Source organism: Carettochelys insculpta, chromosome 3 (genome assembly GCF_033958435.1).
Source record: "Carettochelys insculpta isolate YL-2023 chromosome 3, ASM3395843v1, whole genome shotgun sequence".
NCBI lineage: Eukaryota > Metazoa > Chordata > Testudines > Carettochelyidae > Carettochelys > Carettochelys insculpta.
In genome coordinates this window covers 144,085,317-144,207,212 of record NC_134139.1, presented here as the reverse complement: position 1 = coordinate 144,207,212, position 121,896 = coordinate 144,085,317, and the positions used below count along the sequence as shown (strand labels likewise).

General features: G+C 42.3%; 2 protein-coding genes across 3 annotated transcripts; both read left to right on the top strand.

Moving 5' to 3' along the window:
* The first annotated feature begins 789 nt into the window (after window positions 1–789).
* On the top strand, window positions 790–4,092 carry RIPPLY2 (ripply transcriptional repressor 2). The gene is made up of 4 exons (XM_074988860.1): window positions 790–872; window positions 1,048–1,123; window positions 1,796–1,860; window positions 3,927–4,092. Exons 1-4 carry the CDS (start codon window positions 790–792, stop codon window positions 4,090–4,092), a joined length of 390 nt encoding a protein of 129 aa, XP_074844961.1.
* Window positions 4,093–8,333: 4,241 nt separating this feature from the next.
* Window positions 8,334–80,058, top strand: CYB5R4 (cytochrome b5 reductase 4). 2 transcript variants are annotated; one of them, XM_074988858.1, is made up of 16 exons: window positions 8,334–8,437; window positions 12,187–12,340; window positions 23,145–23,245; window positions 25,518–25,602; window positions 33,860–33,901; window positions 41,560–41,614; window positions 43,292–43,349; window positions 43,488–43,581; window positions 45,652–45,684; window positions 47,067–47,189; window positions 52,044–52,184; window positions 64,067–64,219; window positions 64,841–64,991; window positions 67,313–67,399; window positions 77,242–77,406; window positions 79,186–80,058. In XM_074988858.1, the coding sequence occupies exons 1-16, from the start codon at window positions 8,363–8,365 to the stop codon at window positions 79,238–79,240; spliced, it is 1,572 nt and encodes a 523-aa protein (XP_074844959.1). In that variant the 5' UTR covers window positions 8,334–8,362; the 3' UTR covers window positions 79,241–80,058. The 2 variants fall into 2 exon arrangements, 1 of the variants encoding a protein (XP_074844959.1); XR_012644819.1 differs by lacking the exon at window positions 79,186–80,058 and having other exon boundaries at window positions 64,841–66,190; window positions 77,242–77,274.
* The last annotated feature ends 41,838 nt before the right edge of the window (window positions 80,059–121,896 follow it).

Below are 121,896 nucleotides of genomic sequence, written 5' to 3'. Positions count from 1 at the left end.
TTAAGATTATATTTTTTACAAAGCTACATTGTGGCTAGATAAGATTGCACACTGAAAGCTGGCCTGCCAGAGCTGCTTTGAGAGGGACAGGTGTTAGTCAAAAGAAATTAAAACATTAAAGTAAACCGAATTACGAGGGCTGCTATATTTTACCTATCAGAGACTTGTAGAAGAGAAAGCATGTGATCCAATGTCTAAGTGTGGTTTGTCATCGAGGGCATAAATAAAATGTTTCAAAGGCCTCATTTTTCATTGTCCGTTCCTTTATTTCTGCTAAAGGAGGATGGGTCAGCTCCTGAGCGGTAAGTAAAGCGTCTAGTCAAACAGTCAGGTATTTTTGCCCCAAACATTTTACTCGCTTGCGTGGGAGCAGCTAAAGTAGTTCTTCACCGGCTGCCCAGCCCCAGCATTTATTGCAAAAAGTACCCGGACCCGGGGGAGTCAGCAGTCGTTCCCACACTCGCCCTTTCCCAGCCCGGGAGCGTGGTTTTCACAGCAGCAACCGTGTCTGTTCAAGTGCGATTAACACCGACTTGCCAAATCTCTCCCTGGGCCATTTGGGACTTGCACGCGCCCACGCTCCTTGTTTACACTGATGCGCCTTCCCGCGAAGCCTTTTTGTTTATGCGACTAGCAAACGACAGGGAGGAGGTGGGCTCCTCCACAGCCACAAGCCGGGGATTATAAAGGTCCCTCTGCCTCAGGCTGGCAGGAGAACTGAGCGACTTCAGCATCGTCCGTAAAGCTGCACCCCTCCTGCGGTCGCATCCCCTGCTGGAGCGGCGGGGCATGGAGCGCTCACGCCCCTGCTGCTGGTGCTGCCCTCCCGCGAGGGGGCTTAGCTCCCCCGGCTGTTCCACGGGCCAAGCCGGGTATCTGCACTTCCTCCAGCTCAGCGCACCCACCGCGCCCTCCTTGCCGCAGATCAGTTGCACTCGTGATCAGCCGCCTCCTCTTCCACCGACCGCGCTGTGGAAACTGGGCCACCCGTCCGGAGTTAGGTGAGTGATCCTCTCCGTTTAACTGGCTGTGTCCTTGCTTCTGCAGGTCCGGGGAATTCTGGAGGCCTTGGATCCCCACCCCACGGGATGCAGAGAGACAGCTGACAAGAAAGCCAAGTGTGGTGAGTGTCTCAAATCTGGCAGTAATATTGCCCTGGCAGGGAGAAGGGGAGGACCACGCAGGTTCTCTTCCATCTGACACCTTCAGGATACTGGGCAGGTCTGTGCACAGGGGAGCAAAAAGTAGGGGGCCTGACATTTTGTAAGGGGAGGGCAGAGCCCAGTCAGCTGCTGCCTCTCAGGCTCCTCCATCTCATTAAAACTGTTGACATAGGTTACTGTTTTTCTGTGCATATTCACAATTATATACTGATTAATAAAGATTTTATATTTTATGTACTTATTTTCTTACACGTGCCAGAAAGATTTTTTTCATATGAGCATAGCCAAAATTTCCATCCATCTGGATTACATTAGACTAGGGGTGGGGGTGGGAGGCTACTAATTGCACGGATGAAAAGTGGGGCCCAGGTAAAAAAGTTTGCTCACCCCTGTCTCAATAAATCAATGAGAAGCCTCACAGCCACAAATTATTAATCTCCTCAAAATATCTTGGGAACTAATCTGCAGCAGTAGGAAAGGGCATTTCCGAGGTTATCTGGCCGTGGATAATTTAATAAACCAAGAGTATGCACCAGTCCAGAATATCAACCTTTACTGTTTGTCATGTTGTATTTAACACATGTTTGTCATGTTGTATTTACATGTAAATTTTGTCTCTTTTAAATTCCTAGCTGTATACTCCATATGGGATGACAGAAGCGTCAGGAAAACTTACCCAATATACACATCCAGTGAGGTAAGTAGACTATTCAAAGCATAACAAGATCCTAGTGACCCTCCTGATAATTAGTTTTACAGTTGTATGCTTCTGAAGCATATATTATGGTCGTTAGTCTCCCCCATACCATCAAATGTATTTGTGGTCATATGTACGGTCTGAAACCAGTTGAGTAAGGAGTACAGAAACCTTTTCCAGAATGTGTAGTGCATTTTAGCTCCTGTAAGCAAAGCCCTTAAGTACCTGCTTACTTTTAAACAGTGTGGGTAGTCCTATTGATAGAAATGAAAGTACTCACACCTTTGAAAGTATGTAGGTGCTTAAGTGCTTAGCTGGATTGTGGCCTACCAAAGTGAATGTTAATAATTATCATACTAATGATAACTTGCATTTATAAAGCTGCTTTTATTCCAGAGGATCCAAAGGCTTTTTACATTTTTCAAACAGCACTCTCCTCACGCAGCCCTGAGGTGGAATTTGACAGCTGTTTGATAGCACACAATGCTGCTAACAGCTCAGGTCAGGAAGTAAAGATTATTTATACCTGTAACTGTGGTGGAGCTATGTGTTGCCTGTAGTGAGAACTAAGCATTACAGTATCCAGGTGATTTAGGAAAGTAGACTTTAATAATACAAATTAGTATTTTGGGTAGGTATACAAATTTAGGCCCCAATTCTGTGCACACATGAATGTATCTGAGTGGGACTATGTACATTCAAGCATGTAGGGAGGATGATGGCTTTCCTCATAAAAGTGAACAGGAAATGGGATATTAAGTAATCAAGTGAAAAGGAGGCATTGTTTAGGAGAAAGATGTAGCCTAGTATAATTCATTATTTACAACTGAGTTAGAACGTGTTTCTGAATATGTAAAAGACTCTTTAAATACTAATTTGTTTCTTTTACAGATGATATATAACTGTTGTTTATTAATCATTACATAGGGAAATGTATTAATTGGTGCTGATGACAAATTAACTATTTTTATCTTTGGAAACTTTAACATCTCATTTCTTTTCTTTTTAATCACTCATTTTTGCTTGCAATTTGTTGTTAGTGTAAACTATATTAGTTGGATGTCCTTGCCTAAGGTAGTAAAATGTCTAATTGTAAATCATTGGTGTTTATAATCTGTAAACCTAATATAGGAAAGCAGTTTGAAAAACTAGATTAGAATGCAATCCACAAGTGGGAAGAAAATACACATTCTAATTTCATCCTGGGAAGTTAGTCTTGCTCTGAATGCTTTCTCTTTCAACTCTGTTTTATTGTAAATGTGTATAAACCTTGCTATACTGTCAAGAGTCAAATGAAAAGGTCCACATACTGTATATACATAATGCACTGTAAACAATATTGCATATGCAAAGCAAACCCATATAGTTTTCAAGGGACATTTAAGCTTTATCATTCCCTTATCTTCACCTTTGCAAACACAATGCATATCATATGCCCTGGTCTAGATCAGGATCTCTGAATCAGTGAAATCACAGAAGTAAGGGGAAAATCAAACCTAGTGCTTTGTTTTCTTATAAATTCAAACTATTGAGTTCTGTGGTAAAATCCATGGGCCTGATTCTGTTCTTACATCAGATTTACACAATTGTAATACTGTTAACTTCAGTAAAATTTATTCTGATTTACACTGCTGTGAGAGGAGAATATGGCCCTGAGTTACAAAGCAATCCACATCATTTATGTTCATCTTTCCAATGACTAAACAGTCATTGGACTACATTGCAGAACTTCATTTAACTGGGTAGCAGGGAGACTGAGTTACAGAAGTGGGTCTGAGGATTCGGTTTAATTGTTGATGGCACATTTTGTATGGTAGTATATTTAAAACTTCAGTTGTATCTGGATTTTTGGCAAATTTTAAATTTCAAAATATTTATCAGCTATTTAGATGTAAAAGAAACCTTTCCTAATGCTGAATCATCAAGGGATACTTGTGTAGGTTTTGGGGAAGAGTTGATGTCTGTTAGAAAAACAGAAGACTTTCTTGTGCTTGGAGGCTGACAGGTAAGAAACACAAATCATAATATCTAACAATAATAAACAAAACATTGTGCATTTGTTTCAGATTATTTTGGCCCAAGTCAAGATGCTATGATTACTTATATCAAGAAGCTGAAGCACTTCTGAAAAACTTCCCCGTTCAAGCCACAATTTCCTTTTATGAAGACTCAGACACTGAAGATGACAATGTTGAACTAGAGCAAGATTCGGACATAGAATCTGACTGCTAACTGTTTGAAGTGATAATGCCATTTCTAAAACTTTCTAATTTAAACTTAATGTAAAAATGTATCATATTTTTAAAGATAATTTATTTGAATGTAAGTTATTAGTATTAAATTACTGAAATATTTTATGGGTGTTTTAGTGCTTTCTCTTTCTCTTTTCTAGTCTAATGATCACTTTGCTTTTAAGGGAGAAAAAGTATACATGTTAACTTCTTCAGACATTTAAATAATTTATTATTCTCATGAAACCTGGTGTAATACATATTTTATATTAGAGTTCTAGTTTCTATACTTTGTACTCTATAAGTGACACATTTCCAAATTGCAGTTTTAAAATAAGTTGCATGATTATTCTTTCCTTTAGACCAGCTTTATAATGATGTGATTCTCTTCACGTCACCAGTTAAAAGTGAAGCGGTTGGGTAGAAAAACCAGTGCAATAGAGTGCACTGCACCATGTAATGCAAATTTTCTTTTTATAGCTTATGTGGTGCATATCAAGGAATTAATATGGAATGAATATGCTTTGATCATATACTCACTGATGACATGAAGTTGTCTGCATGTGTATGGGAACACAGTTAAAAAGGAAAGCATAGTTTTCTCAGCATAAACATTAGGAATTGAATTTGGGCCTGAGTACTAAGTCATACTCATTTAGATACATGGGCTTATATTGCTGGGTATGATATAAAATAGTTTCTCATCATGCATGTAAACAAGACAATAGCAAATGTAAGGAGCAAAATTGTACTCTTAATAATGGGGTTCCATGGCTACAGCTACCAGTAGAATTTGGCCTGAGATACAGTAAAACAAGCCTACAAATGTGAAGGCAGGTATGAATTAACATAATTTATAGCTGTATAATCTTTAGGGGCCCAAGTGTGCCACCCACACACATGAATAGTACTGTGCTCTATCAGTGCTTGCCTTGAAACTACTCACAGAATAAGGTACAACACAGTGTAATGATAGCACGATCAGACACTTGACTAAAATGTTATTTTTCTTTAAATAACCATTTTATTCTCTTCATTTCAAAATCTCCGAAGTGTGACCTGGCTGTGTGTCCTTTCTAGAGCAGTGTTTCTCAGCCAGGGGAACATACACCCTTGGGGGTACACCAACTCATCTAGGTGTTTGCCTACTTTTACAGTGGGCTACATAAAACACACTTGTAAAGTCAGCACCATTTAAGCTCATTCAGACAAACATTAACTCAGAGAATGACTTACTTCGACTGTTTCATATGCCTTACGGTAAAGTACAATATTTCCATTGCACTTAATTTATTTGATAAGATGGTAGAAAGTCAGCGAGTTTTCATGAGTAGTCTTCTGTGATGTTTTCGCATGTTATTTTAAGTAAGTCGTTTTGAAGTGAGGTGTAACTTGGTGGTATGCAAAACAGATCTAATTCCTGAAAAGGGTACAGTAGTCTGGAAAGGTTGAATGGCACTTGTTTCAAGACCTCAGATTACCTTAGAACCATATTTCTCAACTGGTGGTACACATACCCTTAGGGATGCAAAAGAGAAGTGTGGGGGTACTTATAATTTTTTGTGAAAAGGGGGGACTTTATAAAAAAATGTTAAGAAGCACTGTTCTATAGAGCCTGAAACAGTATATATGAGATCTGAACTACCCTCACTGATTTAAATGTGGGCTAATTCAGAAGTCATTTATTGTATTTTAGAGCTCAGCGTTAACAATTATACTGTTAATCTAAGCATGCATGAAGGAATATTCTATAAGAGGGGGGCAGAGCACGGAACCCTGCTGGACTCCCACCCCTGGGGCCACAGTGACACATTGGCTACTTCCAGGAGCAGCTCAGGGCTAGAGCACTTGGGGAGCCTGCCTTAGATTGGCTGGCTAGGAGCCGCATGAGATAAGCACAGCACCCTAAACCTCTGCCCCAGACTCAGTCCAGACTAGGGTTACCATATCTGAACATTCAGAAAAGAGCACACCCCTGAGACAGAATGTATCTGTATCAGTATGGACCACCTCATGTTGTGTTAATGTACTATTTATATCAGGGTTTCCCAACATTTATTTAGTTGGAACCCAGGTTTTTTCAGTACCTTTTTTTCATCCCAAAAATATAAACACATATTAAAAAAATGAATGAAAAATGAATAAATTTTCATTATTTATTGTTTATTCACAATAATAAAAGCACATAAGATACATCTTGATATAAAATACTTAAGTGCCTAACTTATTATTACTTTAATTACAATTTAACCAGTAGAATTTTAACAGTTGTATTTCCTAAGGACAGGTATTTTTTTCCCAAGGACCAGTACTGGATTGGGACCACACTCTGGGAAACACTGATCTATGCTATTACACATTAATACAATGTGAGGTGGTCAATACTGATACAGATAACACCCATCAGAGGGAGTGTCTCTTTTTATATGCAACAAGAAGTCCTGTGGCACTTTACAGACTAACAGATATTTTGGAACATAAGCTTTCATGGGCAAATGCCCACGAAAGTGTATGCTCCAAAATATCTGTTAGTCTGTAAGGTGACACAGGACTTCTTGTTTTTGAAGATACAGAGTAACACGGCTACCACTCTTTTTATACGGTAATCCTAGCTCAGACCCCCTCAGACCATGGGTGACATGTGAACTGCTGGCTGAGGGAGGCTACCAGCTCAGCTACAACCCAACTACCAGCCCTCAACCAGACTGCTCGTTCCTGCAGCATCTCTCCCCACGCCAGCCCTGGAAAGCTAGGAGAGCATTCAGAGGTGCTGGAAGAGAAAATGTGCAACGTGGCTCCGCCCCTGGAGCCCAGCAGCACAGCCCAAGTGGGAGCCTGGGGATGCAGCGTGGGCAGTGCAGTGCCCACTGCCACCCTTGCCTCACACACTCCAAATCTCTTGGCCTCAGGTCAGCCAACGGGGGTGGGGAGGAACAAAGGCGGCACTTGCTCCGGGGCTCCCATGGCACAAAATGCTCAGGAGCGTGCATCGCTGGTGGCAGATGGAGCTCCAGGCTCTTTAAATTGCTGTGGGAGTGCTATCTGGCATGGTACTAGCAGCACTAGGCCGGTACCTGCACTCTGGGGGACACCGAGGCTGTGTCTACAGTTGCATTCCTATTTCAAAAGAGGTACGCAAATGAGGTAAATAAAATGCAAATAAGGTGCAGATTTGCATCGCTGGCACCTCATTTGCATATTGCTATTTTGAAATAGCTTATTTTGAACAAAGAAAACCAGTGTAGACACTGCTCTTTCGAAAGTAAACCCCATCTTCGAAAGAATCCTTCTTCCCTTTTTTGGCTATGTCTACACTAGCCCCAAACTTCGAAATGGCCATGCAAATGGCCATTTCGAAGTTTACTAATGAAGCACTGAAATACATATTCATCGGCTCATTAGCATGCGGGCAGCCATGGCACTTTGAAATTGATGCAGCTCACCGCCATGTGGCCCGTTCAGACGGTGCTCCTTTTCAAAAGGACCCCGCCTACTTCGAAGTCCCCTTATTCCTATGAGCAGATGGGAATAAGGGGACTTCGAAGTAGCCGGGGTGCTTTTGAAAAGGAGCACCGTCTGAACGGGCCGCGCAGCAGCGAGCCGCGTCAATTTTGAAGTGCCGCGGCCGCCTGCATGCTAATGAAGCGCTGAATATGTGTTTCAGCGCTTCATTAGTAAACTTCGAAATGGCCATTTGCATGGCCATTTCGAAGTTTGGGGCTAGTGTAGACATAGCCAAAAAAGGGAAAAAGGATTCTTTCGAAGACGGGGTTTACTTTCGAAAGAGCAGTGTCTACACTGGTTTTCTTCGTTCAAAATAAGCTATTTTGAAATAGCAATATGCAAATGAAGTGCCAGCAATGCAAATCTGCCCCTTATTTGTATTTTTGATTTACCTCATTTGCATACCTCTTTTGAAAGAGGAATGCACGAGTAGGCACAGCCTGAGGGTTCCCTGCCCCCAGCCTCGTCCCTTCCAGGAGGCGCGGTGCAGAGGGTCTCCGCCTTGCCCAGGGACCTGGAGAGGCTCGTTCCTAGCCAAAAGCCCTCCGCATAACCGCCGGGCACGAGCCAATCAGAGGACGCTACCGGGGGCGGGAGAGGGGCAGCGAGCTCGCGCGGTGAAGGAAGCGCACGAAGGTTGCCGGAACCTCGCAGGGGGCGGTTCTGGCAGAAGGCGGGTCGTTTCTCGGGCTCCGCCCGCGCCTGCGCAGTGCCCCGGCGCGCAGGCTGAGCCCGGAAGCGGCGCGGCGGCTGCGGAGCGGAGCGGGATGCTCAACGTCCCTGCGCCAGCCTTCCCCGCGTCCGGCTCCCAGCAGCGGGCGGCCGCGGGGGGGCGCAGCAAGGTACGGGGCGGGGCGGAACCGCGGGGCGCGGAGCCTGGGAAGAGCTCTCCCGGGTTTCGTGACTTGGCTTCGTGCGGGTCCGGTGAAACGCCGCAGGGTGCAGCCGTGCCGGGCCCGGCGCTGCCGCACTGCCTCGCCTTGGTACCGGCTGTGCGCTCCCGCCCACCGCTGGGGGCATCGGGTCCTTCCCACCTGTCCGCACGGCTCCCTAGGGGGCAGGCAGGCAGCTAGCGGGGTCCTCCTGCGCTCACAGACAGCGCTGTGGGGTAGCGTCCCTGCCCGGGGCGGCGAGGACAGCTGCCGAAGTTGGAGTGGGAGTGAGGGGTGACAGTCTTTGCTTATTGGCAGGCGGTGCAGTTGGCCCGTGGCACTGTTTCTTAACCTGTGTTTGTAATCCTTCCACCCCTTTTAAAAACACCCTTTTACAAACAGTAAGTACTCCCCGCACATACAATTTTCAGACATTTCTACCATTGCAACACATTTGTTTAAACAACTTAAGGGTAACTGACTGGTTGGAAGAAATTACCTCTAGTCAATGAACTTGCCCTCACACTTAGGATAATGCAAAAAGGATAAGGAAAAATATAGCTGAACATAAAATAACTCCACTTTTTATTCACAAAAAGGTTGAGAAACACTGAGTTAAGGTACTCTCTGGAAGAGCTCTGAGTACCTCAGGGGTACATGTACCCCTGGTTGAGAACCACTGGTCTATCAGACTCAAAGCCACCAGATTCCAACTTCTGAAGTATATCAGGGTTTGGCATCTAGTATATAATGAGAATAGTTCATGGTTACAATGTTGTATTTTTAATAGTTTTATAAGGTTAAAGGGTGGCGCTCTCTATGTTTCAGGGTCCAAGCTAAGAAGGACTCTTGCCTTGTGGAATGACTATTTTATAGCTCTTTGAGGGGCAGCTGTGTGAATCTGTATCTGCAAAAACAACAAGGAATCCTGTGGCTCCTTAAAGACTTTATTTGGACATGGACTTCGGTGGGTAAAACTGAGTTCATCATGCATTTGACAGAGTGGGTTTTACCCATGAAAGCTTTTGCCCAAATAAATCTGTTAGTCTTTAAGGCTCCACAAGACTCCTTGACGTATAATAATTTCCCATTTCAATGTATTTACACCTTCTTTTGAAGCATTTGGTGCTAGCAACTGTCAGAGAGAGAGAAAGCAGGACTGGATTGATTTCTGTTACAGAAATTCAAGTGTTAACTATAACCCATATTTATTATTTCCTGTCAGTTTTCTTTATTAAATCCCAACTTATATTTACTTCTTCAGATGCTCACGAAAGCTCATGCTCTATGCTTTCTGTTAGTCTATAAGGTGCCACAGGACCCTTCGTTGCTGCTACAGATCCAGACTAACACGGCTACCCCTCTGATACTTGACAACTTATATTTAGTATGTATCAATGTATATGTTATAAAATTGTTTTCAGGGGTTTTCTGATTTAATTGTTTTTACTTTAATGTTGCATTAATGCTTTTTTTTCCTTGTTTAATTTCATGTAGCTTGCAATTATTGGGGGAACTGTTGTGCTGGGTGCTAGAAGCATTCAAGAACATACATTCGCTGTTGTTAGGCTTACTTGAACAACCTTGAAACAAAAATGCAACAGTCTAATAATAGCAAAGTGGTAAGAAGGAACTGGGTGACAGTGATAAGGTCAGATAGGCTACGTCTACACTAGCCCTAAACTTCGAAATGGCCACGCAAATGGCCATTTCGAAGTTTACTAATGACGTGCTGAAATGCATATTCAGTGCTTCATTAGTATGCGGGCGGCCGTGGCCCTTCGAAATTGACGCGCTTCGCCGCCGTGCGGCTTGTCCCAATGGGGCTCCTTTTCGAAAGGACCCCGCCTACTTCGAAGTCCCTTTATTGCCATGAGCTGATGGGCGCGTCAATTTTGAAGTGCTGCGGCTGTCCGCATGCTAATGAAGCGCTGAATATGCATTTCAGCGCTGCTTAGTAAACTTCGAAATGGCCGTTTGCGTGGCCATTTTGAAGTTTGGGGCTAGTGTAGACATGGCCATAGTTACATATGTTAGGTATCTGAACATCCTTATGGTTCCAGATAACCTGTATTTTTCCTTAGAGGAAGATGACAGGTATTATTTCCTGGTTAGACTTTCTAAGTAATCTCTGTTTTAGGAAACATCTCCTAATGTTAGCTATATAGTTTGCATCTCATACTCTACAAAAACATCTTCATGTCCAATAAAACTCTTGTTTATGTTCTTGTATAAGTAGGACCTTTCTTTCAAAAGTCCCGAGGACATTTTTCTCGTTTGGTGTGCTCAACATTTTTAAAAATAGGGCTCACTTTATTTAGGAGCCTAACATATAGGCATATTTAATGCATGCAGAGGGTACCTCTGTTAAGCTGTAGCTTCACATAGAACTGCTCGTTATTTAGCACTTAAAGACCAAATAATTATTTATTAGGTAATGAGTGAGTTAGACCCACTTCCTCAGATTTGGAGTTTCTAACTGTTAATTTGTTTGTCTGCAGGTCCTACAGGATTGCTTGCTATTTATATAGGCATATGATGTGCAAAATGTCTCTGTAAAATTTAAATTCTGGTTCCCTGTGCAATATTCACCAGTGTTCCTGTTTTTCCTCTGTCTTCAGTAAACTCACAGGCTCTTCCACCTCTCTTGCCTTGTGTAGGGCTTGATAGTTTGATCAGTTTAAACCTGCTGGGCTCAGATTAATATTAAATTAGTTAAAGATTGATGCCCAGGTGAGACACCATCCTGATTTCCAACTTTTGGGAAAGGGAAAGCCCCACTACGATGGTGTCCCTGGATCTTGCTTGGGGATTAAATCTTTGTTACTTTTCTTTTTGGTCAGTCTGTGACCGGTAAGCTTGGGAATGCACATTTTCTGGCTGCTTGAATAGAGGAGAAATAGATGTCTGTTCCTTCTTGAGCCTCCTCAGTGCTACACATTTGGGTTGAGATTCCTTTTTTTTCTGAGGGATGTGAAAGTTGTTTGCTGAGAGAGTATTATGGTCTTGATTCCCTTGTTTCTGTGGATGGTCTGTTTCTTTTGCTATTCATAGACTTCCCAGAATGAAACTTATGTGACTCTTCACTACTGCAGTGAAGATTTGTCTTCAGTTTGTTTTGGGTAAGGATCTGCCCAGTGGGTGCTTATGTTGGTAGTTGAAGGCATGGCGAGAGTGGAGGATGCCAATTCAGTTCACTTGAATGAGTAAAGAGCTATCCTAAGTAGTCTTGCTTTGGTACATGAGGTTCTGTATAGCAGCAGAGAAAACAAACAAAATTATCTTCACTCAGTCCATATTGCTATGTGTGTGTGAACTAGGAGTGCAGGGGCTGCTGCAGCACCCTTAAGTTTTAGCTATGTTGCTGGCGCTGTGCCTAGGACCACAGCTCTACTCCTCCCCAGTCTCCTGGTCCTGCATCTAGGGCCACAGCTCTGACACCACCACTCCATCCCGCTGCTGGTTTTGGATTCTGCTTCTGCTTTGGATTCTGTGCCTGTCCCCAGTTTGGGGTGGTGGTGGTGAGCAGACAGAGGTAAAGGGACTGGCTTTCAGCATCTCCACTACTACAAATGTTCCCAGGCTACTGCATATCCTTCTTGTAAAACAAAACAGTCTTTTGGATGTGTACTTTTCTAATACAAGATATTATCTCACCCAGCTCGTCTCACTTTTCCTTTAATATTTGACAGTGTTAGCATACATTTTATTCTTTATAGGTCCCTTTAAAACCAGGCAGAAGTCTTATGGACTGGATTCGACTAACTAAAAGTGGAAAAGACTTAACTGGATTGAAAGGAAGATTAATTGAAGTGACTGAAGAGGAGCTTGCAAAACACAGTAAAAAAGATGATTGTTGGATATGTATAAGAGGTGGGTTATTCACACAAAAATGGACATGTATAATTTTAAGCTTTTCAGTGCACAAATTACAAGGATACCAATTTACTTTATTCCCTCCTTTACCCTCCTCCAATCCCCTCAAATCCATTAGAGATTTTTCTGCCACACAAGACATTAAAAGGGGCCCCCGAAGCAAGATTTGGATCACTGGTAAATTACCATGTTGTCAGTTGTGACTTTCAAATGTTGATCCGTGTAAGTTGCTTCTTATGGAGCTTATGCCTGTTGCGAAGCTGAGCTGCTTGTAGGAAGTGCACAGCTTGAACAGTAATATCAGAATACTTTGTGTTTATGAAAATATAAAGCCTTCCAGGCTCTTCATGGAATGTAGTCAGATACTTACTTCCTTGTTGTTTTTTTTTAGTGAGATTTAGCATGTGGTTTCTTTCACTTCGGCTATCCTGGTGAGGTGAGACCATGTCCCTTCCAAGGATGGACTGTGCTAGCTTGTCTCTTGCATGCTGGAGTGTTTGGCACTATATTTTTGTCATACTTCACTAGATGGGTGTTCTGTATGGAGAGCTTTGTACACTAGGTAAGCGCCTACAGGCCTGAGCATGCCCCTGGCACTGTCCCCACCAACCCTCTGCCCTCAATTACCATCCAACTCCCCTGCAATCCCTCCTCCCACTTCCCAGGTCACAGCTCACTCCCAGACCCTGAACCTCCTCCATCCCTCCACCAAACCAGAATCCTCTCCTGCACCCATATCCCCTCCTGGACCCTGCATATCAATTCCCTACCCCAGATCGCAGGCCCCCCCCCCCACCCTCTTGCACCTCAATCCCCTATTCTGAGCTCTCTTCTGCACCTAAATGCTGTCCCGGAGACAGCACTCACTCCAAAGAAAAGTGAAACCTTTGACAACTTAGCAAAACCTTGGAGTGCCCCCCGTCAAAAATTGTCCACTCCTGGTCTAGAGAACTCACACAGAGCTGAGCATATTTTAGTCCTGTTTTTTTAGATTAGTTGAGAATAGTATATTGAGCACATGATTGTTCATATTCCTCTTCCTAACTATTTCTCCTGACCAAACGTCAAACATAAGTTTGTTAATTCTTAAGCTTCGTTAACTCGTGTCTTTAATGGAAGTGTGTGCCATCATAGTCCCTTACTTTCAGGCCTAGAAGAGGTTGGAAATGCCCTGAGGTAAGCACTACTTACTTGAGAAGATGGGGGAAACTTCTGTGTCACAATAGCATCTTCTTTGACTCTTATCTGGTACAGGACATGCAAAAGTATAGTGATAGAATAGGTAAAAGAAAGCTTGACTGCTTTCATACCTTTTGCATCTCAGCCTTCTTCCAGAAGGAACTGCTTCCTGTAGCCAGTCCAAAACACAGCTGCAAAATCTTTCTTTCCAGCTATTCTGACAGGCTATGGTTACACAAATGAGTTTTGCTGACAAAACTGATGGAATGTCCACACACAAAGTGTGTTTTGTCCACAGTTTATTGACAAAACTCAGCCCTTTCAGCTGGCAGCATTCTGCCTCTTAGCCATGAGGCCTACCACTGCTGTTGACTCATTCTGTCTGAGGGGGCTTCTCTCGACAGACAGGGCATCCAGAACACTGGGCAGCCCTGTCTGCTCTGCTTCCAGGTGCCTCTTTTGTTGAGAGAGCAGCCAGGCAGTCCAGCTGCTGGCTTTTGTGTGTGGCCACACTCTGAAGTTTTCTTGGGAAATCTCATCCAACAGTGACTTCTGCTGGCAGATTGCTGTAGTGTAGTTGTAGCCACAGTGTCTCCCCATTCTGGCTTTGCTTCTCCTAAAACATTCTTTAAAGTTCTCATTTTTAGAGAACTTCATCTTGCTGCCATGTCTGTCTCTGCCTTCATTTCCTTTTAAAACCCTACCTGTTCTGTATGTTCAAAGGCTATTTTTTTTTTTAAATAAAACATCTCTCTTTGTGTTACGATTGTCTCCCCTCATCTCCAAGCCTAAATACTCTTTGGAATAAGCTCTTGGTTTTTACATCAGGCTCCATATCTTCCCATCTCTAAGAAACTTTTAAACGCTGCTCCAAACTCATAGGCTGTAATATGCACATTGCACAAACCCATCTTTGTTTCTCTATTGTCATGTTTTGTATGCAATGTATGTTTGACTATAAATTCCTCCAGGAATGGTGTTATGCTTCAAAGAAGCACACAGGATCTTTTTACAGGGGCATAAGGAAACAGGCCGCATTTATTGATAGTATAACAAAATAGCATATGCTTTTACACACGTGTGCACACACCTGGCAGATGTTATAATTGCCAGTCTGTTGGTTGCCCTGACCTGTTGATCAGATAAGTCAGGTGCGAGGAGGAGTAGTTGGGGTTTTCCAGTCCAGACTGGTGCTCCTAGTCTTAGCATCATGGAACCCAAAGAATAAAACAAGACATCCCCATCCTTTACAGGGTTTTTTCCTCCATTCAAGTCTGCGCATTTTGGTCTATCAGGCCTTAGCATCGCAATCAGTATGATGGTGACCCCTTCAGTATGATGGTTGTCCCATATGCTGCTGACTCCTCCTGGGTGGTGGTCTCTGGGAAAGTTATCATCAGTTCCCTGACTAAGGGTGTTTGTTCCTAAATTTGAGATTTGTTAGTCTGCCCAGTGCAGTCTTCTCTGTCCAGTCTTCGTAGTTATTTGGTGCTCCTGAGTCTTCTGCCCTGCCTCTGGTCATCTGGGTATGCAGTGGTCTTTATGCCTCTCTCTCTGAAAGCATTCCTTCTCTCATTCACAGTGACGCCACATTTACATAATTGTAGCATGGAATGAAGAGTATCAGGGTTTCTTTCTGATACTATCATCACTATGCATTACAATTTAACATCAGAATACAGTCATACCCCGAGATACACCCATTCGGGTTATGAGCATTCAAGTTTACAAGGAGTTTGATTTAAAATCCCTACCTTGTCTTACGAGGCATTTCCTCGAATTTACGAGGTCAATTTAAATTTTGTGCACCTCAGCAGGACACGGATGCCCTGCAGCGGGAGAAAGGCTGTGGCTCCAGGCAGCAGCTGCCCACAGCTGCATCCCGCCTGGCGTGTCTCTCCGCAGCGCCTGGCGGTGGTTTCCCGGAGCCCCCGGCCCAGCCTTTACCTGTGGCTCGTCTTCGTCTCTGCCTTGGCTCTGCAGCAGCAGCGCGCCCCAGCCCAGCCGGCGGTCGCGGGCTCCCAGGTGCTCCCGCAAGACATGGCTGCTGGGTGCACAGCCTATCCTGGGCAGCTAGGGGGCTGCCGCTGCCCACCCTGCACAGCTATGCCTCGGGCGCTGCTTGCCGCCTGTGGCGTTCCTTTGCATTTAGCGCCTCAGACGCTGCTGGCGGAGCCTCTCTGCTGCGCAGCCCCGCACAAGCAAGGCATCTCCCCTTGCCAACTGGGGGCCTCCTGTGCCTGCCTAGCTCCCCGTGCAGCCAGCCCCTGACACTGCCCCCTCCCCACTTAACCTAACCTGAGCTCAGGCCGGGCTGCCTCCCCATGCCCTGCTCTGCCCTGCCTGCGCCCTTGCACCGGCCCTGCTTCTGCAGCCGCGGGCAGCTGCCCAGCTTTGCACCCCCCTCCCAGGTGCTCTTTGATTTCCATTCCCCTGTCTCTGCAGGTAAACAAACATATTGTAGAGTAATTAATGAAGGGAAAATGCCTTGTTAGGTTGTGTTATGATAACTAATGTTAACTGTTGAAGTAATTGTGTTCATTTTAATGGGATTTGGTGTTGTTTTAGCATAAATGGATATAAATTTTGGGGCTCAGGAACGCATAAAATTTTTTCCCATTGAAATTAATGGTAATTACATTTTCGACTTAGAAGAATTTGCCCTAAGAGGAGTTTTTCGGGTATGAATTACCCTCATAAGGCGGGGGAAGACTGTACACCAACATAACACAGAAACGGAGCTCAGTTGACAAAGCTGCCTGGTGCTAAGGCTGGCAATGTGTAGGTAATTAGTATCACAACATACGTTCATTATAACTAACTTATTGTCTTCAGAACTACAAGGTTACATTATTTTACGTTGATTATAATTATTGTGCATTATAAGGCTACAATGGTCTTTTACAGTAGAACCTCAGACTTACACACACCTTGGGAATGGAGGTTGTTCACAACTCTGAAATGTTCCATAAATCTGAATATGAAATTATGGACTTCTGTCAAGAGTTGGGGGGACGGGTTGGCGCTTCAGCTGCAGGAAGGGGAGCTGGGGGCTCCATTGCAGGGGCTAGTATCATGGCTTCTGAACCTTGGGTTGGTAGAGCTCCAGGCAGGTTCTCGAGGACTCTGCTCTGTGGGAGCACCAAGACTCAGAACTTTAGATTGGGGTGGGAGGGAGACCACTGGAGCTTGTGGCTTCTGCCCTGCGTCTCCTCTTCCAGTGTCAGCTGGGGGTGAGGTGCACTGGGGTTCAGGCTTCAAATATGGGGAGTGCTGGGGCTGAAATCAGCCCCTCCCCCTCAGCTCAAACCCTTCCCCCTGGTGCTGAAGCTGGGGATGGAGCTAAAACCAAGAGCCACAGGTCTTCCAAGATTGAGAAGTCCAGTATGTCTACTCTGCCCCTACCCCCTAGCTGGAGCCCTGAGCCCTGGTGGTACTATGGTTTCTGCTATTTTTGTTTTGTGTCTCCTGCTGTCTGGTTACTTCCAGGTCCACATGGTGTCCAGTTGACTGGTGAGTCCATAACTCAGGTGTTGATTTTACTGAGATTCAGCTGTATTTGTTTGGCATACTGTACCTGTGTGTGTCACATTGTACTCAGGACCTTAAAGTATTTCATGTTTTAAAGGTTCTAATTGCATATCTAAGTGTGTGTGTGAAAACTTAGTACTGTATATCTCATACATTTTGATTTGTGTTTTTTGTGTTTGATCATGTGGTGCCTAAGCAAAGCCCATTGAAGTCAATGGGAATATTTCACTTGTCTCTGTAGGTCTTGGGTCATGGTCATGTGCATAAAAAGAGATCATTCCAACCATAAGTGATGGCAAGAAATAGAACGAAGACTATAGCGATAGGCACAGAGAAGTGGTGGCTTGAAAAGGGCATAGGGCTAGGATAAGGAAATGAATGCAGATGGAGGCCGTGGCAAAAATGTGAAGGGATTTGATAAGGTAGATAAAGCACAGGCTTGATACTGGGGAGAAAGGATGCCAAATAGATTTGGGGAAGGTGTGTGTGGGGCAGTGTCAGGGAGAGGTATCAGCAGAGGATGAAAGTAGAGAATCTGTTCTGTGACAGTTGTGGAATTATTATTGTAGATAGATTGGGAGGAAAGGTGGACTTCACCCTTTGGCATAGAGTGAGATGGAAGTTGGACATGCGTTTACAGAATCTTGTAAGACATAAGAGATTGAGGTGTGGTGGTCAAATGGAGGACTCAGCGGTGGCCACATCATACTGACTGTAGCAGCAGCATCTAGTTCATAATAATGGTATCCTAATAATCTGGGTTTTCACTGAATAAATATCCTCCTTGTATGCAGTGTTCACTATTGCACACAAGATGGTGTAGTTAGCAAATTCCATCAGAAAAATCATCTTTTATAAATTGGCAAATATCAGTGTGCTGCATTTTCATTGTTCATCCATTTCACAAATATCATTTTTATGCGTATTGAATTTAAAACTTTATCAAATTATCCATAGGCAGAGTTCAGTTTTTTTATTTTATGCAAGACACATCTACAGTATGCAGACCTCCAGAAATATTGGCACTGAAATTAGTAAAAACAAAGCAAAGTATAAACTAAACAGTACATAGTAATATGTTTAGTGTTTGATATACACTGGTTTGCACATAGCAGAGGAAACATAATTTTAGTTAGGGACCAGTAATGTCGGCATGTGTGCTTAGTACTTCATCATATTTTGCTTTTCTGTTTCACCTTCCAACAAAGGGTTGCATGCCATTTCATATTCACATATTCTATTAATTAAACCTTAGCATCTTTATAAAATGAGTGTACTTATTCTGTAGATATGAGAAACTGTGACAGGGAAGTCAGTGACTTGCTCATGATCACACAGAAAAGCTATGTCTACACTGTGAGGTAATATCAATTTTAAGTCAATTAGCCTGATTTTTCTGAGTGCCTGTCCTCACTGTAAATTCTATTAGCTCAATTTATGGAGCACTAAAATCGACATAATATTGAAATCTCAATATTGTAGTAACCTGACAGGTGTAGCGTTCAGTTTGAATTTAAAATTCCAAATGAAGGGTAGTGAGGAAGTGCCACATCTTTAAATCAAATTCATTAGCCTTCAGATGTGTCTCTTATGTGCCCCACAGTTTTCCACTCTGGCCTCTTCTATCTCCACTGCTCTCAGGTGTGGAGGAATTAGGCAATAGAAAGACCGTTTCGAATTAGAAGAGAAAATTAGGAGCTCAGGAGATTCCATTTAATATAGAGCTGTTCTCTGAGCTTGGCAATTAAATGCAAACGTTTCATTACCATCCGAGGTAACATCATCGGTGCACAATCTGATTCAATGAAGTCCTCCCTGTCTAGTCCTTTATATAGTTGTCTTTGAGTGAACCTGACCAGTCGCCCGTCTTGATTGATTGTTTACCTTTGACCAATCATTGTTAACCACTGTTTCAATTTGGCAGCTGGCAGCCCATAGCTATAGGGTCATGAAAGGCTGAACAATCTTCTTTCTTTTTCTTTGCTAGTAGTGTGGCTGTGGGGTCTGTGGTTCTGTGTACACTCCTGCTAGCTGTCTGGTTGTTTTGGTTTTTTTTTTCCTTCTGCGCTGCCTGGTGTCAGCTGCTGACCTTGCCCCCAGCCCCCGTACCATGTAACAGCTAGGCGGTGGGTGGGGGTGGGGGTCATGCTTGTCTGGTAGGATGAGAAACTTCTTTTCACTCATTTATATGTTCTCTCACCCCGCCCCCCCCCCCACAACTCCTACCTTCCATCCCTGGGAGGCGTCATGCATTCTGGAACTTTCCCTTGCCTGCATCACGTGGGTGAGGGTCGTGCTTGGATGAGAAACTTCTTTTCAGCTGCTTACGTTTTGTCCTGACCTCCACATCCCCTCGCTTCCCTCTCCCCCCAGAGGTGCCATGCAGTCTGTAATTTTCCCACGCCCAGCCACATCACATGTCTTGACCCCGAACCATAAGCTGAACAAGGTGCCAGGCAGCTCGCGTGCGGTGAGGGTCACAATTTTCAGGGGCTGGCTGTAGCTGGGGAGTCTTTTGGCCACTGGGGCGAAGTCTCCCTTGGTGGTCATGAGTTTCAGGTGCTGGGTGTAGCTGGGGTCTTTCAGCCATCCAAGGATGTCTCCCTCAGCGAACACAATTTTCAGTCAACAGAAGAAAATACTCTGTCAGTAGAGTGCTGTCCTCTCAGACCAAATTTTTTGTATGGGCTTTATCCAAAGGCCAAGGGGCTGGCTAGAGTCAGGGTTGTTTAGCCACCTGGGGGAAGGCTCCTTCGGCGGTCATGATTTTTGGGGCTGGCTGTAGTTGGGAATCTTTTAGCTGCTTGGGGGAAGTCTCCCTTGGCAGTCACAATTTTCGGGGCTGGCTGTAGCCTGGGGTCTTGTAGCTGCCCTGAGCCGTACATGTTGCAATGAAGGCAATGTAGTAGCTATACAATTACCACAGTTCTCGAAGTAAGGTTTGCAGTGAGGAATATTCTTTTTCTCAGGGTCTTTTTTTGGCAGGTCCAAACCTGGCTATAGGCTGGGGTCTTTTAGCTTACCTGGGCAGTAACTGTTTCAGTGATTTGTTGGAGTTTCAGTGTAGCACCCGTGTCTGTTGGACATCATCTTCTTCTAAGGGTCTTTTTTGTCCAGAGGCCTAAATCCAGATTCAGGATGCAGGTCCAAACATCATCAAAGCGTCTCCCTGGGCAGTCATGATTTTCGGGGCTGGCAAGCGTCTGCTGTCTTTTAGCCGCCCCGAGCTGTTACTGTTTCAGTCATGTTTCAGTGTAGCCCCCATGTCTAGTTAGGGTCGTCTTTTCCAGGAAGCCTAAATCCAGATCCAGGTCCAAACATAAAGCTTAGGCATGCTGCTAATAGGGGCAGGTAGGGGGGTCTCCCTGGCCAGTCACGATTTTCTGGGCTGGCTATAGTTTGGGGTCTTTTAGCTGCTCCGAGCCATACCTGTTTCAGTGATTCATTGTAGTTTCAGTGTAGCACCCATGTCTACTTAAAAATATTCTTCTTCTGAGGGTCTGCTTTGCCAGGAGGTCTAAATCTAGATCCAAGCCTGCTAAGATCCGCTGCATTTGCATCCTATTTTCAAAAATCTGTCGGTTGGGACAGGTTTGCTAACCCTTCCTCGCCTCAGTTATAAAAAGCACATTTCTTGCAAAAGCAAGCCAGATCCTTGTCTGGAAAAAGGGATGTTTATTTAACACAACAGGGGAAAAAGGGGAATGAAATGTGGGAGGATGTTGTCAGATACCCACACCAGCTTGCGGGGCACTTTTTTTTTCCCCATGCTGCACGAGTGAAAATAGACAGAATGCTGTGTGGCTCAGGAAACTGTGGGATAGGTTCCCACAATACACTGTTGCAGCACTTGATTTAAGCTTGATTTTTAAACTACTTGTGTGTGGCAGCAATAAGTCAGTTTTGTCGGGAGCATGTGGGAAGGTGAGGATGCTCAAAATCGGATGGATAAAACCCAGAGGTAAAAAAATCAATTTTCAATTTTAGCTCATAGTGTAGATGCAGTCCAAGTCAGAGATTTTTGGCAATAGGCTTGCTTGGGTTGGGTTGTGGACCATTAAACTTTAATTTATAGAGTGGAGAGTTTATGTATGCAAATCACAATTTTTATTCAATACATACTAGAATAGATGAAATTTAAGAATTTATCATATGACATCTTTGACAATTCTTGCTTAGCTTATCTTCCAATTTTGAGGTTTATGTAATAGGCAGAAAGAATTCATAAATGTTTCTGTACTAAAGGTGTTTTTTTTGGATCAAAAACAACAAGAAGTCCGGTGGCACCTTACAGACTCAGACGTTTTGGAGCAGAAGCTTTCTTGGGCAAAGACCCACTTCGTCAGATGCATGAGTCTGTTAGTCTATAACAGGCATGTCCAGCCTGCGGGCCGCATGCGGCCCTGGACAGCTAGTAATGCGGCCCCACAAGATCATAAACTTTTAACATTATTATGTGATTTGTATACATTAACTATATTATATATTTTATATGCGGCCCAAGACAATTCCTCTTCACTCAGTGCGGCCCAGGCAAGCCAAAAGGTTGGACACCCATGGTCTAATAAGGTGCCACAAGACTTCTTGTTTTTGAAGATACAGACTAACACAGCTACCTCTCTGATATTTTTTGTATCAGTTAAACTTTCCCAGGTATCTTTCAGGTGTAAATCTTGGAAATAAACTTAGGCTAAAATGGCTCAGCTTTTGAGGACAAAGGGTCGATCTGGTGTCTTAGTAGGGCGAGTGGATAGAAACTAGAGATGTGTTAGGGTCTAGTTTTCAGAGGTGCTAGAAGTAGCTGCTATGACTGTTGAAGAGATCTGGCATAGTGAATGAACCTCTAGAAATCAGGCCTTACATTGAAAGTACACTCATCCATCATTAAATGAGTACTTTATTTACAAGTACTCACTAAACGAGGGGGACACATACCTCCCCTAGTTCATAAGATTTTATTGGCTCTGAGCATATATGTGCATGTAAAAGATGTATTGGAAATGTTCTGTAGGATCACTTCCCTCAATGAGTGCATGACATACATGACTGAGCATTCTGTCGTTAAACAAGTAGCTGCAGGTACATGAATTTCCTTTTGTTTTTGTGATATTTTTTTCCTTGTAAAAAAAAAAAAAACTGATAAATGCCATACAAAACACCTCTGTTAAAGGAACGTTATGACTGTGGTGAAACGCTCAGTTTGGGTACAGTAAAGTTATGTCTGTGCATACATTACAATAGCTTTAATTACGTGGTCACATGTAACTTATTTTTTTCATCATCCCTGCTTTGCTTGTACAAGTTGAGTGGTAAACGGGATTAGGGGTAGTATTTTGCAGTTAAATCTGTGGTCTGGAATTCCCAGTAAGAGTGCAAACTTTGAGAGATGTAAAAAAATAAAAAGATAAAAAAGTTTAGACAAAATCCCTTATAGGTGGTGGGGAGATAATTTAGGAGAAGAAATCTTTTAAAATAAACAGGATGTCATGTTGCTGAAGGCGTAAAGAAGGTCAGTGGGTTTTTTTTTTTTGTTTTTTTTTTTATAAAAGCTTAGCATGGATAAATTCTGTATAAAGACATCTTACAGGCGTTCTACACTGGGCATATTTTTGGTTGAGGACAATTTGAGTCACTTTTCAGTCAATGTTCTAAAACAGTTGGATCTTGATTATAAAATGTATGCCTTAGTCCTGCCAAGACTTGAGCAGTCGATTAACCTTAAAGGAAAGAATAGAGCTGTAGATTTCAATTCGACATCTCATGCTTAGGTCTTTGTAGGACTGGTATTTTAGGCTATCCAATATTACTGCATTTAATAAATCAAAATAGCTGTAGTATAACATGTAGGGATATGGAATTTTTCTAGTCTGCATCATTTTATCATTTTTCTCCTTGTTTCTTTTGTGTTACTGGAGGATTGAAGTATAATAGTCATATTTCATAATATTTCGTAGCCAAAATCTTTTTGCTGCTTCCTATGACTGAAGAGCATTGCAATAATTAAAATTACTTACTTTAAGTTAAATATTAAAGAACACATTTTAATTAAGACATTTTTTGCTGTAATTAATACCTCCATTCTTTGATGCAGGTCTTGTATATAATGTGACTCCATATATGGAGTATCACCCAGGAGGCGAGGATGAGCTGATGAGAGCAGCAGGATCAGATGGCACAGAGCTCTTTGATCAGGTAAGAGTACTGGACGTTGGACGTTAATGATACTGTGTCAAAGGGTGTTCTGAAAATTGCACAATTTCTGAGTTCAAGGCATTCAGTGAATGGAGAGAGGGGAAAAAAGTTACTAAAACACTTTCAGGACTTGGATTCCAATACACTAAAGCAAGTAGGAGTTTAGAAAGTGTACAGTCTTTTCTTCTGTAGTCCTTTTCTTCTGTAGCTGTTAGCAACATTATTCTTGATGAGACCAAGGCACAAATGGTGGTGGAGCTTTGTGACTTTGTCGTTACCCACAACTATTTCAGATTTGGGGACAAATTATACCTACAAATCAGTGGCACTGCTATGAGCACGCACGTGGCCCCACAGTATGCCAACATTTTTATGGCTGATCTGGAGCAACGCTTTCTCAGTTTTCGTCCCCTAGCGCCCCTCCTCTACTTGCACTACACTGATGACATCTTCATCATCTGGACCCATGGGAAGGAGGCTCTTGAAGAGTTCCACTGTGATTTCAACAGTTTCCACCCACCACCAACCTTAGCCTGGACCAGTCCACCCAAGAAATTCACTTCCTGGACACTACTGTGCAGATAAGTGACAGTCACATAAATACCACCCTATACTGAAAAGCCACGGACCACTATGCTTATCTACATGCCTCCAGCTTCCATCCAGGACATACTACATGATCCATTGTTTACAGCCAGGCACTAAGGTACAACTGTATTTGCTCTGATCCATCAGACAGAGACAAACATCTACAAGATCTTTACCAAGCTTTCCTCAAACTACAATACCCACCTAAGGAAGTGAGGAAACAGATTGATAGAGCCAGACGGGTACCCAGAAGCCACCTGCTACAAGACAGGCCTTGCAAGGAAAACAAGAGACCACCACTGACCATCACATACAGCCCCCACCTAAGGCCTCTCCAACGCATCAGCAGTGATAAGCAACCCATCCTGAACAATGATCTTTCACTCTCACAGACCTTGGGAGGCAGGCCTGTCCTTGCCTATAGACAGCCTGCCAACCTTAAACAAATCCTCACCAGCCACTACAAATCACAAACCAGTGACTCTAGGCCTGGAGCCAGCCCCTGCAACAGTCCTCGCTGCCAACTCTGCTCACATGTCTATACCAGTGACATCATCACAGGACCTAACACCAACTATGCCATCAGGGCTCCTTTACCTGCACATCTACTAATATAATATATATGCCATCATGTGCCAGCAATGCCCCACTGCAATTTACATTGGCCAAACTGGACATATATTGTAAAAAAAATAAATGGACATAAATCAGACATCAGGAAGGGTAATGTACAGAAGCTTGTGGGAGAACACTCCAATCTCCCTGGACACTCAGTGGCAGATTTAAGGGTGACAGTCCTGAAACAAAAAAAATTAAAAAATCAAATGGAGAGAGAAATCTCTGAGCTGCAGTTTATTTGCAAATTTGACTCCATTAACCATGGATTAAACAGAGACTGGGAGTGGCTTGCAGTTTGCAAAGGCAGTTTCTCTGTTCTGGGTGTTAGTATCTCCCCATTAGACTCTGACAAAGGCTCACATCCCCCTGTCTGATCTGACTTGTTTTTTCCTCTTCTGATAAGTACTGTTGATATTGGGCCATTTCCACCTTGCTGAATAGACCTTGTCAGCTCTGGCCCTCCGTTTTACTGGGAACCCACTCTTTAAATACCCCTCTGAAACCACCCCCCTACCCGTGCAGCTGATGAAGCAGGTCTGTGCCCACGAAAGCTTATGCTCCAAAATATCTGTTAGTCTGTAAGGTGCCACAAGACTTCTTGTTCTTGAAGCTACAGACTAATATGGCTACCTCTCTGATACTTGGCAACTCTAGGTTTCTCTTTCTGCAGCTCTCTGTACCATAAACTTGGGTAGTAGAGTCTAAATCTGGTTGACTAATTAAACAAGCCATAAGGATTAGCTAAGCTAAACTTTTTTTCTAGAAATGTCCAACAAAGCCAACAGCTTGGGAGCTTATATGTTAAATCACACAGTGCAAAAGCCATTGCAGCAAATTGAACTTTTAAAATAAACTGATTAAGTAGAGGTCCTTAGGTCTGTACTAAAATCTCAGTGGCCCTGGTACTCCCACCTGTATTGATTGATGTAGCATCTAAAAATCTTAAGTGTATTTGAGTTACCAAAATAAAATTTGATCTTCATTTTCTCAACATATTGTCATACACACAAAGTCAGAATTATAAGTGTACTTACATATCTGAAAGCTACTCTTTTCTTCCTTGCAGGTTCACCGTTGGGTCAATTATGAATCCATGTTAAAGGAATGCCTGGTTGGAAGAATGGCATTCAAACCTGTTGCTGCTACTACAGGTCCATTTTATAATGTGAAATATTATTTTAAAATAAAATACATTAGAAATCAGATTATTTAGAAGTCTTGGGACACCATAAAGCCCTAGGTTGTTTGGGACTTGGCCTCTGAAGTGAGGGAGATTTAGTTACCCATATTTGACTTTCCTTAAGACATCTGGCTAAAGATGGAGCTATATTGTAAGCACAGACTTCTGTATCTAGTATTCCTCTGTTTAGGTCCTGTTTGTCAGTCACTGGGAAGGAAGCTGTTCAGACACAGAACCTTCTTTTATCACAAGATGCTATTTTTGGTTTCCCCACATCCTGCCCCAGCAGTGTGGAAAGCCTTAATTCATTGGCATGGAGCATTTCTATTAGGTAATGTTTTTTAAAGCCCAAGATGCGAGTTGTGAGTCACACTTCATAAAATTTACTCTTGTGTTTTATTAGGCAGTTTGAATATGCTCAGGTATTGGAGCACAAGAAAATGTTTGCCTACCTGTGCTCCCCGTGGCTGGGGCTGCCAAATAGGTGGTGGGGGCTCCAGCCCGTGCTGCTGCAGGGCAAGCTGAGGCTCTGGCTTCCAGCCCCACATCAGCCTCCTGGCCCCCATGCTCCTGTGGGCCCAGCAGGGGCTCTGGCTCCTGGCCCCCGTGCTGCTGTGGGCCCGGTGGGGGCTCTGGCAACCCTCTGATTGGCTTCTGACTGGTGGGCTGAGCCCTGCAAACAGCCCCAGCCATGAGAACCCTGCTGAGGAGGTGCCAGTATGTCGTACCGCCACACACTTCCACAAAAACAGCTCTGCTTATGGAAATCTAAAACTGATCATTGTTGCTTTGGATCACTGGATGAAATACATAAGTTGTCTTAAAGTGCTGGTGTGGATTCTCAGAGGCTTTAATGTCTGTGTATGTTCTTTCTGCCTTCTACTAATGATCAAATGGCTAGTAACAGCCTATATAGAGGCAAAATAGCTTAAAAACAAGCCCTGTTTTTGAGTAGTAAACACAGGCGGCCCCCGATGTACAAATACATCGATTTACGACCATTCGTACTTACAACTAACCTCCAGCACTCACACCCCCCATGTGCCCCAGCTCACTTCCTCCAGCAAGGGGCTCCAGCTGCACACCTGGGGCTCCCCTACAGCCCTCCGTGAACGGGGCTCCAAGCCCCATGCCCCAACCCCCCCACCCCCCGACAGCAAGGCTTTGACTCCTCCCACCTGGCCCCAACCCCCATGGACTGGACCCAGCACCCCCAACACCGCCTGCTCAAGCGCACTGCCCTGTTGCACTACAATTTAATTCCTCTCCCACCTGGCTCAGCCCATCTGTGGCCCCAGCTTTCACCCCCCACCCCCATGCTTGGGCCTCTGGCTCTCAGCCAGCAGCAGTGTGCGCAGGAGCTCTATCCCCTTTGCCAGCTCAATCCACCTCTGCCCTGGTTCACCCTCTGTCCAATCCCCCCTCTGCCCAGCTCAACCTCCCCAGTCCCCCCCTGCTTTAACCTCCCTGCCCCTTCCCAGGGCCCCAACCCAAGCCCTCCCTGATTTATGCGAAACTGAAGGTACACAACCCTCACATACCTTGAGGGATTACAGTATAAGGGTATTTCTGACTTACGGCCAGATTGAGTTATGACCAGGTGTTCGGAATGTGACCCATTTGTAGGTCGGGGACTACCTGTATGAGAATACGTAGTATGCTCCTTCATTTCTACATCCTTGTAAAGAATACTAGCAAGCATTGTAATCGGGATATGAGGAGTACTTATTAGACCTTATGTAAGTTAAATCTGTAGGGCCCTACCATATTCACGGCTATGAAAAATGTGTCATGGGCCATGAAATCTGGTCTTCTGTATGCTTTTACCCTGTATCTGAAAGATTTCACGGTGAAACCAGCATTTTTCAAATAGGCAGCCTGACTCAAAAGGGAGTTGTGGGGAGGGTAGCAGGATTATTTTAGGGATATTATGGTGTAGCTACTCTCATTTTTGTATAACTTTCAGAGTCAGAGAATGGTGGCTGATAACTGAGGACTCAGCTCTTCAGGCAGAAGCACAGATAAAATTAGCAATGTTATGATTACCTTACTTTTGCACTGCTGATCCTGGTGGTGGCTCTGTCTTGACTGCTGGCCAGGAGCCCAGATCTCACCAGTCTCCAGCTGCCCAGTTCTAAAGGCAGTGCCACCACCTGCAGCATAGAAGTGAGGGTAGCAACACCACAACCCCCACTACAATAACTTTGTAACCAGTCTCACAACTCCTTTCTGAGTTAGGACCCTACATTTACAACACCATGACATTTGAGATTTAAAAATTGGAATCATACATTTTACCATTTAAAAATTCTACAAGTATAAATTGACTGCATTGGACCATGAATTTGGTAGGGCCCTAGCCATATAGTTTAACTGACTGTATGCTGTGTGTCTAATGGAGGAGAAAGGAGGAAACTGTTTCAGTGCGATGTGGTTATTCTCCTGTGTAGTTTTGTACTTAAGCACAATAATATGTATGAATGACCCCCCATGTTTAAAAATATAACAAAATTTCTAATGGAGCTGATCTGTGACAGATGACTTGCTGCCACTTATAGCAATGTTTAATGATGTTTTCAGAAGTAGATTGATTTAATTAAATATAAACCAACCTCAGTGATATCTGTTGAATCAGTTACAATCTAAACTTCTTGGAGTGGGAGGGATGCAGCTGGAAGTGAAAAGAATTTCAGACAGCAGTGGGTGACGTAGAAACTTTGTTTGTCAACCCACCTGATAGGTCTTCGTCTTAAACAGCTGTGGCCACTCATCTGTTCACTCCAGTGCCATTTCTTTCCTGGGCTTTGTTGGCTTTTCCCTTTACTTATGCCACAATGACATGCTGAAAGCTTGTCCTAAACAATATCTTCAGCATAGGACTTTGCTTTGAGTGGGCCACTGGTATGAAAGTAACGGACTTGTCTATTTCTTTAAAAGAACGAAATGTTAAATATTTTACTTTAAAATAGATCAGAGTATATTTGCTGAATGTTTGTCATTGAAAGTATGTAGCATTAATGGATCTGGTTTCCACGAATTGCTGCTGTGAGATCTGATAAGTACTCTTCAGTCAAGGTTAACTTTGACTTTTAAAATATGACAGTCTTTTATTTTAAATAAGTGAATAGAATGAAAAAACTTTTCAAAAGCAGCCACTTCCTTCTGGAGAGAAAAATCTTTACTCAATGTAGACTACCATAGCAAAAGATTACGTTGCTGTTCTCTTCAATAAGGTCGTGGCTACACTAGCATCCCCCTTCCGAAAGGGGGATGCTAATGAGCCACTTCAGCAGATGCTAATGAGGCTCTGCATATGCATGGTAGTGCCTCGTTAGCATCTGGTGAAGTGGCTCATCAGCATCCCCCTTTCAAAAGGGGGATGCTAGGGTTGCCACAGCCTTAGTTAGTTAGCAAGAAGCGTAGCTTAGGCCTTTAAGGCTATGTCTACGCTTGCATTCCCCTTTTGAAAGAGGCATGTAAACGAAGGAAATTGAAAATACAAATGAGGTACAGATTTACATATCTGGTGCCTTATTTGCTTATTCTTTCAAAAGAGCTTCTTTTGAAAGAAGAAAAGCAGCGGAGAGCAGCTCTTTCGAAGGTAAACTCCATCTTTGAAAGGACCCTTCTTCCCTTTTTATATGGGAAGAAGGGTTGTTTTGAAGATAGTTTACTTTGGAAAGAGCTGCATCCACACTGCTTTTCTTCTTTCAAAAGAAGTCTTTTGAAAGAATATGCAAATAAGGCACCAGATATGTAAATCTGCGCCTTATTTGCATTATCAATTTCCCTCATTTGCATGCCCCTTTTCAAAAGAGGAATGCAAGTGTAGACACAGCCAAAATGTGTGAAAGGTATACATAGTTGAGAAAACTCTTGCCAAAAGCCGTTTCATTGTGAAGTTAATGATATTTTTCTAGTCAATTCAGAGTTCAGCTCTGATCACAGTTTGAGTAATTAAAGTACTGCTGCCTCGGCAGCAAAGGGCAATATTAAAACCTCTTCTAGTTTTATTACAGTTTACTAGAGAATGATAATATAGATAGCTATTGTGTGTGTTACACAGTTGTGAAGAGAGATTAGAGCACTCACAGATGAGATGGCATTTAGCACATTAACTATTGCTCTTTAAAATTAAACACACATGCAGGAAAATAGATTGCAGTTATTCATTGAATTTTTAGGAACAATTATTGTTGTGTAGCTCTCTTTTGAGCAATTTTTGACATACAGTAAATCCTGCTCAATTTCCTGAGCCTAGAAAGTGGTGGGGAGGCTCATGGACTGGTCAGTTTCTGACTTCTGCAAGCCTGGGGAGCTGGGAACCAGGCAGCAGCCTGGTTCCCGTCTCCCCTCGACTTGCGTGAAAATTTGAGTTATGTGGGGGTTGCAAGAATGCAGCCCCTGTGTGACTGGAGGGTTTCCTGTACTTGAAATCAGAGATGCTTGATTACTTCAGTTGCATGGTCTGTTTTGTTTCCTTGTAGAACATCTCTTAGAATCAGCTTTCTATTTGAAATGCTCTTGGAGAAGGGCATTAAATTTGCTGTTCACAAATATCGTGAAAACTTTAAAATTGTCTGTTTCTACAGACAAGCCTGTCATTGAACATCATTGCTAAGTTATTGCAGGAGAGCAGCTACACAGGGTGGAGAAGAGTTAGCTAGTTTTAAAATCTAAACTAATGTTAACAGAACACTTCTGCGGTTTTTAATCTAGCTGTTGAAATTGGTAAATTAGTAGTGCACTAATTTTTATTAAATTATACTGTATTCCGTAGAATGGGTAAATTCCTTCACTACTACTTTCTTGTCCATCTTAAAAAAGGTAGTACTTATTTGTAAGCATGTACGTTGATTCTACATAGACATGCATGTGGCCTGTGCAAATATTGTAGAAAAAAATATAGCATGGGATCCAGGCGTGCCAGTGATACTTTTGATACACTAGTAGTCCTACTTACACAGCTTCATTAATAAATTAAGCTGCCGAACTTTACTGTTTATGTGGTGGTTTGTAACATTAGCTGGTCTTTTGTTAATACACAGGTGGCCTGGCTTGGAGCAAGCTCCTGGCTGCTTGGGGGGCATGGGCGAAGCTGTGGTCCTGCCTTGTGTGCAGATGAAAATCAGCTCCTGCGCCACCTTTGCCACCCATGTCAGGGATGGCTGAGTCCTGTGTTACATGCTATGATTCTTTGGGGATAATTTTAATACATAAATAATTGAATATATTAAAAACAGGACTTGCAAATATACATGCCAGTCATCAGCCTGACCTCTTTGTATGTTGAATCTCTTTCCCCACTCCCTTTTCAGTAGGTTATGAACTCTTTAAGACAGACTATCTCAGTATGGGATTTTACAGTTCCTAACCTCCTTGCTGTATAAATAATAGTGCCCTATGGTCTGATCAGTGCTGGAATTCCAGGACCAAATTTGTTTTCCAAATGTAAATGGCACGATGACTAGAAATACTGTTCTTATGAAAGATGGATGGTTTGTATTGTGATTCAGCGCTTCTTTGGTTAGGACCTGCCTGGACCGTTTTGTAGCTTTAACTTGTAAAGCCATTATGTTTTTAACATGCATCTGAAGGTGTTATCTAGTGAAAACAGTAAAAATAATTGTTTAAGGTTAGCTCAACTAATGTTTTAGATGAGAAGAGCACTTTTCTACTTGTGCACAACAGTGAAATGTTTGTCCTGTAGGTTCTGAAGAGTGAAAAATGATTCCAACCCTCAAAAATATTGAGAACAAACATTAAATTAGAATGTTTAATCCAAATACTTATCTTTATTATAGGTGACATGATTATCCTATAGTTACCTTTTCCTGAAGCTTCCCATTATAAGGTAGTATTTGCAATTGATCCAAAGCATAGAGGCACTAGAGCTTCTCAAAGTAGTTGTAAGAATTCATATTTATCATGTGCAAAACAATCCATTTTTTCTTCTCATTCTCAGAAGCAACCGTGCAATTTTTGCATAAACTCAAACACGAAAGTGTGAAGCAAATATCTAGCATTGAAAATTATAGCCCAAACTGTTTAAACTTTTTTGACACTCAGGGCTTGTCAACACTAGCTCCCTACTTCTAAAGGAGCATGGTAAGTAGGGTGTTGGGAGTTTATTAATGAAGTGCTGTGGTACATATGCATAATTTCATTAAGCAATCACCACCACCACCACCCCCCGCGGCAGCTTTGAAGTGCTGTCTTGCATCTAGCCGCGGTTCACCCGCCACTACTTCAAAGTAAAAGGTAAAGGGACTCCCTTTTGTGTAAAGGGACTTGGAAGTACCCTGGGCACCTCGAAGTACCGGCACGTGAGCCATGGCTAGACTCAAGCTGGCGCTTTGAAGTTGCTGCTGGGGGGAATTTGCTTAATGAAGTGCTACATATGCACCACAGCACTTCATTAATAAACTCCCAACAGCCTACTTACCATGCTCCTTTTGAAGTAGGGAGCTAGTGTAGACAAGCCCTCAGAGTATTTTTTGTCAAAGTTTAACAGTTTGGGCTGTAATTTTCAATGCTAGGTGTTTGCTTCACGCTTCCGTGTTTGAGTTGAAGCAAAAATTGTGTGGTTTCTGAGAATTAGAAGAAAAAATGGATTGTTTTGCACGCAATATATATGAATTCTTATTTGAATTTATATGAATTTGAGAAGCTCTAGTTCAGGGTTTCTCAGCCTATGGGTTGGGACCCAAACATAAGTCACAATTACATTTCGAAAGGGTCTCGGGCTGGGCTGGGCAGGGTGGTTCCATAGGTGGCTCTTAAGAAGCCATTCAAACTCCTGAAGTGGTTCTGAACTTCCTAAACGGATTAACAGCTGTCAGGCAGTCAAGCCAATCAAATACATTGAGAACCATTTCAGCTTCAGGGCAGAGAACTGCATATCTTAGGAGCAGTGCCCAGCTCAGATAAGGTGGGGGGCCTGAGTCTGAGGCTGGGGAGGAGGGAGGGTAGAGCTGATCAGCTCCCTGGCTTCCAGCCTCTGCAGGAGATGGGGTTCCCACAGCTGGGCTCTGCACCCCAGTTGACTCCCAGCTGTAGCGGTCCCTGTCCCTCCCCTAGCTCCCTCCAGCACGTGAGTGACTCCTAGTCCCTGAATGTGTCTCTCCTAGCCCGCTGCAGTCTCTGTGTGACTCCCTTAGCCCCCTACAGCCCCTGAATGTCTCCTAGCCCCCTCCCAGCTTCTGAATGTGACTCCCTGAGCCCCCTGCAGCCCCTGAGTGACTCCTAGCCCCAAGTGTGACTCCCCTAGCCCCTGATTGTGGGGTTTAAGATGGGAAGGAGCAGTTTGGGGATGAGTGTCTTTCCACCACCGCAGCTCTGATTAACCATGGTGAATGTAGTGTTATTATTTTATTAATATGTTTCCTCTTTTCTATGAAATAAATATTATGAATATATAAACATGAGGGGGCACAATTTTAAATTCTTGCCTCAGGTGCAAAATTAGCTAGTTATGGCTCTGCTCTCCCCCCATCCCACCCCAACCCCATTTCTGAATTGCCTTGGGTCATCAGGTCTTCCTGAATTGTGAAAATGGGTCCCTGTCTGGAAAAGGTTGGAAACTGCTGCTCTAGTACCTCCATGCTTTGGATCAAGGTCTTGAAATTTGGCATTGAATCACTCTTTCATCAAGGATGTGTCTTTTTTTTTCATGTTTGGCCTAAAATATTTGGCCAAAAATTTTTGATTCCATGCATGCTCCGTGGAGCCTTGTTAGTTTGGCGGTAATATTCTCAGAAGAGTCCATCTGTGATCAATATGCTGCATCCCAGGGTTGATCCTGTAGTCTGCCATGCAACTATAATTCATCCTCCTTGTGTATATGCATATGTCTTCAATACACAATCAAATATTTTTTCCATGGGCTCCCTGCCTCATTCAGTATACTGGTAACCTTAATTCTGACATTCTAACTTTTGAGGGAGTTACTGTAAAATCTTAATTTTCTTTTAAATATAAATGTTTTGTGTGCAGTATACAAAATAGCTGAAGAGCTGAACATTATTTAATTTTAACTGTTCTTTTTCTTGACCTTTGAGAAATGTTATTCTGATTAATCTGTTTGACTCCTTTGTAACTTGATTCTTGACTCTGTCTTACTTTTCCATGGCCCAAGCTTTTTTAGTCAAATATATTTGAGTACTGTGTGTTAACCATAATAGCTGTTAAGTATTTTAGTCACTTTGAGCTTTCTTGCATCCTTGTAGAGACTTGCTGCGCTCTCCCTGAAGAGAAGAAACTCTTAAATGGTAAGTCTCCACATGGTAAAGAGTTTGAAATGTAAACTAAAGAACATTCAAAGAAATGAATACGAGAAGTAAACATCTATTTGGGGCGCCTTTGCATTAGCCATGTCAAACTGTGGTATTTTTGCGGGAGAGACAGTTGTGCAGCTTTGAGAATTATAGTTGACAAAAATCCTACGCACGATTTATGAATTCAGCACAGAAAAATATTTCACCCTAGAGAAGTCTACATTTCGGTTGGTGTCTGGCTGTAAATATGACTACAGTCATAAATATTGTCTTGAACTCTTCTTTGACATCTCAGTTTATTTGCATCTGCTCATTTTGCTACTTGAATGATTCTCTCTCCTCTTGTTCCCATTTCTTATTTCCTGCTTACATATTATCTTTCATGCTGTTGCTTTGTGCTGAATGTTCTTTCTGTCTTGGTTTTGTAACGCCACCTAACAGATGCTTTTCCCCTCTTGGGTAGTATTTGTAATGTCTCAATTTACATCAGTAGTGCCTCGATTTTACGTGAGGGTTCTGTCCCCACACACCCTTGCGTAACTGGAATTTTTCATAAGGCGGGGGTGGCTTTTTTCCCCTGCGGAATGCACATTCTGCAGCTGGGGAAGCCGCAGGAGCACCTATAGCTGCTTTTGAAAGGTAAGTCCTGGGGTTCGGGGGGGGAGGGAGCAGTGGGGAAGGGTTAAGCCTGGTGGTAGGTTGGGGCTGTGGGATGGGGCAGGGGGGTCAAACCTGGGGTGGGCTAGGGCTGCAGAGGGGCGGGGGTGGAGTTGAGCCAGGGCCATGCTTGGGAGGGGCGGTTGAACCTGGGTGGGGAGCCAGAGCCAGGCCACGGTGGTTTGAACCGGGGTAGGGGGCTTGAACTAGAGTTGGGTGTGGGGGAGAGCTGGAGCTGCACGCAGGGGGTTTGAACTGGGGTGGAGGATGGGTGTTTGGCAGGGGGGCAGCATGGAGCTGGAGCTGCATGTGAGAGGCATGAGGAGTGGTGAGCCGGAGCTGGGTGGTGAGGGTGAACCAGGGCGGGGGGGGGCCAGTTGAACCAGAGCTGCATGTGGGGGGTTTGAACCAGGGCAGGGGGGATGAGCAGGGGTGGTGAGCTGGGCTGGGGTCAGTATGAACTGGGGTGGAGGAGGGGTTTTAGCCAGAGCCATGCATGGGTGGTGAGGGGGGCCAGTGGGGGTTGAACTGGGACCGCGTGTGGTTGAGCGAGGGGAGCAGGATTTTGAGTTGCACTTAACTGGCATTATTGCGTGTTTAGTGCAACTCTAAATCGCTCATGTTGAGGGTTCACTGTAATACAAAAATGAAAGTTTGGTGTTTGTGTAAATATCTTCAGTAAACATATATACAGTAAACTCTCTCTTAACTGGCATTCTATCATCCAGAACTCTCAAATAACTGGTATTTTAACAATAAGTAAATTTTAGTTATGTTTTCCATAAGTACAGTATAGTGAAAGTAAATACAAATCAATACAGCCAACATAGTAAAAGTTTACAGTGTACAATAAGACTGTTGTTGGTAAAGTACTCTTCATAGATTTTTTTTTTGTTAATACCTAATCTTGTTTTTCTTCACTGTTATGCATTGCTAGATATATCTCTCTGTTGTCCAGAATATTTGAATATGCAGCAACCTTATGGTCCAGGGGCTGCCAGATGTGAAAGAGTTTACAGTAATATTAAACCTGGTTGCTCTCATCTGTGAATTTGCACAGAATGCAATTACCAGTTATGTGTATTGGATTATTAATTCTGTGTGGTGCGGGGAGGAGGGCATCTTTACAATGCCAAACATTTTGTCAAAACCATGACACTTTTTTTTATAGTGAGCAGTCTGACTTCACAGTTCTTAAATGACCCATAATTACCATATGTAACATTTATTGGAGGGGTAGCCGTGTTAGTATGGATCTGTAACAGCAACGAAGGGTCCTGTGGCACCTTATAGACTAACAGAAAATTTTTGAGCATGAGCTTTCGTGAGCACAGACTCACTTCATCAGATGCATCTGATGAAGTGAGTCTGTGCTCACGAAAGCTCATGCTCAAAAATTTTCTGTTAGTCTATAAGGTGCCACAGGACCCTTCGTTGCTGTTAACTTGTGTTTAGCTTCCTCTGAGTTGTGAAATTTGTCCTGTTCAGAAACAGTATGACTGGAAATACAAATGAGTCATGGGCCAAGGAAAAATAGGGTTTGGTACCTCAAAATCCCATTTTATTTGCCCAGATAATTGGAAAAGACATATTTCATTGCAGCTTGACCTCTTAATGAGATCACCAATATGTTAACAAAAATTCATAAAAATAGTGAATTGTTCAATTACCTTTCTGACTGGGAGGTGGATCATAGTCCAGGAACACCAGAGAAAGATGGTTCTGAACCCTAAATCTCTTGGCATAAATTTTAATGTGAAATTTTTGTAGTGTTAATGCTTATTGTACAAATGTAAGGCTGTAATGGACCTTGGGGAGGTTGTAATTTTCTGTGCTGAAGCAGGATGAACAAAACCACCATAATACTGATCCTGGAACTTTTCCTGGCAACAAACCCCGCTGCCAACTTTGCATACATATATCAGAGAGGTAGCCATGTTAATCTGTATCTTCGAGAACAAAAAGAAGTCCTGTGGCACCTTATAAACTAACAGATATTTTGGAGCATAAGCTTTCATGGGCAAAGATCTGCTTCATCAGATGCACAAGCATCTCATGCATCTGATGAAGCAGGTCTTTGCCCAAGAAAGCTTATGCTCCAAAATATCTGTTAATCTATAAGGTACCACAGGACTTCTTGTTGTTTGTCCACATACTTATTCTGGGAGTGCCATCACTGGATCTAACCATGGTAGATGCGAGATCAAAAGCACATTTTCATGCACTTCCAGCAACATTATGTATGCCCTTTTGTGCTAACACCCTGCCACTATGTACATTGAACAGACTGGGCAAAACCTTTGCCAAAGAGTAAATGGACACAGAGCAGACATTAAGAAATTCAGTGTACAGAAGCTGGTCAGTGGACATGTCAGTGGAGTGGGTCATTTTGTTAAAGACCTGAGAATTTGTGTCTAGAGCACAGTGAATTTAAAAACAGATTACAGCAAGAAAGTTGTGAATTGGAATTCATATTCAAATTTGACACATTAACATGTGGTATGAACCGAGACATCAGTTATCTCATGCATTACAAGGACTGCTTCCCTTCCTTTGATGCTCATAATTATCTCAGACAGGACACTTAACATCCCCCACCCCTCTGCCCCCTTTCAGTCCTATTTGATTTCAGTTTTTATTGCAGTTTTTTTTGGTCCTCTGTACTTATAAATGTCAGTCTGTACTCGAAATGAGATTGATCTGTTAAAATGCGTCTGTCCCATTAAAGTTCATCACCGAATAAATCATTTGGTAGTATTTAAAGTGCTACATTTCTGTTGTTTTTGTTATGTTTAAACCTACACTATTCTCGATAGATCAGTTTAACTCATTTGTAAAAACTTCCAAAGAGAGGGATTCCACAACCATCTTTGCAAGCCTTTTTCTAATACTTAAATATCCCCCTGGGTCAGGGATGGTCAATAAAAAAGGGATGGATGTCCAGGAATAGTCCCTGGCAGACCACAGCTGCTATGTTTACCTGTGCCTGCACAGGCATTAGGTGATGGCAGATTTACCATTTGTGTCCAGTGGGAGTGGCAGGAAGTGGTGTCCAGGACCATGCTGCTCTCTGCCACTACCATTGGCCGCAAATGGTTATCTGTGGCCAATGAGAGCTGCACTTGCCTGAGACCAGTGGAGGCACAGAAAAATATAGAGTTGGGGGCCTGCCAGGGACTAGCTTTGGTGGACGAGATCCAAACCATGGGCTGGCATTGGCCCATCTCTGCTCTAGCTAGAAAGTTGTTTCCTAATATTTATTGTACAAATCGTAGATTCATTAATACTGAAGAAATGCCCAACAGCACAATGGGTGTGTCTACACTAGGAACTTACTTTCCAGTTAGCCACTACTAATCATTAACTTTGAAGTTAGCCACCAGAGAGTCTACGCACATTTTCCTTTACTTCGAAGGAGTGGAGTATGTACTCCGGGAATGGAGTAGTGCCCTACTTCGAAGTAGGGTTTGTGTAGACTCTCAATTTCAAAGTTGCTTATTTTAAAGTAAGCAACTTCGAAGTAATTTTTGTAGTTTTGGCACAGCCAATTACTTTCATCTTGCAAGCTTTTCAAGAACTTTTAATTTATCTTCCAAAGAATCAGTCTGCTTGCCATCCTGGCAATACTAGAAACACTTTCACTGCTCACACCCTTGGTTACACGCTTTTGCGGAATTTGGTTAATTCAATCATTCAGATAATTATTGTATTCAATTTATTATCACTAATTTCCACAAAAATTGAAAATAAAATATGACAAAAACTGTAATGTGAGAAGCACAAAGGCAGAGTGTAAATTTCTATGACTGAAGGCCATGGCAGCCAAGTGAAGAAGAAGGGAGACAGAAGTTGCTTCTCACATGTTGGCCCGTGAATCATTCTGATGACAGTCTGCAAGACAATATGGCAGCAGCTAACCATGCATGTGCTCAATATTTGGGCTGTGGTGACTCATCTATACTCAAGGCAGTTGGCGTCACATTTGTGGAACAGGTATACAGAAGACGACTTGTGTGTACTCAAATTTCATGTTTGAGGAACTGCTGGTTGTGGGGATTGCTGTAATTAGTTTATTCTCAGCCTTTGAAACCTGTTTTATTATGATGCAGAACATTGGTTGGACTATAAAGTTTATCAACAACTCTTGTTAGAAAATGCTGTGGGACTTTTAAACTGGAAGTGAAAAAAGGGAGTAATCCCAGGTTTAGTGATAAAAAGTTAACTGTTCATCAGCCTTCCTGTGCCATTTTGTTCTTTGGAGCATAAGGTTTGGATGTGGCTGTATTCGTCCATATGCTCTTTTGCCAGTGCCCTACCTCCTGCCAGCTGAATTATGGCTTGTTATAGTCATGCCAGACATCTCAAATGATATCCATTAAGGCATATGATTGCAATAATACTACATATGTTGCACTATCATGCAAGTTGAAAAGTAGCTTACACAATGGATACACTTATTGAAGACAATGACAATATAGTACTTGTAAAGTAGTAATTATTGTGAACAAAAGTATTCCAGTGTGGTGTAGTCAGGTTTGGTAGAAAAGGATAGATAATTTAGTCCATGTGAAGTGCAGAGTTGTTTAAAAAAAAAAAAAAAAAAAAAAAAAAATCTGTTTTTACAAATGTCTCAATTGTAAGATTATTTTGGATTAAAAACTGTGTTACATAAACATAATTAGGTCAAGGTTAATGTGGTAATGCTTTATTTTCTTAAGTGGTTTTAAAAATACTGTTCTTGCTATAGCTTCATTTGTAATCTGGACAAATTCATACATGGAGTTAGAGAAACTTGATCTGTTTTTTTGCCAGTGAGACCAGCATTTGAATGATCTTTTAGTTCACAGCAAAAGATATTTTCGAGAACCCCCAAATACCATAGAATAATTGCTATTTTTTTTCTTGGAGTATTTATAAACTTCACAATTTTATAATTTCTGAACTATGAAGATGTTGTCTCTAATTTTAATCACTGGAATCTGATCCCCCTCCCCTCCGCCCATGTTGTGATGATGTGTTTTAACAATATGGTATCAGTGTTTCAATTGGGAGCAAGCCTCAGATTTACTAGAAGGATGATAGTCGTCCTTTTGGAGGAGTATGCTTTTTAGCCACTAGTCTGCTGTTGCAGCTGCTGTATCACCTGTGACAAATGGACAGACAGGCGCGCACACAGTTTAGAATCAGAGTACTAGAACCTCTCTAGTCCAGCAACATCCTTTAATTTGACATGATTTTAGTTAGCCGAACAACCACTTATCATGAATGTAGCCAAGTTTTCCACTGTCCCATAACGTTTGTTTCCATCCACCCCTCCTGGTGCACAGTGTTTCTGTGCTCTTATAGAACTGTAACTTACCCCTAAATGTCTTCTTAGAGCCCAGTAACCAATGGAGGGCTGGTAATGCTGCTAGACAATATTGACCTCCCATCATCCAGCAAAATCTATCGTTCGACACTGGTCAGGTCCCGGGAGTGTCAAACTATAGAGGCTCAACCTGTATAAGGATTTGCACTTATTTAGCACATGATGGTCTCTCCTAGGTTACTCAGAAGTTTGTGAGGACAGAAGAAACTCTTATAATCTAGTAGTTTGATCTTCTGCATTAAACAGATTAATTTCGCCCAGTAATTTATGCAAACACCTGGTTGAACCAGGCAGCCTGTTTAGATGATCAGTGGTTTAAAGGGGAAAATGAATACATTTTCTAGTTACTGATCCCTCTCCTGTATGCATAACTATCTCTTGTTCACATGGTTTTAATTTAAAAATCAATAGGTAGCTCAGTCAGAAAGGAAAGCATGATATATCAGAGCAATCTCTGTTCTTATCATGAAAGTGCTTAAAAAAAAAGAATTGGCTATACATCAAACTAATTTCAGGAAAAGATCACATTGGTGACTTAGGGAGTGGCCTTGCCTGGCATAGAATCCCTGCTTTTGTTTCCATAATAAGCAGCTGTCCACAGTACTTACTGTTCCTTCCCAACTATGTTCTTACCATTCTGCCTCATGTGTTCTATTAGAAATCCTGCCCTCCACCACATAACATTTCAGGCTGTTCATTTTTTTCCATGTCCGCAGTGACATACTTAAGCTTCTTTTTAGCCTCATTGTTTGAGGGAGAATTCAAAGCACATTAACCTGTGTTCTCAGTTCAGACTGTTGCCTGAATGTTACTCTCTGTTACAGGTCAGAATAGTTTTCTCTACAAACAAACTGAATAGCAGTTGTTCTATTTGTCTCTAAGACTTTTTGGTCAAGGATGCTAAGATTAAAAAGTAGAAGAACATTAAAGTGAAAGTGGTTTATAAAAGCAGCTAGCTGAATATACTGCAAAGATCTCTAGCAGGATGCTTAGTGTGAAGCAGCATTTAAATGCCTGAAAGTCTTCACTTGGCTTAGTGATGGTCAAGCTGAATTAGTATATGACATTAAGTTACATAACTTAAGTCATTTTTACTTTATTTTTGTTTTATGTTTGGAAATCTGTAAACAACTGTGTTTGCTGGGGCCAGCATTCTAATGGTTTGAAAATAAAAGTGAAATATAAGTTAAGAATATGCTAATAAGGAAAACTACAGTTACGCAGCACTGGTTTCCCAGAGGGATATTTTACAAACACGTGCCAATTCCAATGTAAGAGGCTTGTACACCAAGGAGTGTACATGCGTGTGTGTGTGTGTGTGTGTGTGTGTGTGTGTGTGTGTGTGCATGCACGCACACAAGTGTGCCAGTTGAATGGAAATCAAGTGTGTGAAGTGGAAGCTAGTTTTTTTGGAGGCTAGAAATTCATTTCCCCTGACCAATTACTAGAAAGCTTGATAGCCTGATTAACAATGAATATGCAAACACTACGTATAGGGGAGCTGTAGTTATTGCATTCATTTAATTTTAAAGCTTTCTGGATTTCATTGAAACTAGGAATAGATGTTAACATTCTTCAGTGGGTAAATGCATTAATGAATTGTTTTTTATTTTGGGTTTTTTCGTAGGCATGTTTCCTAAAAATCAAATATCCGGTTCTTCTTCCAAAGACTTAACTCCAAGGTATTTATATTTTGTAGTATGCTTTTTGTACACATTTTGTAATATAGTGTATACTGTTAGCAAATGCAGAGGACTCTCTAATCCATAAATTTCAGAATGCTTTATATAGGTGGATGTGTAACGTGCCATTTTACAGGTAGGGAAACTCATGTTCGGTTAACTTAAATGAGCCATACAAACATGAGAGAATAGAGAACAGTGCCGCTAGATTCTGTCCTGTGCTGCCTCCTGTATGAATATAAAGTTATTTCTTCAGTCTGGATTCCTCACCATTAGTGTTTTTTCAATAGTGCAATAAATATTACTGGCCTGAATTTTCCTACATTTGGACAATACCCAGTATTAATTTTGGTAAAATATGAAATTATTTTCTGATGGTAAATTTTTAAAGGCTGATGGATAAGTGCGGTATATATTCTGAACTAGACTGACAAGAGTGTGATGCCATGGAGATTACCTGCGTAGCAGAATTGATGCAGTTCTGCAGCAGAAGAGAAGATTGGCTCCATGTGGACCAGTGTAGAATGGGAAAAGAACACGGCTTATACATGAAGCAGCCAGTGGGACTCCAACTACTTTGATCTAATGGCTAAAGCCCAAGGAACAGTGACTAGAGAAGGCTGTTTTGAGATCCTCTGCACTGTTTGCAGTTTGGGATAGATTCCATTCCCTCAACCTCTTCAGTGTTTCCCTTCTCCTAGTCCACCTCCAGGGTTTCTGACGTAACTTGTGAATTCTGTCATTGGTATGGAGGTTGTAGGAAATGTGGAAGAGAAGGCAACTCAGGCTAAGTCCTAGACTAGACTAAGAAAGTCGACCACAGATACACAGTTCTAGCTACACCAATCGCATAGCTAAAATCAACATATCTGCTCTTGGCTAACTTATCTGTCTGTACAGGGGAAGGTTGACAGGAGAGTTTGTCTGGTTGACCTTCCTTACTCCTTATGTCTCAAGAGGAGTACAGGGGTCGACTGGGACCCCTGAGAGTTCAGTTTTGCGTGTCCATACTAGATGTGCGAAATCGAGCCCCGGAAGATTAACCTTGATGGACCCTTCAGACAAACTGTGAAAAGAACTATGTAAGCTACTTCCAAACAATCTCATTTTCAGTAAGTTTCAGGGCTTTATTGTATTACCCATCTATAAGTCTAAAAGATGGGCATGATGTCAGATTAAACTCAAATGTGTATATCTGATACTTGGACATATTGTATATCTAATATGGAGCCCTCCCATCCTAGAAGGGGGACAAGATGAATATGCAATGAAAATAGGCGAGAGTAGTAATAACTATTCACTGAAAGAGTCCTCTTAAATGACTTCTGTGCATCCAAAGAAGGAACTGCTCGCTTGATTCAAATGCCTGTCATCAATAATCAGTTTCCTTAAACCAGTCATGTGCAATTATAAAAACATTCATACAGTTAACACAAAGCTTGTGCACTTTCTTGTTAAATCATAATTTCTAATAATCTGATTAACTAGTGGTGGAAAAAACACAAATGGTGAGGAAACTGGAATTCCTCTTTTAATATTTGAATATCCTTCCTTAAAATAATCCATTTTCAACTTCTCTTCAGGATATAAAATGTGTATCTTTTGTGTGCTATTTCATAGAAAGGTTTACTTAAAAATTGCCCATAAAAATAACTCCATTTTCTTAATATTTTACAGCTACGATTGGTTCCAAACAGATTATTTGGTCACTGTTGTCATATATACTAAACAAAAGGTAAATTCATTTTATCAAAAGAAAAAAAAAATGTTGTAGAACATATGGGCAAGTATGTTCTATGAGCTCTTCAGCATTGTTCATGTGCCCAAAGAGCATTGGAAATTTAAATTGAAGTAATTTTGTTTTCTGTGCAAGGACATGAATTCAGAAATGGTAATAGCTGACTATCAAGATGGTAAACTGAGAATAGACACCATTTTGAAGGATTATTCATATCTCTTGCATATTGGTAAGTGCTTTAGTTTTGCATTGATAAACATTAAAATTGAAGTCTATTGTGAGTTTAATTCCACTTTTCCCCTCCTTCTCCTAATGTAGTAGTTTTGATATCTTATACTTCTACATTTCCTATAAAATGTGTTAATTACAGAGTATCGTGATATAAATTAAGTAAATTATGCCACATTTGTCACTTTACAAATATTAATTTATAGCAAATACTTATTTTTTTGCCACCTGAACTTGTTTATATTGTTCTCAGGTGTATGGTATGAGCTGTAGTAACAAAACCTTAACTTTTTAAATCACTTTGACAGTAAGGCTATGTCTACACAAGAGTGTTTTCCAGCAAAACTGGGATTTTGTCGGAAAAACCCCTGGAACGTCTAAGTGCAAAATGTCCTTTGTTGACAGTATGTCAGCAATACTCGGCACATCCGTTGGCAACATTATACCTCTCTGTGTTCAGATATAACGCCTGTCTCCATGGTTTCCTGTTCGCAGAACAGTGGTGTAGATTCTCTGTGCCCTTTTGTTGACAAACAGGGCTTCTGGTTCACCAGGCAGCCCTGTCTGCAGAGCTTCTGGTCAGCTGTTCTGTCGAGAGAGGGCTGGACAGTCTGGCTGCTCTCTGTCAACAAAGGGGATTGCTCTTTCGATCTGCTTTTATACGTAGACCCTATCTGTCAACAGAAGTTTTGTCAGGAGATCACTTCGGACAGTGATGTCTGTCAACACATGCTTCTCGTGTAGAAGTTGGCTAAGACAATAATGCTGTACTTGGGTGATTGGATGGGCCACAATGAGAAGGCTGCTGTCAGGGCAGAGTGGAAGGAATAGGGCAGAAATTCACAGAGCTGGTGATTTAGTCTAGATTCCTCAAACCAGTAACAAAATATCTTCTCTGGTACCACAAGTTAGTAAGAAGACCAGCACAGCCCAATTTAGGCACACCAGCCCTCAGCTTTCATCTGGATAACCAAGTTTAATAAAGTGAAAATGCTATTCACTATACTTAAAATTCTACTAATCCCAAATGGTCAGACAATTACCCTCGGGTCACTATGAATCTAAGATCTTATCCAAAAGTTACATTGTTATCCAATTTTTAATAACTAAGTTTAAGATCTAATAATAAAAGAAAAAAGAAAAGAGAGCCATTGGTTAAAATATCAATATGGACTCACATGAGTGTAAAGTCCTTAGGTCAGTTTCATGGCAGAAGTGGTGAGGCTGCTGACTGGTAAAAGTATCTGGAATCAATTCAAAGGGTAGCCTAACAGGTAGGTATAGTGTGTTGTGTTTTCCCACGAGAGTTCCAGGGTACTCCATGTCTCCTTGTGGAGCTCAGTCTTAAGGCTTAAACCCTCCCTACTAAGCAGGCCTGAGGTGAAAGGATCAGGCCTGAGGTTTCACTTTAATAGCTCTCTCTTGCAGACTGACAAGTCTCTTCACAGCAACAGGAGTGGTGTGTGTTGGTGGGGGAAGGCTGGGCAGACAGGGTCTGCCCTCACCCCAATTTACTGCTTAGTTTGTACTCTGCATGGTCAGTAACATTGCTGAAGCCACTGTCCTCACTGTACCCACCTCACCATTCCCTCATTCTTCTCCCCTGCTATTTGCATGCCCAGGTCACTCCTCCTCCTCCTGGACCCTCACTCCCAGTCAAAATCTGAAATAGTGCCCGTACACAGAAATAATCATAACAGGGCCTTCCCCCAGGGAAGAATAGACAGTGCAGTTCACCCATGGACCTTTGCTTTGAAGATAATTGCTAGCTACAAGCTAACTTGGTTGCAGTGTTAAACTTCAGGATATTAGTGAACATAGAGAAATACATTCAGTGTCTATCCTTGATTTCTGTTACTATAAATAAATACATTAGTGATTGCTGGTCTGGTGCAGCTCTTTGAAGTTCATATACAAGTGAATTGTCTGGATATAATTTAATGCCTGTTAAGTTGTATGATACACAGATTGGCTGTGTCAGTGTCACAGAGGTTGATAACTATAGAAGCAGACTGCTCTTTAATTTTCAAGCTATATCTAAATAAGAGGGTGTGCATTTTTTTCATTTTAGAGCTGAGTTACGCAGTTCAAGAGGACATTACTGGTAAGGTGTTCCGCCCCTCCCCTCTTATCTCAACCCTATTAATGTCAAACCATGAAAATTTAGATCTATATATGCTATGCTCTTCTTTATGTGCCTAGCATATATTCAGCAGATAAGTGACACCTTTGCCTGTGAGTAATATTTTGAGGCAGAAAATTATTTTGAACTGCCTAATGAAACATTTTCAGTGGTATTGTGTTTGAAGCTACAAGAATGAATCTGTCGTTTTCAAGGGACACTGCCTGGCGCTAATATCAAGCTACTGTTATGAATATAGTTCTGAGGAACAGTTGTTCAAAAGAAAATATAATTATATCTGGTGTGCTGGGAGTGAGTCTCTATTTTTTCAAAGTGCTTGTATAACTTATAATGGTCTCACTGCAAAGTCGGACCAATATTAAGTAAAATAGCTGGAGAGTGAGTGAAGTGTGTGCAGATTTTTTAAAAGTGGGCTATTTGAATCATTCAAGGCCAGCTGCTTCTCTGAACTGGCAGCTTTCTTGAGTCATCACAACGGATGCTAAAGATTTAAGATGCATACATCTAGATGCGTTGGAAATATTAAGATAGAATGTCAGCATTATTCTGGCCTCCACAGAATATTGTTAAAATGTGTTTCACAGTGATGACAAATATACTCTGTGGTATATTTACCTTCAGGACTTCGCATTCAATTGGATTACTCAGTTTTTTAAAATTAATTTGTATATTAAAATATAGTTAAAATAGAGGAGCTTGTCTGTTGTGTTACAGAAAATGTCATATTATTGATCAATAATTGGTAATTCTGAAGTAATGAGCATTAATTTCATGACTAGGAGAGAAAAATATACTAACAATATACAGTAGATGCTTTATTAATCACACTTACTGAGCTGTTTTTAATACACTTGAAGTGGGTCAAACTGGTCTGGAAGTATATTTGATTTGACTTTTTAAGGTAGCGTAGTAATTTTGTTTATTTTGAGAGGTTATTCGATAGTAATCTTTGCTGAACTTAATTATAATGAAACTAAATACAGTTTGAACCTCGCTTGTCCAGCACCCTTGGGACCTGACTGGTGCCAGATGAGAGAATCTGCTGCAAGATGGGAGGGCAATATTTTCTAGGGCATTACCGATACTTACTCTGCTTACTGGGCACTTAGAAAACATTCAGGGTTAAAGTACATCTAAATAACATCACGTAACAGGATTGGTGGCTGTAAACAAACTTTGTTGGGACCATGGGAAACTTGGCCACTCCCTTGATAAGGGATCATCCAGCTAACTGAAATCATGCTGGATTATGGAGTTTGTTGGATGAGAGAGCTCTGGATTAAAGAGGTTCAACCTGTATAATAACTTAATTCAGAATTTCACTGGAATTCTTATTTTTTAAGTGCACATTGCTGAAAGAGTGGGAAAGGTGGAGATTATCCTGAAGAAAAAAGATAATATTCCTTGGAATAAACTGGGACAGCCACTTGAGAGTCATAATTCATTTATCAAGTGCACAGACAGAGGTAAATGGTCTTTTCATTTGTTATACAAGACAGCGTGTTTCTCTTCTTGACCATATTGGAGTCAAGAATCTTCCACACCTATTTACCAACTCTACCAAATAAGATTCCCAAGGAATTGAGGACAGATCTGTGGTGTTGTCTCTCTTTGCCTTTTATAGTCAACCTTTCAGCCTACTCTAAAGAGATTTTCTGTTTGAGGGCATTACTCTTGAGTACAAAATATTTAAAAAAAACAAAAACAAACTGTGCCAAAAATAAAAGTTGTGTGAAAAAAATTAAAATTTTAATTTTCAAATTTTGTGTGTCATCAAATAAGTTTGTGGATACAGCTTGTCTTGGGAGTGCACAGGCCACTGGCTATATTAAAGTAGGAGTTCACTCTGAAGCAACATTGTCCCTGAGTGCACGGACTCAGCAGCGAGGCTGCATCCAACCTTGTACAGGTGCAAGGGCCAGTGGGGGAATCCAGCTCCTGGAGGAGTGGGGCTTGATGGGGTGGCGGGGTCTAGGTGCATCTGGTTGGGGAAGTCACTCGGGAATCTCAAACCCTCTTTAAGCAGGGGAAAAATATCACATGGGAATCTTTTTTTTCCTATAGATGCCCCAAACTACTTTCCCCAAGGAGTGGGTAAACAAAAACAGTGATCTTTGGCTTAGCAAGCATGTAGGTTTGAGACCCGCACCGCTGGCGCACCCCCACCCTGATTACAGCAGAACATTTAACAAAGTAAAGGTGCTTTTAACATAGTTGCAAGCATTCTTAATGGATTGGTACATCACAAAGAATGTAATCCTGGGTGAAGAGACTTAGTTACATGTTTGAAAAGCATAATAGATTCAACCCCCTCACCCCCCACCCCAGTTAAAACTTCTTAACCCTTTCCTGGCTCTCATTCGTGACACAAGTCCGTTAGTATAGCAGGAGGATTATAAATACCCTCTACCAGACATGAACGTTTTTAAATCAGCAGGTCTGGATTACTTTCACCCCAGAGTCCTAAAAGAGCTTACTGATGAGCTCTCAAGCCAAATGTTCCCTTTCATTGAATCTTGGCGTACTGGAGAAATTCCAGAAGACTGGAATGCTACTGTTGTATCAATATTGAGAAAGGACAAGCAGAATGTCCTGGGTAATGATATACTAGTTAGTCTGATATAAATCCTGCCAAGGTAATGGGGGAAAACATAGAGAAGAGACTCAATAAAGGATTGAAAGATAGTAATAGAATTTGCCAGTCAACATGGTTTTATGGTCAATAGGTCTTGTCAAACAATATGTCATTTTGGGGATTTGATGATAAGGCAGAGCTGACTAGACGGGTTTTATGAAGGTATGCAGTACCTGTACAATTCTTGGCATACATGGACACCTTTCGGTGAACGTAGTGATTTATTATGTCTCCCGGAAAATATGGAGGCAGTGACTGCATCTCCCTGGTTAACACTGTGTTCTGAAGGGACCATAAATTCCCGTGTGTCTTTGTATATAACTTTACTGTGGAAAATTCTCTTGTGAGTTTTTGTACAGCTTGAATTTTTGAGTATGAATTTTTCTTCAATTTTAAATACTTTGTATTAAACACACATGATTAGTGCAATTTTTGGACGTTTCCTTTTTTATTGATATATTACTAAAACAATTTATCTTGTCACTGCACAAAAATTTGGTAACTGAATCTTGAGTAAATCTTGATATAGGACAGTTTTTGAAAATTTTTAGTACTGCATGTTGCTTTTTGTCACTTTTCCTCATGGTTGGCCTACCGCTTGTGTATAAATTTGCACTATATGAAATCTTTTCTGTTGTGTACATAAAATCTTGTCCATCAGCCACTATATCTCTTTTGGAAGATTTTTATCCTACAAAAGTTTATATCCAGTACAGATTGAGGAGGTTTTATGCTCTGGAAAACAGTTGCTGCTATCTGTCTTTCTGAACCCTGAAATAATCATGTCAGAATATGAAATTTCTTTTATTACCTTTTCAGATACTGTGATGTAGGAATCCTGCTAATACACCAAAGGATAACCTCTGGAGTTGTCTTTTTCACTCAACCAAAGCAAACCCTGATATGATATATTAGAAACCATGAAAAAGATGCTTGGTGTTTCAAACATATTACATTTTAAGCAGTTTTCTATAGTGATAATCTTCATTTTTTTTGTTATCCATGCTGTGAAGCACCATAGAAAATTGTGAAATATTTCAGTAACAGTAGTATGTAACAAGTAAATGAGGCTCCAAATTAGCCAAATTACAAACATTGAAAATTGCAGAGCAAACTGGACAGACAGCCTCCTGCACATGAACTTGTAGGGATAAACATATGGTCAGGTACTCTTGGCTTTTACATATGTTTGATTGTCCTTGAAAATAAAACAATTGTAGGACATAAGCACACAGCTCAGATGGAACAACTTGCTTGAAATACTTACTTTAATGCAATAAAAAAGTCATGTTGCTATAAAACCCTTTTTTCTGTTTAAAAGCTCTTGCTTTTACTATTCTTCAGCGAAATTTTCAGAGACCCAGAAAAGTGTAGGCTTTTATCATTAGTGGTCTGAATGACCTGTAAGAAGGACAAGTGCTACATGCTGCAATGATAAAGAGCTTAGACTTAGTGGCACCAACAGCTGTACGAGGAATTTTGTTATGTTTAAAGGTTACATTCAAATTGTGCATCTATTTATTTATTTTTAAATGAAAATTGAATATTTTTGTATCTGTATCTTCTTTGATAAATTAGTAGCAACTTCTTGTTCAAGCTGGGCTGCAGTAAAGCATTTCAGGTGAACAGCTTTGTCCTAGTTACTGGGACGAGGCAACTAGAGTGTGTTCTTCTAGTCCTTAGTAGGTTGCTCTTGTGTGGTGCACAGTTTCAGGACCAACTGTAGCCAATGAAAAAATATTTATTATTCTCCAACATTGTTTAGCACGTACATGAGCTTTTTTTGTTTTTATTTTCCCTTCTTGGTGAAGAGTAATCAAACCGCAAATTACTCAGTGTAAGCATGACCAAAGCAACAATAAGGCCCATCACAGAGAAACTGAAATATAAATATCTCTGTTAAAGAAAAGCTAATGTCAGCATTAAGCCATGTAATACTATTAGAGGGCTGATAATACTATTAGAGGGCTGATAAAAGTGCTCCAGAACAGACACTACACAAATTGCTTGTGTAAGAGATAATGAAAAGTAATTTTATGTTGACTATTTAAAAACATAGCTTAAATTTCTCTCTTTTGAAGAACTGAGCGATATTTAGTTTGGAATTTGCAAAAATATTTGAAATTTTGAGACTTACACATTGATACATTTAAATTTACTACTACAAAAATCCCAGCCCTAAAAATAAATACTTTTAAATAGTTGGTATGAAACTTAGGTGGAAAATGGATGAGATCTTAATCTGTGCTATGAAAACATCATGAACTATAGCTTTGTAAGTCCTTCTAATAAGCATTAATATTTTATTAACACTGAATAGAGCAGAATAAAGAATCCTCTTGTTCTTGCAGTTTAAACTTGAACTGTAAACAAAGAAACAAAAAACCCTCAGTCAGCTATTGCAACACTGTCCATTTATATGGAAAATGAGAATAGTACATTTTTCTTTCTTTAATAATTTGTTAAGGACTTTGTAACATCTGATACTTTATGTACAAATAGCATAAGAGTTAGTTGTTTCCCTTTGGCACTTGATGATGATTTCATGAGTGGACAAGTGTTGACTAGAAATAAAGGATAGGAAAGGATAATTACCTCTTGGTGCAATATAACACATTTTTGGAGTCTCCATTGCTGGCCATTTTTAAATAAAGTTGTACTTTAACCACAGCAATTGGACTTGAAGCAGGAATTAATTCACGGAAATGCTAGAATCTATGTTCTGCAGGAAGTTGCAGGATGTAATTGATTACAGTGATCTCTTCTGGCCTTAAAAATGAGGAGTCTTGCAGGAAAACCATGAAAAAAATTGTTTGCAGCAAATCTAGATGGTTTAAGAGCAAAATTCTTTGCACCAAACTAAACTTTGACTACCTTGATGTAAGTTCACAGTACAGTTAGAAAAAGGAAATAAAGATTTCCAAATACAATTGTATTGGAATATGAGCAACAAAACCACTGTACGTAAACATTGGGAAATCTGTAATTGTTGCAGCTCCACTGGTGGTAGCTGCAGAGGAAGCACTAGTATAGATGGAGCATAGGCAATTTTACTGTCATACTTGATAGTAAAGCACCCATGCCCTGTAGACATTAGTGGCAACACTGTTATCACCAGTGCTGCAAGATTCTTGCAAAATTCCAAAGTACGAATATTGATTTCTGTTCTAAATGTATGGAAGGTAGTTTACTCATAAAGTAACCTCCTCTGCTAGTATGATCAGTCTAAAGGAGAAATTTCATATACATTAATTATTCCCTTCACCTTTGTTTTGCTCCCCACTGGCTTCTCCCTCTTTTTTGTACTTCTATGCCAGTTGATAACCCCAACTTCTTTATTTGTTCTTAATATTATAACATAGAACTATATATATTCAATTCCCAAACCCAAATAAGGTTTATAAAAATTTCTAAAACTATGTAATGGAAATCTGTAACAAGCACCATGCAATTTTTAGTATTTTGTATAGGTGAAATGTACATATTTTAAAAACCTTTTATGCTGACACTGGTAATAGGTGAAGACTAAAAAGCCAAGATGAGATTTATAACAAGGGAGAAACCCCATAAAATATTTAATTTTCTGAATTCTTTTGCACTTCAGAGCCTAACTTTATTGCTTTGCCAGATAAATATTTTTTTAAAAAATGAAAATGGAAAACTTTTCTCAATCGTTCTCTTTTAGGACTGTATTACAGAAGCTGCAAACTGATTTCTAAGACAGAAGTCACCCATGACACCAAACTTTTCTGCTTACTGTTGCCACAGAGTACACACTTCCAGGTTCCTGTTGGGCAGCATATTTACCTCAAAAAAATTATTGCGGGTAAGTGTAGCTGAATCTATCTACTAACATTACTTAATAAGAGTGCTTTTTCTTGATTATTAGCAGTGTGACAAATTGACAGGTTCTTACAACATCTGGAATGTACTTCATTGAATTAAGTTAAATTTTGTTGAGGTTCAGTGTATTAAAAATTCAGTCATGTTATTGTGGAATATGTAATTTTTGAGGAGATTGGATAATGATATCTTCATAAGGTGTTAGAAACTTCAAAGAGGTTTTTAGGTCAATATGTTGGAAGTGGATTTCCTAGGAGGTACTTGGGGGTAAAGAAAATGCAATGATCCACTTAGAATTCACCCTTTCGAAACTGCTACCTGAGGGGGAACACTGGTTACTTGTCCTTGGAAATTCCAGATCAGACTCCTAAACCATGTAAAGCAGTTATCGTCAAATTTTTCTAGTGGTGAGGCCTTTCCCACAGCTATTCTGAGTGGGACCTATCCCTTCCCCCTAATAAAAATTTACCCCTCCCTCATTTTTATACTTAACACTATTTTAAATTCTGGAGGCAAAGTGGGCTTGGAGGTTGACGGCACACGATCCCACACATAAAAATGTCTTCATCCCCTGGGAAGCCACAATCTTCAGTTTGAGATCTCCTGGTATAAGGAATGGAGAAATGTGTTATGAGTCTACTTATTCTGATCTGATCCTATGATGCACCGCAAAAAGAAATCCTTTGAGTGGGGCTTGGAAGCAGTCCTTCAGCCAGAGCCCATGTTAAGGTAGGAGGGACATCCTGATAAGCTTATTAACATTTGTGTAGGGTCTTTTACTGTTTTTACAGTGTTTCCTTTGTAGTGTTTTACCTTGAGAATAAAGTAAGTGAGAGTAGAAAGAACTCTGGCAACTGATAATCATTGACAGAAAAAGCAAGCTGCCTGTTTCTGAGAGCAATAACACAATGAAGCAGAGAACTGTGCAGCCCAGAAATGACCCCTCAGAAGGGTCTCCATCCAAGAAGAAAAATAGCTGGGGGAATTGGAAACCTAAGGAAAGGGTGCCTTTGCTAGATGACTGAGGGAAAATAGATCTTTGCAGGTGTCCTGAACTGTGACCCACAGAACTCAAATCCTGTTTTATTCATAACATAAATAAACCAGCCTGTTGAATACCTGCTAATAGTCAAGGGAATTAGTAACTATGTTCTTCACATGAACTCTTTGGTTGCTGTTGATCTGTTCCCTTCGTTAGAAATGTAGCTTTCAGGATCTACAAAGATCCCTATTCTAGAGAGTGGGTTTGGCGTTGAGTGCTTATGTAACTTTCCTGAGCTAAGAGGTATATAGTTTTTTTTAGTTAGTGAAAATAAATGACTCATTTAATTGAAACAGTAGCAGTAGGAAACACAGAATAGCAGCAGCTGGTAGTCTTATGGTCTCCATCTGGCAGCAACCAACTTTCTCACTGTGGAAGCATATGTTCAGCACTAATGAAGGATACTTACTTACTGGGGTAGTAGCAACCTCTATCTTCAAGTGCTTCTTTTGCCTCTAGCAGCAGCTGGCAGTTATTTTATTCCTCCAATGATACAGCTATTTGAAAAATTCAGACCTGAGGGAAAAGTACCAGAGCAGCTAATGGCAGCTGAAAGAATAGGAGATTTAGGCCCTGCATCATCTTTCCTTTTTCCTTCTCACTGTCTGCTTGTAATAACATAACCCAGAAGTCAGATTTTTCCTTCCTAAAAAGGAGAAACGGAAGATAAAAAGCAAAAAGTTCATAGGGGCCAATTGGTTCATCGTACCCATTCAGGTAACCAATGTAAAGCGGCCAGCCTATTCTTGGAACACCCTATACTCCTGTGCTCCTCATGTGAAAACTGCACCTGTAAATGCTGAGGCAAAACATGGGTAAAAATAGCCAGAAAACAAAAAACCAAAACCTTTCTATTGTAGCTAGTTCATTCCAGCCATAGACGCTTAATTTCAGATTGGCGGAAATATGTAGAATCTGGAGCCCATCCGCCTCTCTGATTATCTTTCAGGATGTTAAGAGATGGACAGATTTCTTGCATTGAGTGAGCGGTCTGGCAAATATAAGGAGCAAAAATAAAATTATACCCTCATCCCTCGTTAAACGAGTACTTAATTTGTGAGTACTAGCTTAAACGAGGGACACGCTTACCTACCCTAGTTCACTCCTACGAGTGAATGTCCCCCACTCATACGAGCCTTACCCCTTTCCCTCCAGCTCCAACCCCCTAGTCTAAACCCTCCCCGTCCCCGTCAGTCCCCCAGCTGCTGCAGCCAGATCCCCTGCTGGCCCTGTAGCCTGACACCCCACTGCTGCCTGCACTCCCCGTGGCCCCACAGCCGCAAACCACGGCTGCTTGGTGCCCCTGTCAGTCCTGCCGCCAGACTCCCCACTGCCACTTGTACGCCCTGCAGCCAGACCCCCCCCACCGTGGCCTCCTGTACGCTCTGCAGCCAGACCCCCCCACCGTGGCCTCCTGCACGCCCTGCAGCCAGACCCACTCCCCACCACTTGTAACCCCCGTGGCCAGACCTCGCTGTGGCCGCCCATACCCCCCGCAGCCCCGCGGGCAGACCCACCCCCGCCTATACCCCCCGCGGCCATACCCCTGCAGCCAGACCGCTCTGCTGCTGCCTGTAACCCCCACAGCCAGACCGACCCCCCCCCGCCTCTTCCTGTAATCTCAGTGGCCTGACCCCTGCTGCCCCATGGCTGCAAACCGCAGCAGCCAGACCCCCTTATCAGTCTGCAGACAGACAGCCTGATTCCCCGCCCCCCCCAACCCTCCACCAGATTTTAGCCCTCCCTCCCCACAGCCCTTATCAGTCTGCAGACAGACAGCCTGATTCCCCGCCCCCCCCAACCCTCCACCAGATTTTAGCCCTCCCTCCCCACAGCCCTAAACTACCCACAGCCTTTAACCCTCCCCAACCCAAGGTTCACTCACGTTTCAAAAGCAACGCCATCTGCTACCACTCCTTCCCCCAGGTGGAAGACCTAGGAACTAATCAGAGACTTTTTACATGTAATTTAATAGGAATTTAGTGTCCCTCTTACGAGTTTCTTCCTACAAGCAGAAAGTTGGGAACCAACTGTGCTCGTAAAGCGTGGGATGAGTGTGTTGTAAAAAAAAGCTGGAGTCCTGAATTGACTGTTGAGAAGAAGTTTGTGACGCTAACATCATGTGGCCGCACTGAGTCTTCATGATATCAATGAGGGACAATTAGATGCGTCCTGCAATTAAGATACGCACAAGTAATCTGGATTCTGAAACAAGCAGATGGAAACAGCATGACCTGCTTTTGTCTTCTATTCATTACAAGGCCACTTACAAGGATTAAAAAGGTCTTAAAATCTTGCAAAATCAAGAGTTCTTAAATTAGAAAATTCCAGAATCAATGTTGTGCATGCAGTCTTAATTTGGCTCCCGTACTGTGTATCCATGGCCTACTCCAGACTAGAAAATAAGTCTACATAATATGTTGCTGAGGAGTATAAAAAAATCCATGCTCCTGAGAGACATAGCAAAGTCAGTCTCAGTGACTAGATAGACTGTGCTAGAATCCCACTTGTTAGGGTAGGTGGTATTTACATTGCAGCACTGCTTCCTTGTTGTGGTGAGGTGGCTTGTGTGTCCCAGTGACCCGGAGAACTATGCCAACAGGAGCTACAGCTCCTGGAATGGTCACCCAAACTGGACAAGTCAAAGGGTAGAGACCAGACAAATTTATATCACCTCTCCCCAAGGTAAAAAGGGTTGACTTAGGGTTGAACAACCCTATCTGTAAAAAACCAAAAGTTACTGAAACATTTACAAAGAAACCTAAAACTACGCAAGTCTTGGGAGGAGTTGGCTATCCACCTGGATTGAGTAGGAAGCGTGGTAGGAAAGCGAAATGGAGGCTGCCGCGCAGATGACCCTCCTCTCGTTCAGGAGAGCATTTAGTTTCTCTTTGCTATTTGTTGATGAGTATCGTGGTTGGGGACCTGTATCAATGTTTGGAGTAATGAAGAAAGCCTTCTTGTCTCCCCCAAAATGGATGATGTATTTGGAAATGAAAGGGAAGTTGATGATTTCCAAATGTATTATTTTCAGTTGTAAAGAAAACCTCAGGTACATATGGTGGTGATGTTTCCTAGTTCTTGTTACCTATTAGAAGGTTATGACCACTAAAACAGAGAAATGGATCATCTGTTGTGAGAACAAAAGTGAAGTTATGATACTTAGCTGAAGTTAAATGCAAAGAAGCCTGGGGATTTTCACTTTCAGTGTGAGTTGACACTGAGTCTTCAATTCCAGTGATTAATTTACTAGACTTGCCACTGCATCATAGAATTATAGAATGCTAGGACTGGAAGGGACCTTGAGAGGTCATTGAGTCCAGCCCCCTGCCCTCATTGCAGGACTAAGTACTGCCTAGACCATCCCTGATAGACATTTATCTAACCTGTTCTTAAATATCTCCAGAGATGGAGATTCCACAACCTACATTGGCAATTTATTCCAGTGTTTGACCATCCTGACAGTTAGGAACTTTTTCCTAATGTCCAACATAAACCTCCCTTGCTTCAGTTTAAGCCCATTGCTGCTGCTTCTGTCCTCAGAGGCCAAGAAGAACAAGTTTTGTCCCTCTTCGTTATGACACCCTTTTAGATACCTGAAAACCGCTATCATGTCCCCCCATAACCTTCTTTTTTCCAAACTAAACAAGTCCAATTCTTTCAGCCTTTCTTCATAAGTCATATTCTCTAGACCTTTGATCATTCTTGTTGCTCTTTTCTGGACCCTTTCCAGTTTCTCCACATCTTTCTTGAAATGCGGTGCCCAGAACTGGACACAATACTCCAACTGAGGCCTAACCAGCGCAGAGTAGAGCAGAAGAATGACTTCTTGTGTCTTGTTCACTACACACCTGTTAATGCATCCCAGAATCATGTCTGACTTTTTTGAAACAGCATCACACTGTTGACTCATATTGAACTTGTGGTCCACTATAACCCCTAGATACCTTTCTTCCATACTCCTTTCTGGACCATCGCTTCCCATTCTGTATATGTGAAACTGTTTGTTCCTTCCTAAGTGGAACACTTTGCATTTGTCCTTATTAAACTTCATCCTGTTTACTTCCGACCATTTCTCCAGTTTGTCCAGATCATTTTGACCCTATCCTCCAAAGCAGTTGTAACCCCTCCTAGCTTGGTGGTATCTGCAAACTTAATAAGCATGCTGTCTATGCCAGTATCTAAGTCATTGATGAAGATATTGAACAGAACCGGTCCCAATACAGGCCCCTGTAGAACCCCACTTGTTATACCTTTCCAGCAGGATTGAGAACCATTAATAGCTACTCTCTGAGTTGGTTATCCAGCCAGTTTCGCACCCACCTTATAGTAGTCCCATCTAAGTTGTATTTGCCTAGTTTATTGATAAGAATGTCATGCGAGATTGTATCATATGCTTTACTAAAATCTAGGTATACCACACCCACCGCTTCTCCCTTATCTACAAGGCTCGTTATCCTATCAAAGAAAGCTATCAGATTGGTTTGACATGATTTGTTCTTTGCAAATCCATGCTGACTGTTCCCTATCAGTTTACCACCTTCCAAGTGTTTGCAGATGATTTCCTTAATTACTTGTTCCATTATCTTTCCTGGCACAGAAGTTAAATTGACCTGTCTGTAGTTTCCTGCATTGTTTTTATTCCCCTTTTTATATATGAGCACTATATTTGCCTTTTTCCAGTCTTCTGGAATCTCTCCTGTCTCCCTTGATTTTCCAAAGATGATAGCTAATGGCTCAGATACCTCCTCCATCAGCTCCTTGAGTATTCTAGGATGCATTTCATCAGGCCTTGGTAACTTTAAGACATGTAACTTTCATAAGTGATTTTTAATTTGCTCTTTTTTTTATTTTATCTTCTAAACCTACCCCTTTCCCACTAGCATTCACTATGTTAGGCATTCCTTCTTCAGACTTCTCAGTGAAGACCGAAACAAAGAAGTCATTAAGCATTTCTGCCATTTCCAAGTTTCCCATTACTGTTTCTCCCTCCTCACTGAGCAACAGCCTACCCTATCCATAGTCTTCCTCTTGCTTTTAATGTATTTATAAAAAATCTTCTTGTTTCCCTTTATGCCCGTAGCTAATTTGAGCTCATCTTGTGCTTTTGTCTTTCTAATCTTCCCTCTGCGTTCCTGTGTTTTGCCTATATTCATCCTTCGTAATTTGTCCTAGTTTTGATTTTTTTTTTATATGATTCTTTTTTTATTTTGAGATCGTGCAAGATTCCTGGTTAAGTCAAGGCAGTCCTTTGCTATATTTTCTATCTTTCCTATGCAGAGGAATTGGTTGCTATTGGACCTTTAATAATGTCCCTTTGAAAAACTGCCAACTCTCCTCTGTTTTTCCCCTCAGTCTTGCTTCCCATGGGACCCTACCTACCAGCTCTCTGAGTTTACCAAAATCCGCCTTCCTGAAATCCATTGTCTCTATTTTGCTGTTCTCCCTTCTACCCTTCCTTAAAATTGTGAACTCTGATTTCATGATCACTTTCACCCAAGCTGTCTTCCACTTTGAGAATCTCAGTCAGTTCCTCCCCATTTGTTAAAATAAAATCTAGGACAGGTTCTGCCCTGGTAGGTTTTTCAACCTTCTGAAATAAAAAGTTGTCTCCAATGCAGTCCAGGAACTTACTGGATAGTTTGTGTGTTGCTGTGTTGGTTTCCCAACATATATCTGGATAGTTGAAGTCCCCCATCATCACCAAATCTTGGGGCCCTGGATGATTTTGTTAGTTGTTTTAAAAAAACCTCATCCACCTCTTCCATCTGGGTAAGTGGCCTTTAGACTCCTAGCAGGACATCATCCTTGTTCTTTACCCCTTTTAACACTTAACACATCCGTTTCCTTTGTCCATCTCCACCTCAGTCCAAGTGTGTACATTTTTTAATATATAAAGCAACACCACCTTCCTTTTTCCCGTCTATCCTTCCTGAGCAAGCTGTACCCTTCCATACCAACATTCCAATCACGCGTATTATCCCGCCAAGTTTCTGCGATGCCAACAATGTCATAGTTGCATTTATTTATTAGCACTTCTAATTCTTCCTGCTTATTACCCATTCTTCTTGTGTTTGTATATAGTCATCTAAGAGATTGATTTGATCTTGCCTCCCAGTTTTGCCCTGACCCTTCTTTTTCTCTGCTGTTGTAGCCCATGCTCCCTCCCATTTCTGACCCATCTCCCAGGTCTCCATCTTCTCTACTTACCCCTGGGCTTTGCTCCCCTGTCCCCGTCAAACCTACTTTAAAGCCCTCCTCACTAGATTAGCCAGTCTGTGCCCAAATAGGGTCTTCCCTATCTTCAAAAGGTGAATGCCATCTCTGCCTGGCAGTCCTTCCAGGAATAGCATTCCATGGTCGAGGAAGCCAAAGCCTTCCTGGAGACACCATTTACGCAGCCAGGCATTCACCTCCAGGATGCACCTGTCTCTGTCTGGGCCCTACCTTTGGCAGGAAGGATTGAAGAGAACACCCCCTGCATCCCAGACTCCTTCACCAGTACTCCCAGCGCCCTGTAGTCACTCTTGATCTGCTCAGTGTCACACCTCGCAGTATCATTAGTGTCCACATGGATGAGTGAGTAGCATGGGGTAGTAGTCAGAGGGCCGGATAATCCTGGACAACACCTCTGTAACGTCTTGGATACGGGCCCCCAGCAGGCAGCATACCTCCCGATATGAAATGTCAGGGCAACAGATGGGCACTTCTGTCCCCCTCAGAAGAGAATCGCTGACCACCACCACTCTACGTTTCCTCCTCACAGTGGTGGTAGCTGACCTCTCAGCTTTGGGGGTCCGAGGCTTCTCCTCTGCTGTACGGGGTGATTCCTTGTCCCCTGTATCAAGTACAGCATAATGGTTTCCAAGTACCACAGTGGGAGGGTTGGGATCAGGGGTGGAGCACTGCCTACTGCCAGAAGTAACCAGCTGCCAGTGTCCACCCTGAGCCATCTCCTCCTCCACCAGTGGTGGGTCAGCAGTCCTGTGTACTGGGACAGCTGTCTCCACATGACTACTGTCCAGGAGTTGTTTATGAATTTGGATACTCCTCAACCTAGCCACCTCCTCCTCTTCCACCTGCTGCCTGAGAGATTCCACCAGCAGGTACCTTTCACATTGGATGCTCCCCCCAGCCTGGATATCAGTAGGTGGGAACTGCAAGCCACATTCCTTGCAAAACCACACCAGGATCTGGGTAGAGGCATCCATAGTCAGGCAGTGTGTCTGGCTACAGGCACAGGCAGAGGAGACAGCAGTAGTGCTGCCACACGCATTGCGGGTCTTCTGACCATTGTAGGCCTCCCTCTGTTTAACTCCCTCTTAAACTCCCCTTGTCTGCAGCCCCCAGTCCGCTTTGCTCCCCTGGTCACATATAAGAAAGGGTAAGGGAAAAGCAGGTATGGGGCTCCTTCCAAAGGCTAAGTCCTAGGCAACCTCCCTGTTAGCTGCTCCTGTTGGCTGCTCACAGGGTTGGTTGCCTTCTTATAGAGCTGCTAGCTGTTTAGGCCCGGCTCAAAGCCTTTGCCTCCAATCTAATCAGCCCTTGAAGGCCCACCTGGAAGGAAGCTCTCCCCATTCACGCCTTGCAAACTTGCCAAACTGGCAGACATGCTTTCCAGCTGCCCCTCTCTGCAAAACAGATCCTCAGGCACACAGGCAGCTGTTCAAACTGCCCATCTCTGCAAAATAAAACAAATGCACAGACAGAAATTCAACCCACCAGCTCATAATGCAGCCCCCCAAGTGCCACAGTCACCTGAGCTTCTCTAGGATGCTTTCCCAAGCAGACTCCCTGTTAGCTGCTCCTGTTCGCTGAAGGCTGTTATTTAACTGATAACTGAGGATCAACATTCCAATTTGCTGAGAGAGCACAGAAGTCAGAATGTATGCAGTTGATAAAAGCCTGCTTTTTGAAAATCACTCTATAAAATGTTTTGCTGGGAGAATGAGAGGTTATATCTGTGAGGTCCCACAGGGATTTTCCCAAGGCATAGAACTAGTCAGTATTTTGATTAATAAATTGGATAATGGAATGGAGTATATGATTATACAATTTGTGGATGACACCAAGCTGGGAGCAGTTGCAGGCACTTTGGAGGACAGGATTTAAATTCAAATTGATAAATTGGAAAATAGGTTTGAAATCATCAAGATGAAATTCAGTATAGAGAAATTCAAGATGTTACAGTAAAGAAGAAGAAATCCAGTAGACAGGTATAAAATAGCTATGTGGTGGGACTAAAAGGATGTGAGGATTATAGTGGATCACAAATTGAAAAAAAGTCAACATTGTGTCTCAAGTTGTCAAAAAGGCTAATATTCTGGGGTATATAAACAAGGAGTGCCATATGTAAGAAACAGGTGGTAGTTGCAGTTTGCTTGGTGCTGGTGAGGGCCCTCCTGGAGTCTTGTGCCCAATACTCAGCACAGTACTTGAGTGGAAATACGGAGTGGGTGGAGACAGCCCAGGTTCTTGCAGTCTGGAGAAAAGAAGACTGAGGTGAGGATCTGATACTAGTCTTCAAGTATGTGAATGGTTGTAAAGAGAAGGTTTATTGATATATTGGTTTCCTTATCTCCAGAGGAGTGGACAAGAAGTAATGGGCCTAATGTGCAACAAGGGGAATTTATATTAGGTATTAGGAAAAAATGTGTAGTTATAAGGGTCATTAAATACTGGAATAGACTTCCAAGGGTGGTTGGAATCTTCATTGTGGGGGTTAAGAACAGGTTAAAACAAGCACCTGTCAGCATAGGGGGCTGGACAAGGTGACTTTAGGTCCCTTCCAGCTCTATATTTCTATGATTCTTTGAAAACAGAAAATAAGCTCCGTTTTTCTTTCCCACAACTCTGAAGAGGTAATTTTGAGCCAAATTAATGAGACCTTCAAGGTGTGAAGTGTGAACTTCAGGAAATGGCACTTTAACTCCATATTACTCCTACTACACAAATTTATCTGTGTAAGAGGATTTCTGCTTGTATCTACTGCTTCATGTGTGAGGGGATTATGCCAAACCAAATCAAGTGTATGAAAACAAACTCAAAAGGTTTTGGCATCATTTGTTAGCACTGTCTTCAGTAACTTATTGCTGTCTATGTATTGATTTGCTGGGGAGTTGAATCCAGCTGAAGACAATGACAAGTAGGACTTTAACAGCAAAACTACTTCGCATGCTCAGTACAGCACATGAAAATTCCTGTGTGAAGATAATCATTTCATAATTCCCGTTGAAGGTAAAGGTTTAGAGAAGCTTAATCTCAAGTGCTATGGATTATGAAAAGGTCTGTTTGTTTAAAGTATATTCAGTTTAGCACTTGTCAGTATGAAACCATTTTTTATAATTCGTCTTCGTGTAGCACTTTGTTATACTTACATATTTATAAAATAAACCTTCTCCACTCTGTGGCACAGTGCTTAGTTTAGCTTTTCTTCAAAGAGTGGCCTTATGAGTGCTCCAGGTGTGCATGCGCCTCTCATACTTCTTATTAGAGATTGTTGGTTACCAGTGCCTTTTCAGTCTGCTCGTGCATTCTTTGCCACCTCCAGGCAGATGTTGAACCTATGTATGGGGTGTGGGCCAGGAGGCATGCATGAGGAGGCAGCCTGGGCTCTCTGCTTCATGGGGGGGGGGGGACAGGGGCTGAGCCCCAAGCTTCACAGGGCTGGATCCAGGTAGGCTGCAGGCTGGATTTGGCCTGTGGGCCTTAAGTTCCTCACCGCTGGTTTAGGTGGTCAGTTGTGGGGGAGCAAAGCACAACCAATAGTTTCAGTGCATGGAATCCTTTGTTCCAAAATCATTTCTGAGACCAGCTTGTGAAAAATCACAGGCCCCCAAAGTGGAGTCCAGGTTATATCTCTACCTGTCATAACACTACAGATACTCAGCCTGCTCCTGGGGGTGAGAATGTACTCCAGTCCAAATGTAAGTGATATCTATTGCATTTCTGAAAAATATCCTAGTTTGAGTTATGTAGAGCAACTACTTGGGCCTGAGTTCATGTGTTTCCAAGATGATATGTCCTGCTCCATGCTGTCAGATCCCAAACAGCACTCAGTGCTGCAGAACTATCTTCAGTTCTGTATCCTATTTTGGAACTCTGCTTCTTCTGGTTGTACTAGCAGATCACTCATAGGGCAGCTACTCAAGGAGGAAACAATATCTAGTGCAGTAACTAGTTCTTGAAGATGTGTCCATATGGGTGCACCACTACTGATCTCCTTCTCAGAGAAGAACTGAGAGAAATTTGCTCATACTCATATATATATCTATCTATATATATATATATCTATATCTATATATCTGTATATATAGATATATATATATATAGGTGTCCACCATGAGGAGGCATGCTAGTTAGCAATATCTGATCAAGGCATGAGAAGCAAATGTGCATCTGAGATGGAATACTGGTTGGGATACACATCTCAAAAGGGGTATGTGTGTGTGTGTGTTGCTATGTATTAAAATAAACACCTTTCTTTTTATCATAAAGTAATTACTTGAAGTAAGGTAGAAAGGTTCTGGATGGGGATGTATCTACATGGACACATTTTAGCCTGGGTAGTAAGCTTAGTCCTTCAGCTAGGTGGACTTAAAAAGTTAAGTGATACTTGTCTTATAAAGATTCATATAAATCTGAAATAGAACTAGTCTGTGTTTACTTCTATTTGTTTTATATAAAAAAATTTAAATTTTGAAACAGCTGCTAAGAGATTATAGAAGACAGAGTATTTAATGAATGTGATCACATTTAAATTTCTTGCCATGAGTCATCTTTTGTGAAAAGTTTCATTTTGCTCTTTGCTTCTGTTTGTATAGGTACTGAGATAGTGAAACCATATACACCTGTATCTCCTTCCTTGAAATCAGATTTCAAAGATTGTTCTATCCATGAAAATACGCACTTAATTTTAATGATCAAAATTTATCCCAATGGACTATTCACACCAGAACTTGACCACCTGCAAATTGGTAAGTGTTTTCTTGCACTAATAGATTTATGCATGTTTCCCACCACAGGCTGTTCAAGTAGGTTCCTACTTACATGTGCCCTTGTTTAATTTAATATTTAAAACCTTCATTTCTTTAACTGTATTCTGTTTAGTTTTGTTAGAAACTGAATACTGTAAAATATTCACAGCAAGCTCTAAACTTTCAGTGTTTTCCCTAAATAATTGTAATTAGCTGAATGTAAAGTTTTCCAATTATATTATTTACAGTTTCTCTGATATTTGGATGAAAAACAAAGTTTCTTTTTGTCTGATGTTAACACTGATCTCAGTACATGTTGCTACAAATGCATGCCACGCTTTTGACTTTTCATCAATAATCTGAAACATAGTTGTGTTTGTATTTATACCAGAAAAAAAAAACCAAATACCCAGTAAAACATTATATTGCACATCCAGTTTTTGTTTGGTGACAGAATGAGAGAGAATGTACCACATGTGACAAATTTTAGTCATGGCAGTGCAGTTCTTGAAAATACTCATTCTACTGTGATGAGGGCAGCATAGGAGTTTGTATAGAATAAATATAGACTATCCTGACTGCCACTTGATAAACATTTACTGTTCTGTGTTTGTTTTATAGGAGACTCCATTTCTGTGAGCAATTCTGAAGGTACATTCAAGAAGTCGCAAGTTGAAGCTGTAGAAGATCTGTTTTTATTGGCAGCAGGCACAGGTTTTACACCAATGGTTAAACTTCTGAACTATGTTTTGACTAATGTTTCTACTCTGAGGTATTTATACATATGCCCTATGGCTTCATCACCAAACCAGATTAATCTTTATCCAGGAAGTAGAAGTTAAATGTCTGAAATGAGTTCTATGGGAATAACAGTAAATGGATTTGGACGTGTTGTATGTTGGGGGGCTCAAGCATAGATGGTGACTGGAAGCTGCTGGTGTTTCTAATTGGTACCAGTTGGTATATTTTTGCCCTGTTTGTCTTGCCCTGTGGAACCTGAAAGATCAGTGTTTTAATTATCAGATAATCTTGCTAGTGAGCTGTGTTGGCATACCTTACCCTTAATTCTGAGAAAACAAGGCCTTGTTGGAGGCTAAAAGAGGTTGTGGCATTCTTTTGTATTCCCTCCTTGTACACTACTGCTGATCTGGTCCACTAAAAGTGAAGAACCTTGGTGTTACTTTTGCCCTTATTCTTTCCATAGATGACCATGCATACAGGGTATGAAAGCAATTTTGCTTATATAGGCTCTTCTCCTATGAACTTGCAAAAAGAACCTAGACTCATTTGTTGAAGCTTTCTCAGCTGAGGCTACATCTACACTACCACCCAGATAGACGCATTGAAGTTGATTCGCTGGTGATTGATTTAGGGGGTCTATTGAAGACTTGCCAAATCAACAGCAGATCACTCTCCCATCAACCTTGTTACTCTACCCCACACGAGGAGAGTAAGGAAACTCATTGGGGTTGTTTCCCAGATCGTCTTGCTGCAGTGTAGACCACACAGTAACTACACTTAAGGTGCATGAACGCCAGATATGGTATGCAACTCCAGCTACGTAAATAACGTAAGTCGACTTTCTGCCAAAGTGTGGATGTAGCCTTCACTCATGCCAGTGGGATGTTAACTGTGGCATATGATAACTTAATGTAGATATTTGATTTTTAAACTGCAAACAAATATAATTTGTTGTTAGATATGAGGAATTCAAATCTCCATGCTTTCACCAGATGCAGAGTTTGTCCATGTACAGTTTAGTTAAGCTTGTTTAGAAAAATGCAATTGCCAAGAAATGTGAAAGAAATCTGTGGTAGATTAAATACAGACAGAATCATTTGTACTATTTTAAATAAAGTGGCTTGGAATTGCATCTTAATTTAAATTGGTGTAATCCTGCATGTAGGTGAGCCCTTAGTGACTCTGCCCCTATTCATAAGAGAGCGAAAGAGAAGATGCATCCTTCCAAAGGTTAGAAAGTTTACCTGTTTCCTGAATACCAGTAATACCTGTAACTAAAACTATCTTTTTGCCCCTTCCTCTGGTTGCCAAAATCCTCTGTCTTATTCAGCCTCCATCATCTCTAGCTTCCTCAGATGACTTCTGATCACTCTGGGTACCTGTAGTTGTAACTTGTTTGGGGGTCATTTGATATAATCAATGTTATATAAACTGCAATTTCAAATTAAGGGTATAACATGTTGATACAGTATTTCAGTGAGAAATCATTGTTGGACTGTTGTGTTAATATCACATCAGCACCAGTTTTCACCTAAACATCTTTCATAACCAGATTACCTTAATACCATATACAGCTGACCCCGAGTTATGCGAGGGTGTTGCATTTCTGCACACCCTCGTGTAACTCAAATTTTATGTAAATCGGGGGAGGGAGGGGGCTGGGAACTAGGCAGCAGCCCGTCTCCTAGCTCTCCTGGGCTTGCGGCAGCCAGAAAACTGACCAGCGCTGGTCAGTTTTCTGGTTTCTGCCAGTGGCAGGGGCCAGACATGGCTTCTCCCTGGCTTCCCCCAGTGGGAGGAAGCCAGGCGGGCAGAGAGCCTCAGCAGTGTGACTTCTTACAAACGGGTGAAACAGGGGAGCAGCTACGCCACTGTGGCTGTCTGTGCCCTGGCCCCCCAGCTGGGTGAAGCTGGGGAGAAGCCACAGATGTGTTAATGCAAGTTAAGTGCAAGTCGAAATCATGCATATTGGGGGTTTATTGTAATGTACTGTAATTTTTTAAAACTAGTGGCAAATGATGAAACCAGAATACATCATCACCGTTTTGAAACAAACTGCATCAGTACAACATGTCATGTTGTAAAATGCTCAAATAGCATAGTAATGCTTAGATATCATTGAAACACTAAAGAAAAATAATCAGGTGGGTATATAATCCTGTAACTGAAGCCTGTGGAATTCCTAGAAAATGTATGCCACTCTTGTCTTCAAAAGGTTATAGTCTTAAATTGCTGCATACTTCAATATGTTCTGGAGATGTGCAGTATTTTCTATATAATCGTTCATACAATATTCATACATAATTAGAAATCGATATTGCAGTTGTGTGTTTGGATATTTTTCTTTTTAAGAATAGTGAAATTGATGTTCTTCAACAAAACAGAAGATGACATTCTTTGGAGAAATCAGCTGGAGCAGTTAGCCCTGAAAGAGCACAGGTAATATATATTTTTTTGTAGAAATTCATCTAGAATATATTATTATTATTATAAATCTTATAACAACTTGGCACTGTAGTCCAAATCCAGAATCCCATGATGCTGCACAAACACAAAACAAAGATGGCCTTTCCCCCCGAAAGCTTACAGTCTAACAGAGGAAACAATAGAAGACGACAAGCAGACAGGGCGGTACGAGGGCGCAGTGAGACGGTACTGGCCAGTATGGTAAACAGCAGTCTTGCTGCTGTGAAGGTGTTTTGTAGGCATTGTGGAAAAGGAGAGTTTCATGGAGGACTTTAGTGGATGAAATGCTAGTTTTTGCAGATGTCTGTGGGGTACTTCTCTGAAGCATGAGGGACAGTGTGGGTGCAAAGCACAAAGGTGCTTGTTGGGAAGTGTAACAAGTGGGTGATGGAAACTGCCATCATGGGTCAGTTGGAGGTTGAATCTGATATCTTAATAGCATCTGAGGTATCATAGGGTGGAGATAGGCCTTGAAGGTGAAGGCTAGTAGTATGTGTTTGCAGTGGAGAAATGGAGAGTCATTAAGCGTGAACAATAGATAGGAGAAGCTTCTCTCCCATGTGCAGAGCCTTCCTTAGAATGCTGTAGTCAGCTCCAGAGTAATGGCTGCTATGACTCTACAAAGACGTGATGTGTCCACACAGGAGGACTCCTGAGGAAAAAAGTCTGAATGGAGGGAAGTCTGGGAATTCCAAGCATTAAGCAAATGCAGTTTGCCCATTAAGAATCTGCAGCCTGCTTGTAACATCACTTACGCTGACAATCTGATATTCATAACCCAGCTGTTTAGTATGTTCAGTTTGCATTTTTGTTTATTTGCTGGATAATCTGGTTTGATCTGTTTACTATCACTTAACATTTATTTTTTGCAGTTAATAAACTTATTTGTGCTTAAACCAGTGTGTGGGCATCATAACTTGGGTACAAAAGGCTGTTGCATGTTCCTCTTGGAAGGGTCAAACTTTGAGCTTCCCCATTGTACTTCCCTGTGCAGTGCAAGGCAGTTTATACCCCAGAGGGGATGCATGCCTGAGGAGCTCATTTTTGCCCAAGTTGAAGCCATCCTCTGCAGGGCTAGTCAGAGAGCCTGCATGTAACTGCAGCTGTGTGTGTCCTTATCTCTGTTAGTGAAGTTGTTATGTTAGTGAAGTTATGCTGGTGAAAGTGGGGCTTTGCAGCTTCTCACAGATGTACAGTGTAAGAGGTAGCCCAGGTTGGTGGGTCATGGGAGCTGAGTGGTACCACAGTTCTAGGTGACACTCTGGGAGGAACCCATCACATATACTAATTAATGTTCCCTTCTACCTAAAGTTTTCCAACATAATAATACTTTGTCCTGTGAAAGTAACGTCATTTAATCGAATCAGCATATCTGTGTAAGAAGAAAAGAACTGGCAAAACCACATGCATTACCACACAAATTTAGGCTGAGGCCTTGGCCTAAATATATCCTCATCTAAACTCATTCACTATCCATAATTGCAAATTAACAAAGTATATGTAAAAGATACTGTTCTTACCATGTTTGGCAATTCTTCATCTTAAATAAGTATATTTGTCATTATAACCCATTTGTCTGGGAGTAAGAGCACTGTGATCCTAAAATGTTAAGTTTTTTAGTATACCGTGTTGTAGTTGCCAGTCCCAGAATAGTACAGATACATGGTGGGTGAGGTAATATATTTTATTGAACCGTTTTCTGCTGGTAAGAGACAAGTTTTCAAGGAGTGTTTTGGCTTACCACCCTTTTTCAGGTGATTTACCACTTTTCCCTCAGTCTGAAGTCTCAGCTATCCACAACAGTTCAAATGTGCTTAAAGCTCTTGGGCCACATGCTTGCATGTGGGTGGTTCAGTTCACTCCGACTGTGGCTCAGGACAGCTTATCTAGTCTGACTCTTCATCACTTGGGCAGATTGTTATGTCTTTTTCAGCTGGTGTCAGACTCCTGGCAGTGGTGTACATGTCCGAGGAGGTTTGCCAAGATGTTCGCACTTATTTACTCTTGCCAACTTGGTCAGTTGTCATTGATGGCTCACTCATAGGTTGTGTCACTGGAAGTTCCAGGTCTGTGGTCAGAATAGGAGTCCTCTTTGCATGTTGGGCCATCTACACTATAAATCACACTTCTCTGGACCTTGTCAGAGGCTCAGTGGCTCACATACTCTCTGATGATGAATTATGTGAAGAAACAGGTGTGGGGGAGGTGCCTCAGTGTGTCAGGTTGTGGCAGTTCTGCATTGAGAAGAGCATCACTCCAATAGCTGACCACTTGCCTCCGGTCCAAAACCATTTCTTTGACCACCTCAGCAGGAATATTTCGCCCAAGTGGTTTCTAAAGGGTCCTCTAGGTCATCTTCACAGGTTGGAGCATTCAGATGTGTTGTTTGCTACAAGGACAACAGGAAATGTGATCTGTTCTTCTTTCAAGGCTCTGTGTCTGATGCTTCCTACCTGAGCAGGCAGTCAGCTCACCTGTATGCTTTACCCCAGTCCCAGTCATCCCACAGGATATCCTTAAGCTGAAGATGGATTGGGCCAAGCCCATTCTCACAGTCCCCGTGTGGCCAGGGAAGTGCCAGTTCTTCAGCCTTCTTGTAGTAGAAGTTCAGCCTCACATACCATTTCCTCTCCTTTCTGACTTCCTCGCTCAAAATCACAGCCACAACTTGCTCAGCTTCCTGCGTATCCTGATGTGGCTGATTCAGGGCTGAATGAGATGGAAGAACTGTGTTCGGTAGCTGTTCCAGCAGGGACCCTCTCTAGTGGAATTGGCTGTTTAGTAAAAGGGAAGCTGTTTTCAGTGTGGTGGTTGGCTCTTGGAAGTCAACCAGTGCAGGCTTCTATTGAGGATGCCTTGGAGTACTTGCTGTACCTTCAGTTGTCCAGATTTTTATTTAGCTCATTAAGGGTACATCTGGCAGCCGTATCACTGTTTCATCCTCACATTCAAAGAAGAACAGTCTTCTCTAGTACCATGGCAGCAAGAAATTCTTTGTCTCCATCATCCCCTCACCTCCCCCATCTCCCCCCCAAAAAAAAACAAACAAAAAACCCAGTTCTTATGTGGAACATTGGCATGGTCAAGTGGCCTTAATGGGGCTTCTGTTTCAGCCCCACGCATTTTATCCCTTTCTACTTTTAGGTCAGAAGACCGTGTTCCTGGCAGCAGTAACATCCACAAGGAGAGTCTGAGCTGCAGTGTCTGTTGGCAGAGCTTCCTTGTACATAATTCGCCAGGGACAAAGGGACCACACCCTACATTTTTGCTCATTGTGGTTTGTTTTATTTTGAGCCAGTTGGTATGTTTACCCACGTTCTTTTGTAAATTATCTTCCTCTCTGGAGGATCAGTGTCTCCAGGCATTTGATATCAGGCACTGTCTAGTCTTCTACCTGAGCATAACTAAATTATTGCACTCTGTGTCACCTATTGTGTGCCTTGTGCATATTGTCACAGCAGTCTCTGCACACTCTCTAAATGGGTGACATCCTGTCTCAGGACTACATATGCGATAACTTCAGCTATGCCTTCTAAGTGGGTGCAAGCTCATTCTATGAGAGTGCAAGCAATGCCCGTAGTGTTCCTCAGTTATGTCTCAATATTGGACATTTGCAGGGCTAGCACAGGGTTTCCAATACATATGTTTATGAATCATTGTGATATCTCATCTTCCCAGATGGATGCAGGTTTTGATTGCACAGCTCTGTAACCACATCCCATCTTCCATCCCCCTACACAAGAGTCTGCATGTTCAGTGCAGAGGAGCTGAGTGGAGTCGGCATGATGCTACCTCATGCAGCCAGGGAGAAGGGCTATCAGTTTGTGGCATGAGTACTGTTCCTTTAAGGATACTGTTAGACAAAATTCTCTGGGTCTGGTGTGCTGGGTGTACAGGAAACTAATAAGAGTGCATGTGCAAGTGTGTGTTACGTTAACGGTTGTGTCAGTTGTATGCTATACCTCCCAACATCCACAAGCAGCTTTACCCAGAGTTCTAGAATATTGTTGCTTTTTACTTAATTACATGATAAATACATGAGTACATTTAAAATGAAATGAAAGCCCCAATCCCAGGCACCATCACCACTCTAGCCCTTCCCTCAAGGCAACAAACCCGTCACTTAGATCAACCTTCATTTGGGAGTCCTTAGGGATCATCTTTAGGACTGTCTGTTAGAAGTTTATCATGCTGCCTCTTTTGGCTCCTGCATCAGCTTTCCTCATCTCAGTCTGGATAAAAATTTCTGAAGCAATAACACTTCTGTCCTTTTATAATGTTCTATCCCTGCTGTCAAGAGACTCCCTGATCAGACTCAGCAAATGATCTGAGTCTGATCCACCCACCCTGTTGCTAGGTTACCTCTCTATTAAAGCGGTTCCTCTGAACAAGGGGATAGCCTTTTGTTTAGGACATGGCCACTGACTCCATGAGTGCTCTGGGGCTGGAGCGCCCATGGGGCAAAACTAGTGGGTGCTGAGCACCCAGTGGTGGTCTTACTTATCGGTATTCCTCATACCTTCTGCCCACTGACAGGACCAACTGATCAGCACTTCCCCCTTCCGCTGCGTCCCTCCCACCTGCCGCAATCATCTCTCTTCTGGCGTACAGGAGGCTGCGTGAGAAGTTAGGGGTCAGGATGCTGTGTTTGGAGGATCAGGCAGTACTGGGTGGGAAGAGGCGGAGTGGGTTTGTTGCCTTGAGGGAAGGGCTAGAGTGGTGATGGTGCCTGGGATTGGGCAGCCCACCTACCCGGCGCAATGGAAAGTCGGTGCTGTGGTTTATGGTACTTCATTCCTGAATAAGGGGCTGTCAGAATTTAACAACCCTCCATTGTTAGACCTTTGTAACCACCACTGTTGGAATTATGGTCCAACATGGAAGCAAAAGACAAAGGAGAGGACAAAGGGCTTCCCCTTCACAATGGAGTTAGCAGTTTGGTAAAGGTACGGAGTTCAGTATCTGATACTGAATTCAAAAGTGGCTCAAATTCCTTAAATCATCACTAACTCCATTCTTGGAGCTTCTTGAGTGCTCCCCCTCTGGACAGTGTCTTGGGAAGTGCAGTTTTCTCAGAAGCTAGTTCCTAACTAGACAGTGTTTGTTGTTGGGGTGGGGTCAGAGAACAAGGTAAAGGTCAGGGGTTTAGTATTTGTTCCAGATAGACTGAGAGGGATCATCAAGGGTACACAGATTCTCACAGAGGCTATAAAATACGAGAGTTCAGTAAACGTAGTGTATGTTCATTCTGGAAAGAAGATTAGGTAATTTTAGATTGGGCATGTGCGTCTGTGTGTGACCCCAGCTGACATCAGCGGTTGCATAGTGACAAAGTTTAATTCTTGCTTCCCTGTCCACTGTGGATAACATCTTGGCATTGTAACCAGCTTTGGCTAATGCTGGGGAGCAGGAAGCCAAAGATTGCAAATCTGAATATCTCACATGATAATGCATATTGATGGAGATGTAAAATGCCAGAGTTCAGTATCGCCTATCCTACTCCCCAGTTTTAACTCTAATCCCACTTTTAAATCTAATGAAAATAACCCTGTAGAGGTAATTCAGAAATGATTTTATGTAAAGATCAATTTTCTGTCATTTAACCTACAACAAGGAAGAGAGGAATTATCCCAAGTACGTGCCAGAACCTGCATAGCTTGTTCAGATGAGCAGAAAGCTTGTATGCTGTGAAAATCAACATCACTCAGTCAAAGTTACAAAAAAAGAATAATGACAACCCTCGTTTGGCTTGATGTGTCAGAGTTTCTGACTGGCTGAGAAATTTAGAAATTGTTTGTGTGTTTCTTATATTCGTTATTGGTCATCAACATTAGTATAGGAGGAGACTGGGCACCTATGTTTTTTTTTCAGCCAAAACTCTCTGATAGTTAAATTATTTTATAAAAATTTTAAAAAAGACCTTCCAGCAAAATTATGCATGGAACCTGGAACATCTAAACTCATCCTAGTGCTCATGAAGCTCTTAAGATGTACTTGTTTGTTGGTGCTCTCTGCCTGCAAAGGGTGATGAGATCTGGCTAGTCTTATTCTGTTTCTCCTGATAGCTGCTAGTGCTTAATTGCTGTCTGGCAATTAAGTTTTACATAAGCAAAAGCTCCATAACTGTCAGGCTGATTAAGCACTGGGAGAAAATGCCTAAGGAGCTTGAGGAATCTCCATCCTTGGAGATTTTAAAGAGGAGGTTAGATAAACACTTGCAGGTGTGGTCTAGAACAGTGTTTCTTAACCTTTTTGAGGCCATAGTACACCAAACAATATTTATGTGAAACACCTATGAAAATTTTCTTTAAAAAAGTTGTCCGTCAGGGAAAAGAAACCCAAACAGCAACATATGCAGCAAAAATCAAAGGAAGTTATTTAATCAGGTATATCATATCATATCATAGCAATGAAGAAGTAGCATTGTTATCTGGTTTTAATAAGAGAAAATATAGACCATCGCTGTAGTATGTCAGAAAAGTGTCAGACACCCGTAGCACACCTATGAGTTGTTCACAGAACACCAGTGTTCCGCGGAACATAGCTTAAGAAACACTGGTCTACAAGATAATACTTATACTATATCTACACTACAGGATAAAGCCGAATTTAAGGCCATTATCTTGATTTTACAGTGTCACGGTCTTCACTGTAAATAACATTAGCTCAATTTTAGGGAGCACTAAGAGCGATATCGTAACATTGTTGAAAGCGGCTGGCTGTAGGATCAAATTTGAATTTAAAAGTTTGACTAAAAGCTAGTGTAGAAGCACCATGTCTTTAAATAGAATTTATTAGCCTCCAGAGGAGTCCCATATCTATCTCATGGTGTCCCACAGTCCTCCACTCTGGCCATTTCTGTTTCCGCTGCTCTCCAGGTGCACAGGAATTAGGTACCAGGAAGCCTGCAAATTTGAATTTGGTACCAGGAAGCCTGTGGCTGTGGGGTCATGCGTGTACAACAGGCTGAGAAGCTTCTTCCTTTGCTTGCAGCATGGCTGTGGGGTCACGCTTGTATGAGAGGCTGAAAAGCTTCTTTCTTAGCTATCAGAGCTGTGAGTACATCTGCCTATTAAAAATAGCGCCAACATGGAGTCCATGGCTCTGTCTCTGCCTCTGCAAGCTGAGCACTTGGATTTTTCCCACCACGCTACGTGGCAGCTAGGCTGTTGTGGGTACGGGGGGTTGGGTCGGGGGGAGGCTCGTGCTTGAATGAGAGGCCGAGAAATTTCTTTTCTGTGGTTTACATTTGTGCAGTCCCCCCCCGCCAGGTGCCGTACAGTCGGGGTCTTTCCTGTGCCCAACCACATCACGTGCCTAACCCCCAGACCCCAATAAAAGAACGTGCCCGCTGTTCTGAGTGGACCATGCTGCCAGGCAGCACTATGTCCTGGCTTGCACATGATGAGGGCTCCAAAGGAGGCTCAGATTTTGAGGGGTTTGCCGCCAGCTGGGGCGGGGGGGCATTTCAACTGGCCCTGCAGCCACAGACCCCACACAGCCCACCCCAAAGAGTTTTCAGGGGCTTGGTGCTGTGGCCAGGACCATGTCAGTTGGCTCTGCAGCCACAGACCCGACACTCCCCTATGACAATGGGAGAGAGCAGCCCCCACCCACTGAGTCAGAGCTGGCTCACCCGCCTGAGCAACACTGAAGGGACCTTGTCAACTGGCCCTTCATCCTCCGATCCACCCAACTTCTCCCAGTGGGATGGGTGGATCCGGCCCCCAACAGTCAATCGGGGCTGCCTCCCCCCACCCCTCCTGACCAACACTGCTTGTTGAAATTTGGCAAGCCCCATCCCCTGCACTGGACAGTTCTGTGCAGTTGAGTGGGAAGTACAAAATCTTTTCCCTAATCTTTTCTAGTCTTCTCTTTCTTCAAGCTTTGGCCCCCTTTAACACATGGGGAAATGGCTGGAGGGCCAGTTGAGAAGACACAGGCTCCTGGGCATTCCCAGGGAACAGAAACATTCGTGCATGTGTAAATTTGGCAAGGCCCATCCTCCATGACAGGCACCTCTGTGTAATGAACTGGGAAGCCGAAAACCCCGCTCACCAAACCCCTTTTTTCAAGCCTTTACCATCTTACGCTTTCTTGAAGCTTTGCATTGTTCCTGTATTATTTTCAGGGATCATGATTCTGTAATCAAGGGAGGGGGGACAGTGGCTGCAGGACAAGTTGAAAAGGCTCAGATATCTGCTGCTTTTTTATAAAATCCTTTATAGTTCAGTTGTAAAAAGCAATTCAGTTAGGGTGTGCCTACACTTGCATTCCTCTTTCGAAAGAGGTATGCAAATGAGGTAAATCAGAAATGCAAATGCAGTATAAAGTTGCATATTCTGCATCTTATTTGCATATTCTAATTTCGAGAGAGCTTCTTTCAAAAGAACACAGCCACTGTAGACGCTGCTCTTTCGAAAGTAAACCCCGTCTTCGAAAGAATCCTTCTCATTAAATTAAGGGAGGAAGGATTCTTTCAAAGATGGGTTTACTTTCGAAAGAGCAGCGTCTACACTGGCTTTCTTCTTTCGAAAGAAGCTCTTTTGAAATTAGGATATGCAAATGAGGTGCTGAATATGCAAATCTATGCCTCATTTGCATTTTTATTTACCTCATTTTCGAAAGAGAAATGCAAGTGTAGACATACCCTTATAGAAACAAGAGAGTTCAGTTAATCTGGTGATCTTTGTTGATGACCTACTTTTCCTTCTGGAAAAATGGCTGTTTGCATTCCACAGGAGGGGCATAAGGGCAATTCAGTGTGGGAAGATGACACATACCCACAACCACTTGCAGGGCATTTTTTCACACTCTGCGCCTGTGAAAAAATCCAGAATGCTACAGGAATGAGGGAGCTGTGGGGTAGGTTTCCACAATGCGCTGCTGCGACAGTCAATGTTTGACAATTGACTGTGGCAGCAGTAAGTAGACTTTGTGGGGAATCTGTTGGGAGGTGAGGATACTGAAGTTTGAATATATAAAATCCAGTGTTAATAAATAGATTTCAATAAATTTGAATTTATCTCGTAGTGTAGACAGAGCCATAGTCGTGCATGGAATTCAGGGGGATGTACATGAAGACCATTATGGTCCCATCCAGCCCTAAAATTCTGTGACTTATTTCAACAAATACATAGTTTAGCTTATATTTTCAATATTCTTAATTTTTATGTTGAAAATGGTGAATGATGAGTTTCTTACTACATTCTTTTTTTACGTGTGATTTGTATCAAACTTTTGACATTGAGTCAATGAAAATGTAAAAATAAAAAAAACCTAACATGGTATTTATTAGTTAAATAACTACTTAACTAAACTACTTTACGTGTGCTGGATGTATAAGAAAAAAGAGTTTCTCAAAAATGCTCCAAAACATGTTTTGCATGTAAAACAATTTTCTTTTAAAAAAAAAAAAAAAAAAGTATTGAGATGATTGTTTCTGGCCTTCGTATCCTTCAGAATTTTAGAATTAGTGTGGTTCAGCTTTGAATTAAAACGCTGTGTAAAAGGAAGTGGAAGAAACCTTTCTCAGTTCCCAATTGGTTTCTCAACTTTGAACGAGCTGGTCCTTCAATTGAACTAGTTGCATAAAGTGAAATGAATAAAAATATTCTTACTATATTTACAGGAGATTACATGATAAGTCATCTTTTGATAGCAGTAAGCTCTAGAGAGTTACACCATTTCAGTTGTTTAACATTCTTTGAAAAATGCAGCAAACTCTGTGGTTTTATCTATCCCTGAGATACTTATATAGTATTGCAGGTGTCTGTGTGGAAACTGTATTTTTACATGTACTCCCAATTTTGCAGGTTTGAAGTTCAGTTTATTCTCTCAGAGCCAAGAAAAGAATGGACAGGCAAACAAGGAAAAATTTCTTCATCTCTGCTTTCTGAGTTTGTGAAAAGAAGCAAAAAAGACTCCAGAGTACTTATTTGTGTCTGTGGTCCAACACCATTCATAGAGCAAGGAATACAGTGAGTGTAGAAAAAATATTTATTTCTGTTCCTGTGGTGAACTGATATCTTTATGGTCCTTTGTGTTTTAGATTTTTTCAAGGGGTACATAGAATTTTCCTTTATATGCCAGTAAAACCATTTTTGTTAATAGTTACAAAAGAGTAGGACAATCATTGGAAAAATTTTGCTTTTTAAAAACTGTTTCATGCTGGTAGGTGCCATTCTTTCTATACAGTGTTGGTTATTAAATTGGATGACCATGGTAGCTTAAAACTTGCAGAAACATCCATTCATGCAAATATTCATTACAGTACAATTTTCAACAAGTTGTTAAAGCTTTTCCCCTTGGCAAAGTAGCACTTTCTAGGTTTTTTTTTTTTTTTTTTTTTTTTTTAAATCTACATCATACATTTTGATTTAAGGTTACGTGTACACTAGAGAGTTTTGGTGACAGAGCTGTTGGAGCACTAAATTGACAGAACATGGCACTTCTATCGACAGCATTCTACCATTCCCCCAGGAAGCAAAACAACTGTCAATAGAATCTGCCAATCGAAAGCAAGTGGCTTCCAGGTCACTGGGCAACCCTGTCTGCTGGGCTTCCAGTTGGGTGCTCTGTCAAGAAAATGGCTGGGCAGTCCCGCTGCTCTGTGTCAACAGAGCAGATCGTTTTTTTCATTCCTCTTTGCTGTCTGTTCACAATCTGTCAACAGAAGTTTTGTTGGAAGATATCTTCTGACAATAATTTCTGTTGACAGATTGCTGTAGCATAGACGTAGCCTAAGTATTTAAGAATTTTGAAGTTCATCACTTTCTCAAAATGGGATTATGTCTGTGATATACAGGAATTAATGAAAAGAGCGTCTAACTGGTGCCAATTTCTGACAGTATCATCTGAGTCAGAATTGACCTTGAAGACGCTCTTCTGTTAAAATCCTGTAGAGACACTGAAGCTTTCAGTGCATTTATATTCATTTTATAACTATGCTAAAAACATATGGAATGTAAAAAGAGAAAAGATGTAAGGATAAAACAAAAAAGCTACGTCTACACTAGCCCACAACTTCGAAATGGCCATGCAAATGGCCATTTCAAAGTTTACTAATGAAGCGCTGAAATACATATTCAGTGCCTCACTAGAATGCCGGCAGCTGCGGCACTTCGAAATTGACGCGGCTCGCCGCTGCACGGCTCATCCAGACAGGGCTCCTTTTCGAAAGGACCCCGGCAACTTTGAAATCCCCTTATTCTTATCTGCTGTTAGGAATAAGGGGATTTCGAAGTTGCCGGGGTCCTTTCGAAAAGGAGCCCCATCTGGACTAGCCGTGCAATGGCGAGCTGCGTCAATTTCGAAGTGCCGCAGCTGCCGGCATTCTAGTGAGGCACTGAATATGTATTTCAGCGCTTCATTAGTAGCCATTTCAAAGTTTTGGGCTAGTGTAGACACAGCCAAAATGTTTGGACAAATATTAATCTGTTGAAGTTAGAGCAGTTTCATAGATCTAATAAAATACAGGTCATATTTCTCTATTTTTTTCTTCAAGATTTCAGTGGGAACTAAATCTTGGAAGTTACGTTTTCTTGGGATTGTTAGAACTTCATATAGCATAAGTATTTTTATGCAGGATATATGAATTGGGAGTTTTTTCTTAATGTACTTGCATAGTCAAACTGATTTCAGTAGGTCTTCAGCTGGAAAAAGAGACACTGTTGCTGAACTGCAGACTGTTAGTTTTACTGTTCTGCTATTTATGGTTCCTTACATGCAAAGTAACAAATTTTGTTACTGACTTTCAGGTATCTGCAGGATCTTGGATATTCCAAAGAAGAGGTCCATGTTTTTTCTGCGTAAAACATGGGGAGATGGCTGTATAGTTCATCGATCTTACTTATTTACATGGATAAATAAGTTTTACTTCTTGAAAAGAAAAAAATTTTGTATGCATTACAATTTGACTACTGGTATCAAAATACTTCTTGACTGGTATGCGCATTTGAAGAAAAGAAATTTTATACTTTTCTTGTTTTTGTATTTTTTACTAATATTTACAGTTCAGTTAGGATATTAATTTATTGCAGAAGCAAGTATATATGTACAGTACATTTTAGATATGTAATATTTTTACCTTAGAACTCTTTCCACATAACTATGATTTATTACCATCCTAAGCACTGATTATATAGATTTTTACTTGAAACACTTTTCTTTACTGTGAAAGGTCTTATTAGCAATACTGTTGGAATGTGTATATTGCACTGTTAACTCAGGTAAATGATCACATACGCAACGTTCTTCTTAATATCATAAAACTGCGCTTGACTTTTGACTTTTAAGTGATCAAAGTATGTTTTTGTCCTTGTACATAAAATTGAAAAGAAAAGCGCTCATATGTATGGTAAACTACAGTTAAAGCTGCACTCGGTAATAAAGGTAAATGTTGGCTACTTACAAAAAATACACGTGGTGAGTGGAATATCACTCTTATATGATAAAGTGGAAGGCAGATGGGCAGGATTCTCCAGTGGGTAGAGCACTAGCCTCGGACTAGAGACCTGGGTTTAAGTTCATGTTCCACCACAAGTTTTGTGTGTGATCTTAGGCAAGTCACTTAGCAACAGTTCCTTACCTGCAAAACGAGGATGACAGTGCTAACCAGTGGTGTGAGGATAAATGCATTACGTTGTAAGATGCTCTGTGATGGGAGTACCTTAGATTATGACTCTCATTAGATTATGAGGGCTTGTTCTGTCGCTCGTCAACTATTCAAGGTTAAGTACTCCCAAGAAGCACAGCAAACCTGGTTAACTTTTGCCTAATTTTAAGATTATGCAGAACCCTAGCTATTGCAAATAATTTTGTCTGTACACAAGCATCTCTTTTGGCCTTTAGTATTACTGATGTGCTGCTTTACAAACTGAATGCCCGTCTGTCCTGCTTCAAAAGCCTTGTTAACACCAGGCAAATGGAAGTGTCCTTAATACAGCACATGTAGAAGGAGTGCTGGAATGGCATAACCAACTTTTGTCAAAAGCTGAAACTGATGTGTGTCTGTAACTGGCTATCCCAGATTGAGCCACTTGAGACACATGAACATAAACTATCAGTTCTAGAGCACTCAATTTTTTTTTGTTTTGTTTAAAATAAAAATAGAGCTGACTGAATATTACACTGTTTTCTAGCCCCCCACCATCCCCCCCCCAAAAAAAAGGGGTTTCTAGAGCACCTTGACATCTTGTCACTGAAAATGTGTACAGGGCTGAGCTATGCTACTTGTTTCAGATGTTTTCTAAGTATAGTGATAATGGTCCTTTGACTAGCTTTAACAGTTCCTCCATCTTGCTTGACAGATAGTGTTTTAACTAGAGTTTACTTTTAGAAATACCTTCCATTTTAATTTAGGTCTAGTCATCATGGAAAAGTTTTATTGGCATAGCTACCTTAGTTGCCTTTAAAATGGGCCACTGCTTGGTGGGTCACCTGCTTACATTTGTAGCAAGGTCCTTTATAATCCTTTGAATTACATACCACCTGCTTCTTCAAATTTTCATCATTTTAGGCATTCTAATGCCACTGTTTTATATCCATCTGCTTCACATTGGAATTACGTAAGTAAAATGCATCCTATCCAGAACTCTAGGTAACTCTACCATACATCACAAAAGCAAATAAAACCCAGCAGTTGGTAGAAAACAGGGCTACCCAGCAAATGACTCTTCTCTGAAGCTTGCCAATTTAATCTTGTCTACTCCTTCCTCTTCCCATTTTGGAGGAAGAAGCAAGGTGGTAGTGAAACAGTTGGGAGGGGCAGTGTGGCTACAGCCTTTTCAGAAGGGGCGCGTTAATGAGTTATTTTGGAAGATGCTTGTGAGGCACTGATATGAATATGCAGCACTTCATTAGCATAAAGGCAGCTGTGCATGATTCGAAAGTGCTGCTTTTGAAAGGCACACCACCCATGTAGCCAGGGGCCTTTTGAAAGGACCCCCTGATTTTGAAAGCCCCTTCTTCCTATTTGGTTTTAGGAAGAAGGGGCTTTCAAAGTCAGGGGGTCCTTTCGAAAGGCCCCCATCTACATGGGCAGCGTGCGTTCCAAAAGTGACATTTCAAATTGTGCATGAGTGCCATTATGCTAATGAGGTGCTGCATATTCATGTCAGTGCCTTATTAGCTTCTTCTGAAATCCCTCAGTAACATGCCCCTTCCAACAGGGAGGCGTAGTGTTGCCACAGCCTGAATGTAATGGTGATGCTATTGATATGAGACGTAGATAAAAGTATGTGAGCATGTATACTCCCCTGCACTGGGGTGACCACCTGCACAGTCCTGAACTGCAATGTTCAAGTCCTGGTCTGAGGCTGAAAGACTCTTGGACAACATGTATGCTGGGTTCCCTGCCACACTGCTCCACATCTGCCCCAGCCTCAAGAGTGGTGCCAGCTATTTCCTTGAGAAAGGAAAGGCTGGGGGGGGACATTGCTCCCTGTCATGAGGTCTCATCTGCTGCTCTTTCTCTCTTTCACTGAGGCCTGGCCCTCTAGTCAAACCAGAAGCTGGAACCAGGCACTGGTAAAATCTGCCTCAGGAGCCCAAGACATGGGGAGCCCCAGACCCTTCACCTGCCCATGGCAGTGTGCCCTAGGGTGCAGGGTCCTTGGGTAGGAGCGGTAGTCCAGCCCCTTGTACAAGGCAGATGGAGGGTCTGGGATTTCCCAGAGCCATCTGGGCTCCCTGAATAATTCTAACCATGGCTTAGCTTCAGATTCCATCCCGGCTAGGTGGAGGAGCCTTGTGGAAAGGGGAAGAACAGGGACAGGGATAGGGCTCCTGTGTATGTCCCACTTGTGCCTTTTGAAAAGAGAGTCTCCCTGCCTGACACACAGGTGACATGGCTTTCCTTATGCTGTCGTTCTGATCTCCAAGCATGTTTACTGAGAACTGTAACAATGTACAAAAAGAGGGTATCATATCGCTGTTTGTCAAAGTTGGCTGCTAAGATAAATAACAAGCAAAAAGCTACAGAGCTCTCATCCTGTAGAGTAACTAATATTCCATTATGTCATTAAACCTCAGCAGAACTAGTTAATACATACTGTCATTTTTACAGAAAGCAGCTTTTTGATCTTCTGCTAGCAACAAATAGCTATTATCTTTGTCACAGTTGTTTAACCTACAGTACTGTATAGAGAACTCAGTATGTATAGTGACTGTAACATTATTGTGATGTGTTGGATTTCCCCCTCCCTACACTGGCAGGTGGGGCTTCCTTACCCTGTCCTCTTAGAGAGAGAGAGAGAGAGATGCACACAGAACACCTCACCTGCAATCAGCGGTCGGGGGGGAAGATGCAGCTTGAGGAATTGTGAAGCACTCTGATGTACACACCCTCTGCAGTGTAAACCCCAAATTATGTTGTCTTGCACTGTATTCTGATCTTTACTGTGTATGCTCATGAAATGTATCCCCTTCCTCAGTGTAGGTTTTTTGTGCTTCCTGAATGGATAGATGTTTGCGCACGCGCGCACACACCGCCCAAAGGTATGAATTGCACAAACTGCATTTTAGCAAAAAAAAAAAAAAAAAGGTGTATTAAAAGATAAGTAACAAATGTCAAGTGGTTATAAGAGAGAGCAAGCAGATAACTGAGCAAATAAAACAAATATGCAAACTAGGCTTAATTCTTGGTAGTCCGTCCTGTCTGATGACAACGTCCTGAGCTTGCACAGGCTCATTGGTTGTGGATCGATGTGGCTGAGGAGTCCAAGCCTTGAGCAGTATGGGTGTTCGCAGTAGGGGCAAGGGAATTGTCCTGGCTCTGTTGGCGCAGTTGCTGCTGTTGCTTTCTTCCTCAAACGAGCATCAATCAGACGTATGTGTTGCTGCTTTTTGAAGTTGTCGTGCATGTGTTGTATGAGAGCACACCAGCCTGTTCAGTCTTCTGCATGCTGTTCTAGCTGCTTTGGCTTTAATCCAGCATGAGCAACGTTGGCCTTCATGCAGTCTTTATACCGCTTGCGAGTCCTGTCTTGATTCCTTTTGCCGTGGGAGAATTCACCATAGAGGAGTTGCTGAGGGCTTCTTGACTCCTCCATTTGTTTGACATGCCCTGTCCAGCGAAGCTGGGCTTTCAGAATCATGGCTTCAATGCTTGTGGTTCCCACTTTGTCAAGGACTTTGAGGTTTGTGACTCTGTCCTGCCATTGAATGTGCAGCATTGACCTCAGGCTGCATGTGTGGAAGTGCTCCAGCAGTTTCACATGTTTTCTGTACAAGTTCCAGGTTTCACAGCCCTACAGGAGACTGGTCAGGACTACAGCCTTGTACACTTCCAGTTTAGTGGACTGTTGGATATTGTGCTGATTCAACACTCATGTTCTCAGGCATCCTAGTGTCTGGTTGGCCTGGCAAATCCTGGAATTGATTTCTTTGTCAAGGGACCCGTCATTGGCTATCACGCTGCTGAGAGTTACTTGAACTCATCCACTGTTTTTTAGTTGTGTTCCTTCAATAGATATTGAAGGGGGGAGGGCGGGCGGGGGAGGGGTGGAGCAGCAGATCCTGGAGCAGGCTTCAGCAGTACCTCAGTCTTTCTTATGCTTATATTCAAACCAAAGAGGCGAGTGGCTTCAGCAAACCTGTTGACAACAAGCTGGAGATCAGATTCCTTGTGTGCCATAAGTGCAGAGTCATCAGCAAAGTAGGTGTCAAGGATTGGCTTCTCAACCATCTTGGTTTTAGCATTCAAATGACGAAGGTCGGAAAGTGACCCATCAAGCCTGTATTTCATGTAGACTCCATGGTCCAGGTCCCTAACTGCGTGGCTGAGGACACACGTGAAAAAGACGTTAAATAACACTGGGGCCAGCACGCACCCTTGCTTCTCACCATTGGGTATCTCAAATGGATCTGAAGACTCGCCATTTGAAAGAACAAAGCCAGTCCCGTCATCGTGGAACAGGCGTGTGAGGTTAACGAATCTTCTCAGGCAGCCGAATTTTAACAGCATAATCCACAGGGCTTCTCTGTTGACGGTGTCAGATGCCTTGGTCAGGTCTATGCAGATGGCGTACGGATACAAGTTCTGCCCTATGCACTTTTCCTGGACCTGATGAACAGCGAAGATCACGTCAAAGGTGCTGTGACCGGGCGGAAACCACACTGTGCTTCTGGTAGGTTCTCCTCCTGAGATGCTGGTGATGAGACGGGTGAGGATGACTTGAGCCAAATCTTCCCAGCAATAGAGAGAAGGGAACTGTCTCAGTAATTTCCAGAGTCAGTTTTGTTGCCCTTGTTTTTGAAGAGCAAGACGGTTGTAGTATCCCAAAAGTCTTTGGGCATGTCTTATTCCCAGATGCTGGTCAAAATGCTGCGAAAGGCTTCAAGTGACACTGGTTCTGCTGCCTTGAAAATTTCAGGAGGGATACTGTCCATCCCAGGGGCTTTGCCAGAGCTGATCTAGCTGATTTGCCTTTTTGACCTCATCCATTGTAGGGGGCAGGTCAAGATTGTCTATTGGGAGTTTCTGAGGGATCTGGTCTAGGGCCTCAGAGTCAACAATGGAAGGCCTGTTGAAGGTTGCTGTAGTGCTCTCTCCACCTGTCATTGATACTGCTCTTTTCCCTGAGGAGGGTCATGCCATCTGCAGACAGGAGTGGTGTAGTAGTTGGCTTTGAAGGTCCATATACAGCTTTTGATAGCACTGAAGAACATCTTGGAGTTCTTGCTGTCAGCGTAGTATTGGACTTCAGCTTTTCTCTCCCACCACTCATCTTGGCTTTTATGAAGTGTAGTCTGTGCCTGATTCTGAAGTTGCTTGAAACGGTCATGTTTGGAGATTGAGGACTGATCATTTTGCCATAACAGGAATGCATTCTGTTTTTCCTCTAAGATCTTCACGATGGTCTCGTCATTTTCATCAAACCAGTCTTGGTGAACTCTCTTTTTTCAGTCCTGGGCTGAATACGTTAAAGAAATTGACTACAGGTACTAATTTGTCCTCTGAAGAGTTGTTTTAGGCAAGTTGCAGAGCTTCTTGAAGGTAAACTACAGTGCTTGAAATTTAAATCTTAAGGTCTACACCTCAAAGGCTGCCCTTTCTCATCAGGGCTCAGCCCCAGCACATGCAGCTCAGCTTAGTTTCTGTGGTTTTTCAGGTATTTTCATTATTCTTCCTTCTTGCATGGGGAGGCAGTGGAGATGAGACAAAATTAACTCACACCCTAGAGTTAAACAGGATTTGCATATTACAGGAATTCTTTGTTTCCCAGTTTGACACACACCCCTACTACATAATAGAAAGAAATCTAGAAGTCCAAGATGGTGTCCATTATCAGGTGACATGAACTCCCCAAGAAGCTTCTCAGGAAGGAAGGAAGAATTAGTATTTTCAGTGTCCTGTGGTCCTTCCCAATAGCCCATCCTGCCTCTCTGCCTACTGTCTAGTGGGTGTTCCCCAAGTATAAATTGCAGTTGTGATTGGTACATAGTATTCATAACCTCAGATACAGAAATGATACATGCATACAAATAGGATGATCATATTCAGTAAATCATAATCTTTCTAAGTGATAATTTACATGATCCAACTTACGTGCCCCATCTTGAATAAAACATGTTATGCCATACTCGTAAGCAGATCTCTGTGAAGAATATAGGGCATAGGATCACAAATATAAAATAAGCCCGACTCCCTAAACTACGGGTAGTGTCCATTGTAATCTCAAATTAGTACAAAGTTCCTAATCAAGTATTCCTACGAAGAAATGTTTTTAAGTCCAATGAATTCATTCCAGCTATCTGGCCTTATATCACATCTCAGCCTTACTCAGACACTAAAATTGTCTTGTTTATCTATTTTTTTTGTAATCATAAAGTTTATTACCATTTGATCATTTCTCTGTAACTCCTTTGATTTACTGGCATTGCTTCTTTGTTTGAAGTCAGAGGGCACCATATCTGCAAAAATGGCTGCTGCTGGTTTACAAAATATTCAAGAAAATTCTAGTTGGTCTCCAAATTGTTAGGTAAGTCTCTCAAGAATTAACATTCTATTCTTGAATAGATAGCATCAGCAAGTTTCATCCTTTTTCTCAAGAGTGTATGCTGATGGGAATCTATATTTCAGTGTTATGCAAATTCCATTAGTTTAAAGATTGCAGCCCCTCTACACAGGTGTAGAGATCACACACCTGTACTATTTCCTTAGTGATTCTCATCTGTATTCATTTAATTGTCCATTTGCATATCATTAGGGCTATATTAATTCATTTTTGCAGAAACATAGAGCTGTTGTTGTAGCGATCTCATATGACTTCCGTTTGCATACTGCGTGTCCAGGACAAGAAATTTGTGTCTGCGCTGTTCAGTTACAGAACAAAATGTATTGTAAATGAGTGTGCTTGTGTCCCTTGGAATCATGGTGTATTTTCCTCATATTTTTTTTTACATATGATAATGTGGCGTAAATTGGGTAAGAACATGAGATTTTGATCAACTTTCTTCAGGATTTCAGAAGAGTTTGATTAAGGTAAAGAGGCTAATGGATTGTATTGGCTGAGATGATGTATGAAAGAGAGAAATTTGAACTAGCGTATTTATTTCTTTTAATGTTTGTGTCGTTGTATTCAAATAGATTGAAGGGATTAATACCAGGTGGAGATACGTTCTTTAGAGAATTTGTAGAAATTAAAATTGCTAACTGACAAATGCTTTTGCTCTGTGTACAATAAACATCCAGACATTTGTGTTAATAATGTAATATAAGAAATTACAAACAGTTGATAAAAGGAAAATTTTGTGTAAAACCAAAATTAGTATGTGTCTTGTTGAAAGGATTTTGCTTACTGAAAAATATTTGAAAGTGGTGGGTTTGGGAGAGATCTGTGATAAGTGCTGAAAACTATGAAATCACACAGACTTTAAGATCAACTAAATTGTTTCTTTCTCTCTCTGTCATCCTGAAAATATAGACGTATTCCTGTATAACGCACTGTATACCTTTCATTGTATGTAAACAAAGAAGAGGGAGAGGGCATGCTTTTGACAGTCCAGTGCATTACTAGTAGGAAGAAAAGGGTGAAATCAGAAAACTGAACGGTGTGACTCTGTGGAAACATTCTGTAACAGTGAGCTCTGACTATGAAGTGTTCACCCTGGATAAGTAGTGAAAGAGCTATTGCATGAATTGCTTTAAAAATTAGACTTCTCATTGGAATGCAGGTAATAGGAGAAGCTGAACTGATATACAGTAAACTCTTTCTTATCTGGCATTCTATTATCCAGAACTCTCAAATAACCAGCGTTTTAACCAGAAGTAAATTTTAGTTACACTTTCTGTAAGTACAGTATAGTGAGAGTAAATGCGAACAAATACAGTAAATACAATATAGTTGACGGTGTAAACTACTACTGTTGATAAAGTACTTTGCATACAGTTTGTTTCCTAATATCTAATCTTGTTTTTCTTTAGTGGTATGCATTTCCGGGTATACCTCTCTAATATCCAGAATACTTGAATATCTGGAAACCTTCTGGTCCTGCAGCTGCTGGATATGAAAGAGGTTACTGTATCTTTTCCAGTCTCAGATTTTGAGATACAGAATTCTAACTGTTATGATTCATCACAAATCCAGTGAGTTTAAATTAAGAGCAATTAACGCTTAGACAGCATGCACACATTTTGCTTCCTAATTATGTTCTCATGAAATAATGTTGCTGTTTCATTTTTTTGCACTGGGCATGACCTGCGATTAGATGAGGTGCGGCACACAGGCAGCTATATAGCATTTGGGGTATATAAATGTTACATCTGGCACTTGCTTGTTGGGAAGCAAATTCCTTTTTTGACAGGATGGTGGCCCAGGTATTATCTGTCTTTGTTGCTTGGTTGCCTTTTTCGTTCTTAACAATAATTTTGAGAGGAAATAAGGGCTACGTCTACACGTGCCCCAAACTTCGAAATGGCCACGCAAATGGCCATTTCAAAGTTTACTGATGAGGCGCTGAAATGCATATTCAGCGCTTCATTGGCATGCGGGTGGCCGCGGCCCTTCGAGATTGACGCGCCTCGCCACCGCGCATCTCGTCCCGATGCGGCTCCTTTTCGGGAGGACCCCGCCTACTTCGAGGTCCCGTTATTCCCATCAGCTGAAATTAAACCATCAGCTGATGGGAATAAGGGGACTTCGGGGTGGGAGGGGTCCTTTCGAGGTGGAGCCCCGTTGGGACGAGACGCGAGGCGGCGAGGTGTGTCAATTTCGAAGGGCCGCGGCCGCCCGCATGCTAATGAAGTACTGAGTGTGCATTTCAGTGCTTCATTAGTGGACTTCGAAATGGCCATTTGCGTGGCCATTTCGAAGTTTGGGGCACATGTAGACACGGCCAAGATGTAATATTGCACATAAATAAAATAGCACTATAAAAGGAAAAAAGAACATGAAAAAGTTAAATGTCCAAAGGTTCAGAGCTTTGGCAATATTGTTACAAGATGTTGGGGGGTGTATTTTAGAGTCAAAAATTGCATAATCAGTACCATAGAGGCATGATAAATTCATGGGACAGTCACCCTTTGAATGCAATGTGCAGTATTCGAGTACTGTTGGAGAAGAACAACAAAAATCAAGAGGGATATGGAACATCTTCCGTATGAGGAGAGATTAAAAGGAACCAGGACTATTCAGGTTAGAAAAGAGATAACTGGAAGGATGGGTAATGATAGAAAAGTCTCAAAGTCATAAATCATGTCAAGAAAGTGAATAAGCAAGTGTTACTTACCTCTTCCTGTAACAAGGGGCGGGGGTTACCCAATCAATAGGCAACTTAAAATTAATGTAAAGAGGTACATCACACCATGCACAGTTCATATGTGACACTCATTACCAGGGGAGGTTGTGAAGGCCAAAAGTATAAGCGGGTTCAAAAATAATTAGGTTAAGTTCATGGAGGATAGGTCCATCAATGGCTATTAGTCAAGGTGGCCAAGGACACAATCTTGAGGTGTCCTACACCTTTGATTGTCAGAAGGTGGAACTGGGGAATCAGTGATGGATCACTTTGTGATTGCCTTGTTCTTTCATTCCCTTTGACACAAATGGAATTGGCTGTTGCCAGAAGACAGGATGTTGAGCTAGACCGGCCACTGGTCATTATGTGCAGTACTTCAGTGTAGCTAGTGTAATTTGGGATCTGTCTATTGTGGGTAGTCTGATTTTTCTTTTTTTTGTCTGCCTTTACCCCGTTATCCAGAAATTGCATCCATAAATGTCTTCAGGTGTGTCTACACTGCAGCTGGGAGTGTGCTTCCCAATGCAAGTAGACACACATGCTAGCTGTGCTTGACCTACTGTCTTAAAAATAGCAGCGAGGCCACAGCAGCACAGGTGTTGCTTGGGCTGGCCACCAGAGAACATACTCAGGGGATCAAGTGAGATTGAACTCTCGTACTTGAGTTTTTGCTGGCTGTCTCTCATATATTTTTTGAATTTGCAAGTTTCTTTAAACTGCTTCTTACCAATCTACACTGAGGTTTGCGTATCCCTTTGCCTTAGTTGTGATCCCTAAGGATAAAAGTTATTGATACTGAAGGATAAAAGGTATTGATACTCATGAACTGAGGTAGGCTTAAGGGTGTTTCCAAGTGTAGGGTAGTAGTCTGCAGCCTTCATTTTAAGTTAATGTCTGACAAATCTTGCATATACCTTTTTGTTTCTGTTGCATTTTTTCACATGCATAAATTTTGTGAAGATCTATTATTTTTCTTAGTGTTTTGTGAATGCCCTTCATTGCTAAAAATATGTTGTACCGATTTTGTGCAGATAATGTTCTCTGTGAGTCTTCTGCCAATGGGTCAGAATAACTTATAATTTCTTTTATCTTAAACTCTCTGAGTGCTTTACAAAGAATTAATCTTAGCCGTATCAAACTCCTGTGAGGTGCAACAATAATTTAGGTCCATTTTACATATGGAGAAACTGACTTGACTTGCCCAAGATCACACAATACATCTGTGGAAACCCGGGAATAGAAAACAAATTGACCCTCTCCCTTCCTCTGCCACCTGTCGTTTAACTTCCTGATGTTCCTGCCTCAGTGTCTAGTTTCTCTGTCTGTCTTGTGGATAATTGAAAATTTTTGTGTAATACAAACATATTAGTAGAGCCCCCAATATGTGCCATCAGTGTTTCAGTATCCTAGCTGAAGTCCAAATCCACTCCATTCTTCAACCAGAGCTGCTATTCCCACTCCGTTTCTACAGAGGACTGCATACATTTTTAATATAATTTCTCCTGTTCCTCCAACCTCCATTTCCTCTTCACTAGCACAGTTTGGGTTATAACAAGCTCAAGCTTAGGTGTTTGGTTCCCATGGAGACAGTTTACTGTCATCCCACACAAACTGGAAGCTGGGTTGCTGTGGCAACATAGATAAGAACTTCATTTAGGGTCATTAGAATTGTCAAATCAATGCTGAACAAAGGCTTATCGCGTCCTGTGTCTTCTCTCCATGGGGAGACCAATGGGGGCTTTCTTAAAGGAAGGTGTATTAGTACAATGCAAGTAATTTCTGTATGTTAAAATTGCAGAAATTTTTAGTGCAGGTATTAAAGCATAAGGGAAGGTAGCCTGTAAAACTTTCTTTCATCCATATTGAGTCTTTTATTTGTTGTTGTTGTTGTTCCCTGTGAGAGGTCTACATTTATTGCCAGTGAGTACTGACAGTCTGCCAAGTGCTATACCAGAGACAAAAGTCATGGTTCTGTCTCTGAGGCATTTACAGACTAACTAAAGAAACTCTTTGTAGTGAACTGGTAGGCTAGAGATCAGATAGGTCACACTGAATTAAAATAAGTTTTATTTCCTTGGTGTGGACCACACATCCACTGGGATTCTCTGGGATGAGAAAGGGTTAAAATATTCCATTGATTACAGCCAAGAGGAAGCAGGCTCCCTCTTATAAATTGGTTAGGCTGCTAAACTTGAGAGGTGGGCTCCCCAGTAGTAACTACTTAAGAGCTAGAAATAAAAGGAAATGTATGGATAAAACAGGAGAATCAAAGAGACAATTTCCATGTCAGAGTAGAAGAAACTTTGGATTGATCCTGTGAATTCCAATACCTGCTATCTTTCTGCAACACCATCCTTATTTGTCAGTACACTCCCCACAGGGCAGCCTTTTATCACTAGTGTGAAAGTGCCGTTTGTAAAGAGCACGCCAACTCATGTTACACCAGTGTTTGTTTAGCTCCACTGAGTGACATTTAAGGTATTCATTTTGACCTGTAAGGCCTAAATGACTTGGGTATGGCTACTTCAGAGGGAGAGTTGAGTAAATGGGAAGGCATGGTGAGAGAGGGTGATTTTAGGCAAGATTGGCAGCTTTTCAGGTATTGGCCCCATTAAGGAAGTATATAGAGGAAGCAATTTTTTTTTTGGTGGGTCCAATACATAATGCTTCATTTTGACATACTGCATACATAGGCATCTTTTCTGCATTCTGGGCCCTTTAAAGAAACCTGAATAAGTAATACTTTAAGTGATAGGACAATAATACGTGTGTTTCAGCATCAAATTAAGCAAAAGAAAGTGAAGATCAAACAATGACTAAGAACAGAATAATGCACAGACCAGTTTTCTGAAGAAACTGTCATTTCCAGTGAGCAATGAACGTTTCACCTGAGTAAGGATAAATACTTATCTTGTCCATGTGTGATGATAAATTGATCTTTACAGAGGCTTCAGCTGTTCTTAAGAAAACACTAAAAACTAGACTTATACCAAGGCTGATGTCAACCACAAGGATGCAGAAGAATCAAGTATAGTTCCTCTCATACAGAGTTACAAGCCAAAATGTGGAAATGAAGGTCAAATGGGATGATCTAGTCCTAAAATATATTCATGGTTTAAGAGATTAAGCAAAAAATAAAATAATACAATTGATAATATACTTGCATGGTTTGGAGGGATTTTAGCTGTTGTGTCTCATCCTCGGAGTGTTAATTTAAAGAATTAGATTGTTAGCTTGTGTGATGCCAATTTGCACCATCTGATGACCTGGGCTAATATGTTTCATTCTTTATCGTAGCTTTGGAGACGAACTCAGGCTACCTGTATCATAAAAAAGCTGCAGGAAGCACATTAGTAGGGGTTTTCTCTTGACTGCTGTATAACCTATGCAGAGAGGAGGTAAGTCAATCAATTGGCTTATCCATTCTTTGAGACAGAGTTGCTCTCTGTGACGTAAACTGTTTGCACAGACCGTGAATTCCTGTCCCTGCAAGAGTCTGCAGCTGGATGTTCTGTATGAACCTTACCAAATACTAAAAGTGAAAATTATAATAGGATTGGTTTTCCTTCTCTTCTTAAGAACATAACATAAGAATGGCCATACTGGGTCAGACCAAAGGTCCATCCAGCCCAGCATCCCATCTGCCGACGGTGGCCAATGCCAGGTGCCCCAGAGAAGGAGAACAGAAGACAATGATCAAGTGATTTATCTCCTGCCATCCATCTCCTGCCCTTGTTCTGAAGGCCAGGGCACCATACTTTATCCCTGGCTAATAGCCATTTATGGACCTAACCTGCAAAAATTTATCAAGCTCTTTTTTAAACCCTAATAGAGTCCTGGCCTTCACAGCCTCCTCGGGCAAGGAGTTCCACAGGTTGACTGTGCGCTGTGTGAAGAAAAATTTCCTTTTATTAGTTTTGAACCTACTACCCATCAATTTCATTTGGTGTCCCCTAGTTCTTGTATTAAGGGAAAAGGTAGATAATTTTTCTATATTCACTTTCTCCACACCATTCATGATTTTATATCTCTATCATATCGCCCCTCAATCGCCTCTTTTCCAAACTGAAAAGTCCCAGTCTCTCTAGCCTCTCCCCATATGGGACCCGTTCCAAGCCCCTAATCATCTTAATCGCCCTTTTCTGAACCTTTTCTAATGCCAATATATCTTTTTTGAGGTGAGGAGACCACATCTGCACGCAGTACTCAAGATGTGGGCGTACCATAGTTTTATATAGGGGAAGTATGATATCTTTTGTCTTATTATCGATCCCTTTTTTAATAATTCCTAACATCCTATTTGCTTTACTAACTGCCGCTGCACACTGCGTGGATGTCTTCAGAGAACTATCCACTATAACTCCAAGATCCCTTTCCTGATCTGTCATAGCTAAATTTGACCCTAAATTTGATTCTTAGGAATCCAGTGCCAGTCTTTACCATAAGACTATTACATACAGTTAATAAGTTCAAATTCCTTTTTAAGGATAACACTGCAAAGGTAAACCATTCGAGCACCAGAGTTACAGTGCCCTCTGACTGGACTAATATCACTAACTAGAGAATTGTAATTTTTCCTTTAAAAATGTAGACTATAACACAGACCTAAAGCTGTGAAATACATGTTTATTTATGAAATGGTACAAAATCAATGCAAGGATTAATTTGGGACTCCTGACAATCAAAGGTCTCCTGCTTTCATGTGGGCTCACCCTGGGTATTATATTGACAATTAAGTAAAGCATTCATTTGTACTACATAGGCAGTTGTTTCAGCATCCACATTATTGAGCAAAGTTAAAAATTCAAATAAGAAAGAAAAAACACTTAACAATTACTGTAGCTCGTAAGCTGACATGCACACTCTGGTTCCATGGCATAGCAGACCTCCTGAAGAGATTATGCCTTCAGTCTGAAGTAGTTCCTTCATGGTATTTTCTGACAAATCTCAACCCACTGACTGCTATAAAAGTACATGAAACTGCACAGGTCAAGCCACCGATCAGTCTGGGTTACCCATTGCAGCTTTGCCTTCTCCCTGCATTGCAGGACTAGATCTGAGCAAAGCTAAACATTGTGATATTTTTATACTTCTGATAGGCCCTTTACTGACTGGCTCAAAGCTGCCAACCTTTAATTAAAGAGATGTGTGTATATGTAGCAATGTCTGTTCTTAATGAGGCCTTCCACACCAGCTTCAAAACAGCTATTGAGGGTTAACAATTTTCTGCACCCCCTTGAGTGTGCAGAGAAGTAGCTGCTATTTCAGGAGTCTCTCAAAGCTCTGTATATTTCAGTCTTGTCTGAAAGCAAGTAGAAACAGCAGCTACGATCACGGAAATGAAGCCAGGCCTACACTATAAACTTACATCAGTATAACGATATCTCTGTTGTCTGAAAAATACACAGCCCTGAGAAATGCAATTATATCGTTCTAACCCCTCCACCCCCACCCAGTGCAGGTGGTACTATGCTGATGGGACTGTTCCCTTGTCAATACAGCTCCTGTCTTGTGGAGGGGACAACAACGCTGATGTGGGAAGTTCTCCCATTGGTACACTGCACCATGCTAAGTGTAGACCTCTCTGGAGTGTTTTTGGCAGATGTCCTGGGGCACAATTACCAGCCCCTTCTGGTCCCTCCTGAGGATTAGCTCGAAGATTACATCTTCTGTCTCCGGTTTACACCCCATCACACTCTCTCCACTTCTGTTGGCAGTATATCCCCAGGAACTGCTGCATCCTCTTCATGACTAGCCCTCTGGCCCTATCACCACTTGCGCTCTACCCTATCTGGGCCTCAGTGCCTGACACTCCATTCATCTGGCCACTTCTTTCAGATGCCCTCCCACCTGCAGCTTGCACCCTGTCACTCTGACTTTAGGGCCTGTACTGCTCAGTCCCACCAGCCACGTAGATGTGCTCTCTCTCTCCCCTGGTCCCTGCCAGCAATTGCTCTGTCCATGGTGCTAGCTCCTCTTTATCTGATAGGAATCTAGTCCCTACCCCTCCTGCTCCAGGCTACAACTGCCTGATTCTGTCCCTGCAGCTCCTTTTATGTGAACCCTGCTGAGCTCAATTTGGTTGCTCCCCACAATGTCTCTGATTTGTGGCCTGCACAGCTGTTCTGGGGCATTCATAGAACTAGTTTCCACTGCTCTCTGCGGGGGTTAGCCCTTCCGTACTGTTGTGGAGAGAGACAGCTGAACACCGTGAAATCACAAAAAGAAAGCGGGGGGAGCTGATTGTTGCATGGAAGCCACTTATGATATTTTGGTAGGCTTGGCCTGTTGAGAGAGTATTTAGCTAAAAATGGTTTGAAGGCGTACATGAATACAGGTGAAGATTGTTGAAAATGGGCACTATTTGATCATACCAATTATTTGAGAGAGACAGCACAAATGAAGGCTTTGTGTATTTTCTCCTTTACAGTTCCTCTGTTATATACACAGGATTGTAAATATCTGCTTCTTATGGCTGTTTCTACACATTTACAGAAAAGAAACAAGCATCTTTGTTACTGTAGCTAATGATGACTAAATATTAGGGATGTGGGGTACATCTACACTTAGGGAAGATCAGCAGGCTGGCAGTTGATCTTCCACAGTTTGATTTAGTGTGCCTAGTGGGGATACACAAAATTGAACTGTCACAGCACCGTAGTCGACACCCATAATCCTGGCAGTCATGAGGGGTAAGGGAAGTCAATGGGAGAGTTTCTCCTCTTGACTTCCCACTGCGTCGACTCTAGCCACGCAATTCTTGTAGCTGGATTTGCGTATCTAAAATCAACTTTCACCTCCTAGTGTAGACCTAGCCTTTGTTTTCACTGGCTGCCAAATATGAATGTGTTAAATATTTTGTTGAAAAGAAATGTTTTATACTTACTCCAGTATCAATTGTAACATAAAATCCACAATTTATTGAACAATCATATCTATATAATACCTTGTCTTTGCGGGATTGGTGACATTTATATTCATAAATGTGTTCTATTTCTACAGAAATTGTAATATCTAGTAAACTGCCTAGAGGACAGTGAAAATCTAGTTTTGTCATAACATTCATTAGCTGCTCAGTGATCACATGTTGACTCAATTACACTAATGAAACATATTGGTGGGTTTTCTTTTAAAAAGGATTCATGCATGATGTGCACACTGAGCTATAACAAGCTGTCTAAGTCTAACATTGTCCTCAAGTATTTTAAATTATTTGGCTGGTAGAAACCCAAAGGTTGATGTTACTTTGCCTACTATATAATCCAGGCTGTGCTGCTTTGTCTTATTCATGTATCTCATGCTTTTCTACTTTTGAGAAAAGGGATAGCCAAAACCCTCACAATCTGGCCCAGGATGGGACTAAAATGAGAGCATATGTTTGACAGCTTGCAATGTCAGTTTGAATCTGTGTAGTCAAGTACCCACAGGTTTCTCAGGGTCAGGTTGAGAGGGCAAAATGGGTTGGCAAAGCAGATGAACTCTGCAACATTCTCCCCTCCTGACCCTAAAATACCAGATTAAGTGTAAATGTTGCTACTCAGAAGTTAGGGAATCAGTCAGTCACTGACACCATAGCTCCTTTAGGAGGCATGCTACCTGTGGAGGTCAGGCTATCAGGGTAGAAGTACAGGCTTTTCATGGATTTTACTAACCTTCCGTCCCTTGGACGATCTGTTGCTGTGGGGGGAAAGAACAATTCCCCTGATCATTCTGCATCATATTTGTGTGCTTTTTTGTTGTTGTTTTTTGTTTTGAATATGCCTTATATTATAGAAAAATACATTTTAAAATATTTAGGATCTAAAAATACATTAGGACTATTTTCTAGTTTTCCAGAGCACTGTTGTGCAAAAAGTGCAAACAGACCTCTGAAAGAAGGAAAACTAAAGTACATTGTTAAGTTAAAACAAAACAGCTACTAAGATTTGAACAAACATAGCAGGGAGCCTGAAGTTAGACGCTAAAGAGGATTATTTTCAAAAGCACGAAAGCAGTCCATGAAAGTCATGGGATTTAGACTCCTGTTAGTCACTTAACTTTTGACCCTCTCTTCAACATTTGTATTTAGGTTCCTGTAAAAGGGACTGATGTTCAAATAAACTGTGCAGTAACCTCCCATATGTCAGAATTGATTCCAGTCCCTCAGTAGAGAATGTCAAGGTCACCCTTCCTTCCTTCCTTCATTTTTCCCTCTTAACATGAGTTGACATTAGAAAAACATGTATATGATAACTTAAAAAGTGCACAAACAGCCTATTTAGATATACATTTCAATCCAACAATGATTCTATTCCTTATCCCTTGGAAGAAGGCTTATTGACCCAAAAACCTTTCTGAAGTAAACACTGTCAGTAATTTTGTTTTCAGTGTAGAAAACGCCATAGAAATCTTTCAACACAGAAAATGTAGTGTGCTATTTTTTTTTGGTCAATGGATTTCTCGAGAAATAATTTTCAATCAGGAGGAATTGTCTAAAGGAACCTCTCTGTGCTTCCTGACACGCACAAGAAGTGGTGATAGCAAGCTTCGTAACCCCCCACCCCATTTCACAAAATGTAGATTTACTGTCATATCTTGTGAGTTGCCTGAGGAAAATCTTGCTCTGTCTTCCAGAGAAATGGTGGGCAGGGTAGTCTTTACTAGTCAGTAGTCAGTTCCCTCCTGATGTCTAAGATCCTGTCATGGATTGTTACTTTGTGAGGTCTACATATATTGTAAGATTAAACAACACCTTCAGATTTCATAAATTCTCTAGGGATGGGCCTTAGAAGAACAGCAGGATGGTGTTTGAATGTTGTAAAATTCAGGCAACACCTACGAATCTTTGTAAGTTTCGAAACAATAAATACAGAACTTTCACAGCTCATAATCTATATGGGAAAATAAAAAGATGGGTACTAGCTTCCAGTTTGGAACCAATTTGGAAAGCAAATACGAAATTGTAGGCCCAAGATATGTCTGATTTGCTCAAATAAAGCACTAAGACTGTTTTCAGAAAGAAGACTAGAGTTACAAAACCATGTAACTCAAATCAGCAATTGAATCCTGTTGTACCTTTCTCTGCTAAATTGAAGGAACCTGTTATTAAATGTCTTCCCCGTGAAGGCACTCAAAAACTAATTAAATCACCCCTTAAGCTTCTCTTTGTTAAACTACTTAGTTGGAGCTCCTTGAATCATGTCAATACAGTATAAAGGGTTTTGTTTTCCTGTTCGTTTAATTATTCATGTTGCTCTTCTCTGAATCCTGTCTAGTTTATCAACATCCTTCAGTTATGGACCCAGAACTGGATACATTATTCCGGCTGTGTTCTCAAAAGAGCCAAATACAGAGGTCACATAGCCTCTCTATCGTATTCAAGACGTTCCTATTTATGCATTCCTGGATCCTTCTGACATATTAAAAATTGTGCTGTTGCACCCAATTTACTAATCTATCTAGTTGGCTCTGTATTCAGTCTTCTGGAACTTTACCATCAGTCCAAGACTTATTGCAAAGCAACATCTGTGGTCCAGTGAGCTCTTTTAAAACTATTGGATGCAAGTTATCTGGACTTCCAGGTTTGAAGATGTCCAATTTAGAAGCTTCTGTTTAACACTTCCCAGAGATATAAGTGCCATGAAAAGTGTTATCACCATATAATGAGACTGTCAACTGTGTTGTCCCAATATAAGGAACAGAAATACTTGTTGAACTCTTCTTCCTTTTCTACATTATTATGGATAGTTCTACCATACCTTTGTCATTATGACATAATGAGGATTTTGGTTTCAGTATATTTTTAAAATGTCTCTGTATTGTCTCTAATTGAGTTGGCCCTAGATCTGTCTGTGTCTCACAGCTTCCCTTATACTTTTTCTCAAATTCCTCACTTCTGATTTATTTTCATTAGTATTACCACCCCCTTTCTTCTAATTGTTATATATTTTATTGTGTATCGCTGCCTTCACTTCTCCAAACCCAGTCAGTTTATTTAATGAGCATAGTCTTTCTCTGTTGTGACTTTTTGGACATATAATAAGATGTGTGTAAATTATTCACAGTTATCATTAACACTTTCATGATTAAATTCTTCCTCTGCTGTTTTGGCTTATTGTTTTCAGTGTTCTGAAATTAGCCCTATTAAACCACCAAGTATACATATTACTGTCTGGACTTTATGCTGCCTGCACATTATAAATTTGATTGTCATGATCAATACTTCTCTGTACTAAATAATATGTAACCCCAGAGCACTGAGATCACTGCCAAGGGAGAATCAAGTCTCTGCTCTACAGCCTTGTCTGAGAGCCAGCTGGCTTTAGGTGATGCAGTAGAGCACATAGCTTTAGCCCTTAAAGCTGCAGGTTTGTTCCCTCCTGCCGATGACCTGGGTCCATTGGCCTTAAAGATATAACAATGGGAGACAAATAGTAAATACTCAATTGCTGAAGGTGATTTATAGCTGCTGCCCTCATCTGTATAATCTAATGATTTTCATAATCCCAGAAGAGTTCAGAGGTGCACGCACAGAACAGCAAATCTAGGGAAGATGGCCATGGTGTAGTGTAGTCTTAGTGTAGTCTTCTGAGGGACCTTGACCACTGCCTATTCTTCAAAGAAAGCATTAGGAAAACAGATCATGCTGAGTCAAGGGCACTGGAACCTTTGGAAGAATGGGAGGGTCAAGGTCAAAGTGTCCCCCTCCCGCTCCTACTCCCTGGCTGACTGCTCCAGCGAGTCTGCTGCCTTCTGGCACCACAGCAGCTTCTGGTGGGTGCAAGGTGGTACTTGAAGTGCCTCCACAGCAGAATCTCTTATTCTGCAGGGGAGGGGAGAACAGTTGTGGGAGGTCTGAATTCTGTGCTTGTATTTCTTTTGTAAGCAAGTGGTGGGCACTGCTCTCCCTCTTCTGAAAGTGGGGGACCATGACCCCACCTGACTTCCCAGTTCTAGTACCAGTGTTCTGCATGAAACAGGCAGTTTCTGCAGAATCAGACGACATTCAGGAATCTCCCTGCAAAAGAGTGAACAGATGAGTTTCAGTTTTGTCCCGTGTTGCCCTGTTTGTAGACATATTTTTAAGCCCTGTGTTATTTCTTGGAGGGACAGTCAGCTCCCTTACAGCACAGTGAACTCTTTCATATCCAGCACCCTGGAGCTCTCAAATAACCGGCATTTTAACCGTAAGTAAATGTTACATTTTCCGTAAGCACAGTACAGTAAACCTCCACTTTACGCAGTTTTGACGTACGCGTTAATTGTATTAATGTGAATGTTGAAATCCCGGGCTCCAGCTACCCAGTTCTGCCAGCTGGGGGAAGCGACCGGCTCAAGCCTGGGGGCGGGGGTGGGGGCACATCTTAGAGCTGGTGGTGGAGCACTGAAAGAGGAAGCTGCAGAGCCGGCAGCGGAGCGCTGAAAGGAGCAGCCCCACAGCTTCCCCCTGGTTTCCCCCAGCTAGCAGAACTGGGTGGCTGGAGCCCAGGATTTCAACAAATAAAATCCTCTGCATACATTTGTATTTGTTTCTTAATATCTAACCTTGATTTTCTTTAGTATTGTGCATTGCTAGGTATACCTCTCTATTATCCAGAATATTTTAATATCTGGCAACCTCAGGGTGCTGGGGCTGCTGGATATGAAAGAATTTACTTTACTTGTATATCTTCCTCTTGCATCAACCTGCCATCTGCAATGCATTTGCAGATTCATTTTGTGCACTTGGTAGAGACATCATAAGGCTCAGAATTTGTCCTTTAAAACTTCACACTAAGCAACACAATAGTTTGGAAAAAGCTAGTGGAAAATGTGTAATTTATTGTTTACAGTGCAAGTGTCCCTTGGTGGAGTCATTCTACTATGATTCTAAGCGTGACAAAAATGCTTTAGGGGAAATGTATGGAGCTCTTTGGAGCAGGAGGTGACAGAGAGCAGAACCCAGAAAAGAGAGGGCTGTCCTTGGAGTCTGTGTCAGAGGGGATCTCCCTGTACCTGCGTGGATTCCTCATCTGCATTAAATCAGAGTCTTTTGTAGAGCTGATTTTGTTGGAGCTGCACATGCACCTCCTTGTGCTTCTGTGTGAAGGCATAAAGGCTGGAGCAACCATTACCACCTTGCCACCTATGGCAGCCTGATGGAATCTGGCCTGTCTCTCTCTTTTGAGCTTTCAGAATTGGTTTCCAACTCCTTTTAGCAGAGAAATTTTCTATGGGTATGTCTGCACTAAACCCGTGTTCGCCCAGCTGCGATTGAGCCTCTGGAGTTTGATTTTGCTGCAGCTGTGAAAACGTGCCAAAATCTCTCTCTCTGGGCTGAGCCGTTGATCCTGGTACTCCATGCTATTGCGCGGAGTAAGGGACATCGGCGTGAGCCTGAAGAGTCCTCATCTACACCAGGGAACAAAGTCAATCTTGATACATCGATTCTAGCTATGCTAATGGCGTGGATAGAATTGCATACCTGGCATCAACTACGTTCCCTAGTATGGACCAGGCCTATGTTCACATTCCTGCTTCCTTGAAAGGTGGACATCCTTGAAAGTCACTCAGGTACTTTTGAAAAATTTACCCACAGTCTAATGGTAAGGCCAGGCAACCATGAGTAGTGGGTTGGCCCCATGAGTGGCCCTTTCTTCACCTCAGTGAGCTGCAACAGCCTGTGGCCCACTGGGGTTCCACCTGTGGTCCCACTGCCTCCCCCCTCCCACCATCTGTCTCCTTCCTGCACATGCCTCTTGTGCACTGGGGCACTGGAGCCCCACACTTACACCTTCCCAGCACTTCTGGAGGATGGGAATTGCCTGATACTTACTCTCCCTGCTGCTTCCCCTCCCTCCCAGAGCAGGGATGCCACACACAGCTGATTTGTGCATTCCAGCTCTCGGAGAGAGGGGAAGGAGTGGGGACAGTGTGTAACTCAGGTGATTTGTGGTTCCTCTGAAAGTGCAGGGAGGGATAAGAGAGACGCAGGAAGTTAAGGGCTCTGGTGCCCCAGTACATGAGGTTCCTGAGGAGAAGGGGTAGCTGGGGGTCCATGGGGCACAGAGGGAGTCTCAATAGGCTCCATTCAGCCCATGGGTCTAATACAATGTTTGAGCTCAAAATGCAATATATGTAGTAAAAAAATACAGACAAACCTAAACAACCTGCTACCCAAACAAATGGAGTGATAATGAAGGTAACAGTGCTGAGAAAGTAGAATTATATGTAGGCTTAAGCCAAAGGTCACTGAAATCCATCTGACTGTTTCATTCATTTTTTTAAAAATTAGCCTGTGTGTAATTTTGACAGCATTGAACACTATTTCTGTTCTGAGATTTGCTTTGTGTCCCTTTGACTCTGCTCTTTTTAAGTTCACTCTCTTGAGTCTTGCTGGCAAAGAACTTGAAAGATCTAAAGTTAAGTGATATACTTGTACAGTTCAGTTGTGTGTGTCTTTGATTCTTGACACCTGCTTTTCAAATATGCCTTTGCAAGTAATATTGCACCTAGAAAAAAAATCAGTTTCTCACTGGGCATAGGGAGAAAGATTGCTATTGTCTGAAGGTGCAATAAAGGATGAAAAATACGCTGGGTGTGCATTCTCATATTTTTGGTATAGGAAAAAGGGTAATTGGAGACATCATTGGCATATCAAAACATCCTGTCTTGATTTAAAAATTGTCACTGATGGGGAATGGCAATGCATAGATCTATGTACTAAACATGTTCATGCATGTTCTGCACCCCAGAGCACTGTAAAAATAAAACACACAGTACAGGTTGAACCTCTCACCCAGCAACATCTGTAATCTGGCATGATTTGAGTTAGCTGGACAGCCACTTAACATGAGTGTGGCCAAAGTTCCCATAGACCCATGAAGTTTGTTTACAGCCACCTGTCCTGGCTCTCAGTGCTCTGTGCTGTTATTTAGCTGTAATTTACCCCTAAATGTCTTCTAAGAGCCCAGAAAGCAGTGGAAGTGTTGGTAATGCTGCTAGACAACACTGACCTCCCAAGGTCTGGCAAATTCATTCAGCACCACTCAGGTCTTAAGGGTGCCCAACTAGAGAGGTTAAACCTGTATAAAATATTATATTCTATGTGCTTATATCAGACAGGTTTCTGGATCTGATACGGATTATAGAAGCATGATCCACAGATCATTGTGGTCAGTGGGTTTTTCCATTGCTTGAGTTACCTGCCTGCAAAAGTAGTTCCTAAAAACATTTCTTAGTGGAGCATGGGAAAGAAGAGTTTTCCCTGGGTAAAACAATTGCTGAACAGAACTTAACCAAATTATCCTTGTCCGGAGCCCTCTTATACTTGTTCTTGTCATGTTTGTCAAAAATGTAAGAGCTTGATTAGATCCTCTTATCATAAATTTTACCTTGCCTATAACAATAATTTGATTCCGTAATGAAAAGACCTATAATTATTTCAAATGGGAGATGTCAGAATTGTACAATTCAGACTCCTCATTTTCACGGAAGAAAGGGGCCTACTGATCATATACATCTCATATTTTTAAAAATGCAACTTTTGACACATTGATTTATATTTGCAATGTGTAATGACTCTCATCCCAAAGAGCCCTGCTCACTCTGGACCTGAGCCACATGGATGGATCTCTCTGTATGGCTTTGCTGACTTCAGCAGGGTTACATTCAGGTTCAGGGACCTGATTCCAAGAGTCATCTTGCAGGAATGGGCTCTTTGTATGCACCTCACCACTGAAATGCAGCCACTGCTAGAGCAGTCTGCAGAATGAGCATACGTGCAACACTCTCAGCTGAGGAAGACAGAGAAGGCACAACAGGGCAGCAAAGCTAAATCATGTCTATTTATTAGAAAAGGAAATACAGGATCTTTGTTGGCCATGCTGAGTACAAGGGGGCTGCTATTTATTTATTGATGTTGCCTGAAGACAATAATGAGCAACAATGATCAGGTGTAATAATGCAAGCTACATTTATCTGGGTAGGAACAATTGATCTATATTTAGTCAACACATTTGGATTACTGTTTCTTTTCTGGGACATGCTCTAGCTCTTTCACAGCTGTTTTCTGATGTATTGTTGAATTGCTGCCCCATCCGGAAACATGCTGTTCTGTTAAATGGCGCTAGCAATAGAAGGTGACTATCTAGTACGTACTCCATCTGACTACAGCTATTCTTGTGAGGTGGCGAAGTTCTTAAACTCACAGGTTCTGAATCCATTCTCGAGGCTGAAGTGCATGAATTTATTCTGTGATGCAATCAGACTTTGTGGAAAGCTATCTGTTTGTTATTTCATGCTCTCTTTTATGTGCCTCTGTTACTAAAATCCTTAATACACTAGACCAAACCTTCTCAGAACTCACTTCTATTTCCCAGTTTCAGTTATATCACTGACATAAATATTTTCATTTTCAGGAGTGGTTTGTATTCTGAACAGAAAAATATTGTTTTCTGTGGCACCTTGCAACAACATTGTGCTGACCCATGCAATTTGGTAGTGACCTTGGTAGTGATCAGTTTACATCAGCTTGATAATTAGGTACAGTAAACTTTCATATCCGGCATTCTATTATCCAGAACTCTTAAATAAGCAGCATTTTAACCATAAGTAAATTTTAGTTACATTTTCCATAACTACAGCATAGTGAAAGTATATACAAATAAATACAGCAAATATAGTATAAGTTTATAGTGTATAATACTACTGGTGTTGGTAAATAAAGTACTCTGCATACATTTTTGTTTCTTAATATCTAATCTTGTTTTTCTTTAGTGTTATGCATTGCTAGGTGTATTTCTCTATTATCCACACTATTTGAATATCTGGCAACCTCCCGGTCCCAGGGCTGCCAGATATGAAAGAGTTTAATGTACTAATAATGTGCCACTTGCCATAATATTTGAGTTGCAATTCTGCACAGTTCTACTGTACTTTGCATCATTTCTCTTTTTTATTCTGATTCCTAGCTAGAGCCACACATTGAAGTGCTAGGGAAAGTTTAAAATAGATAATCACTCCTATGTTTGTGGAGGAGGGAGAAACAGATTTACAGACATGCTACACATCCAGAAGCTTGCAGTGTTGCCTGAACTGGAGGTGAGCTGTTTGAAATATTTCTTGCTTTACAGATCCCTTAAGTGCCTTGTGCAGGACATGAGGCTTTTTTGTCCATGAAGACATCCAAAGATCCATGTTTATTTCCGGAAAACTAGGTGGTGGTGTGTGTTGCCAGTTACTGTGGCTGCTTCGTATCAGTATGCCCCCAGCTAGTATGCCTGCAGTCTTTCCTGGAGAGAAAACAGACTGGCTGAGTATGGGCACTGAGATCTGGAAGCTGGATAAAGGGGATAAAATGAATATAAACTTGGGAAGTGGCAAGTGCATGTGTTTCACCAATTAGGTTAGAGTAAATTCAAGTAATAGGTGTCACATTTAGGCAATACCCACAAACAGCTGTCTCAAGTGATTTTAATCATATTCAGTGTACAGTCTGGTAGATAGCAATGCTTTGTTTAATGCTGAATTAGTCCAGACATAATAGGGTTTATTTGAATCGGGGGCTATACGAAATGGCAGACAACTTTTAAATTAAATATTTTATACATTCATTAGGCTCAGAACTCTCCTGTGATACACAAAGTTCCTTTTATTTTGTAACACATTTTCAATAGTAAACAATGGGAAATTGTGGTCATTCTTGTCTCTGGTAATAGAAGAAATCTGCTTTTCATTATGATAAGCTTTACAGCATATTCTTCTGGTTAAAAATGCTGCTTGTAAATGTTATGACATTCTAACAGCAGTAATGAAAATGCGATCATTAGCTTTCTGCAAAGGAAAAAGATAGCATTTAAATACAGTGCAATTGAATGCATGGCTGTGCAACCCTGTCATCCCATGAAATACCAGATTTCGGCTCCTTCACTCAGGCACTTGTTCCCAAGAAAGAGAGCCAAAAACTTCCTTAATAGGTTCCTAGGATTAATGATTCCTGGGCTACTTAATGCTTAAATCGTTAGCTATAGTGTGGTTACTCAGATATTCAGCTGTCAGCAAGACAGCTAGAACTAAAGATCAGATCTAAAAGTGCAGGCCCCTAGGCATTTGATGGGGTTAATGTACACCTGTATGGGCTGTGAATAAAACATCTTTGGAAGAGTGTGGAAGTGAGGAGGGCTTTAACCTAGGTTCGTTGGGGGAAGGGGACAAGCCCTGAGGTAAGTGGGGAAGGAGGAGGGAACAATCAAGTGGGTTGTCTGGGTGAAGAGGAGAAAGTGGGCCAACCAGCCCCTTCTCTAAGATGCTTGTACACTAGTGCCAAAAGCCTGGGGAACAAACAGGAAGACTCAGAGGCCCTGGCACAGTCAAAGTATGAGGTGGTTGGAATAACGGAGACTTGGTGGGAAGATTTGCATAACTGGAGCACAGTCATGGAAGGTTATAAACTGTTTAGAAGGACAGACGGGAGAAACGGAGGAGGAGTTGTGCTCTGTGTGAGGGAGCAGTAAGATTGCGCAGAGCTCCAGTATAAGGAGGGAGAAAATCCAGTTGTGTCTTTGGGTTAAGATTAGAGGCGGAGGTAACAGAGATGATGTTGTAGCTGGTGTCTGCTATAGACCACCAGATCAGGGAGATGAGTTAGATGAGGATTTCTTCAGGCAGATCAGTGAAACTTCCAAATCACAGGCCCTGGTTCTCATGGGAGACTTTAATCATCTGGACATTTGTTGGAAGACCAATACAGCAGCACACAGACAATCCAGGAAGTTTTTGGAGAATGTTGGTGATAACTTCTTGGTATGAGTGCTGAAGGAACTGACCGGGGCTGTGTGCAACTTGACCTGCTGCTCTCAAACAGGGAAGAATGAGGAGGCGAAATAGAAGTGGGTGGAAACCTGGTCTGCAGCAACCATGAGAGCGTAGATTTCAGGATCCGGACAAAAGGAAGAAAGGTGAGCAGTAACATACAGACCCTTGATTTCAAAAGAGCGGACTTCGACTCCCTGAGAGAACTGATGAGCAGGATTCTTTGGGAAACAGATGTAGGGGAAAAGAGTTCAAGAGAACTGGCAGTATTTTAAAGAAGTCTTACTGAAGGCACAGGAACAAACCATCCTGCTGCATAGTCAGAAATGCAAACGTGGTAGGCAACCAGCTTGGATTAACAGGAAATCCTTAGTCATCTTAAACTCAAAAAGGATGCATACAAGAAATGGAAATGTGGACAGTTGACTGAGGAGGAGTATAAACATACAGCTGGAGGATGCTGGGCAGTAATCAGGAAAGCAAAAGCACAACAGGAACTGCAGCTGGCAAGGGACGTGAAGAGTAACAAGATGGGTTTCTACAGGCATGTTAACAATCAATGAGTTATCAGAGAAGTGTGGGGCCATTACTGGATGAGAGAGGTAACCTAGTGACAGATGAAAAACTGAAGTACTCAATGCTTTTTTTGCCTCAGTCTTCATGGACAATGTCAACTTCCACATGACAGTCCTGGACAATGCAGTATGGAAAGGTGGAGGGCAGCCATTGGTGGGGAAGAACAAGTTCTGAGCTATCTAGCAAAACTAGATTTACACAAATCCATGGGTCTGGATTTAGCGCATCCAAAGGTACTGAGGGAATTGGCAGATGTCATTGCTGAATCATTGGCAATTATCTTTGAAGACTCTTGGAGATTGGGGAAGATACCAGATGACTGGAAAAAGGCAAACATAGTGCCCATCTTTAAAAAAGGAAAGAAGGACAAGCCAGGAAGCTATAGACCAGTCAGCCTTACCTCAATCCCTGGGAAAATAATGGAGGGGATCCTCAAGGAATCCATTTTGGAGCACTTGGAAGAGGGGAAAGTGATCAAAAGTAGCCAACATGGATTCACCAGGGGCAAGTCCTGCCTGACCAATCTGATTAGCTTCTATGACAACGTAACAGGCTCTGTGGACGTGGGGAAGTCAGTGGATATGATATACCTTGACTTCAGCAAAGCTTTTGATATAGTCTCCCACAACGATCTTGTCTATAAGTTAGAGAAGTAGTTATTCCCCTCTATTCGGCACTGGTGAGGCCACATCTGGAATATTGTGTCCAGTTTTGGGCCCCCCAGTATAAAAAGGATGTGGATTTGCCAGAGCAGTTTCAGAGGAGGGCAACAAAAACTAAAGGGCTGGAGCACAAGACCTATGAGGATAGGCTGAGGGATTTGGGCTTGTTTAGTTTACAGAAGAGAAGACTTAGGGGTGATTTAATAGCAGCCTTCAACTTCCTGAAGGGGAGCTCTAAAGAGGACGGTGTGAAATTGTTCTCAGTGGTGTCAGATGGCAGAACAAGGAGTAATGGTCTGAAGTTAAAGAGGGAGAGGTGTATGTTAGATATTAGGAAAAACTAATTCAGCAGGAGGGTGGTGAAGCATTGGAATGCACTGCCTAGGGTGGTGGTGGGTTCTCCATCCCTGGAGGTTTTGAAGTCCCGGCTTGACAAGGTCCTGGCTGGGATGACTGAGTGGGGGTTGATCCTGCTTGAAGCAGGGGGCTGGACTCGATAACCTCCTGAGGTCCCTTCCAGCCCTGTAATTCTGTGATGTCTGTATAACAAAATGGCCATGCTGAGTAAGACCAATGGTCCATCTTGCCCAGTATTCTGACTTCCGAGAGTTGGCTGTGCCAGAAGCTTCAGAGGAAATAAATAGAACAGGACAAGGTTGAATGATCCAGCCCATCATCCAGATGAGTTAGAAGTTTTGGGACACCTGCAGCATGGGGTTGCCCCCCTGACCATCTTGGCTACTAACCATTCATGGGCCTAGCCTCCCTGAAAGTACCTAATTCTTTTTTGAACCCACTTACACTTTTGACCTTCACAAGAGCCCATGGCAGTGAGTTCATAAGCTGATTCTTCACACAGTGCACAAGCATTTCTTTGAGTGCTTTCCTTATGTCCTTTCAACGTAGATGTGTGCATGCTCGCCCCATGATTGGTGCTAGATTTCCCCTGAGCAGTACCTTTGGGGGCACTGGCTCAGGCAACCCCTGGAGTGGAGCACTTGCTTTGTGCTACATGGGGTGCCTCCAGCTCCCCTCCACCCTCCAGTTCCTTATTGCCACCAGTGATGGTGCTCAGAACTTGCTCACCTCAGCGGAAGCTGCTGCTCCATTTTCCAGTTTGTTGGGTTCTGTTTTTCTTTGTAAATAGTTGTTGTTGTTAGTTAGCTTACCGTTACAAGTTAGTGTGGGTCCTGTAGGGACTTGGCCTCAGGTTGGGGGCATGCCCTGGTTCCCAGGTTTCAAATTGTGTTGCAGTTGTTCAAATTGTGTCAGCCAGTGCCAGCTGGTGACCCCCACAGCAACTGTTTGCAGGGCTTAGGAGAGGCACACATTAGCAATAAGTGTTGCATTTACAAATCACTGAAGCCTTGCACCTATCTCAGGAGTTTCCAAACAAAATCCACTTGGCTCTGGTGTGTGACCAGCTGGCCTCTGCACTGAGCACCAGTTCATTGGGGAGCAGTGCTTTGCCAGTGTCATTGGCCTCACAGTACTCTTTTCTGTCACTGCTCAAGCCTTGGCAATTCAGGGGCAGATCTACAGGGCCTGGAAAGGATAAGTCCAAGACGCTGGCCCCTTTGACACTTTCACCAGAGCCCAGCTGACCTTTTAGGCCCTTCAGAGCAATGCTCTCCCTCTTGCTCTCCTGCTCCCTCCCAGAGTGGCGTCAAACAGCCCTGGGTGCTGCCTGTGCCAGAGGCCTTGCAGGCAGGCCAGGCCATCACGCTGATTCTGGTACTGCCCCCTCTGTAATTAAGAGGACATGCCATAGAGGGAAGCCTATCATGGCATTGCCTCAACCTCCACAGAGGCATCTCTGCCTTTCAGAAGGGACATTTAAGGTCTCACCTCAACATGGTGAGAGCTGCAGAGCCCACAGCCCCATTCAGTACCCCCCAGGATCTTGGGCTACAGAGGACTTGAGGTGGGGCTCTCTGGAACATTGATGCAGATATCCAGAGGCATGTGCCCCCCAGCCTGGACTGTATACTTGGGACTAGTACTCACCATGATCTGAAGGTCGTTTGAAGGTGCTCTGGCACTGCTCTCCTGCCAGTACAGTCCTCTCTGAATCACACCACCAGCCTTCAGACAAATGACACTGCTCCAGTAACCATTCAAGTCCCCTTTCATGTCATCTGGCCACCAATTCCCACACGACAGGTTTCCCTGCAGTTGGTGTTCTCTGGGGACCGTTCACATCTGGCAGGCTATCACTAAGTTTGAGCCCTCTTTCCAGAGGACTCGAAGAAAGCATTTTGGGCCCTGGCAGAGGAAGATGCTACATGTTAAGTCTGAACTCCCAGCTGCTTCAGCCCTGGTGGACACTGAAGCCTGTACCATGACATCAGACATGTCCATGCAGAGGACAACTTGACTTCTTCTGTCTGGACTCTCTTCTGAGGCACAAAAGTCCATGCAGGACCTCCCCTTTGATGGTGTGACCCTGTTTGTGGAGCAGACAGATGCTAAGCCATATGACTTAAAAGACGCCTGCATTACCCTCTGTGTGCTCACATTACCTGCCCCAGGACTCATGAAAGGACCTGCAAGTAAAAAGTTTAAATCACAGATTCTCCTTGCTCTGCTTACCCAATCCAATCAGAACATGGAGCAGGACAAATTTAAAACTTTTAAGTTTTTCCTGCAGGGGGTTGAAGCATTGCTGTGAATCAGTGCAGTGGAGGTGGTTCCACATTGCTACAGTTTTATTCTCACTCTTTTGATCCCCTGGGCCAAGGGAGGACTTACCCATTCTGCATCTCTGTGGCTTGACCCTGATGAAGCTCAAGTTGCATGTGATTTCCCTAGCCTCCATCATCCCCTCCTTGGATCTGGGAGATTGGTTTGCCAGTCTAAGGCTCAGGGATGTCTATTTCCATATTGTGATGTTCAAGAGGCACTGATGTTTCCTGTGGTTTGTGGTAGGTGCCAACCACTACTAGTTTGCTTTTCTCCCATTCAGCTTAGCCACAGCCCTTTGGGTGTTCACCAAATGCATGGTGGTAGTGGGCACCTAATTTAGGTTCCAGGGAGTGCAGATTGCCCCTTTTCTGGACAATTGGCTCATCAGGGTCCACAGAGATGTTGATCATCATCTGCCATGGCTGTGGTAAACACAGAAAAGTCCTAGTTCATACCAATCCAACAGGGACAGTTTATAGGAGCGCTACTCAACCTTGGCAAGTGCTTTCCTCCCTCTAGCAGGTTCCATGCCCCCACAGACATCATAGCTCTGCTGATCGCTTCCCCTATTGCGACAGCCAGGGCATGCCTTCACCTGTGTGGTCAAATGCCCCCTCCAGCAGGGTTTAGCATCCATGTAGGCACACTCCATGCAGTACCTCATCAGGTTTGTGACTGGTTCCAGCTCTGATCCTAAACTCTCTTGGTGGACCAGGTGCAAGAATATTCTGGCAAGAGTGCTGTTCCAGGTGTTTCCTCACTCCATCGAGCTGTTATCGAATTCTTCAGACCTGGCTGGGGAGTCTAAGCAATCCCTGGACCCAAAGAACCTAGTCTGTGGAGGAGGCACCTCTCCACATAAATGTCAGATGTCTATGGCCGGGTTGCAGGGTGTGCGAGTTTGTCTTCCCTCGTGTAGCCAGACAAAGTCTCCCCCTTACAAGGCAGCTTGCTCACTGCCCACCCCCCACTGAGAAGCACACAGGGCACGAAAACGGCTGCTGACAGCACAGTCTTTGATGCTCCTCATTGAGGCCCAGATGTGCTAGCTCATCGTGACCCTGAGAAACAGAAAACACAGATAGAGGGCTAGCAGGCTAACTGTCAACAAGGATGGGGGGGGGGACCTCAGGAAATCACCCCAGCTGGCATTGATGGATATGATGACCACACAACCATCTCAGAAGAGGAAGTCTCCGCCGACACAAAAAGAATGTCCTGTACTCCTAAACTGCTTATCTTCTGTCTTACAAGTGCAAATTAAGTAAGAAATGCCCTTGTAACAAACTGGCGTCACAAAAGACAGACCAGTACAATCTGGCACCTTAGATAAGAAAGAGAATACGTAACCTAAAAGGGGTATAAAGGTGGGCCCAGCAGAACTCTAACTTTGAGTGCATCTCCACCAACTACTTGCTGGTCGGGTCAGGTGATTGCCTCCTGAGGTCTGCAACTGGGGACGCCCAACCTCGTATTCGTCTTTCCGCAGAATTGAGTGACCGATCTGGCTTGGCTACGCTGGTATTGAGACATGCAGAGAGGGTAAGATATACCCATGCAAGGTCTCCTTTCTTTTTGTCCACAGTTAAAGAATTAGAGCTCTGTAACTAGATGTCATTGTATCAAGATATCATTGTGTTAGATGGTAACAGATATCTTTGTATTGGATTGTAACGTAACTTGTTAACACCTGTACTTTGCTAGCATATAAGAAGTAGACAATAGCCTTTTGTAACCACACGCTTATAACTGTAGCTTAATAAACTAGTAACTAGTTAGGATCTAAGCCTGACTCCTGTTACCCTTTTGTCATTGCAACACAGCCGGCACAATAAAAAGAACTTTAACCGTTTGGTTACCACAGCCTGGCCATAGGTGAGAGTGCTAGGAGCTCCCTGCTCAAACAGTAAAAAAAACTGGGTTGTTTAGGACCCAGGGGAGTACCTCACCGCACATTACCCGGCCACCGGCTAACACCTCGTCTGGTAGGTTGCACGGTCTGGGCCTTCTTGGACAACAAGTCCACAATGTTCTACATCAGCTGTTAAGGGGGAGCTCAACACAGTACGCTCTGGGACTGCTGCATCCAGCTCAGCATTCACCTGGAGACATACCATCTCTTGGGAATGGGAAATCTCTTGGCTGACAAGCTGAGCAGACAGTTCTCGTCTCATCATGCATGTGCTCTCCTTCCGCAAGTCACTGCCTTCTGCCGCTTCAGGAAGTGGGACATCCCCCAGGCGGACTTTTTCACCACAGAGCAGAACATGGAGGTAAACAGGATGAGGTTTAATAAGGACAAATGCAAAGTGCTCCACTTAGGAAGGAACAATCAGTGTCACACATACAGAATGGGAAAGGACTGCCTAGCAATGAGTACAGCAGAAAGGGATCTAGGGGTTATAGTGGACCACAAGCTAAATATGAGTCAACAGTGTGATGCTGTTGTGAAAAAGGCAAACGTGATTCTAGGATGCATTAACAGGTGTGTTGTGAACAAGACACGAGAAGTCATTCTCCCGCTCTACTCTGTGCTGGTTAGGCCTCAGCTGGAGTATTGTGTCCAGTTGTGGGCACCGCAGTTCAGGAAGGATGTGGAGAAATTGGAGAGGGTCCAGAGGAGAGCAACGAGAATGATCAAAGGTCTAGAGAACATGACCTATGAAGAAAGACTGAAAGAATTGGGCTTGTTTAGTTTGGAAAAGAGAAGATTGAGGGGGGACATGATAGCAGTTTTCAGGTATCTAAAAGGGTGGCATAAGGCAGAGGGAGGGAACTTGTTCTTCCTTGCCTCTGAGGATAGAACAAGAGGCAATGGACTGAAATTGCAGCAGGAGAGGTTCAGGTTGGACATTAGGAAAAAATTCCTAACTGTCAGGGTGATCAAACACTGGAACGAATTGCCAAGGGAGGTGGCAGAATCTCCATCACTGGAGATATTTAAGAAGAGGTTAGATAGATGGCTTTCAGGGATGGTCTAGAAAGTGCTTGGTCCTGCCATGAGGGCAGGGGGCTGGACTCGATGGCCTCTCGAGGTCCCTTCCAGTCCTACTCTTCTATGATTCTATGGAGTGCCGCATCTTGTGCTCCAGACAATGTGTGGGTGCAGGGTCCCTGGTGGGTTCTTTCTTATCCTGCGGTCGTGGGGCCTGTTTCATGCGTTTCCTCTATTCCCCTCATTGCCAAGGTCCCAACGAACATCAAGTAGGGAAGAACCAAGATCATTCTCATCCTCCTGGTGTGGCCACACCAGCACTAATTCACCACTCTAGTGAGCCTCATGGTGCTCCCTCTGTGCCCTCTCTCTTCACCCAGACCTGTCCTCTTAGGACTACAGCCACCTATTCCACCTGCATCTGTCGTTGTGTCACCTGCCATAGCTGGACATGGAAGACAATCGTGCTCTGCAGACCTGTGAAAGCAGCTGCAATTTAATCAAGGAATTTTTGGGTGCTTTTCCCTTCTGGATCCATGAGTACAAACTAGATGTGGTGTGCACACACAGGATGTGTGTACTTTTACTCAAGTAATTTTCCAGAGGGACACTGGTAACTTGTACTTAAGTATGTTTCTTCCCACCTCCCACTGCAGCTGCACTTTTATTCAAGTAACTTTTTGGGTATTTTTCCCCCTCTGGTGCTCTGTGGTGGCTCAGCATGTTCTTTTGGGAAGCTGCAAGACATCAACCTGGCAAACATATCTGAGTAAGTGGATTAGTTTCTCAGTGTAGGCTTAGCAAAGGTGCGCCCCAGGTAGAGGTTCCTATTCAGACTGTCGTTGATTGTCTTCTCCATTTGAAGGAGGGGGGCCTGGCACTTGCATCCATCAGAGTGCACTTTGAAAGCAATTTTCAATCCACCAGTACAAAGCCAGTCTGTGTTTTCTCATGATATGACAGTTCCTGAGGGGTCTTGAGCAGCTCTGCCCACACATATGGTCTCCTGTTCCCTAATGAGAGCTTAATCTGGTTTGTATCAGGCTTATCAGATCACCCGCCCAAACCTATGGCCACATGCCCTTCTGCACCTTTCTTGGAGGCCTTCCTGGTGGCAGTTATGTCAGATAGGAGGGGGTCTCTAAATGTAGAGAGATATATCTATCACACACATAGAAGGCCATAGGAGCTTTAGAAAGTGATGATATGCTGTATCTGCCCTGCATCCTAAACACATTTTCTCTGAACATCAAGTCAATCTACTGATGCATTACAAGATGCAATGAAGAAGTTAATGTGAATAAGTGTTATGTATGTGGAAATGTAGCCAAAAAATACGCACACTTGAACCCACTGTGTAGTCTCTTGGGTACATTTTATTTTACTATCTTCCTTTGCTCATGCAAGATGATGGAATGGGGAAAATTAAACAAACTGTGGTGTTATCTTATGTGTAATCTTACAGATTGTCAGATCACTCATTCACATCCTTACTTGGTGTATATCTTGCTCAGAATGACCTAAAACAACTCTGATTGGAACATTTGTCAGTTCTGTTAAATACAGCTTTACCTTTATTTTACATAGAAGGTCTTCACTCTTAACGCAACAGCAGTGCAGGTTGAAGCTCTCTCATCCAGCACCCTTGGGACCTGATTGGCGCTGGATGAAAGAATTTCCCAGGGGATGGGAGGTCAATATTTTCTAGCATGTTAACATCACTGCCACTGCTTACTGGGCTCTTGGACATTTAGGGGTAAATTACAGCTAAATAACAGCACAGAGCACTGAGAGCCAGGACTGGTGGCCAAAACAAATTTTATGGAAGCATGGGAAACTTGGCCACACCCGTAAGTAGTTGTCTGGCTAACTAAAATCACATCGGATTACAGATGTTGTCAGACTCGAGATTTCTGGATTAGAGAGGTTCAACTTGTACCAAATAAATATGATGAGAACACTGCACATAACAACAAATGTTTTCTGAATAGGAATGAGATGTTTGGCAGTGACATAATCTTGTTCAAACTGGTGGTGATTTTTGTAATGATGCTACCATATTTTCTCAATCAAAAATTAAGAATAAAGAAGATATATGCGCAGTGTCATCCTTACAGCTAAGTAGCAGTGTCCCACAAAATGCAAAGAATCTTTGTGACGGTGATGAAAGTAAAATATTAAGTTGGTGAAGAGTGACTAGAAATATCCAAAAGATTTCAATGTAATACTTTTTCAATATACAGGGATATACCAACAACTCTACCATGTGATAGAGGTGCACAGTTGCACACAATGTAACAAAAATGAAAAAGACTGTAAGTCCATTGAAGTCAATATAAAGATGCTTATTCACTTCAGGATGCTCTGAATAAGGCCCCCAGGGTAGGATTTTAGCCTAGATCTGCCACTTTAGAAGTTAATATTAAAATCTCATTGAGTTCAGAGGGAGCAGAATTAGGCTGACTAAAGTATGTCTACTTTTTGAGCTGGGAGTATAAATCTTAGCTCTAGGAGACACGTCTACAGGAGCTGTGATTGAGCTATTGCACAAGAAAAAACATAGCCATCGTAGTGGGAGGAGCTAGGCGCCTGTCACCTTCTTTGATGCGATCCAGTCTAGCAAGGGGTTGTGGCACCAGCTGCCCTGTAGCCCAGGATGGCTCTCAATTCCTAGCTGCTGTAGCGCCCAGCTTGGACTCTTCACAGACAATATGCAGGCCACGCCTTTTGTGTCTGTGTAGAATTGTAGCCTGCCAGCAATGCAGACCACAGCAGCCTTGGCTACTACTTGCTGGGTGATCCCAAAACATTCCCAGTCTCGATTTTTTTATCCAGAAGGTGTGTTATGAGCTGTCCAGGCCTCTCCTCACGTCCATTTGTACTTTATGGCTGTGGCTAATTGCAGCATACACACATGCACTTTGTTCTTCACTGAGAGTTTTCTTCATTCTTATTGGTTTTCCTTAATCATACACTCAAAGCCTCTTGGTCAACTGAAAACCATGGTTGGGTTCTGTTAGTTTTAATTTTACTTAATGAAGACAATGACTTTGGTCTCCTTTTGAAGATGCCAGACAGGACAAAAACACTAAGGACGTTTAGGTTGGACATTAGGAAAAACTTTCAAACGATCAGGATACTTAAGGACTAGAATAAGTTTCCTACGTCATTTTTGGACTCCCCATCATTGGCAATTAAGGGCAAGTTAGACATACATAGGTCGGGGTGATGTAGATCGGGGTGTGCAAATACTGCCCCATGATCTGGGTGTGGTCCACCAGGGGTAGTCTCTGGTGAGTCCCCATGTCTATGCTTACCTGTGCCTCTGCTGTGTCAGGCAATTGCAGCGCTCAGCTGTGGATCACTGTTCACAACCAATGGGTGCGGTGGGAAGTAGTGTCCCAGTCTGCACTGCTTCTCACCACTTCCCACCATCTGCAAAGGGCAATCTGCAGCCAATGAGAGCTGCAATCACCCAGTACCTGTGGAGGCACAAGTAAACATAGCAGCAGCAGTCCACCAGGGACTAGCCCTGGTCAGCTGTCAGGTTTTTTTTTATTGTCTACACCTGATCTAAATTGTTCTTGGCCCTGCCACAATTGCAGGGAACTGGGCTTGATGCCCTCTCAAGGTTCCTTCCAGTCCTGGTAGTCTATAATTCATGGAAGCCAAGATTACCGAGCACAGTGGGAAAGAGTCATACAGCTATGAAAATCCTTATGCTATCTAACATAGCCTCTGACATCAGAGACAAAAGATGAAGAGAAAGACACTGACAGAAGCCTATCAGTGCCTCAGACAATGTGTGCTGGGTGTTAAATGTCAGGAGAAAGAGGAGCAAGTGAGTCAGCAAATAAATGACTAATAAAGAAAGTGGTGGGTAATGTCCCTACAAGGTTAATCAAAATTAATGGCAAAGGGCATGACGTACATTGAGAGAAGATGGACAAAACTTCTAGAAGGCTGTGGGGAGAGAAAGTTAACATTCAATAAAATCACAGAAAAAACTGGAATTACTTGCATTAATTTTAAAGTGAAAATTGTGGAAAACTTTTTTATCAAAGAAATCAGATAAAAATATTACTTCTCTGTCATTCAGCAACAAATTCCTCCTTCAGCACCACTGGTCTGACAACATTTGTTGATAGTGCTGGCTCTCCAGGTCCCTACAGCCATTGACTCCTCACCATCTGAGCACTAATTCGTCTCTCCTTGTCTCCACCAGATGATCACTGCTCGTACCAAGATCTGTTCAGGTGGGTGGCAGTGGACCTTTGTACTGATAATAGAACATTTTTTTTGATATCCTATCCTCATATTCAGTAGAAGTGTGTGGAATGAATTCCAAAGGTTAATTATGTCTGGTGTAGGAGACTTATCAATTTTAAATTTATCTCAATTTCATTGCTTGGCTTCTTGGCTTGTACTATAAGAAAGCAAATAGAGGAGCAGGCTTTAAGGGAGCTATATAAAAGAATATAAATGGTAATGGTTTAGGGCAGGTGTGTCCCGCATGCGGCCCTGGACAGCTAGTAATGCGGCCCCACAAGTTCGTAAACTTTTAACATTATTATGTGATTTATATACATTAACTATATTATATATTTTATATGCGGCCCAAGACAATTCCTCTTCACTCAATGCGGCCCAGGCAAGCCAAAAGGTTGGACACCCATGGTTTAGGGCATAAGCCACCATTAAAGGATGTGATTAGGAAAAAAAATTGATGTTATCTTATTAATTGTCTGCTTTTCCATAACACTTAGTACTGGGCACTATCAGAGAGGGACTACCAATTCATTGACCACTAGTTCATTCTTTAATTCCTAACTCTTGTGGTTTTTTATTGAAATTCAGCATAGATCATTCAGAAGGTGCAAAACATGCCAAAAGGAACAAGTGAGATTATTGCGAGGTGTACTGATGGACTCTTAATTATTTGCGAGCACTCAGAAAAATGATGTAATTAAAATTATGGGTAGCTCAGTATTGCTGCCTGCAGAATGCAGAAGAGTAGTCAAAACTCCCCTCCCCCAAAACCCACTAAGGTGTTAGGCTATATTAAAAAGGCTAGAATATGCTTTAATAGAGACCACCACAATGTATTATAAAGCCATTAAATAAACTGATGGAATGCTACAGCCTCCCTTTGAATGCTTCTGTCAGTTTTAGTCACTTCATTTCAAGATCGAAATGAAACAGCATTCGGAAAGACAAAATGTATCAAAGGCAGGAGGGGATTTCAAGCTGAAGGGAGATTTAAAAGATCAAGGGCCTAAATCTCATTTACACTAAGCTCATTTATACCACTTGGATAGTAGAAAGACGTCTTAAAGTGGATATAAATTACATTAGTTAATTTACTAATCACATTTAAGTTACAATTATGGTTACTTTATTCTGCCAGACCAGCATAAAAAGGACCTTACTGTAACTGAGAACTATGCCCTACGAGTCTGATTCTCTGCTGTATTGCAGCAGATTTATAGTCCTGTAACTGCATCGTAATCAGTCATGTTGCACGGGCATAAAACTAGGATAACAGAGTAGAAATTTGGGAGTATTTGGTTTTTTTAAAGGTTTACTGTTAGAGAGATTGGGATATATGATATTAGCTGCCACTGAAATCCATGGGACATTTGCAGTTGATAATCCACAGCCGATATTTTAACTTCGTTGTTAAGCAGGATGTCCTTTACAGTCATAAGAGAAGGCTTCATCACAGTTTAAAAAAAAAAAAAAAATGGGACTCATCTTTGAACAGATGACTAAATATTTAAAGCCAGGAGAAAGCTCAGTTAGAAAGCTGTTTTAACATTCCACCCCATGCCCATCTGAGTCTCTGGTTTGACTCTTAAAACATGAAATGATTTCTAAGACCATTTATACTGGCATATTGATCTTTTTTCCCCAAATGAGTGTCTCATACAATTTAGAAATTCTGCATCTGTTCCTACCCCCTGGGATGATCTGAAAGAGAAGCATTAACCAATTTAATCTATTTCAGAGTATCATTTTGACAAGCAGTTGAAGTTGAAAAGAAAGTAGCTTATTATGGACTTTTGTGCCCATCTCCTATTACTTTTCTTGGCTAAATTGTGGGTAAAATTATTTCCCTTTTTAGTTGAAAAACAAAAAAAAAAATTGAGCTTTCATCTTGCGATGTTCCATGTTTCTTTAAACACGTAGGTTTTACAGATGGCGTTCTGAGCCTGCCTTCCTTATTCAAAGACAACACATTTACCACAAAATACCTCAGTTCACATCGCTATTAGGTCAGATTCTTGTTCCTTTCAATTTTAGGAACTTTTGTAGTTTGTGTAGCCCCAAATTAGCTTTATGTGCAATCTTATTTTCTCTGGATGTGAACAGAGACAGGCTGAATGGTGGCCTGTTCCTTCATCAACATTTCTCAACCCATGAGTTGTGAGCCAAAAAGTAGGTTTCAAGAATGTGTGAAAGGGTTGTGAACAAACTTTAAAAGTAAGTATTTTGCATACAACTTTTGAAATAGATGCCATCTCTGGGAAGGAATGATCATGCTGCATAATGGGTAATAAGACTCTGGGGACCAAAATACTTGTGTGTTGTTTACTGGGTCGGGGCTGGCCAGCTATGTTTACAAATGGGTCTTGGTTGCACAGATGTGGAGAACCCTTGCTCTGCATTTGTAAACATGCTTCCTGGCTTAAATGACAATCTTTAGGCCTCTGGTCCCTTCCTTCCTGCAGTGAAAATGGGAAGCTATGACTAGAGGCAGCTGTTTCAGTAGGGATGTGGAAGGGTCAGTCTCAATCCTGGGCTCCAGGTCCTCTCGTCAGTCCACTGGTCCCACCATACAAACACCGTTACCCTCACAGGGGCAGGGGGTGGTCTGAGGGGGATCCCGCTCACCACCCATGCATTACGGGTTCCAGCCTGGGACCCTGGTTAGCTGCTACCAGCAAGGGCTGACTCCCTTCTCCCTGGCCCCTGAAGCTCCTCTTCCTCGTCCACTTCCTCAGTCAGTTCCCCCAGTACCTCCTTCTGCTAGTCATAGCTGTGGTAGCAAGCCTCCTTTGTTTGGCTCCTCCAGCTGACCAGTCCCCCCAAGTTCTGGTTGGACTTCAGGCCCCCTGGGTTGCTGTCTCATCTCGTCTCGTCTCATGTGTTCCTCCCCGTCTTCTCCTTCTCCTTCTAAACTCTTCTCCCCCTTTTCCCTCCATGGAGATGGGCTTATAAAGGTAGCCCTGACTGAGATCAGCTGATCCTAATTGATTTAGGGTAGCCGACTCCTCAGCTACTCCCACTTTGATTGTCAGCCCTGTTTTCACTCATGCCTTTCCCCTCCTGGCCCCACCCTGCCACAGGGGCTAGATCCACAAATAGACTTAGGGGCTTAAAAACATCATTAAATGCCTAAGTCCTCCATTCCGGTGCCACTGGCACTCACAAATCCCCTGCTCAGTTGATGCCTAACCATGCAGGTGCCTGAACTTCCCATGGCTCCTAACTGTGTCTCTACTAGACTCATGCATAAATCAATAAATAAACTCTGCAGCAGTGAGTCTCAGACCCCAGGTCAACAGACCTGAGCTTGCACTACAGTATTAAAACAACCATGTAGTCATTCAGGCTTCGGCTCCGAAGCCAGGAGGGTGGGAGGGTTTCACGGTCTGAGCATCAGCCTGGCTATTGTTAGCACCAGTGCATAAGCCTGGACCCTGTGTTTGTCAGCCTGGGCTCTGAGATATGCTGCTGTACAGTTTGGGGTGTTTTTGCCCCGAGTGTCTGCTGGTGGGTATATGAATAAGTGCCTAAGTTGTGCCACCACTGAGCTGCCCTAAGCCCCAGGTCAGAGATGCTCAAAGGGACATGACATTTTGTAAGGGGGGATGCAGCACAATTGGCTCCCCACCCCTGCACAAGGGCTTCTGCTGCCGCCCCCGCCCTGTACTTCCTCCCCTGTGGTGAATAAACAATGCGTAGCACTATTTCACCTGTGGCCTGGGGGGTCTCCCTCTTATTCTACAGCTCTCATGTCTCTTCACAGTACCAGACCAGAGTCAAGCTCAACAGGGTCTTCTTTCCTCGCTGATTCTGCCAAGCCCATTCCCTTGGCT

What these genes read in the sequence shown, in the direction of transcription:
- CYB5R4 (XM_074988858.1), top strand. Translation starts at nt 8,363, where the DNA reads ATGCTCAACGTCCCTGCGCCAGCCTTCCCCGCGTCCGGCTCCCAGCAG. An exon ending in TCATATATACTAAACAAAAG is followed by an intron (nt 43,350 to 43,487) that starts GTAAATTCATTT and finishes TTTCTGTGCAAG; the next exon opens with GACATGAATTCAGAAATGGT. An exon ending in TATCAAGTGCACAGACAGAG is followed by an intron (nt 47,190 to 52,043) that starts GTAAATGGTCTT and finishes GTTCTCTTTTAG; the next exon opens with GACTGTATTACAGAAGCTGC.
- RIPPLY2 (XM_074988860.1), top strand. Translation starts at nt 790, where the DNA reads ATGGAGCGCTCACGCCCCTGCTGCTGGTGCTGCCCTCCCGCGAGGGGG. An exon ending in TGACAAGAAAGCCAAGTGTG is followed by an intron (nt 1,124 to 1,795) that starts GTGAGTGTCTCA and finishes TTAAATTCCTAG; the next exon opens with CTGTATACTCCATATGGGAT. An exon ending in CAATATACACATCCAGTGAG is followed by an intron (nt 1,861 to 3,926) that starts GTAAGTAGACTA and finishes CATTTGTTTCAG; the next exon opens with ATTATTTTGGCCCAAGTCAA.